The sequence below is a fragment of the Panthera leo genome, chromosome F2, assembly GCF_018350215.1.
Source record: "Panthera leo isolate Ple1 chromosome F2, P.leo_Ple1_pat1.1, whole genome shotgun sequence".
In the NCBI taxonomy this organism is placed as follows: Eukaryota; Metazoa; Chordata; class Mammalia; order Carnivora; family Felidae; genus Panthera; species Panthera leo.
This window is the reverse complement of record NC_056695.1, coordinates 80424394-80562938: the sequence shown is the minus strand read 5'-3', so window position 1 is coordinate 80562938 and position 138545 is coordinate 80424394. Positions and strand designations below refer to the sequence as shown.

Here is a 138545-nt window from a genome sequence, read left to right as displayed (position 1 = left end):
CTCTGCCTCAGTTTCCTCCTCTATCGGGCCGGGGGCTGGGCTGCAAAGTCAGCTCCCCTAGGCTCCCTCCCCCAGGGCCCTGGAACTCGCCAAGCTCCTCCAGGGGGCCGGCCTGGCGGGCGAAGGAGCCCGCCCCGCCCCCACCCCGCCCCCACCCCTCTGCCTTTGCCCAAAAGGAGCCCCAGCGCCGGCCTGACGTCAGGCCCCAGGAAGGCGGTCGGCTGCAGGCTGCCGGACAGAGTGGCCCACAGAGCCGCCCAGGGAGGTCGTCCAGGCTTACTCTGTGCCAGCTCTGCCTCAAGCCGCCAGCATAGGCCAAGGTGCGGTGAGTCCCCCCAAGAGCCGGACCGGGCCTCCCCCCGCTGGCGTGTCCTCGCTGCCCGGCCAGGCAGGCAGCGGAGGGGGTGAGGGGCCGACAAACTGCCCCCAGACCTGGGCAGGGGAGAGTTCAGAGCCTGAAAGGGGTTCTGAGGTCTCACCCTGTAGGGGGCCATTGTACAGATGGGAAAACTGAGACCCAGAGGGGGAGGGGCAAGTAGGTGGTCACAGCGGGACAGGCTGCGTGAAGAGCCCGGAAGGAAGGGCTCCCAGGGGCTTGTGGGAGCATCCCTCCTGACCCCAGAGCCCGACCTGTGCTGCCGGCTCCCCGCTTGCCTGGATTTCATTCATTCATTCATTCATTCACTCATTCAGCACCCTCACTGATCATCTGCAGGGTGCCCAAAGCTGTGTCTCGATTTTCCCACCTGTCAAGGCACTAGGGTGGCCCCAGAGGCCAGGCTAGGGAAGAGACTGGGTGCTTGAGCCGCTTTGAGACCATGGCCACCACTGTCCCCCAGGCTGGGGCAGGGTTGGGGGCTGAGGGATTCATGCAGACAGACTCCTAGCCGCACCAACCCACAGCTCAGACCCTGTGCTCCAGCCCTGGCCCTTCCCCCACGCTTTTGGGGGAGGGGGAAACTGAGGCCCAGGGCGGCTGGCCCACCCAGCCCCCCGCCACGTGAACCTCAGAGCAGGCACTGCCCCCGCCCGGCTCTGGCTGGCGGTAACTGCCCTGTGAGAAGGGCAGCAGAGACAGGGTCCCGAGGGGGGCGGACAGGGTGGGAACTGGCCTGTGGCCAGGGTGCCGGGCGGGACAGACAAGGAGCAGCTGTGCAATCTCAGGCAGGACGGAGGGAAGGAAGGGACAGACGGGACAGTGGTGGCGGCTCACAGCCCTCAGGCAGACAGGCCGCTAGCCCTGCCCTCTGGCCCCCATAATCTCCTGCCAACGTTTCGTCACTCCCAGCCAGGGGGTCACCCAGGGTGCCACCCCCTCCCCTCCAGGGGCCGCGCAGCTGTGTGGCCATGGGCACGTCACTGCCCCTCGCTGAGCCTCGGCAACAGCAAGGGCTCCTGCTTCTACAGCACATATGGGGAAGGGGATTGGGGTTTTCTGAGCACCTGCACAGTGGCGCATCTGGCCTCACTTTGTCCTGGGACACCTGATGGGGGGGGGGGGGGCTCAACATTGCCCACTTCACAGACCAGGAGACTAAGGCTCAAAGGGGCCGGAGCGGTCCCTTTAACAATCATTCATTTGGTCATTCAGCCGCAGTCCTGAAGGCCAGGCCCTGCCCTCATGAGTCCGCCAGTCCGGGAGGGAAAGACAAGAAACAGGCAAGCAAATCACCAAAAAAAAACCCAAACAAACAAACAAACAAAAAAACCAAAAAAACAAGCTACGTGAAAAGAAAAGGTAGAGCAGGGATCTGGGTGACCTGGGAGGGCCTCCTTGAGGAGGTGTGCTGGCTCAACAGACCCTCAGCAGACCCGACCCTGGGGGTTGCCCCACAGCAAGTCAAGCCAGAGCCATCCCATCTGTCACCGAGGCCGCCCCACAGGCCTCTCCAGGGTCCTGAGCCCAGAGCTTCCACCTCAGGGCCTTGGCTCTGCTCCTCCTACCGCCTGGAACACCTGTTCCCCCAGAGTCCCCCCCCAGTCCCGTTGTCCCCCCATCCCGTTGCCCCCCCAGCCACTTTCTTACCCCCACCCCCACCGGTGACCCAGACACCCCACTCAATCATCCTGTACCTCGTGTCCTCACAGGCAACATAGGGCCAGCAACACGGATTAGGGGCAGCCGGGAGGAGTCCGTGAGAACCTCGGAGGGGTCATCTCAAAGACAGCCCATGAACTGTGGGACTACAGCTCTCCCTCGGTGGAGGGGTGTCCAGGGGCTGAGGGAGGGCCACGTAGGCTGGAGACCAGGGTGCAACCAGGTGACAAGGGCGGAGACGGCATGCCGGGCAGAGGCAACAGCATCTGCCAGGGCCAAGAGGACCAGGCTGAGGACCTACAGGCTGCCCTGTGCCATGTGGTGCTGGCTGCCCCTGGAGAGGCTGTGGGGGAGGGTGTCAGGTGCCACGAGCACGCAGGGACGGGAACCCCTGCAGGAACGCCCCCCCCGCAGCCGTGCCTGGAGCTGCCCCCCCCCGCCCCCCCGGGGAAACCTGCATTTCCCCAGAGCCAAGGGCTCTCCGATGGTGGACTATGAACAGGACCAGGCACGACGGAGCCCAGGTGCCCTTCTCGACCCACACCCTCCATGACCCCTCTCCCCGAGCTGGGTGCAGGGAGCCAGGCCAGGATGGGGACGGGGGTTCCCACTGGCCCCACCTAGGACCTGCTAGGTGACCCAGGGCCCATCCGGCCCCTCTTGGGGACCTCAGTAGGGGCCCAGCAGTCCCTGGGTGGAATGAGCAGAGAGGCTCAGACCAGCCCAAAACAACAGGCGGTGTTCTACAGCAGATGCCTCGAAACCAAGGACGATCGTAAAAATAAACAGGCAGACAGCTCACCCAATGATGGCTAGGTTGGCCTCGGGAGGCTGTGTCACCCTTCAGCAGCCCGGGCGTTTACAGGTACCCTACACCCCCACGATGCCCTTGTGCACAAACCCCAGGTCCAGAGATGCCAGCCCTCCACCCTGGTCCTACCCTGCCTGGGCCAGAAGCCGCGGACCTGGGTTTGATTCCCAGCCCTACCAACTGTATGCTGTGTGACCTGGGACGTATTGCTAGCCTCTCTGGGCTTCCCCTTCCTCATGTGAACCGTGCTGTGTGGATCTCAAGCGTCCCGCGGGTGCCTGACCCACAGCAGATGCTCTTAGCACCTCGGCTGGGGACAGACTGGGCCTGCCCTCCGTGCCTGCTCCCCCACCCCCACCCCACCCCCGGCCCCTGGTGCAGACCAAGCTCAAACTCCAGGCAGCTACCTGTTGGCCCGGGGCTGAGGCCCGTCTCCCCACCTGTCCTGGGCCCCTACGTGGCAGGGCTGGAGGCAGCCAGGCTGCAGGACTGGTGTCTGCAGTGCGGCTGGACAGCTACAGGACACACGGGGATGGGGGGCACTTTGGAGAAGAGCCAAGAGGTTGGGACACGCCCACCCCTGCCAATGAGGGGCCTGGGGGCCCCGCGGGCAGGGACCAGCATCCTTGCATTGTGGGCCACACAGCAGACACCCAGCGAGCTGTGAGTGGAAGCGGGGGGACGCAGCCTCCCGTCACTTGGTGGGGCCACAAGCCTGGGTGGAGAGGACAGGGTCGGATGATTTGGGAACGATGCTCATTCCCCGCCCTGGGAAGACTCCCAGGGTTTGAGAGCTTCGCAAAGGCTCTGAGAAGCCCTGAGCACCACGCGGGATGACCACGCAGGTGGGGAGACCCGGAGGCTCCAGCACTGTTATTATTATGCACCTTCCAGGTGGGGCCTCTGCAGGCTCATTCATTCATTCACTAAACAAATATCACACCCAGCATCACCGTCACCGGTGACGGAACTCAGGCTGCCAAACTCAAACGAGACCCCGGTTGACCAGCACCAGGGGCAGGGTGGGAATGACAGGGACAGTCTGGACCCAACAGGATAATTGGGTGGGCTTCCTAGAGGAGGTGTCAACACTTCCTGCCTGGGAGGACCGGTGGAAATCAATTCCAGGCTGGTGCCCAGGGCGCCGAGTGGGTTGCCAGGGCCCGGGCTAGGTGGGAGGGCACTGAATGCCGGGGTGAGGGCCAGGCCTCACGCTGCAGAGCTTGGCAAGGCTCACTGAGGGCTCACTCTGCCCAGGAGAAAAATGGATGCGGCCCGGCACGGCACCGGGCTGTCCCGGAGCTGGAGGAAGAGGCTGGAGCAGCCCCCACCCCTCCCCCACCAGCCCCACCCTCCAGACGCTCCCGCTGAGAAGGTTTCCGGTGGGTGGCGGGGAGGCCTGGAAGAAGTAATGCGGGGTAGGGAGGGAGCAGGGAAAAGCTCCAGGCGGAGGAACAGCGGGGAGGGTGCATGGAGGGTCATCAGGCAGTCGGGGTGCTGCAAGACTGGAGAGGGGCTCCCCCGGGGCCTGCCTGAAGCCTCAGGTCCCTTCCAGGAAGGGTCGCTATCAAAAGCATCGCCCTTCACGCACATGCCTCCCTTGGAGGGTGTCAGCAAAGTTCTGGAAGGCCGGTGATGGGCCTCCCTCCCCAGGCACCCCCCTCCCCAGGCACCACCACCCTCCCCAGTCACCCCCACCCTCCCCCGGCCCTCCAGCTTGGGCCACACCTGCAGCAGGTGCTCTGGGCCAGAGCCCTCCTCCAAGGCTGGGGGAGCAGTTAGTGGCGCAGGAGCCGGGGAGGGAGGCCTACAAGGTCACCTCTGGCAGAAGCCTGCCTCCCAGTGAATTGGATCCGGGCTGAGGCCCTTGCGGCGTTCGAGGCCCTGTGAGGGTGGCTCCTGGCCTCAGCCTCCCAGGACGCTCACCCAGGCTTCCACACCTGCTGAGTCCACTGCCTTCTCCAGGAAGCCTTCCCTGATTCCACATTCCTGTGCCTCATTCAGCTGGGGGTCCATATGCCCCACCCGGACACCCTGAAGGTCTCCAATGATCCGATCCATAGGGAAACCAGGGGTGAGTCAGGGGATGGTGGTCAGGCCTGGGTCTAAATCGGACCCTGTCCCTGCTCAGTATGGGGCTCACCCCCTCCGCCCACCCCAGTCCTCAGTTTCCTCACCTGGAAAGTGGAAGGCCCAGGCCTGCAAGGCTGCTGGGTGGACGAGAACGGATCCCAGGTGGCCCCTAGGAGGCCTGAGGCCCCATGGAAACACCTGGCCAGTGCTCTCTTTGTGGGAAAGCCCACATTGCAGGGTCAGCCCAGCCGGGGACAGACCCCAGGGCCCAGCCGGGTGACCCCGGTTTAGCTACCGAAGGCCCCTGTCTCTGTGTCCTGTGTCCTCATTTTCAAATAAGGGCCATGCCCCTTCCCGATAATAGGAGGAATCCAGATGTCCCTTTCCACTCCCTCCCCACCGCAGGGCCCCCAGGGGAGGGGGCAAGAGAGAGCTGGCCAATGACATGCCAAATGGAGAGGCCCGGGGCCATGGGCTGGGCTCAGAGGGAGCCAATTTGGGCCCTTAGCTGTGAACTCCTCACTCCAAGCAAGCTAAGCCCTCATGGATTCATTCACTCATCCACTCGACATTTCCTGAAGGTGACTGTGCAATTCCTCCGCGGGAATTCACAGACTAGTGGGGACGAGTGGCCCGGCAATGACAGAGCCACACGGTGCTGTGAGAGCCCCAGAGAGGCCACAAACCTACTTAAGGCAACCAGGGAGGGCTCTCTGCAGGAAGAGACTCTGAACCGAAGACAGCCAGCGTATGGATAAGAGAATATATGCGGGATTATTTTAGTCACACGTCACAGAAAGTCAGTTCAAAGTAATGTAAGCCAAACAGGGAGATTATAGCTTCATTGAACCAATGCTTCCCAGGAGACTAGCTTCAGGCAGGGCTGGATCCAAGCACTTCAGCCAAGGCTCCTTAGGCCTTGGTCTCTGCACTTGGTCCTGCTTCCCCCTGCCCCCTCCGGGAGCCTTCTTTCAGAGACAGTTTGAGTCTCACAGCGTCCCTGGAGAAGCATCCAACCCCAGGGAGCAGAGAGCTGTCAGTCCCAGTCCCAGGGCTGGTTGTGATCGTGATCGGCTAGGCAGGGCCATGGGGCCAAGGGTGATCAGTCCCTGTAGCCCAGGGCAGCCCATCCCCGGGGTAACCTGGGGCTCAGTGTTTGAGCCTAGGCCTCCAAGAGCAAGGCCAGGGAACACAGCAGGACTGAGCCACTAAAGCACTTGATCCTGCAAATGGTGAAGGGAGACCAAGCCATCCTGCCCGGAGGTCTGCGAGGGACCTCCTCCTACCCTAGGAAGCACTGGTCCTGGGTCTCACCCCAGCCCCCCACCCCCCAGGCTGCCCCCCTCGCTCCTCTCTGCCCCGCTCCCTGGAAGAACCTTCTAGGGCAGTCCAGAGAGGGGCGAGTATTGCCAGTGGCAAAGACGTTCCAGAAGGTGCAGACATGTTCAGGCTTCAGAGCACTTCAGAGCTGGAGGTGGCCATTGTACAGATGGCAAGACTGAGGCTCGCAAGGGCCTGGGAGGTCCCGGGCAGGATGGAGGAACTCCTGGCCCTTCCTTCTGAGAACCTCACTTTCTCTAAGACAGGCAGGAGCAGAAAGAGGGAAAGAAGAGAAGACTGGGGTGGGGAGGCTCCCACAGAGCGAGGAACCAGCAAGGGAGAGAAAAGCCCCGGGTCTCCACCTCCTCCCTCCCGCGCACCTGCCGTTCGGTCCCACCCACGACCGGGACTCACACGTGGGGGCTGTGCAGAGAGCACCCCCTGCCCTTCTCCAGAGGGATCCCCCTTTTCCTACCCTTCACCTGTGCGCATACTGGGCCCTGTCTCCCATCCCCCACCCACCAAAACCCTCCGGGGCCCTTCCAGGGCCACCTCCTGACCACACCTCTGTGCTGCCCGAGGGGAGCTCCAATTCTACCCACCTTACAGATGAGGAAACTGAGGTCTGTTCTCCGATGGAGCCATGCTCCAGTCCCCCGACCCTGCCGTGTGACTTCCCAACTGCACCCCGAGCCCCTGGAGAGCAGCCTGCATGTGTCCCCCACCTGCCTGGAGAAGTACCTGAATGTGGGCAGGGGCAGCGGTCTGGGGCAGCAGGCGGCACAAAGGTCCCAAGTCTTTGCCTCCAGGACAGTCGCCTTAGAAGAGTGTCCAGGCCCCGGCCCCGTGCCAGGCACGACGAGGACGTGGCCTCTGCCCGCCGGGCTCCAGCCAGCTGGCCCTGGCTATGAGGTCTGCTCCACCTCAGCCAGGCCCAGGACACCTGCCAGGAAGGAGGAGGGGACAGGACAGTGCCACACCCCTCAGGCTGGCTCCCCGAGACAGAGCCCTGCCTCCCCACTCAGGCTGTGGAAGGCGCTAGTGACCCCATTTAGCAGATGAAGAGAGCAAGGCTCTCTGAAGGGGCCAAGGTCCCGGGGCGAGGGTGCGGCAGACCGGACTAGAACACCCCTCCGCCCCCAGCCCCTGGGTCTCTGGGACCCTCCTCTGCTTACTCACGGCTCCAAGGCCCGTCCTGGAGGCCAGGTCTGTGCCTCCCCCCTCAGCCTGGGTGGGCGGGCCTGGGGCCAGACTGTCCCCACAGAGGAGCAGAACCTTCTCTCCTTTCCCCTCATTCCAGGCTATATTTAGAGGCCAAGCAGAGAGCGAGGCACGTGGGGAGTGGGTGCGGGCGCCTGCCGGCCGAGGGGCCGTTTGCCTGGTGCCCCTGGCCCCGCTCAGGACCGAGGGTCCAGCCATAGGCTCGCCCTAGACAGACCCGGGTTCGGGTCCTGGCCCGGCCCTCCCACAGCCTCCATTTCCTCCAGTGTGAGTGCGGGAGGCTCAAGGGCCGGGAGGCACCCAGCTCTTCACAGCGGCCGACACCGCGGATCGAATCCGCTCAGCAATAGCGGAGGAAGGGCCTGCTGTTCTGCGGGTGGTGCAGGCAGGGAGACTGAGGCTCAGAGAGGTTCATCAACAGACCCAGAGCGGCAGGTGGGGAGGGGAGGCACCTCTGTTGGCCACTGTTAGCACGCAATGCTCCCCCCGCACCACTGCCAGAAGCCCCACCATGGGAGTCCCGTCTTCCGTGGTTAGGCCCAGCCCTGGCCGGCAGGCAGGGGGGCAGTGGGGAGGGCAGGGGGTGCTGAGAGGGTGCGAGGTGGGTGGGGCACTCTGCTGGGGGTCGTGCACCTGACCGGAGCAGCCTCGGGGGAAGCTGGCCCAGTGGAGTCTCAAGGAGTAGCGGGAGATGAGGCAGTGAAGACCACTGGGGAAACTGAGGCCCAGAGAACGAAGGTCCTTCTGGAGGCCACGCGGGGGAGGGAGGAGGACAGGGCGGCTTCTCCGCCCAGAATCCGCCAGCCCAGCTCCTTCCCTGCCCCAGAGAGGGGTGGATTCAGGAGGCCACCCCCCCCACCCCGACCCCAGCCTCTTCCCAGAAGGCCCACCTCCACAGGCCAAGCCCTGGGTCTGGACCCCCACTGTTCGAACTCCTCACGTTCAAAGCAAAATGAGTGGATGCCCTAGAGAGGAGTCATTAAATAACACTGCGCGAGGTGAGGCAGGGGAGTGGGGTGCACTGGGAATGGGGGAGCAGGTCACGAGGGGGTTTTTGTCATACGGACAAGGACAGCCGGACTCACAGACACAAAGGGGGCAGAGATGGTGGATGTAGAAAGTCAGGGATCAGGGCTCAGCGTGTGACCAGGGTCAGGGCTCAGCATGTCACCAGGGTCAGGGCTCAGTGTGTGACCATCGTCAGGGCTCAGCATGTCACCAGGGTCAGGGCTCAGTGTGTGACCATCGTCAGGGCTCAGCATGTCACCAGGGTCAGGGCTCAGTGTGTGACCATTGTCAGGGCTCAGCATGTCACCAGGGTCAGGGCTCAGCATGTGACCAGAGTCAGGGCTCAGTGTGTGACCTGGGGGGTGAGTAGGTGGCTTAGCTGGTTGACCATCCAATTCTTGATTTCAGCTCAGGTCATGATCCCAGGGTCACGGGATCGAGCCCTGTGTCAGGCTCCGTGCTAAGGTGGAGCCTGCTTGGGATTCCCTCTCTCTCCCTCTGCCCCTCTCCCCGCTTGTGCTCTCTCTCTATGTGTCTATACATAAAAAATTGTTTTTAGCTTAAAAAGATGTGAACTGAGTAAGGACTTAACGTGTGACCAAGATCAGGGCTCAGCGTGTGCCCGGGGTCAGGGCTCAGAGTATAACTAGGATCAGGGCTCGGAGTGTAATAGGGATTGAGGTTAATTGTGTCACTGGAGTCAAGATTTGGTGTGTGACCAGGAACAGAGCTCAGAGTAGGATCTGGATCAGGGCTCCAGTATGGCGGGATCAAGTTTCATCATGTCACGGGGATCATGGCTCAGCGTGTAACCAGTTTGGGTTCAGTGTGCGGCTGACATCAGGGCTCAGCTTTGTTTGGGATCAGGGTTCAGACTCCCGGAGCTGGGAATCACAGTGTGCCTTGCAGACATCTCTCCTCACGTGTCAGGCCTCCGGGGCATCCTGAGCACCTGTCGATCCCCCGATTGTGGGGGCGCCAGGCCCACCGCCCTGGCCTGGGCCCTCCAGCACCTTGAGCTTGCTGGCCAGCATGTGAGGCTGGCCCTGGGGAGTTTCCTGGAAGGGCAGGATCCCCGGAGCCGGCATCATCCTGGGACTATCTCCCAGAGGAAATGTTCTGTAGTGTTTATTATTTGTCTCTGCCTGTGACACTAACCCGAACTTAGTGCAGACACATTGGAAAACCAGAAGGCATGTGGAAGGGAATCCAAAAAACTGTTTGCCGTGTGTCCCCGGGGCCAGCTCCCAGCGCGGCTCCGTTTTGCCAAGGCTCAGTTGTTTTCAGAGTAGAGGGACAAGCTGGGCAGCATCCTTCTCCTTCTTGGGGACATTCCGGGGCCCCCCGCTGCCCTGAGACTCCAGGTTCCCAGCCCCATGCCCTGGCCTCATGGCCTGCCCTCGCTCCCCGTCATGCCCCCGGAAGGTCTCTCCCTGCCCTAGATGTCCCTCGTGCTCTCCGTGCTCCCCGTCTGCCTGAGTTATCATTTGACAAACACATCCATCAACCCTGCGAGTTAGGACCTGGGGGCACCAAACAGAGGGCAGCCCAGCCCAGAAGGACCGTGTGTGTGTGTGTGTGTGTGTGTGTGGTAGGTGTGGCCATGCACCTGGGCAGCACGTGACTCTTCCCAGCAGCCTTGGGGGTCAGCAGATGCCCAGGGTGGGGGTCCCAGAGGCAGAGGCACAGCCGGGTGACCTCAGGCAGGTGCGTACCTCTCTGAGCCCGAGGACAGTGGTGGCCGTCTGCCCTGCCCGGGCCTCCCCCCAGGCCACACCGGAGCCCGAGCCTTAGCTAGCAAGGACTCCTTGCTGCGTCTGCCCCCCACCACCCGCAGGCAGAACTCAGCACCCCCAGTCCACAGGGCTGAAGCTGCCAGAGCGAGCCTGTTGCCCAAGGCCAGGCAGGCAACCAGAGCGAGTGGGCAGTGTCCGGCCTGCTCACAGCAGATGCCACACTTGCGTCGGCCACCAGGTCAGTGGCGTGTCTTCCCTTCCCCTTCAGGAGGGGGAGGGCCCACTGCGCGCCCAGGATGTCCCACGTCCCCGCCCTTCCTCCTGCTTCTCCCCAAAGCCCTCTCCTTTCTCCTGAAAAAGCCAGAAATGTCCTTATTTGGAGCATCAGCCCAGCCTGGGATGGGGGCGGGGGGCCCGTTAACCCTTCATGTATAAATAGAGATAAATCTCAACAAGTTAAACACAGCCCCACAGGAACATAAACAGAGTGGGCGGCCCTTTACGGCTGCAGGGAGCGCGGCGTTTATTTAACTAACACCCGCCCCACTGCTGCCGGGACCTGGCTCCGGGCTCAGGCCCCGGGGAGTCACCCTGAGCCAGCAAGGGTGCTCACGTCTCAGGGCTGGGAGGGAAGCGGGGAGTCCAGGGGGCTGGCCCTTGGGCGAGGTTCCTTATGAGCACCCTAGCCCTGGCCATCGGCCCCGCCACCAGCCTCGGAAGAGGTGAGAACAGATGGGTGGCCGGGAGGACCCGATCTGCGATGCAGGGGTGCGGGGGTGGGGGGGCCAGCCAGGCGGGGCTGTCGCGGGCCGGGCTCCGTTGGGCAGAACTGTGGTTTATCCAGGAGCAGCTCACACTGTGGGTTTTTCTAGCACAAACGATGCGCTGGGTGCTGCTGCGGTGCTCAGTTAACCCTCCTAGCAGCTCCACAACGCCAGCCGCGCAGGTTAGCACGAGAGGCACAGACAGGTTAAGTGACTTCCCCGAGGCCGCACAGCGAGTAAGGGAGGAGCACCAAACACGGGGCCCCACAGCTTCCTGGTGCCACAGCCTTCCTCTTCCCTCTTGGTCCTAGGCCGGTCCTGCCCAGCCGGGATTTATACTTCCTGCTGCACGGAGAAGTAGGCTCAGAGCATTAACATTCCGCCCAAGCTCCGCCCTGGCAGGCGTGGGGCCACATGGAGAGCGGAAGAAGGCAGGCATTTGAGGGCCAGGCCAGGAAAGGGCACAAAGCCGGGAAAGCTGGGGGCCTCGGTGGGCAGGCAAGCCGAGCGGCACCAGCCTCCAGGCGGGGCTCCAGTTGCCCAAAGGTCACCCACCCCGCTCCTTCCTTCCAGGCCCAGGGCGTGCGCTGGCCGCCGTCATGCCCGCCGCGTCTCCCACGGGGCCCTGGGCCCCCGCGGCCCCCAACACCACGGCGGCGGCGGCGGCGGCGGCCAACGTCAGCGTGCCCGAGGTGCCCCTGTTCCACCTGTTCGCCCTGCTGGACGAGGAGCTGCACGCCGCCTTCCCCGGCCTGTGGGTGGCCCTGATCGCGGTGCACGGCGTCATCTTCCTGGCGGGGCTGGTGCTCAACGGACTAGCGCTGTACGTCTTCTGCTGCCGCACGCAGGCCAAGACGCCCTCGGTGGTCTACACCATCAACCTGGTGGTGACCGACCTGCTGGTGGGGCTGTCCCTGCCCACGCGCTTCGCCGTCTTCTACGGCGCGCGCGGCTGCCTGCGCTGCGCCCTCCCCCACGTCTTCGGCTACTTCCTCAACATGCACTGCTCCATCCTGTTCCTCACCTGCATCTGCGTCGACCGCTACCTGGCCATCGTGCAGCCCGACGGCTCCCGCCGCTGGCGCCAGCCTGCCTGCGCCCGGGCCGTGTGCGCCTTCGTGTGGCTGGCGGCCGGCGCCGTGACCCTGTCCGTGCTGGGCGTGAGAGCCGGCGGCGGGCCTTGCTGCCGCGTCTTCGCGCTGACCGTCCTGGAGTTCCTGCTGCCCCTGCTGGTCATCAGCGTGTTCACGGGCCGCATCGTGTGCGCGCTGTCACGGCCGGGCCTCCTGCGCCAGGGCCGCCAGCGCCGCGTGCGGGCCATGCAGCTGCTGCTGACCGTGCTCGTCATCTTCCTCGTCTGCTTCACACCCTTCCACGCCCGCCAGGTGGCCGTGGCGCTGTGGCCCGAGGTGCCGAGCCACGCCAGCCTCGTGGCCTACCACGTGGCGGTGACCCTCAGCAGCCTCAACAGCTGCATGGACCCCATCGTCTACTGCTTCGTCACCAGCGGCTTCCAGGCCACCGTCCGAGGCCTCTTCCGCCGGCGCGGGGCGGAGCGCGAGCCCCACGGCAGCACCGTGGTCGGCATGCAGAGGAGCTCGCGAGCCTCGGGCCGCAAGCACATCCCGGGCCCCGGCCCCGGCGCCTTCACCCAGGACCTGGCTAACGGGCCAGAGGCTTAGTGGGCAGGACTCTGCAAGGGGACCGAAGGCCAGGACTGGACTGGGCAGGCCGGGTCGAGGACGGCACAGACGTCCACTTGCCCTGGGGGTGGGGGCGGGGGTGGCGGGGTGGGGGTGGGATCGTCTTCACCTGGATCGATTGGTGATGGCTGTGCCCGGCGCGCTGCTCAGTGCCGTGGTTGATTAGCGATGTCTGCCGCGGCCCCGGAGGGGCCGTCTAAGGCTGACCGTTTACCTACCGTCTGGGGTGTATGCTGCGTCCAGCAAAGACTCAGAGGGGTAGCCAGGAGCTGCTTCTCTCCTGGTGCACGTTCACCCTGTGAGGGATTCCTCAGAAACAGGGACAGAGATGTTTTTAGGTACTAGGAATTGCAGAGAGGTTCCCTTTCCTCTCTTCCCCCCTCCCCATTCCCCCCCCCCCCCCCCCCCCCCCCCCGCTTGGGCCTCTGACGGCCTCCTCTGAGCCAGACGCCAGGATTGCCTCCACCTGCTTTCTGTTGAGCGGCCAAGCTCCCTGGGTCCTTTATAGACTGCTATAGGGGCAGGGGCCTGTTGGGCACCTTCAGGCACCAGGCCCCACCTCAGCCACAGCCACTGACATAGGGTGAGACGGACCCTGGGCCCCAGATCTGCCCTTCTTTACAGAGAGAAGTCCTACATGTTCAGTGGCTCCAGGCAGAGTACCTGGTCCCCCAAGTTCAGGGCCCTGGAGGGAGGCCCGCGTGGGAGCCAGGAAGGCCATTTATATCCCCATGTTACAGATGAGGAAACAGGTTCAAAGAGCGAAAGGCCTGGCCAGGGTCACAGAGTGAGTTCTGGGCACTGCAAGGCCGGCACTGTCTTTACCAACCCTTTGTGGAGCCCCGTGTGGACGACTCCTCCTGCCCCAGGACATGTCAGCCCACAGCCTTCCTGCCGGAGGCCCAGGAAGTCCCGGGCTCCCACCCAGGGCTGCTTCCTGGGCCCGGATGCTTGGGCAGCAGTGGGCGTGGCGGTCAGCACCATAACCAGCGCCATCCTTGGCCCCGACTGGGTGCCGGGCACAGTCCAGGAGCCTCTCTCCTGCTTGACCCAGAGCAGGAGCTGCAGGGACAGAGGAGGGACCTGGGAGCTCGCTGTCTGCCAAGAAGCACCTGGCAAGAGCGATGCTGACCCGAGGGTGGGTTTTCAGGCAGGGAAGCTCTACCAGCATCTGGTGCCTGGACCGTCACGCAGTGGAGGAGGGAGGGCCAGTGTTTGCCCCAGTGCAGCACCACCTGCAGGCTCTCTTCCTGCAGGGGCAGCAGCCCCCGGTTCCCATTCTAATTCATGCTAAAGAGTGACTGACTGACTGACACTAACTGACCGCTGTGCTTGGGGGTGGAGGAGTTGCAATCGTCCTGGAACAAGGCCTTCCTCTAGGAGGAGGGGTCTCTTAAGGTAGGTGAGCAAACGTGAATCTGGGAAAACTGGGACCAGGTCCCGCCCTGCCTCATGGCTTTGTCTCATTACTCCCCACCATCTATGGATGGAAGTGCCCATGGACAGCACTGGGGTCCAAATCCAGGAAGGTGTCTAAGCCCCCTCCCCTTGTCCCCGTGCCTGACATCCCAACATCCACCCTGGGTCTCTCAGGGACACCCAGGGCGTGGGGGAGCCCTCCGCCGCTCCAACTGGAGAGGGTGACCACGTGTCTCCTGCAGCTGGGGCCGGGATGGGGAGCTGCCCTTGCACCTCTGAGAGCTCAGTCTGCTGGCCCCCCCATGCAGAACTCTCTCTAGATGGGCCTCAGTTTCCCCCAGTCTCCACCGCAGCTGGAGGATAGGGGGCTGGGGAGTCACCCCCCAGGACCTTGTCTGGGTCCCCACAGCTCTCTCAGAGGCTTGATTCCCCCTCCTGACGTCTGGCTCCCTCCCACCCTGGCCTCTTTGTCAGGACTGAGGCCCAGGGGTCTCTGGAGGCAGACCCCGACTGTCCTTGTTCCCATAGGGACCCGGTGTGGGATCTCTGCACCCCCTCCCCGTGGCCTGCCTTCCCAGATTTTCAAGAAGCCCAAGTGACATGAGATGGCGTGTGTATTTATATCTGATGTAAACAATCTCCTCAACGAGAAGTCCTTGTCTCCTGAATTAAACCTGTTTATTCCCTTCGTGCCCTCAGCTCAGTGAGCAGGGGGCAGGCAGCGGTTGCCGTGGGCTCGGACCCACGCAGGGGCCCACCCGTGCCCCCACCCCACTCCCGCTCCCGTGGACAGGCAGGCCGCGGTGGTGAGTGTGTGGGGAGCCCTCCGTCCTGCGGGCAGGTTTGGGGGCCCCGAGCCCTGGGAAGGGCGGGACGGAAGGAGCACAGATGGCACAATTGTGGGCAGGGTGTGAGCACAGTAGCTGGGACTGGGGCGCAGACCAGCAGAACGATGGGTCCTCGCCCCTTCCTGGTGCCAAACCTGCCTGTGCAGGGGGAGGGGGAGGATGTGGGCAGGGCAGCCAGCATGCCCGACAGCATGCCATCGTGTCACCGAGGTGCCGTCTAGGGGGTGGGGGGGACGGGGGGCAGTTGGCAGACAGCTGAGCGGGAGGGGGGCCACGGCACTGCCTGTGGGCTTACAAAGTGCCACCGACTTAACCTGTTCTCTGAACCTGCCCAGAGGCCTGGGAGGTGGGGATTGTCATCCCCAGTTTGCAGATGGGGAAACGGAGGCTCTGGGCATCCAGGATGGGGCTCCATCCTGGGCCTCTGGGCACCCAGCTCCTGCCTCGCACGGCCTAGTCTCTGTCCTCTGCCCAGGGGAGCACTGGACGGGAAGAAGCGTGGCTGGATGGGGCTCATCACTCTGCTGTCTGGCACCCTCTGAGGCCGGAGGCGGCTGGAGGTAAATATTAGGGCCTGTTTAGATTAAAGTCCATTAATAGCAGAAAATGTCTCTGCGGCGCCTGCCCCCAGCTTCCTGGGGCCTCTGGTGCCTGGGGCAGGCGCGGAGGGCCCTGTGGGTGATGGATGTCCCCCCTGACGCCCGGGATCAGACCCTGCACTCCCGGGCCCTCTGCCTTCTCCCCTCCCTCCCCTCCTCTGGAGGCAGCACACCCCCACCAACCCACCGACAGGGTCTGTGCACCCAATTCACAGAGGAGGAAACTGAGGCTTGGAGCTGTAACGGAGCTAGCATTCTCCACCCAGTCCTGCCTGGTTCCGGGGCCAAGGCCACCCCCACCCTCTGACCGTGGCAGGAGCCAGGAAAGCTGTGAAAGGAGGGTGTGGCCTGGCACAGGAGGGAGGAGGGGAGCCGGCCAAAAAGTGGACCGGAGAGGGAAAGAGGGGGGGCAGGCCTGGGGAAACAGCTCCCCCAGCCTCACTCTCCCTGCCGTGTCATGTCACCACGCTGCCCCCCATTTCCACGTGACCACCTGCCCCTCGGAGCCTCCCCAGACCTCCCCGTCAGGCCCCTCCCCCACGCTGGCAGCCTCTCCCCCATCGGGCTCCCTTTTTTTTCAGTGTCTGCCCAGCACCAGCCGGGACTGTCCACCTCTCAGGTCCCTTCCCCTCCTCTGGCCCTGGGGCCAGCCTGCCGGAATCCCTACCATGCCTCCCTAAGACAGACCACATGGCCCAGCCATCCCTCAGGACGGGGCCCCTCCCCGACCATCAGGCTTGGCCCCTTGCTGAGCCCTCAGGGACACTGCAGCCCCCACCCCCTTCCTGGGAGTCCAAAGCCTGGTGGCACAGCTGGGGCGCTCCGCGTCCTCTACCGCTGCAAGTGGGACCAGCCAGGCAGGGGCATCCAGGAGGGCTTTCTGGAAGAGGAAGCTCCGGGCCCCCCTTCCCTCCCCGTCCTCACCTGGCCCACCTGGCTCCCCCCTCCTCCTGGCTGGGCCTCTCCTTGAGGTTGTGGTACCGGGAGCTTTTCAAGCATCGAGTACCCCCGGAGCCTCGGCAGGCTGGTGGGGCCAGGACATTTCACCCCCATGTTGCAGATGAAGAGACTGAGGCCCAGCGGGTGAGGGGACACAAGCCCACACACTGGGACCACGCTCAGTGCTCTGAGCCCAGCTCTCCGCCCCCCCCCCCCAACCCCCGCACCAGCTCCGGGCCCCCTCTCAGCCTCGGCCCCACTGTCCGTGAGCAGGAGCCTCCCGCCCAGACGGCAGGTGCCCCAGGCCAGACACGGCCCTGGCCCTGCTCCAGAGGCGGCGTAGGAGGAGCTGGGGAGCCTGGCAAGGTAGGGGTCCCTCCGAGTGCCGCATCCCTGCCCCTCTCTGGGCCTCTAACTCCTCAGCTGTGATCCGGCTTCCCAGCCTGGGGTTAGTTAGATCCTGGGGTCTAGTTAACAGAAAGGACTTAAATGGGAGAAGCACTGTATGTGTTTATAAACTACCCCCCCCAACTGCCCCTCAGATTCCAGGCCGTGACTGGGGAGAGGGGATGTGCCGAGCAGAGAGGTGGCTCACAAGGCATGGGGTCCCCAGTCGTATTCCAAGCCAGGAAGGCCTTCCCAGGGCGCCGTATGCCAGAGTGAGGGCTCCAACGGGGGTCCCAGACAGAAGCGGGGTGGGGGGCACAAGCGTGGCGGGAGGGGTGAGCCAGGGCACGGTCAGCTGTCCTGCACTGAATTATCGGGACCCAGACGCACGTCCGTCCCCAGCGTGTCACAGGGTGCCACAGACCTTCATGTCTGGGGACTGTGGGGGACAAAGGGCATCTGACCCCCTCTGCGCCCCAAGCGTCCAGGCTGTATCAGTGGCTTCTGAGACCTGCTTCACGGAGGGGCCCTGGGACCTGTGAGGGTCTTCCCGCCCCACCCACCCTATGGGCACCTCTGGTGGCATCCGGGGTCAGGGGTGGTTAAAGGTCAAGCTTAGTCTGTGGGGGGTGAGGCCCAGGGGTCTGAGCCCTGCTCCCACCTGTCCTCTCCAGAGCAAGGCCACGCGGGCAGGTATGGGAGCAGCTCCCGAGGCCCGAGCACTAGAGGCCCACGCGGAGGGTGTCACAGCCCAGCCCGGACCAGGACACGCCTCCCGGGTCAGGGCCCAGGCAGGCGACCCGCGTCCCAGCCAGGCCAGGTCCCTTCGGCCGCATCGGCTTCCCCAACCTTGCGTGAGCCATGTGCCGTTCTGGCCTCAGTTTCCTCTTCTGTCAAGGGGGTAATTGACACCCTCTACCTTTAGATGCAGTTGTGAGAATGAAACGCTAACGTGCGTGTTATGTGTGCATGTGTGTGTGTATACGTGTGTGCTGTGTTATGTGTTTGTACATGTGCGTGTACACGTGTGTGTGTTGTGTATTTACATGCGTGCATGTTACATGTGTGCTGCATGTACGTATATGCGTGTGCACGTATTTGTATAGTGTGTGTGCGAGTGTTGTGTGTCTACGTGTATGTGCGTAACTGCATGTATGTGTGTGTTCATTTCTTCCCATGGTGCTCAGCACTCCCCGACTAGTGATTAAATTAAGCTCATGAAGGACGTGAGGCCTCCCCCAGGAAGGCTCCAGCACATTCTTTCACTCCACAGCGTCCTGCCCCTTCCCTGCGCCACAGGTAATCTGCGGGTTTCTCTCCCTACAGGACGCCTGCCCCCCGCCCCCATTCTTCTGGGTTAAGCCCTATCCTTGAGCCTCCCCGGGACACGCACACGTGGTAGGCAGGGGAGCAGTGAGAAAGGCTCAGGGCTCAGGGGGCACATCCTGGGCTCAGGCCTGGGGGCGCATTCCCCCCTGGGTTCTGCCAGGGGTCTTGAGTGAGCCCCTCCCAGACTGGCCCCAGCTCCTCCAGTGGATCCGCTGGGAACGCCGGAGGGACAAGTGTGTATGGGGCCCGGGGCCACCAGGTGGCGCTGCTGGCCCGGGAGAGGCAGCAGAGGTGTCCACCACCCGCTGGACCGGGGCGGGCCGGCAGCGACCCTCCGGATTCACCTCTGCCACCTGACCTTCAGAGGGACGGCCCCAGAGTCGGCAACACTGGAAGGCTGCCTGGAGGGGCTGCAGCTTCCTGACCCAGCCGGGGAGAAGCTCGGCACTGAGTCGAGAAGCCCCTGGTCCCTCTGACTCGGGCACCTTCCAGGAAGCCCCTCGCCCCGGTCCCCGATCTCCCTACCTAACACAGGGGAGGCTAGGTGAGGGGGCCACAGAGGGGACAGGGCGGCTGCTGAGCCAGCACCTCCCCACCCCCCCGCAGGGAGGGGGCTGTGTCTCTAGGACACGCAGGATGGTAGGCTCTGTGGGCCTGGCCCCCGTTCCCCAGACACTGCGTCCTCTCCCTGCTACACAGCCTGCATCCCGCCCGTGATTCAGGGGAGCTGAACCTCCTAAGGCCATACGTGGTCCCCAGGCCAGGAGTCTCATTCACTATCTCGTGAGTCCAGAGAGGGCCAGACAGCTGCCCTGAGTCACACAGCCTGGCAGTGGAGCCCGCTGTGTGGGCGGGAGAGAGAAACACACCCGAGGGCTGGGATGTCCTGACAAGCAGTACTGTGCTTTTCCAACCGCAGCGTTGGCAACGCCCCAAAGCCAGGCCGCGAGGAAGCGGGAGACAGACAGACAGATGGATGCCGGGGGAGACTGGGCTGGATAGAAGTTACTCAGGGCTCCCCGGCCTCTCCAGTCAGGCGGAGGGGGACAGACCCTGTCTACTGGACACAGGGAGACAGCGCCCGGCAGCCCCCGGCCCGACAGCCGGGCTGGCACCGTCTCCGTCTGCCCACCACCCGTCTACACCGCGGTCCGCACTGGGCCAGGCGGCAGCCCCCACCTCAGCTCAGCTGTGGAGGGCAGCCTGGCCCGAGTGGGGCAGGCACAAGGCCAGCTCCGGCCAGCTCTGCCCAGCGCCTGGATTCCTGGAGAGGCCCGCTAACTCCTCAGGTCGTTGCAATGAAAATGCAGGGAGAGGGGCACACCTTGAACTTACGACCACTCACCCGTCGGTGAGAATGGTCCGTCGATCAGTCATTCAACAAGCATTTACGGGGACCTGCTCTGCCGCCTGGCGTAAGATTGGAGGATGCCGCAAGGAGTGAGGCACAGTCCCCGCCTTGGTCCCTGTCTCTAATCCAGCGTGGCAAGGTCCTGGCAGCGGTCCACACTGCCGGAGGGCTGGGGCAGGCTTTCCAGAGGAAGTCACCCTTAGCTGGGTTTTGAAGGACGAATAGGAGTTTGCCTCTCAGAGAAACAAGTGAGGGCATCTCCAGCAGCAGACGCTGTGGGGGTCGAGGCTCGGAGGTATGGAGGTGCAGGCCAGCGACGGCAAGCCCGGGGGCCAAAAGCCTGGCCCTCAGGCAGGTCACTTCCCTCTCTCTGGCCCTCAGTTCCCTTGTCTATAGAATGAGGATAAAACACCACCTCCCAATGAGATAATGGCTGTGGAAAGTGCCAGGCAAACGCTAATGTTCCCTATTTAATTTTCCATGTTCTTTTTTTGAGGCCAGGGTTATTTCTGTCCACACTTAGCTATTTCCAGGCCCAGGGCTCGTCCTTTCCCACAGAGGACTCCCCCCTCCCAGGCCATGGTGGGAGGACGGGTAGGGGGCACGAGGCACAGAGACAGAATCCGTCTTCCAGTGGGATCAGCACGGACCCCCTGGACGGGGCAGGGGCAGGCCGAGCCCTCCCCTCCCCTCCCCTCCGCTCCCCTCCCCTCCCCGGGGAGCCCAGGGGCACACACACGGCCCCGGTTCCAAGCCCCCTTTTCCAGATGAAGTGGGACCGAGTCCCAAAAGATGTCAGGGGAAGGGGACAAGAAGCATTTACCCACATGAATGATCTCATCGCTGCCTGCCGGGAAACCGCCCCGCTGCTGCTGCCCGGCCCGCAGATGAGCCTCCCCGTTGCCATGGTGACAGCCCTGGTGGGCCCCGTGGCCCCTCCCTGGCCACCCCGCACCCACCTCGCCCCCTACTTCGTCACCTATCCGGAGGGCTGACCCAGGGGCGTTGGCTCACGGAGGACAAGGTCGGCAGGCGAGGGAGGGCTGGGGTGCAGGGTGTCACAGCTCCTCTGGCAAGCCAGCCCTCTGGGGTCCTCCTGGAACCAGAGGGGACCCGCAGGGGTCTCCATCCTCCTACAGGCTCTCTGCTGCTGACCAAGAAGCTGGGAAGCCTCCCCCACCCCTCTGGAGAGAGCCCCAGACCCTGCCACCTCTCCCTGCTCTGAGACCCTCCCCGTAGGGCATCCCTGGGGGCCCTCCCTGGGGGACCCTCCCTGCAGGATCCTCCTTTCCAGACCCTTCCCAGCTGTCCAGGGGCCTTGCCGGGGTGGGGGTGGGGTGTCAGGGAAAGCCTGTGGATGTAGAGGGGGCGCAGGACGGGAGGCCAGGAGGGAGAGAGGGTTTGAGATGGACGCTGTTTGCAGGAGGTGGGGGCCAACAGACCTCGCCTCAGCGTGTGGTGGCAGCTGCCCCAGGCCCTGGCGGGGCTGCTGAGGCTCTATGGGTATGTCCGCCCTTGGGGAGCATGGGGTGGGGACCTGTGTCCTGCTCAGGACCCTGTCTCCGGGAGCCTAGGAAGCTTCGTGTGGGAGAATCTTCAGACTGAACGGTCCTGGCCACTTGGGATTGTAGACCCTGCCAATTTGGGAACCTCAGGCAGGAAGGTCACCTGCAGAATGTCTCCTGAGCTCCTGCAGCCTGCAGGGCCCTGGCACATCCCCGGCCGACTCCTCGCCAGCCCGGCCCGCTGGGGGCAGGAGCCACCACGTCCAGGCGCCCAGGCCCCCTGGGGAGGACCGGCCTGGAGCACAGAGCAGGAGAGAGCACAGCAAGGACCCCAGAAAGAGGAGTTCAGACCCCAGCTCCGACCCGCACTGGCCCTGGGCTCCAGACCGACCCTCCGCTCCCTGCTTCCGCTGACGGGTCACCGCAGCCACAGGAGGAGACAGCCCGGACGACGGTGGGCCGGCGAGCAGGGAAACCACCACGCTGTGAAGTATCAGCCATGAAAGGCACGGAGGAGCCCTGACAGGTGCCACAGCAGGGCCAACCTGGAGACCGTGAGGCTGCGTGACAGCGTATCTGTGGCCAGATACAAAAGGCCACAGAGCTCGTGGTTCCGTTTCTGCAACGCGTCCAGAACAGGCGAATCCGCGGAGACGGAGCTCACAGGAGAGGTTGCCAGAGGCTGCGGGGAGGGAACGGGTGGCCGCTCGCCGGGCGGGGGGCGTCCTTTTCAGGGATGTGGAGATGCTCTGGAATGAGACGGAGGTGGCCGCTGACTTGTTCACTTTAGCATGGTTAATTTTGTGTTATGCGAATTTCACCTCAATAAAAAACCTACTGAAAAAGTCCCTAAGCATCAGGGGTGACAATAAGGGCACCTGGGGGGCTCAGTCGGTCCAACGTCCGACTTCGGCTCAGGTCGTGATCTCACGGTCCGTGAGTTCGAGCCCCGTGTCGGGCCCTGTGCTGACGCCTCGGAGGCTGGAGCCTGCTTCGGAATCTGTGTCTCCCTCTCTCTCTGCCCCTTCGCCGCTCACGCTCTGTCTCTCTCTGTCTCTCAAAAATGAATAAATGCTTCAAAAAATGCTTTTAATAATAAAAATTAATTAATTAATTAAAAGCAGGGGTGACGACAGCCCACAGGATGGTTGAAGGGATTAACCAAAAGTTAAGCCAAGTGGCTTGCTCACTGAGGCGAGAGGAACACAAACCACCCCAGGGCATCACGGAGAGTGCTGTCACAGGGACCCTCCCCGTTGGCTCTGGAGGTTTCGGGGAGATCCTAAAGGATCCTAGAGACTGGCCAGTGGACTCCACTGACTTCTGGCACCACCCCCACCCCTGCCATCCTGTAGGGTCCCCAGTGCCTCTAGGGCAGGCAGTGCCATGGGCAGTTTGCCTTCAGAAGAGCCTGGGTGTGGCCTGGCGGGGGGGGGGGGGGGGGGGGCGGGGTCACAGGCCCATGCCTGTCTGACCCCAAGCCCACCCATCTCAGGTGGCCATGCCTGTGGGTGGCGGCCAGCCAAGGGCTCCCAGTGACCGCCACTGAGGGTTCTGGGATGGGCCTGACCTAGCCCTGCTCCGTATGGCCAGCTTCTGGCCCCGGAAAACCTGTCTTAGTCTCCTGTGAGACTGTGGTGTAGCACATTCCTATTCCACAAATTCATCGGGTTGAAACGACGAGCACGCATGTTCTCGTCTCCCGGGCGTGGAGGTCAGATGTCCTGAGATCAAGGCCAGCAGGACAGGTTCTCTCACAGGCTCCGGGGGCGAATGCCCTACCTCTTCCAGCCCCTCGGGTACCTCTACTCCCCCGCATCTTGGACCGCACTCTGCCTTTGCCTCTTCTGGCAGGGAAAGCGCCAGCTCCCTTGGGGCCCACGCAAGCCCAGAACCCTGCCCGCCCGCCCACCCCGGGCCCAGCACACTCCCTCCCCGGCCTGCTGCTCCCTGGGCCCGGCTCTGCGTGGCCAGGCTCCCCTGTCCCAGGGCCGGGCACAGGGTCTGGCGCCCAGCACACCCTAGGGACATCGACCAGGTGTCTTCCCGGCACGCACCCTAGTGCCCTTGACCCCACCTTGGCAGAGCCTTCTTGTGTTCCAAGGCCTCAGCCCGGCCAACCACTCAAATAAATTAATGTTCCCATGGCCGCTGACTCATGGATGAGAACCAAGGCCCCTGCCAACGGCCGCCGGCCCGTGGCCTGCCAGGGAGCAGCCCTTTGCCCAGTGACCGTAGTGCCGCGAGCAGGAGGAGCCACCGGCCGCCTGCATCGGTGCTGCATCGGCGCCCGCCTGATAGAGTCAAGGGGCTCCGTGCCCAGGGCCGTCTGCGATCCTGGTCAAGCCCTGTGAGGAGGCAGGACAGGAAGGTGAGGCAGAGCAGGGGAGGAGCCCAAGGGTTCAGGTTCTCTCCCGGCTCTGCCCCTGGAGGAGCCAGAATGCCACCACTAACCTGGAGGCTGCTTCCTGGCCCCAACCGGCGCCTGCCCCCCACCCAGCTCCCCACTCCCACCCACACCCCATCCCCCCATTGCAAGGGCAGCTTCAGCTCGGTCTTCTGGGCCTGGGGTGCCCTTCGAGGACGCACTATGGTTCCTCATCTTAAAAAAGCTCAGGAAGGGGGGCGCCTGGGTGGCTCAGTCCTAAGTGTCTGACTCCTGGTTTCAGCTCAGGTCATGTTCTCATGGTGATGAGAACACCGTCATCTCTGGGTGTCACATCAGGCTCTGCACTGAGACCATGGAGCCTGCCCGGGATTCTCTCTCCCTCTCCCTCTGCCCCTGCCCTGCTTGCACACATGCACACATGTGTGTGTACTCTCTAAGTAAGTGAACCTAAAAAAAAAAAAAAAAAACAACCCAGGAGACATGTAGCCCCCAGACCCCCAAGCCAGGGGACCTTGGGGACCCTGCGGTCCAGGAGACTGAAACCCACTCGAGGAATTGGCGAGAAAGACAGAACAAGATTCCCCAGCCCTGGACAGCGCGTCGGCTCCGTGTCCCCCTGCCCTCGAGGGCCTCGCAGCTGGATGGGCCTGGGCCCGCAGCCCTCCCTGGGCTGGAAGGGGGAGCTGGGTGAGCAGAAGGCCCAGCACGGTCCGGTCGGTATCCTCAGCGGTGGCAGGGGTGAGGTTTGCGGGGGCGGGAGCAGGCGGAGGGGCTCCAGGCAGCCTTTCGGGGATGCTGGGGGCTGGTCAGCCTGTAGCTCAGACCCCACTCTGGGCCTCGGCGGTGCCCACGCCGAGCCCACGTCTCCCCCTCTATGAAGCAGGTGGGACCACACCTTGCACACAGGGCCCCCGCGGTTCGGTGACAGGGACAATCAGGGCCCCTCGCACAGCGGGTCAGCTCCAAAGGTGCAGCTCGGGGATTGGAACCCAGCTCCGGCTGGCCCCAGAGCCCACCCTCTGCCTCTCCCCACCCTGAGCTGGAGGCAGGAGACCGGTCAGGCCACCCAGGCCACCCAGACCAGGACCCAGGGACCTGGGTCTTCCAGCACATTTTGCAGGCTGACGAGGGGATATTAAAAAGTTCACGTCCTGTGACATTCTTCGGGGCACGCCTCCCATTTTGACCAGGACTTGAGACCTACAAAAGCAGGCCGAGTTTACCAACGTCTGACAGCGTTATTTTTAGCAAACTCTGTGCGATCGCCTTTCGAATCCAAAGCTCCCGGGCATTCCGCAGCAGAGACAGTGGGACCCAGAAAAGAGAGGGCAGGGCGTGGTGTCTCTCTCCTCAACAAGGTGTGTCTCGGGGCACAACAACGTCACCTACGAGCGGAGAGTGGACAAACCAGGACTGGGAGAGGCTGGGAGGGAAGCGATGTTATCGGTGTTATCGGCGTTATCGGTGCTGCTGAGATGTTAATTACAGACTTCTCCATTGTTCGCCCGTCTGAGGGTGCTCTGTATCTCCTTTCGGCTCACCTCTGCTCTGCCCAGGCAAGCCTCGCTCAGAGGGCAGGAGGGGGGGGGGGTTGTTTCCTACGTGGAAACCGCGAGTAAACAGGCGCCGGCACGCGTGGGCCTCAGGAAATCCTGCCAACGACCAGCTGGACTTTTGGGCCCGAGAGTCCTCGCCCTTGGCTTACGCGTCGCCTCTCGTTGCAAGAACAGAAAAGCTCCCGGGAGGGTCACGGAAGCCCCCCGGCGTGCTAGTGATGACACCGTGATGCCCTGGGGACCGCGCTGGGGAGCTCTGAGCGAGGTCTGAGCCTGGAGCCCGCAGTACAAGGAAGAAGCTGCCTTGATCGGGTTGTCACCCCAAGGCTGAAGCCAGATCCGGGACGCTGCCTCCCGCCATCGCGCTCAGCTTCTTCTGCTGTGTGACCCAGGGTGAACTGGTACCCTCCCTGGGCTCAGCTTGCTCCCTGAAGGAAAAGAGTAGGCCTTGGGGATGTGTGTTACAGTCAGTCGGCCCCCTGTCGCAGGGACTCAGGCTGGTTCCATCTGGCCAGCGCAGGAGGAGGAGGGGACTGCCTGCCTGATGCAGCGCTCCCTGATCTCCCCCACGCTCTACCCCAGTGACTTCTACTTCTGCGCCGTGCCTTTGCACTTGCCGTTCCCTCTGCCTCACATGCCTTTCCCCTGATGAAAGGAAAGCTTCCCCTTTCCCCTTACTCAGCCATCTTGTCTGGGGAGCTTTCTCCCACTCCGGGCCTCTCTGACCGCAGACAGCTCCCGTGTCCCAAGCAACCACGGCACCTTGTCCTCGCCTCCATTACAACTTTGGACCTGCTGGATGGTCACCAACCAGGTTCACGCTCGTCTCTCCCAGAGCCCTGTGAGCTCCAAGGGTATGGGCCCACATCTGATGTGTCTTGCTCCCCACGGTTGACACAGGGCCTAAACACAGGAACTGTTCACGAAGGCTCGGGGACAGAGTGTGGGAGGAAGGTTCCGGCGTGTGCTCCCGGGTGAAGATGCCCCAAGTAGGGATGTGGGTTCGGGCTATAGACAGTGTGGACACCATTCATCTCCACAAGACTCCTGGGCAGGGGCTATTATCTTATCCCGTGCTACAAATAGGGAAACCGAGGCCCAGAGGTGACAGGATCCGCCCAAGGTCACATCAGGTGTCACGCCCACTGGACCACAGGACACTTCACACCCTCTCCTGGCCCCACTCCCCAGCACCAAGTCGACAGACTGGACTCACACTTTGGCGGAGGACCACTGCCCCAGCCCAGCCCAGCCCAGCCCTCTGTGCCGCAGCTTCTGGTCTCTCTACGCAAAGCTGGCATATGGGTGTTCAGGTACATGTGAGCACACACGTGCATATACTTCCCGGGTCCCCCGAGCACTCCCTCCAGCTGAGTCTGCCCACATCACGGCCCAGGCGTACGCGTGAGGGCTGAGACTGGGGAGGCAGCCGGAAGAATCTGTGGGTAGGGCCGGGTGAGGCAAGTACCTGGGCAAGGCAGCTGACCGAGTGGAAAGGGCTCAGACTCTGAGCGGGAACTCGTGCCGTAATCCCCGTGCCGAGATCCTTGCCGGCAAGGGGTTACAGACACAGGTCCGAGGAAAACACCCAAAGCACGGCTGCCCCTGCCCCGCGGGGTCTCAGGGAGCGTGCACCCACGGGGGGGAGGATCTAGCCTCCTGTCCCACCTGTGCCGACTGGAGATGACTTCTCTGAGATATCTAGCTTTAGGGAGTGCTCTGATCTGTTAACTTGCTGGGCCCCGATCCTGGTACACACCGAATCCTCATGTCGGTCACATACTGAGCCCTGATTCCAGTCACACACTGGCTATGATCTTGGTATATAGGATGAACCCCGATCTCGGTCACACACTGAGCCTTGATCCCCGTCACAGGCCAAGCTTTGATCCTGGTCACGCTCTGAGCCTTGACCCTGCTCACAAACCCACTGGCCAGAACCGCTCACGTGGTCCGGCCGGTTCAGGGATAGGGGAGGGGTGGAGGGGAGATGCCATCCTTCTGGGCCTCGAAGAGAGGAGAACTGGGTCTCTTTTGAGGGGCTATGCCCTTGAGCCCCAGGGTCTGTATCTGCTCCAAGGAGCCTTGTTCTAATTCACAGGGAGGGCTTTAAACCTGGAGGTGGGCCCTGACACAGTCCCCCAGATGCCCAGGACCCCACTTTGGCCTCCCAGAACTCCACTCACCGCTCCGTGCCCTCCCCCTTGCTAGAAATCAACATAAAGTCTAGTGCAACTACTTATCATCAACCTAAATAAATAGGCTCTAGCAGGATTTCCCCACTGAATTCCCCCAACTTATTTTGTAATGATATCTTAGTACCCCATTTGATAGAGGGGGACACTGAGACTCAGAGAGGTGAAGTAACTTGCCCGAGGGTCCGCAGCTCACCCATGGCAGAGTTTGAATCCAGGACTGTGGGATGTGCAGCTCTCCTCCTCCTCCATCCCGGCTGCCTGGCTAACCCACATCGTTCAGTCTGTTTTCGGGGTCTTGCTTCTCCCGCCAGGGTTGGGCTGAGAGTTCTAGAGATGAACTAGGTGCTCCCCCCCCCACCCCCTCCCCCAGAGCACGTACGCTGAGTTCCATGTTGTTTCTGCCACCCAGGAGCTCAGTGACCTTGGGCAAGTAACCTAACCTCCCCGAACTGCTTTCCTACTCTGTAAATGGGATGTCGAGAGGATTTGTTTTCTGCATAAATCAGAGATAATGCAAAACAAAAAACAAAACCCTCAGAACAAAGCCGGCCACACAGGACCCTTAATAACCGTCAGCTGCTGGCAGCTGCTCACGAACACTTGCCCAACACGGGAAAATCCAGGAGTGTCATAGGATCAAAGCCAAGTGACCCCAGGGATGGGGTTTCAGGTGCTGTGACTGCATTCAGGGGAAGGGAAAGCCCCACAAAGGCCCCTGAGGCCCATGTCATGGCCCCCACTGTCTGGTAGGTTATCAGGAAGCTGGTTAAGGAGATTATGAGGCCCTCTGGACAGGTTTCCCTCTTCCCACCCTTCTTATTAGACCAAGCACTGCCCTCTGCTTCAGGAATTTATAATGAATTCTCATTTCTGCTACGCACTGGCCTGTCTCCCAGAGTGGCATGCCACCTGCCCGTCCCCCTCGACACCTCCGTCCAGAAGCTGGGCTGTGGACATCATCACAGCCCAATGACCCCTCTTACCGCAGAGCCCTGACACTGAGACCAGAGCAGGTGCCAGCTCAGAGCCCACTTGTTCCTCATCCTACCTCCAGGCCCCCTTGCTTTGTCCCCATGCCTGGTCATGACCATTCAGGTCCTCTGAAGAGCCCCTGCCAAGCCGGCAGGTGGGTGCCATTCCCCTGCTATCACGGATGGGAGAAACAAAGCTCAGAGGGTGAAGAAGGTGCCCCTGGCCACACAGGCACAGGAGGAAAGGTCCATGGGGCTCCTTCTCCTTCCCTAAACTCTGAGCCGGTTCTGCCTGTGCCCACAGCCTGGCTGCAGCACAGCCTGTCCGCGATCGGCCAGAGCCCGGATCCCCATCTCCCTGTCCAACGCGGGCCATGCAGACCGAGCAAGCGCTTCTCCGGTGGGTGATGGGTGGATCCATTCTCCACTTCCTCTTCTCCAAAGGGCCAGTCTGGCGACAGACTGCTAGGACAGGGGAATGAAAATGGAATAAAGTCTGATGCATTTGAAGTTGGACGCAAAAATCCCAGCCCGCAGAGGTTGGGTGGAGCAGGGAGGACACTGGGGAGGGCGGGGTGACACACGCCTGTGCATCAGCCGAGCGCATGAAGCCCGACGTGTGGCATGAATTCTGGAATTTGAGGCGGACAGCGGGTCCTGGAGAATAACCCCCAGCCCGCCATCGCGCTCCCCTCCAGCCCACGGGCCGCTCAGGCTTTGGCTCCTCCCCACCGCGATCCACCTGTGCCCGCAGGTGATTTTTTTTTTTTTTTAACCCCCCTACCCCCAACTTAATTCTCAACGAGCAGCTAAAAGACTAAGGCGTCTGGAAAGTCAGAGGATACTAGAAGGGGCGCTCAGGTGTACGGCCACAGTGGGCTCCCTCGAGGGCTAAAGGATTCCGGGCGCCCCGTGACTCAGTGGCCCCACGGACAGACACCATAGAAGGTGCGCCGCCTGCGGGCAGGGCTCCCGGTGCCGGGCATGCGCAGAGGGCGCACCGCCCGCAGGACGGGCTCCCAGGGCGGGGCATGCGCAGAGGGCGCACTGCCTGCAGCCGAGCTCCCGGGGCTGGGCATGCGCAGAGGGTGCACCTCCTGCAGGCGGGGCTCCAGGGCTGAGCATGCGCAAGGCCTCCTCCCAGACCCACCAATCAGAGCCGGCGGCGGGGGCGGCCGGCCCGCCGCACCCGGGAGAGTGCCCTCCACGTGCGAGAAGCCGCGGGGTGGGGAGGAAGCGTCCCCCACCCCGCACGCACCATCCCTCTCGGCCAACCTGGCAGGAGAGCTGGAAGGGCATTTCCTCGTGCATGCCACAGCCACCCACTTCTCCTGTCTGTCCTTCTGCTCCTGTCCGAGCTGTCTCCCAGGACCCCGGCTCATCTAGACCAGAGCCCACCACCCCAGCTTAGCCCTCTTCCACGGCTCCCATTGCTCTAGATTGAGAAGACCGACACCCCTGGCCCTTGCAGTGGCCCTGCCCTTGTCCTCGGCCTCCTCACGCAGCACAGCAACTGCTGCGGGACATTCGCACTTGGCGCCCGATCCCTTGCCCACCCCCCACCTCCCTATCCCACCTACTTCCTCATGCTTCTTTCAGTTCTCAGTAGTCACTTCTCTGTCCCCCATCCCTCTGCTCTTTGCCCTCCTGATGCCAGCCGGCTCTGAAGGATTGACGACAGTCGCAGCGAGGCATTTACTATCCTTTTAAGTGATTAACGTCGCCCCCCGCCCCGCTGTCAGCTCCAAGAAAGCAGGGCTTTGTCTCTTGTTCCCAACTAAACCCTCAGTGCCTCGCACGGCCCCTGGCACATAGTAGGTGCTCAATGAATGCTTGTGGAGGGGGAGAAGGAAAGAGAGAGATGGGCACACCAAGGTCGGGCATCGTGGACTAGCTGCAGAACCCAGGGTGCTTCTCCTGAAATAAGATGAACCGGGAGTGTCGTTTACTCCCAGATCAGGGCAGAGTTTACATCCTGGGAGTTAGCTCAGGGAGAGGAGGCCATGCATCAGAAATGAGGAGTCAGGGCCGCAGACTTCCACGCTGTGGCCGTAGTTAGCTCTCTTGTGGGGACCCGCGTGCGCACATAAGAGCCCGTTGAATTCTCACGCTGGCCCATGAGAGAAGCGTCTCAACGCCCCCATTTCACGGGGAAGCGACTGGGTGAATGCCTCACCTAGGCCACACAGCTAGGGTGTGCTCCTGACCCGTTCTCTGCCGCCCCGAGTCCTGGGGCGGGGGTCTGGGCTGGGGAGGAGGCAGGCCTGCCAGCTGCTGTCATGTTCCCTGAGAGCTCCAGCTATCCCGTGGGGGCAGCCCTGGCGTACCCCTGGACCTGGGCGCTGGCCCGCCCTGCCCCCCGGAGGCTCTCGGCTCCTGCAGCTGCTGGGGGCCCGCCCTGGCGGAGCGCCCACCAGCGTGTGAAGTGCTTCCCGAGGACTCCCCGGGGAAGCCCCTGCCAGACGCCTGCTGTGGAGTGCATCGAGGAGGAGGCCTTCCTTCCTGGCTCATCCGCCAGGGCTTCAGGGGTCAGGCCTGGGGTCACCCTCCAGCTGGGACAGGAAGCCTCACATTAGTCTGGAGTTGGGGGTGGGCAGAGGCCCGGGGACGCTAGCTGTCGGCTGAACAGTTCTGCTACCCTGCAGCCTGGCCACGGGACACTTGGTGCTGCCTTCTGCGCCTGCCGGGGGCAGTCACTCCCAGTCTCTGCTGTGTGCCCTGCCTGCACTGGCACCTGGAAGGGGGAGCCCCGAGCCTGCCACAGCCATCCCAGGACAGTGGCCTCCCACCGCCCTCCCTGCCTCCACTCCAGTCCCCACACCTGTGCGGTCCAATACGGGGCCACTAGCCTCTTGGGAGCCAGTCCGAGGTGAGACGCGCCGTATGAAACGTGCACCCAGTCTCCGAGTTTCCTAATATGAGAAAAAGAATGTAAAATATCTCGCTACTTTTTGTATTAGTGGCATTTTGAATGATATCTTTGTATATACTGGTAAAACCTTGGCTTGCGAGTAACTCGTTCGGCGAGTGTTTTGCAAGACGAGCAAACATTTCTTGCTTTTCTTAAAAAACATTTTAATGTTTACTTATTTTTGAGATAGAGAGAGAGACAGCGCGAGCGGGGGAGGGGGAGAGAGAGAGAGAGAGAGAGGGAGACACAGAATCGGAAGCAGGCTCCAGGCTCTGAGCTGTCAGCACAGGGCCCAAGGGGGACCTTGAACCCTTGGACGGTGAGATCAGACCTGAGCTGAAGTCGGATCCTTAACTGACTGAGCGCCCCAGGCGCCCCAGGATGAACAAACATTTCTAATAAATGTTCGCTTGATAAACAGCGATGTCTTGCAATACAAGTCGTATGTGACACTGTCACATGACCACAACTAAGCCAATGGTTCCCAAAATTTGCTTTGATACACAAGGGCCTTGGATTACAAGCATGTTTCCAGAACGAATTATGCTCGCAAACCAAGGTTTTACTATATTAGGTTAAATAAAATATGTTCTGAAAATAAATCTCACCAATTTGTTTTTTCTTTTTGTAATATGACCACCAGAGACTTTATCGGTGACTTCTGGGGCTGGCATCTGATTCCCACTGGAGAGCACCGTTGACAGAGGGAGCTTTTCAAATCTAAATAGATCTGCCCCTCCCCTGCTCAAAGGCCGTCTGTGGCTCCCACTGCCCTCAGATAAAGTCCTTCCTGCCCAGTGGATTTTAATCATGACTCAGGGTCCTCTTTCGTGCTAGCTTCACGTTCCTTCTGCCCAACCATGCCCATCCCCTCCCAGTCAGGAGATCTTGCTTAAGTCCCTCTGCTGGGAATGCCCTTCCCTGATCCCCGCTTCCCCCTCCGTCTGGAGGTCACCTCTTCCTCAACACTCCTCTTGCCTCCTCCCCCAGCCAGTCCCGTGGCCCGTGATGCCCTGCTGCCCTGGGCTTGAACAGGTTTGGATGGTGGCGCAAAAGCGTGGAGGTCACCGAGGCAGCCACCCTCCCGACTGAGCCGGTGAATTTCGGAAGTTGCTAGAGCCCGAGTCCCGTGCTGAGAGCTCAGATCCCACCTGGCGCCTCCCAGCTGCCCCTGCTGTGCTCCTCACCATTAGACTGCACAGTGCTCCCTTGCCTGCCCCCCGAGGGCTCACAGGTGAACCGTGAGGGCTGCTTCCCCGGCTGCTGAGCACTGGGCCTTGGCAGTTGTTTTGTTTTGTCAAGAATGTGACGCGCTTTTTAATATTAATGTGATCGCCCACACTTAGTGCAGGCCCGCATCTGTCCGACTTCGTGTTTGGTACTTCATACACGATAATCTAACGATCTTAACAACCTCCTGTATTAGTTTGCTTGGGCTGCTGAAGCAAACACCATAGACGGGGCGGCCCAAATGGCCCATGTTTACTGTCCCACAGTCTAGAGGCCAGAAGTTCAAGGTCGAGGTGTTGGCAGGATCGGCTCTTTCTAAATTCTTTTTTTTTTTCTAGATTTTTTAAAAAGCTTATTTATTTACTTAGAGCACGCGAAAGTGAGCGGGGAGGGGCAGAGAGAGAGAGAATACCGAGCAGGTTCCACGCTGTCAGCACAGAACCCGACTTGGAGCTCGATCCCACAAACCTGAGCCGAGATCGAGAGTCAGACATTCAACCGACTGAGCCACCCAGGTGCCCCTAAGATTTAATTTTTGAGTGATGTCTATACCCAACATGGGCTTGAACCCATAACCCCGAGATCAAGAGTCACATGCTCTATGGACTGAGCCAGCCAGGCGCCCGGGGGCTGGCTCTTTCTGAGGGCCGTGAGGGCGAATCTGTTCCAGGCCCCTCTCCTTGGCCAGTAGACAGACAGCCGTCCCCGTGTTCACACGGCGTTCTCCCTGTGGACCCGGGTCCAAATTGCCCGTCTTACGAGGACACCGGTCATGATGCATCAGTGCCCACCCGATGACCTCGCTTTAACGGCGTCACCTCCATAAAGGCCCCGTCTCCAAGTGAGGCCCCGTTCTGAGGTCCTGGGGGCTGACTTCAGCATATGACTTGGGGATGGAGGTACAGTTCAGCCCGTGACCTCCCCAGAAGGAAAGACTCACAGCCTGAGTGGGCCCAGGGTGCTTAAGAGGTGGGCAGGACCCCGCCGGGGCAAGAGGGGCTGTGAGGTCACCTGCAGGGAGGGAGGCTCTGGGCTCCGGAGAAGGCGGATCCCGGGCTGTGGGTGAATCAAGTTCACCAGGGCGGTTGTCACGGTCCAGTTTCAAAACCTGGGCCCTTGTGACAGCCTCCCCGGCTAATTGGCTGGAGGCGCCCAGGAAGGTTCGGGTCCCAGAAGGCAGTTCCCACAGACGTGTGCAGGCCCCACACTGCCCACGGAGCTGCCCACCTTCCTCCCTCCCCGACCACCGCGCCCTGGGGCCAGGATGCTCTTCCCCCCCCACCCCCAGCTGTGACCCAGGTCGGCCCCGGGGCCCCTCAGTGTGCCCATCCGGAAAATGGTCTGTGATGAGGACTGAGTTAGCTCCACGGAGCACCGGGAACCAGAAAGTCCGCAATCAGGGCACCCAGAGCTTTGTGCCCACTGTAGGTGGCCGTCTCCGCCCTGCTGACCTCCGCTTGACTCTAGAATCTCGGCGGGGAAGGGGGGGAGGGGGCAGCTGCTGAGTCCCCTCCCCCAGGGAAGCCTCTCTAGGGAGCTCTCCAGGCACGCGTATCTCCAGCTGCTCGGAAATACTGTTCTTTGCCTCGGTGGTGGCAAGGAGCTTGCGTCTTGGTTTAGTCTGAGCATGTACAACACCTGGGGGGGGTGCGGCTGGGCCTGGAAGGCAGCCCTTCTCTGGGCACCCTCAGAGTGCCCCCTGCACGGCCCCCCACTCGGGCTCCAGCCCTCCCAGGGGGCTGCCTGGCCTCAAGCACACCTCCAGGCCTCCGTCATTTTGCACCTGCTGTTCCTTCTGCTGGAATGCTTTTCCTCATCTTGCCCATTAATAGAGAGCGGCCCTTCCTTCCCGCCAGGCTCACACACCACTCACGGTCATCTCCTCCAGGCTTTTCTTCTGAGCGCAGCAGTGTGGGCCTGCCACGTGCTCCACAAGACCCCGACCTGCCCCCAGGAGCCGGGGAGGGAAACCTGCAGGGCCCCGGGCAGAACGCTCAAATTTTCCCATCAGCCTCAGGGAGTCTGAGAAGCTTCTGGAAGCAGCTCATGTCTCGGCGGCGGGGGGGGAGGCATGAAGGGTCTGGGTCTCATCCCTGGTCTCCGTCATCATCTTCCTTCGGTGAAGGCATTTCATGTAAACAACTTGTCCACTCTCCCTCCAGTCCTGTGGCCAGGGGGGTGGGAGCCCACGGCACACAGTGGCGAGCGTGAGAGCCAGGAGTCCAGGTGGCAAAAGAGGCATGTGGCTGGGCGCCCTCTGCAGAGAAGCAGGCTGGCACCCCGAAAGGAGGGGCCCCTGAGGACTCCCCCAGGGCTGCTGCTGGGCCCAGGGGTCCACAGGGCTCTAGCTAGGTGCAGGCAAAGGGAACGTCAGCCCGCCAGTGGGCACTCTGCGGGTTCACGGTGGGAGAATGGGTGGGGAGTAGCCTCAGCTTGTGGGGACCCCCACTGCAGCCCAGGTGGGGCGGCAGGAAGGACGGCCCTGCCGCCCCCCCCCCCCCCCCAGCTCCTTTTCCTCTGAAGCCGCGTAAACCCTCGGGCCCACGGCCCCGTCTCAGGGGACATCAGGTCCAGGAGCAGGCATCCGAGAAAGCAGAGGACAAAAAGCTGAGCAAAGCAGACGGCTGTCCCAGCTCTGAGGTGCACCTGGGGACTCGGGCGTGGAAGGCCTGAGAGCCTGCGCGTGGGAGCGAGGGAGAGGACAGGCGTGCGCGCCCTGCGTGCGGTGGGAGGCGTGCAGGCGCTCCCAGAGGGGCGTGGCGTCCGGGCTGGATCCGTGGGCACGTGTAGGTGAGCGTGCACGGTGGCTGCGGATGGCGTGTGGGTGCGCACATGCTCGTGCATGCACGTGTGAGCGTGTTTACCCGCGGGGCTGAGGGCAGGGCGTGTGCGTGTGAGCGGGGATCCCCCTCTCGTGCCTCGGGGGTCCCCCACTTGACAAACCTCAAGTCTCTCTCGATGGCCCGGAGGATTGGATGTTACCAACCAACCCCCTGTGTGAGCGCCAGGCGCCATGACGGTGGGGAAACCGAGGCACGGAGAGGAGAAGCAGGCTGGCTGACTTCGCGGCTAGCAGAGGGTGGGCGAGACTTGAGCGCATGTCTGTGTCTGATTTCAGCCCATGCCCTCTGCCCCCCCAACCCCAGACCTTGGGAGCTGAGCCTCACTAGGGCCAGGTGGCAGGCTGGCCCGCAGACCCAATACCCCACAGTCTCCTCTGGGCTTCCTCGAGGTGCTTGTTGTCTAAACCAAGGCCCTGACCAGCGACATGATCCCAAGTAGGGCTCCTTGTCACATGCCCGTCTCAGGGGCTGTGCGGGCCCTGGGCCCCTGTCACTGAACATCTGCGCTCACCCACAAGGTTGGCAGGCTTGAGGCCTCGCCCAGCTTCTGGAAGCCGGTGCCCTCTGGAGACTGAGGAGGGTGTCCCAAGGCTCCGCACCCACCGTGACCGCGGCAGACTGAAATCCCTGCTCTAGGAGAGAGCCAGGGGAGTGGGCGCAGGCGGGCTCCCCAGGCGTGGGGTGTGGGGCTCCAGCTGGGCCAAACCAACCCAGCAGGTTGGGCGGGAACTGGGTGGGCCTCCTTCCACCCCAGAGCCCCACCCCTGCAGGAGGTGGTAACCTTATTCCTGGCCCTGAGGACAGCCGGGGGCAATGAACAGAGGGGTCAGGGAGGCCAGGCCACCGCACCGCTCTCAGTCTTGGTTCTGCGTCAGTCAGTGGAGATCAGAATGTGACTCTCAGATGGCAGGGTGATAAGCGAGGGACGAAACGTGTTTAGCACAGAGTAAATGCTCAATAAACACCAGCTGTAGTTAGTTCAGGCTCAGGTAACACCGTGTCTGGGGGAGTGACAGGTCATACCAGTGTGGGGTGCCCAAGCAGGAGTGAAGGCAGCAAGTGAGGCCATCTGGGGGCCTGAAAGAGTGCTGGGGCAGGACCAGCCAGCCTCCCCCCCTCCCCCAGTTGCCCAGTCCCCACTGAGTGGGTACACCCCCACCCTGGCCCTTGCACAGCATCAGGCTCCCTTCTTGACCGTCCTGACAGCTCTTGGGCCTCGCAGCTCCAGCCCTAGGGCCAGCTGGTCTAGAGACCAGCCCAGATCCACCAATGGCTGGGTGACTTTGGAGGCATCACTTAACTGCTCTGCGCCTCAGTTTCCTCATCTGAACAAAGGGGAAAATAGTCACCTGGTCCAACAAAATGGGCTTTTTGAGAATTGAATGAGGATTGTAGTTGTGTAGCCCTGGCCCGAAATACCCCCAACCCTGCCTGAACCCCCAGCGTCCCTGCCCTGTTTGCAGGCTCAGGCCTCCTCCTTTGAGCCCACCGCCGCCCCCGCAGGTGCCTACACCCCCAGCCCTCCCTGCTTTTGGGCCTCAGAGCTGTCCCTCCCCTTTGGTAGGCAGTCTGGGAGGTAGCTCCTGTCCCTCCGACAGCCTGACTGTCACTCCCCGAGCCCTGCCTCACCGCGGCTGCCCTCAGGTAGGACAGGGGTCACATGAGGCAGGCTGTGGGAGAGCTCTGGTCCAGGGACCAGGAGCAGGAGAGTGGAAGGGTGCTAAGCAGGACAGGACCTGGTCCCACCGTGCTTCAGAAAGGTGACTCTGCGGCTCTGTGAAGGTGGGTGTGAACTGGGGTAGACCAATATCACGGCCGAGGTCTGGGGCCAGTGGGAGGCCTGGACTCAGCAGGCAAGGGACCTCGTCCTGCATCCCCCCGCACAGATGGCCTAGCAGAGGGTCCCCAAGGCCAGGGCCTGCAAGCTCGAGGCGGGGGAGGTGCTGGAGGCTGCAGGGCCTTGACCAGTGGGTTGGTGGAGTGAGAGATGACGCCCGGCCGGGAGCCCTGCCTCTCAGTTCTGCCAGGGTCTCAGGCCCCCGCTGCCCGTCCCTCGCTGCCTGTGGTCTCCCGCAGGCTGTCTGCACCCTTCCCATCAGCCACCCCAGGCGGCCTCATTCCTTCCCATTGTCTGCTGCCTTCCGGTCCCCCCAAGCCGGGTGGCCTCTGAGGCCGGGGGTGCTCCCCAGAGCAATCACTCTGCCACCCGCTGGGAACCCGCAAATGTAGCTCTGGGTCCCAATGCGCCTAGCCCTAGCGTGAAAGGTGCTTTCTGATAACTGAGCCTTGTTTGTCCACCGCCTACCGATACTGGCCAAGCGCTCACCTTGGCAACCAGATTCCCTTGCTTAACCGACTGAGCCGCCCGGCGCCCCCAGCGTACATGATTCTTCAATGAAAGAGAAAAAGATGAATGGGGCTAAACTGCAGGGAAAAGGGACCCAGAAGCCCTGAGCTCACCGCAGGCTTACAGCTGCCGCAACAGCCTTGTGGGCCCCAGCGCCACGCTGAGCCCTGATCCCACCCGCACACTGACCCCTGATCCCTGCCGAACTCTGAATCCCAGTGACACACTCAACTTTGAGCCCAGTCCCAGGATGAACTCTGATCTTGCTGGTGGAGTGAGGCTTGACCCTTGTCACAAGCTGGGTCGTGCCCTTGATCACACACAGAATCCTGATCCTAATTCCATACTGAGCCCTAGTCTTGGTCACACACGGAGCCCTGATCCTGGTCACACACCGATGTTGACTCGATCACACTCTGAGTCTTCTTCCTGTTCACACGATGAGCCCCGATCATAGTCACATACTGAGCCCTGATCCTGATCACACACGGAGCCCTGATCCTAGCCGCATACTGAGCCCTAATCCTTATTCACATTTGGAGATACGGGCTTCGTCAGACATTGAATCCTGACCCTGGTTATACATTAAGCCCTGATTCTACCCTCAACTTATCACTGGCTCTAGCTTTACTGACTGAACCCTGACCCCTTTTACTAGTCATGACCACTTTACATCCATCGGTTCCACCCCTGCCTCACCAGGCAGCCTGAAGAAAGCGGTGTCAGCTCAGTTCCACTCTGGCCCCCAGCTCTGAACCCAAATCAGAGGTGGGCCTGGGAGTGGTTTCCCAGGACTACAGATTAGGGAAGGGCTGAGCCATACATTTCTCGGCCACCTCACCAGCTGCCTCCACCCTTCCCGGCTGGCCGAGCCACCCCCACCGCTCCCTCCCTCCCTCCAGCCCGCTGTTGGGGGGATGACCCTGGGAACACGGCCCAAACACCCAGAGCTCCTTGGAGCTGGAGGGGTCAGTAAACACCACGGAAAACAGGCCTCCTGGCACCACTGCGTCGGGAAATGGGGTCAGCCCTCTCTGCAGCCGGCCGTTCTTGGCTCCGGACCCCAGTTACCCCCAGCAACTTCTCTGGGCTCTCCCACCTCAAGGTCAGACCATACCTGCCCTGCCACGGGCAGCCACCTGACATCTCGATTCAAATCAAAACCTGCCTCTGCCCAATCGCGATGGCCCCAATTCCTTGCTTTGGGGCTCAGTATTGGCTCCCTCCCACTTTTTTCTTCTTTCTTTTAAAGCCACCGTTTATGAAGCACCTATTGCGTGACGTATTCCCCAAGCCTGGACCAGTGCCCGGTATTGACTGGGCCCCAGCAAGGCTTCACTGGATGAATGAAGGCTGGCTCCCCTCCCACACCTTCCTGGGCTTCTCACCAGAGGCCGGGCGGCGAGGTGCCAGCACCCCATTTTACAGGTGAGAAAACTGAGGCTAGTAACGACTCTGCTCCCACATCCCGAGGCCCCTCCGGCAGTCAGTCCTGTGGCTCCGGTGTTTATCCAGAAGGCAGCCTCACTTCCACTCACTGCCCCCGTCCGCTCCCCCTGCACCCTCATAGAAGCCCCCCGTGGTCCCCCTGCTCTGCACCCTGCAAAGTTCCACGTGTCCCCCTCTGCACAGACCCCCCTCACTCCCATACCCACTCGGGGGCTCCCTGCGGCTCACTGTGGGTGGCAGCACCCAACCCCCCCCCCCCCCCGCCCCTTCCTCAGCGTTCTTTTTCTTGATAGTGTTTACAACCAGGGACTGTGATTGGTTGCCGTGTCTCCCCACCAGAATATAAGCCCCTTGAGAGTGAGGACTTCATATGTTTGCATCACACACACTGAGTGAGACCCTGGCACCTCGAAGATACTCCGTACTCTCTGCTGAACGAATGACCGCATGAATGCACGCACAGGGCGTGTGAATGACCAGGAGGGCGGCACAACCAGGATGCAGCCCGTTTCAGTTCTTTTCTTTTTTTCTTTTAGTTTATTTATTTATTTTGAGAGAGGGCGAGTGCGTGTAGGGGAGGGTCCAAGAGAGAGTGAGAGAAAATCCCAAGCAGGCGCCAGGGCTGTCAGCACAGAGCCCTACACGGGGCTCTATCTCATGGGTCAAGAAATCCTGACCTGATCCGAAACCGAGAGTCAGACGCTTAACCGACTGAGCCACCCAGGTGCCCCTCAGTTCATTTCTAAAGGGCATGCTGTTCCCTGCATGGCCTGGGGAGGGGGGTGACATCCTCTAATGCCCCCGACCACTGCACCCCAGGAAAGGGGCGTCTGTGAGCAGGGCCAGGGCCTACGGCCTGCCTATACATTCTCTCATTCACGGTTCCTTCCTGCACTGTCTGGGTGTGGACATGTGCCAGGCTCAGCCCAGGGAACAAGGGCCCCAGGGACCAATGAGGCAGGGCAGAGACCATCCTGAGTGGCTGAGAGGGTTGCAGGATTGGTGGCCGGGGCTAGGGTGAGGGCCCAGCAGGCAGGCCAGGGAGAGCTGAGTGACGGGGATGTGGAGGGAGGGGCGACGCCCAGCCCCCAGCGGGAGACCAGACGGGCTTCCAGGGTGGACATCCTTGGGGCTGTCCCCTCCCCTCCTTCAGGTTTTCCCAAGTCCCCTTCACAAGTGATCTTGCCTGACAACCCACCTTGTCCCCCGACCCCGCCCCGCCCTTCTCCCCACGTGCTGCTTCTGCACAGAATCTGTTACCCCCTAACTTAACACACCTGACTTGCCGTGTATCACTTGTTCACGGTCCGTCTTCCCCCTGGGACGCAGCCTGCCGGAGAAGGGACTGTGTTTGTCCGTCTTCTCTGTTGCTGCTTTGCGCAGCATCTGTGACCGTGGCTGGCACAGGGGACCTGCACCGTCAGTGGTTATGGAGGCAATGAACAAATGAATGGAAACATATGGCAGCCCTTGGCACCCAGGAAGGTCTCAGTGTTAGCCGTTGGTGCGACCGCACTCCCGTGTGAACTCACATCCTTCCCTTGTCTCTTGGGTCCCCATCTGCAAAATAAGGACAAAAAATCATCTGACCCCAGAGGGTTCCTATGCGGTCCGGTGAGACCATGGACAGAAAAATACCTTGTAAAGTGTAGACTGCTCTGTAAATGGTGTGTCAAAGCCCAGCTTTATTTTTGGTGTGTGCTGGGGGAGGCAGGAATGACTGTACGCTTGTGTGGTCTGGGAGGGCTTCCTGGAGGAGGTGCCCCTGGGACAGGCAGACCCAAGGAGGAAAAATGGCACTGCTGGCAAGGGGAACAGTGTGAGCAAAGGCAGGGCAAGACACAGCCAACCCAGAGGGTTGAGGGGGGTGCCATCCAAGCAGGGTGCCAGCTCCTAAGATGGAGGTCTGGCTGAGGGCTGCCTCGGGGCTGGAGGCACTCCAGAGGCCCACCCTGCCCTTATTGATGTCAGCAGGTGGGGCCTGTGCCTTGGGGCCTGGGTGGGGTGGCCCCACGCGTCACCTGCCTTCACCCTTCATTCTGAGAAGTCCTGCTAGACGCCCCACCCTGCCACCTGCCAGTGCAGCTGGCTCCCTGCCCTCTCTTCAGGTCACCCTGGTCATTTGGTTCCCGGCTGGGCTGAAGGGAGCCTGGCCCTCCTCCCTCACTGTCCCGGCGAGTGGACTGGAGTTGCACAGCAGATGCTACAGCTCTCCTCCCCCCCCCCCCCCCCCCCCCCCCCGACTCTGATGGCCTGGGAGTTCCTTGCAAGCCCTTGACCTTGGGCAGAGGGCGCAAGGATGCAGAACCAGACAGCCGGGGTTACTTACCTGCTGTATGACATCAGGCCCGCCACCTTGCTTCTCTGTGCCTCGGTTTCCTCTTCTAGCAGAAGCGCACACAGTGCTGTGGGAGTGGCCCTGACTGGGCGGGGCTCAGCTGGTGTTCTGTCCTTCGTGCGCCCGGCCCCAGGCTCTTGAGTCAACCAGACAAGCATTAGCACTGAACTCATGCACCCATTTTTTTAAACGATTTTTAAAAGTAATCTCTACGCCCAACATGGGACTTGAACTCACAACCCCGAGATCAAGAGTTACGTGCTCCACGGACTGAACCCGCCAGGTGCCCTCTGCCAACATTTTTGTCTTTTTTTTTTTTTTTTTTTTGAGAGGAGGGGGGTGGGGGAGAGAGACAGAGGAAGAGAGAGAAAAAATCTCAAGCAGGCTCTGTGCTCCGCTCGGAGCCCCACACGGGGCTCAATCCCACGCCCCTGGGATCATGACCTGAGCTGAAATAAGACTGGGACGCTCAACTGAATCAACCACGTGGGCACCTAGAACTCATGCACCCATTTTGCAGCTGAGGAAACTAAGGCATGGAGGAGCAAAGAGACTTGTTCACAGCCAGGACCAGCTACACAATTTTGAGACCTGGTGTAAAATGAAAAATTGGGTCCCTTGTTTGCAAGCTGTTAGTGGCAAAACAGCCATGGTAGAGCATGAAACCGAACGTGGGGGCCTTCTGAGCCCCCCAGGTGGGGCCCCGTGTGCAGCCTGCAAGGAAGGGGTGAGCCGACACTTGAACCCAGGTGCGCTGACACCCAGCTCCTCTCCACCCCGGGACTCCTAGGCCCCCCAGTAAAGAAGGCCTGTCGGCACTGGCGCCCCGTTCTCCAGCACCTGTAGGACCCGTGGGGACCAGGAGGAGGCCCTGGTCACCAGTCATTCCTCAGGCCCAGGCCAAGAAGACATTGAAAGGGGGGTGTTCCAGCCATGGGGTGTGTGTGGGTGTGTGTGGGTGTGTGTGTGTGTGTGTGTGCGCATGAGCGTGGGTCTGCCTGTTCTCAGGCCTCCACCATCCCCAAGTAAATTTCCTCCTGGGCCACGGTGTCTCAAGAGCCAGCCTCAGCAACGAATTCCTTTGGGGGTAGGCAGTGCCCTCTTTTTAAGAAGCACAAAACCCTGAGGGAGAAGGGGAGAGAGGAAAGCAGACATTCGTTCCAAGGCTCAGTGGGGGCTGGGAGGGGTGATGAGGCACTGGCCCTGGAGAAAAAAGGACCCACACGGACTTTAGGGATTTCAGATGGCCGGCACCTGTCCCCAGGGCCAGTCCTGTTTCCTGGGCCCTCCTCTCCTGCCCCTGCCCAGCCCCGCCCTCACCCTCTCAGTGCATGGGACAGCCACCTCCCCACTGGGCTGTCCCATCCAGCTGCTTCGAGACCTCCTCAGGCTCCCTCACCCTCAGGACAGAGGCCACCTTCCGCAGCCGGGCCTCTGAGACCCTCCAGCCTGGCTGAAGTCGGTGTCTTATTTTACTGTTCTATTTATTTACTCTACAATTTAATTGTAGAATAGAAGACATAGAAAGGCAGAGCGCCAAGACTTAACGTGTGCCCGCTTCTTCCAACCCCGGAGGGGAATCTGACACCCTCTACAGTTCATCTTCCCCACGTGAGACCTTTCTCAGCCCCGACTGCACTCATCCGGTCCCCAACAGGCATTTTCTAGCATCTGCCCCTCCCAGGCTGGGCGGAAAGCTGCCCCAGTCTCTTCTGGAAACCCTCCAGGTCTGCCCAGGCTAGGAAGGCAATACGTGCTACGCGGGGGGGGGGGGGGGGGGGGGGGGGGGGGCCACGGCTGGTTTCTCCAGTATCACAGCCACTTACTGAGCACGGCCCATGGGCCCGTGTGGGTTCTGTCCACCTCACAGATAAGGAAACTAAGGCTGGGAAGGGGTGGGGCTCACCCAGGACCCAGGGGCAGAAGAATGGTCTAGAAGAAGCCTGAATCTCTTCTGAAGACACACTGTGGTCCCAAGTGTCCATATGACCCTGATAGTTGTAGGAGCCAAAGTGGGCACATGACCCTGGGGCACCCTATGGCCAGGTAGCCATATGATTCCTGGCCATTGTATCACCCCAAGAAGCCCTATGACCTTAGGAAGCCATATGACCCTGGTAAGCTGTATGGCCCTGGGCAGCCATGTGACCAGGGGGCTATATGAGTCCGGGGAACAATATGACCCCAACTAGCGATACAACCTTGGAAAGCTGTATGACCCCGGATAGGCATATGACTCCAGGAAGCTGTATGACTCCACGTGGCCGTATGACCCTGGGAAGATATATGACCTTGAGTGTCTGTATGACCCAGACAGCTGTATGGACTGCAGTAGCAATATGACTCTAGGTACCTCATTGATTCTGGGGTGCCATATGACCCCTTTGGGTACCCCTCGGGGGACCCCCCCCGAGATGCCACATGACCCCAGGGAACATCTATGCCCCAGGGAGCCTGCCGCTGCTTGCCAGTTCCAGCACCTGGAGGTCCTGCCAGAGATTCGCTCCTCTTGGGGCTGACGCTACTCTGAAGGCCACTCACTGCTTTGACACCTGGGCAGGCATTGTCCCTCAGGCCTCCCGTTCCACCATGGCAATTTGGGAGGCGGGGGCTTGCCCCAAGATCTGGGACCCACTGCCCCTGCCTCGTGGGAAGTCTGCACCCCATGCTCTGCGGGGCGGGGGGGCATCCTCCCCATTTTGCCTTGGGGCTCATAGAGATGAGGCACGTCCTCCAGGGTCACACAGTGGGAAGGGGCAGAGCTGGAACTCTGCCCCATGCTCTCTGCTCTCTCCACGACACCCAGGTTCACCAGGAAGTTGGCACCCAGAGAGCACATGCAGTCAGGTCTGGCCCGGAGCAGGTGCTCAGAATACGTGGTGATAACTGAGCACACTAATTGAAATACCGGGGTCTTGCTAAAGAGTTCATCTTAGCAAGTGTTATTGCTTAAACACAAAGGAGAGCTTTACAAATGATCAGAGGAGGCATCCGCTGAGGGACAATGGGGGACAGTTGGGACATTGGCTCCTATGCTCTCTTCCCCTCCTCAGGCTCCACTGGCCCCATCCACAGTATACAGAGGGCAGCCTCAGTTGAGGGCTCAAGCCCGATCTCTGAAGGGACCCGGCAGGTTGGAAGGGGCCTGGCACACAGCGGGCCCTCAGTTATGAGCTGGGTGGTTGTTTGTCATCGCGGTGAGACCTGAGTGGTCTCAGGTGACCGAGTCCCCCACATACCTCCTCCCTTCCCTCTCCAGCCCTGGGAAGTTGAAAATTACCGCTCATCAGCCATTTAGACGGTGCTCGCTTGTCGAGGTGAACGCACCCATTTCTTGTAACAGCACTGTGAGGGGCTAACACTCTGCCCTTCTGGAAGCTAAAGATACCCAGGTCCAGTGAGCTGATGTGACCTGCGGAAGGTCAGAGGGCTGGTCAGTGGCAGGGCCAGGGTTTCAGCTTAAGCAGGCAGCTGGCTGCATGTCTGGGCTCGTGACTGTCACCCTCTCCAGGTGAGGTCCATTCCATTTCACGGACTGAGACTTATTTACAGTGAGGTCAAAGTTCAAACCCAGGCCCTGTGACCACCCTCCCCACCCCCCACAAGCCTGTCTGCTGATGGCCCCTCCATTTTTCCAACCCCGACCTGCCCCAAATTCTGCCCTTCCCAAGCCAGCTCTCCTATCCTCTCTGCCTCCCAGCATCAGGGTCAGGGGGTGCTAAAAGTTTCAGGGGTCTCATGCCTCCCGTAGGTGTCCTGAACCTGGTGGGGTCACAAGACAAAGAGGAGAGCTCTTGACCCCCGTAGGCATGGGACCCCTGTAGGCATGGGGTTATAGGGAGCACGTGGGGTGCCTGGTCCAGGCCGGCTCAGGAGTCTGTGGACCCCCGGAGTCTCTCCATGGGTCCTCATTAAGAAGTTCCTTTTCTCTCTCTTTGTCCCCTTCCACATGCAGACATGTCTGCAGCCCCATTGCCCCACTGCAGGCAGCCTCTGGAATGCAACAATGAACCTGGCCTGGTACCAGCTGCTTGGACAGGGCTTGCAGGCTACTAGAGAGACAGACGTGCCCGATTACAGTTGGGAATGATTTGTGAAGGAGCAGGGTGCCTCAGAGCTCATGAGAGGGAGCCACTCACTCCTGTAAGGCAGGACATCCGAGAGGGCTTCCTGGAGGAGGCCATTCCTGGCAAATCTCTGGAAATGGTCAATGTGACAGTTTTATCGGTCCTTAGGCTCTGCGTGTCCGTGGATGAGAAGGACACAATTCTGCTCCAAGGGTCCCCAGGAGCAGTGAAGGCAAGGTTGCGCGTGCAGTGATGGAGATGTTGTCATGCCCCGGGCTCCCTGCAAGTGTCCCAGGAGACCAGTGTGCTCACAAATGAGGCCATAGGATGAGAAATTACGGAGAACTATGGAAATCGTGGAGAATAATTATTGGAAATTATGAAGAATTTAAAGACGGTCATGGCAGAGTGATGCAGCAGGAGTGCAGCCCCTTCTGAGGTTGCATGCCTGTGGCGGGAAGTCCCCAGGCATGCCACGCTCTGGAGCCGGGCGAGAGCCCAGGTCTTCCTGACTTCGGGGCTTCTCTCCTCACAGGGCTGGTGGCCCTTCACTCAAGGAGCTGCCATGGGGCGGCTGGACGGTGGGGCCACGAGCTACGGGCACGTCTTACCCTTTGTCTTAACGGGCTCAGGCTGCCTTAACAAGAATACCACAGACTGGGCAGCTCAACAACACTTACTTCTCACAGTTCTGGATACTGGGAAACCCAAGATCACAGTGCCAGTGTGGTCGGGTCCTGGGAGGGCTCCTCACACGGCCCTCCTTGGTGCAGGCACCTAGAGAGAGGGGAAAAGAGCTTTTTCTTGTCTTTTTTTTTTTTAAGGTTATTTACTTATGTATTTACTTATTATTATTATTATTTTAATGTTTATTTATTTTTGAGAGAGAGAGAGGGAGCAGGGGAGTGGCAGAGAGAGAGAGAGAGAGAGAGAGAGAAAAGAGAGAGAGAGAGAGAGAGAGAGAGAGAGAATCCCAAGCAGGCTCTGTGCCGTCAGCACAGAGCCCGATGTGGGGCTCGAAGCCATGAACCATGAGATCATGACCTGAGCTGAAGTCAGATGCTCAACTGACTGAGCCACCCAGGCGCCTGTCTGTATCAAGTGTTTTAAAAAGTGCATTTACTCCTCACAACAACTTGTGAGCTAGGTGTTGTTAGAAGGCTCATCTACAGATGAACACGCTGAAAGGTTAAGAAAGGTGTCCAAGGTCACAGCACATGTGAGATTGCCTCTGCCTCTGTCCTCTGGCCACAGGAGCCATAAAACCCACAGAGGAGGTAGATAGACAGTTATGAGGCACCCACTATGTGTCAGAGGTCACTTTGGGCTCTTTATGCATATGCTACTGATCTTATTAACCCCTGATCGAAGTATTACATACACACCCATGTAACCAACACCCAGAGCAGGAAATGGAATCTTACTAGCACCCCAAACACTCTCTCCATTTTCCCTTCCTGGCTCTGGCACCCCTGCCTCTAATGTTAACCACTGTCTGGATTCTACATACATTTCTACCACTTTATTTTATCTTTAAAAATGTTTATTTATTTTAAGAGAGAGAGAGAGAGAGAGAGAGAGAGGGAGCAGGGGAGGGGCAGAGGAAGAGGGAGACAGATAATCCCAAGCGGGCTCCATGCTTTCTGCACAGAGCCCACCTCTGAGCCTGATCCCACGGACGGTGAGATCGTGACCTCAGCCGAAATCAAGAGTCAGAAGCTCAACTCACTGAGCCCCCCAGGTGTCCCTCTACCACGTTATATACAGGGAATCCTATATGCTTTGAGGTCTGGCTTTTCTTACCTCAAAATCACTTGCGAGTGTCATTCATGTTGCCCTGCGTGTTTGTAGATTACTCACAGCCGTGTGATCATCATTCCACAGCACGAATAGGACACAGGTGATGTATCTGTTCTGTGGTTGGGCATTTGGGTCCCTTCTAATGTTTGGTAATTGCAAACAGTGCTGCTGTGCACAGAAATGCGATCACGTAGGGCGTGCATCTAGGAAGGGAATTGCTAGGTCATCAGGCTTGCATAAGATCCAGACTTCCAAGGCGGGGCATCAATTTGCACCCCCACCAGCAGTGTAAGAGAGTTCCAGTTGCTCCACGTCCTCACCAACACTTGACACTGTCAGATTTTCCCATTCTAACTGCTCTGGAAGCTGCGCGGTGCACCCTTTATTTCCAAATCCCTTCGGCAGCCCCATGAGACGGGTCTTGCGATCTGTCTCACAGATGAGGACACCCAGAGATGAAGTCACTAGTCGAGCCTGGCGAGAGCACAGACTGTCTGACCTCAGCCCGCTGTATCACCTGTTTGTCAAGCTGCCTCCCCCGACCTAGTCTCCTGGACTCCCAGCGGCCCCATCCTTGGGACGGTAGCCATCCGCCTGAGGGGTGATGCGGGAGCGGCGCCTCCTGCCCGAGTCGGGCAGTGAGGGAAAGGCTCGGGGTCCGGGGTCCTGCCTTGCTACCAAGAGGGGGCGCACAGTGCGGGAGATGCAGTCGGGCGAGGGCCCACGCCGAGGGAGGGGGTTTGAGGAGGGAGACCCGGAGGGCGAGGCCAGGAAAGCGCTCTCTGCGGCACCTGGGGGCGGAGCCCACCCTGCTCCGAAAGGGCGGAGGAGTTGGGGGAGAGAGGAGGCTAGGCTGGTGGGGGCTCCACTGCGAGGAGGGCGTCTGGAGAGAAGGAAGCAGGGGGTAAGCGTGGGGAGGGACAGGGGCTCCCGCGCGGGGGAGCCGGGGCTGGGGGCGCGCTGGACGCCCCGCCCACGAGGCGGGAGGTGGGACGCAGCAAGGGGCGGGGTCTAGGGCGGGGCCCGGGCGGCGGGGCGGGGCGGCACGGTGGGCGGGGCTCACGGCGACCAATGGGCACGCGTGAAGCTAGCCCCGCCCCGGCCTCCCGCGGCGCCTGCTGCATAGTCATGAGCGCAGGCCCGCGCTGCGTCAGCGGAAGCGGCGCGCGGCGGCTGTTTCCGACCCGATAAAGCGGCGTTGTCCCCGCGCGCCGGCCGCAGCTTCGCAGCGCTCCGTTCGCGCCCGCGTCGCTCGCTGTCTGACCGCCCGCCCGCCCGGCAGGCCGGCCGAGAGCAGCCGCCGCCGGGCCCCGCCGCCGCCGCCGCACCCCCAGCGCCCGGGGCCCCGCGCCCCCGCCCCCGCCGCCTCCGCCCGGCCCGGCCCGGCCGCCCCGCCGCGCCGCCGCCCCAGCGGCCCCGGCCGGAGGAGACAGGTGAGCGGCCGCCTCTCCCGCCCGCCGCCCAGGCCCCGCACCTGGTCGCCGCCACCTGCCGCTTCCCGCCTCCCCACCCTACCTCCGCGCGGCTCGGCCTCGAGCCCCTAGTCCGGCTCCCAGCCCGCCCGGGCATCTCGTCCCCGGGGAGGGGACCCTCACCCTCGCCTCGGCCCCGGCGAGGCGCGTCTCCCGCCGGGATTCCCGCCCCATCCGCGGCTTCCTCCCTTCTCTCCCCGGGCTGCACCTGCCTCTGGTCGCTCCCGTCCCAGAAGCCTCCTGGAGCATCCCGGCCCCCTTGCCCGCGGTGCGCACCTTATCACGGACTCGGTTCCCCGCCCCCGCCCCCCCCCCCCGGTCGTGCTCCGCAGCGTTCCCCCACCCCCTATTTCCTCCGGTTTCTCTACCCAGAGGGAGCCTCGCGCCTCGCTCCCTCGGTTCCGACCCTGTCCTGGCCCCTCGGCCTGACATCTATTTCCTAACTTCTGAGAGTCCAGCCCCTGTCCCCTCTGCCTCAGCCTGCCTTCCTCCCCCTTCCCCCCCCCCCCACCCCCCCCCAGCACACACGCGCCCCCAGCACGCCCATCCAGTGTTCCAAACCTCCGGCTCCAAGCTGTCCCCTGGGCAGCGCCTGTGTTTTGTCTTATGTGCATGCCCTCCGGGCTGTCCCTTTGAAGACACCTTTATTTCCTGTGGCCAAGCTTGGCCCTGGAGGAGAGGGGCCGGTGCATCTGTGCATCCAGGTCCAGAGCCCCTGCCCTGCACATTTCTCCGCATCCCAGCACCGCTTTCCTTTTCCCGAGCAACCCCTCCTCCTGGAGCTCTCGAATTTAACCCATTCCTTCCCAAGGTGTGTTGCTCTTGATTGGGTTGTTGGGGAGCACTTTCCAGTTGAGGGCTTTTCTAGGGGAGGTATATCAAAACGGGGAGGCATGGTGGTTTGGGAAAAGCCCAGCCTCCTGGTTAGCTATCCATAATGATTCTAGAAAGTGGGGGCGGCGGGGGGGCGGTTGCTAGGGAGGAGTGGGAAGGGGTGGAAGGGGCACTTGATCTCCTAGGGAGTGTGAGATTTTTTTGTTTTTCCAATGGGGGCACCGTGGGTCAGACTGAGCCACCGAGCCCTATCGGACACCTCAGCTGACTCCAGCAAAAGAGGCCTTGGAGCCCCTGGTTATTGGGGCATCTCCTAGTCCTAGATCCTGGGAAGGGAGGAGGGTTTGGAAGGTGAGTGACCGAAACAGTTGTTGTCGGGTCAAATGATTGTCAGAATCGAAGCCTGTTTCCGCTGGGGAAACGATCTTGCCAGTGTTCTGTGTACGTGCCCTGCACTTTTCCTTCGCTACGACCGCCTCACACCCTCCGGCCATCAACAGACAGGTAGGGCATGGGGAAGTCTGTCATCTCTCCGTTTTGTGCTTGGGGGAAAAAAAAAAGAAAATGAAAAGCTGGAGGATTGGTTTATTAAGAAGTGTCACTAATGGTTGGTATCAGAAACAGTAATCCCTAACCTCTTTTAAAAATTAGGAATAATTTCCTTGCTTTTCAGCTAGGTCTGAATTAGCTATTGAAGGAAAGAGTAAGAGTTTATTTAAGGCTTGGGAGAGATTTTGCAGAATCTGCCTGAAGTTCAAGAGTGGCAGTGTTGGTAGTCTGGAGCTTTGCAGGCCCCAGGTGGAAGGACCAGGACTTGATCAGGATCTCTAGTGCGCCCTGGTGAGGGGCTGGGGAATAGGTTGTCTTAAAAATTGGGAATTTCGGCTCCATTCTGGCTAATTGTTTTTGTGGGCAGCAGCTGTAAAAGAAAGAAATGGATCTTTTGAGATGCATTTGAAATGCATATTAGGTATTTAGTGGTGGCTTTTTAGTGGTCCTGGGTGTCCCCCAGGGAGGCTGCCCACCCACTCCTGGGGCCGGTGAGTTGCCTGCTTCCCTTGCAGAGATGAGGGCTGTGGCCTTGGCCTCTTGAGAGCAGAGCAGAGATTGGACCGGGTGAGCTCGAGCTCCAAGGTGGCTCGCAGCTTTTAACATCCTGGGGCTCTCTGTGTTCTCCAACTTTGCTTGTTGGAGAGGAGGGGAGCTGGGGAGGGGCGGGAGGAGCCTGGGAATGGGGCCCTGCCCTCTCTGAGCCGGGAGATCCCGCCCTGCAGGTCTGCAGGGGGGAGGGGCTGCGGCAACGGCAGCTCCCCCATCCCCAGTGGAGGCAGGCAGTCCAAGAAGGTATTTTGGCCAGCGATTAGGTTGCTTGACGTTGGGCTGGTTTTATCTGTGTTGTCAGAGGGACGGTGGGGGGAAGAGCGGATGGCTGCGCCGGGGTCCGGGCTGTAGTATTATTTTCTGGCCGTGGTGCCCGTTCGTCCCTATCGCCCGTCTGCACCCTCTGCCCTCTCTGCCTTCTTCTGCTTGCCCTGCCAGCCCCGAAGCCCAGCCCCGTGTAGCCGTTAGGGGTGGTTCGTGACTAACAGCCTCGCGGCCTGGCACAGGGTCAGGGTGGCTGGTGAGCGCCGTAGGTGGCAGGCAACCCCAAATTGCCAGTGCCCTCCTCGGGAACACCCCTGGCAGAGCCCCGTCTGTAATCTGTGGAGCCAGAATGCGCTGGAAGCCGTGTTCCTGGTGAGGGTGCTGCTGCACAGCCGTTTCCTCTGGTTCCCCAGATTTCTTTATCACAGCACAGTTCTGTTGACAAAGGTGCACTCAGGGAGACTCCATTAGGAGGGCCGCCTCGACTCCAGGCCAGGAAACATGAGAGCGGTTCAGCTTTGCTGAGTGGAAATCTGACCAGAGGGAAAAAGCCTCCCAGATGAGGAGCAGCCATATAGAAAGGAGGGGGTGGGAGAGGACCCCCGGAGCCGGGGGGGGGGGGGCAGTGTCTGCAGGGGGGCTCACAGGCGGAGGCCAGGCCCCCGTGCACCTCCCCCACAGGCGCCCAGACAAGGACCCCTTGTTTAGATTAGCTTAATTACCCCACCAAAATCAATGAACAAGGATCTTTTTAAACATGGAACTTTCAAAATGTGCTTGGAGTGGCTTTTTTTTTTTTTTTTTTTTCCTTTATAAAGGTATCAAATGCTAAGCCTTTGTAAAATAAGGCACTTGGAGCGAACTGGGGGATTGTGGACCTTTTCACTGCGCGCGAAGGAAGCTTCCCGGCCCTAAATCAGAAGGAAGCTTGCCAAAAGTCCTGAGTTCACGGGTCTGCACAATAGCTAGTTTCAACCCGCTGCCGTTGGGGTAGCGGTAACACTGGAAACATTTAGTGGGGGCCTAATGGTGTTTATGAACCTCCTTCCTTGGCAAGTGACTTTTAGAGGAGACATTTTAAGAAGATTAAAACGTCCACAGACTTCGAGGGCAACAGCGTAATCCACTTACTGTTTTCGTGTCACAGATCGAGTTCGCTTTAAGCTTGGCGTTCCCGCAGTGGCCCTTCCGCTGCGGTGCGTGGGCCGATGTCACTCCCACAGGAGCCGACGGGCAGGCATTTGAGGGAGATTGTGGGAAATGAAACACAGCCGTGAAGCTGGAGAGGAGGGCTCTGAGGTCGATTTGGCTAGTTTGGACCCTTGGGTAAGACGGTGGTCACAGGGTCACACAACGATCAGTAGGGAACTCCCCCCAGTGAAGGTGGCCCTTGTGCCGGGTTCTTGCCCCCGAGGGCAGACACAGGGGTGGTGCCTCCGCGAGGGCGAGGTGGCTCCCCTGCAGCCAAGGGATTTGCAGAGCCTTTTCAAGTTAACTCAGCGGGGCTACCTTGCCCGCCCACCTCTGCTTGGCCCAAAGCCCAGGTGAGGGAAGCATTGTTCGGTCGACCGTGTTTTCATCCTCCCAAACCTGTGGAAGGATTTCGCTGGCAGAGAGGAAAACTGCATTCCTGAACCAGTGCCCGAGGGGCGCTTTCCTTAAAAGTACCTCCTAACCTGAGATTCTGCCGTGTGGCTGCCCCGGAGCGAGTGTTCAGAGTTTGCCAGAGGGCCTCTCCCGGGGTTCTGCCTCTGAATCCTGGGGCCATTTGAACTGACAACTGAATTCTTCCCAGTGTAGGGAAAGGAAGATCTTGAACACAGAATGCATAGCAAACCCCTAAAATCGCTGCTGAAGAGGAGTTGGAACTGCGTCCAGATGCAGGGGTCACTCGCACAAATCGAGCCATCACTCGGTCAGTGCCAGGCCAGAAAACTGGCGCGCTTCTCGCTGCCGACCATTTAGTCCTCGCTCTGGCAAAATCTGTTTATCCAAAAGAGTACGATGTTTGGTTTGAAATGGGAAGGAAATATTTTCCCACCAGTTATTTTGAGGGGAGGGGCTTTGCCACCTCTACACCGGAGATGAACTTGTTTCGCCAGAGTTCACTGGACGTAACAAGGGGGGCGGTGTGGGGAGCACGTGGCTGCCTAAATTCTGGGTCCTTCAGCCTTGGGTTGCCTCGTAGCCGAGACCTTCGGAGTTTTTTGTTCATGCCCTGTAAAATAACTTTGATGAAAACTAGGGGCACGTTTCTGAGTTGACATTGAACTTTATTGCTGATTTTTTGGAATTTTGTTTTGAGGGAGAGAGAGTCCCAAGCCGGCTCTGTTCTCTGCCCCAAGCTCTGTCAGCAAAGAGCCCGGTGTGGGGCTCGAACTCAGGAACCGTGAGATCATGACCTGAGCCGGTAGCAAGAGTTGGACTCTGAACCTGCTGAGCCACCCAGGCGCTCCATTATTGCTGATTTTAAATAGCTGAGAAAGAGAACATTTTTGGAGAATTGTAAATGTAGACATTTTGAGTTGCAATCGTACCGCTCTTGAAAGTATCCGATATGAAATTCACTAATGACTTGATGACCACGGTCACCTTGTAGAAAACGGGAGCAGCAGACTGTGAACGGTTGTAATGCGTACGTGTTCTTTTCCTCTCGAACTAGGATGTTTGTTCCACTTTCCCTCGTGGAGTTTTATTCTAAAGTCACAGGCTTTTACACTGGAAAGTCTTACTGATTGTTCCTCACGCTTGTGACACACGTGTACATAAATTGTGGTTTAAAACATTGCTGTGCTCAGAAGGCTGTTGTTAAGCCCATCTAGAAGCAGTTTTTCTCATTGTAATTACTGATACAAGACTAACCACAGAAGCATGAATGTATCATTGATCTTCATAATTACTGAATGCCCAAAATGAAAATACATTGGAAGGTATGATCTGGGTGGGGGTCCATTTGAAGTGCCTCAGTTAAAAGGAATTACTGATCTGCCCTTGGTGCCTGGTACACACCCTTGCTGCTGGAACATTCCAGGGAGGAGTGACTCCTGCTGGTTCGGGAGGAAGGGAGGAAGGGAGCGAGTGAAGGCTGGGGCTGCCCCCGCTGGCGAGGGCTCAGGCCATTCTGGCCGTTCCCTTGGGGACGCTGAGATCTGTGGACTCAGGCTCCCAAAGGCACCCCACCTGAGAACCCCAAAGGTGCTTAGTGCACGGAGGGGTAAAGAGCATCTGCCGCTTCATTACGTTTCGCTGTTAAGCGCTGATCCGTGTGTACTTTAATATTTAATTGCATGTTTTGTGGACTTATATGTGAAAGGGCAGAAGATGATACATCTCATGAACGTGTGTGTTGCAGCCAGCGGCAATGCATTTTTATTTGGTTGGGTTAAATTTTAAGCTTAATGGAATTGTGCCTTGAGTTAAATTTTAATTTTCCAGAAAGATGTGTTAGAAGCAGAAAAGACTGCTTGGCCAGGCCTTGGATTCCGAAATGGTTTTTGTCCTGCAGGAATCCAGTGAGCCTGCCGTGCTGGGCTCCTTTCTGGGAGGAGGGGAAGGGTGGTGTTGACTTGCCTCTAGGGTGAGAGCCCTGGGGGTGGGGGAGAGGCTCCCGGGGTTGCCAAGGAACCTGACCACCTGGGGTTTGCAGAGGTGTGGGGGGCTCTCCCTGAGAGGCCTGGGCGGACCCAAGGACTTCCTCAGACTGTTTGAAAGTCCTGGGCTGGAGATGCTCTCAAAGCAGAAGCATTCACTATTGTTAGCCCAGAGACCAAAAATGCTTTGGATGGAGAGCTGTAGAACTTTGTATTATAAGATGGTTTTGTGACATGAAGGGAGTTTCCAAAAACAAGGGGTCTCTGGCTTCATCCAGCTTTGGGGTTGGGGGTGGGGGGAAGAAAGCAAGCCACTTGCCTCGCTCCTTGGATCTCAGGAATGTGCGTCCTGAAGTTTTATCTGTCTCCTGTCCTCGGGCCTGGCTGTTAAGAATCCAGTTAAGAATGCTTCCCCACGAGTTTGGATTTGTAAATATTTGGGGACAAGTCCTGTCCTCGGTTTGTGAGGCCGCGTCTTTGTTCTTAGGGATAAGGGCAGAAAGGAGCTAATTCCGGATTGTGTTCTAGGAACCCTGTGGTTTCTGTAAGCAGTGAGGAGTAGTGCTGGGCTAGGCAGCGCACCAGACCTGCCCCGGTGGACACAGGGTGGGACATCCGTCACGGGGACCCTCCGCTGATCTCTCAAGCACAAACCCTTGTTTACACTTCCCTAGCATTTTGAGCCTTGAGCCTGAAATCAGGGTTTCGGCTCGTAAAACAAAGGCTAAACGAAAGATTTGTGTTGCTGAAGGCCAGAGGTGACCCTGCGTGGGGGGATTCAGTCCTGGAAACACTGCCTGTCTCCTGGGGCCCGACTCAGATGCCTGTCTACACCCAGCCAGTCGTGCTGCACAGACTGGAGTCACAGAGGAGCTGCTAGTGGTTCTTTGCATCGCTTGTGTAAACCATTTGCAGGGGAAGCTTGGAGGACGCAGCCCTCTCTCTCTCCGGCAGGCCCTGCACACCGCCACCCTCTGCTGGACGGAGCCAGAGCTGCCTGGCCCGATGGCCGAGGTGGCCTCTGCCCTTCAGGGCGCCCATGCGAACGAAGGAGCTCTGATTTGGTGTTAGGGGTGGAGTAAGCAGTTGAGGCCGGCTTGAACTTTGCTTTGCCAGCATGGGCTCGGCAAGCCTAGCGGGACGGGCAAGCCGAAGGGAAGCTTAGGGCTGTTTGAAGTGTGTTTAGCTCATCCTTGAATTATTCAGATGTCTAAAGTGTTTTTAATTCTTAAGAGGATAGGGAGGGGCCCTATGCCTTTTACTCTGCAGCGGAAATGTCCTCGAGCCCCACGTTGTTCGGGGTGCAGGGACCATTAACATCCAGGGCTGGGCCATCCCTGGCTTTGTGACCTTGGCCCAGAAGCTACCCACTGCCCTGAGCTTTAGTGTGTGTGTTGTGATCTGTGGAGCATAATGAGTGCTTGTTCCTGGTACTTAACAGGCCCTGAGAAACATCCAGAAGGCCAGGTCCTGTGCAGAACACTCAGCCTCATTCTCTGTCTGCAAAACCCAGTCGGGGCTGTCTGTCATTACCTGCATTTTACAGACAGGAGAAGGAGGCACAGAGAGGCTAAGTAAGTTGCCCAAAGACACACAGTAAGTGGCTGAGCCTGGGGGCGAACCCTGGAACCCACCCACGAGACACGGGGCCCATAGGTCTCCCATGCAGCGCCATGAGCCCCAAAGCTGTGGCACGCCCCCACCCAGATGAAAAGCGGGGTTTACGGGTGTGTCAGGAGTGTATGTTTTTGCAGTTTGAGGTGTCTCGTCTTCACTACAGTGTATGCAAAATATCGGTCACTTTTCATATGTGAGATGGTGTTTAACACTAATCAAATGCAAGATAAAATCAGGACCGTGTTTTTTTTTGGGGCTTCTTTTTAAATTTTATTTATTTGTTTTTGAGAGAAAGAGAGTGCAGGGGAGGGGCAGAGAGAGAGAGAGAGAATCCCAAGCAGGCTCCGCGCTGTCAGCGCGAAGCCCGATGCAGGGCTTGAACTCACGAACGGTGAGATCGTGACCTGAGCTGAAACCAAGAGTTGGACACTCCACTGACTGAGCCCCCCAGGCGCCCGGACCGTGTTTGCAAGCGAACTAACCAGGTGAACTGAGAAGAGACCGCGCTTTCCACACCTGCCCGGAAGATGCAGGTGAAAGGAAGCACCTGTGCAGGCCGGTTATCCGTCCTTGGTTAATTGCTGACCGTTTGAACAACCTCTGCAGAAGTGAGGCTGTGTGTGTGTGTGTGTGTGCCGATAAGAGTCCCGTGGATGGTGTCAGTTTGTGGCTGTGAAGTTCAAATAGGTTTTTGATTAAATCTTGTGGGTCTGTGGGAGAGTGGGAGCCAAGTAGATGCGGGCCGTGTGGTTTCTGCCTGCTTCTGATATGGTTTTTGAGAAGAGTTTACAACTTTAATAGGGACTTCCTGCTGATCCCCTCAGAAGCTTGCCCGTCTGGGGATTTATTTTGCCCACGTAGTCCTGCCTCGGCCTGGAGCCCTTCACACGGGGACCGGGATCCCAGGCCTGCCGCCCCACGGCACCGCCAGCTCCCCGGCCAGATGGCTTCGCCATGAGGCTGAGGAAGGTCCTCGCTGCTCGGCGGCATCCCAGTCCCTTTTGGTGGGAGTCCGGGTGCACTTGGCTTTCAGAACCCAGTCGAGGGGCAGGAAACCGCTCTGATGTTCCCACTTTCTAAAACACCAAATGGATTGTATGGGGGAGAATCTGAAGAAGAATCTGGACTTCCTAAAGCCATCGCTCAGCAGGCATGTTTCCAGGAGAGTGTGGTAAACTTGGGGGGACTCAAATGATTAGTTCTGTTGAACTGAGTCCCCGTGAGACCCCAGAGGCACTGTGCTTTGAGTTCTGTCGTGCCTGGGCCTCGGCTGTCCTCCCTGTGCATTGGTGGAGTCGTTGCAACCCCAGGGGATCCCACGGACGTCTGTCTTGGACGGGCACCTGGGACCTGGGAGTGCGCGCCGTGGGCCAGCTTCTGTGCCGCCCAGAGTTCACTTGTGAATTTTCTTGACTGCTCTGCATAGAAGCAGTGGTTTCCTTGCTTCACGGATGAGAAGGCCGAGGCCCAGAGCTCTTTGGGGCCCGCCTGAGATTCTAGCTGCTGACTGAATTCTCTGCTGGCAAATGTACGGGGGACAGTGGGAGACGCATAAGCAGTTTTAGCCTAGCAGAGAGGTGACAGCTGAAGAATAATGTGGAGACAAGAGTGACGATCTAAGGCCCGTCCAACACGAAAGATAATTATCACCACCCTCACGCGTGGCTCCTCAGGGAGGGCTTCCTGGAGGTGGAGGCCCTTTTAACTGTCCTAGGAAGAAACAAAGCCTGACTGTTGGGGCCCGAGGCTGTGAAGTGACAGCCGCACTTGGGTCAGGCAGCCAAGGGCTGCTGGGAGGGGGTGGGGGCCCTGTGCCAGAGCCGGCGAGCCAGGGCCGGGCTGCGGGGGGCCCCAGGTGCACTGCTGGCTTGTGTGGAGTCCTTGGACTCTTCCAGGAGCCGTTCGGCCTAGGAGGGGTGTCGCAGCTTGATGCCTGGGCCGTGGGCCCTGCGTGGCATCCGTGCGAGCGCCCTGCTGGCTGTGGCTTGGTCCCTGGCACGAGGAGCTGCCTTTAGTGCCTCCTCCGTCGAGGTACACGCGGCTGCAGATGGACTGGCTCCTGCCCTGCCCGGCCGCTTTCCGGCCTCCCCGGGGCGACTTTCTGGGCAGCCCCCAGAGGGCCGGTGGAGCTGCGGCTGCTGGTCGAAGCCGGTGCGGCCCACACCTTTGTGTGCACCCGCAGGGGCCGCTGATGGGAGCTGGGTGCTCCAGACCAGCCTCTTGGGGACTCCACTGCAAGATAAGAGGTAGGAGGGGCTCGAAGTGTCCCGCTGAGACTTCCATCTGCCCAGTGTCCCGTAGTTGGGCACACAGCCCCCGATAACATTCGGACTGAAAGCAGCGCCGTGGTGAGTTATCTCCGTTTTGAAAAGGAGATCTCCTTGTCTTTATTGATGGGATCAGGGGACTAGCCGCAGGTCACATAACTGGAAAGCTGTGACCCTAGGAGTTCTGGTTGTGCGCCCTTGGGCCATCCAGAACAGCTGGTTGCAGGTGAGGAAGCTGAGGCTGGGAGCGGCGAGCTGGCCGGGTCCTGCAGAGATTGGACCCTGCTGCCCCCACTTGTGACTTGCTCCTTAACCTGTGAGCCCCAGGGTCCCTACCCAGAGCCGGGTGTGACGGTCATGGGTCTGCGCCTTAAGTTGCCGGAGGAGCAGGGTAGCCTGGGAGTGTCCGGAAGCCCCGTGAGCACCCATACGCCTTCTGTAGCAGGTCCGCGCTCCTGGGCCGAGTTTTCTGAGCATTGCCCCCCACTACCTTCTGGGTCTCCCTTGCACCCCGACCTGCGGCCTCTGTACCAGTCAGGGCTTCACCCACGGATGCCGTTTTGTGGCCTGTTCCTGCTTCCCTCCGTGGGATGCCAGCACCCTATGCCAGCAGAAGATAGACCTCTGGATTTCCTGGATCCCGAAGGCCATGTGGAAAGCCAGCGTGGAGCCTGGCAGACCTGGCGAGGTGACCTGGGTCCATTACCTGCCGCTTCCCGGCTCCTGGCCCTCACCTGTGAACTGAGGCCGCTCGGAGTGCCACAGGATTAAGGGAGAGGCCTGGGTGTGGGGCGGCCCCTGGGAGATGCTCAGCTAGCCATGACCTAGGAGGTGATTCTCCAGTGCTGCCCGGCCCCGAGGAGCATCCGGCACCCCGTAGATTCCCGGAAGCCCTCGGAGCCTTTGAGGCGGGTCCGAACGGGCCCTTCTCCCCACTCTGATCCGTCCTCTTATCGTGAGGACCGAGGAGCTCTTAACCGTGTGCCACACCTGCAGCCGCTGACCCCTGGCCGTGCACCTCGGTCTCTGAGGCCCGAGTACCCTGCCGGCGGTGGACTTCGTTGCAAGGGCTGTGACCCCAGGGCTGGCCCGTGGGCTCCGGACCCTCCTGCTCCTGGCTGGCAGCGTGCTCCCCGGCTGGCTCTTTGCCACCGGCTGGTCCTAAGCTCTAAACTATTCCTGCTCACGTCTTTTCGTAGATTTTCACCCCGGGAAGATCTTGTCTACATCTTTTTTTTTTCTTTTCCCCAATTGCAAGGCTTTTATTCGTGTAGTATTAATTCCCAACCTAACTGTGCCTTCCCCCACACTCTGAGCTGAGCCCCGCATCAGGCTGTCTGCAGGGGGCTTTGGTTTACATCTTACACTTGCTATGGCGACATGCATCTCGCCCGCATTTTGTGGGGTGTGGTGTAAGTCGACTACCCACCCTGAGTTACTCATTTGCATCAAACAGAGCCCACACTTCCAGTCAGCGTGGGGTTGCCTTTCAATTCCATTTTCTTTGCACTGTCCCTGAGTAACTGCACCTCTGGGCGTCTGAAACCCGTTTTGGTGATTCATGTGTAGTTTGGGCCCTTCGGCCTGCAGGCCTCTTGTCTGGAGTGTCTGGAATCCGCTCACACATCCCGTCTTGCCTCCGAGAAACTGTTTCAAGGCCGATGGCTCTAGTCTTGATTTTATGATGCATCGAGAATGATCTTCTTGAGTCACTCCTTCGCAATTACCCAGAGGTGATAGTGTTATCATTGCCAGCTGCTTCCTCCCCCGCGACTGAACGAGCCTGTGTGTCCCCGTCACAGAAGGGTATTGGCCGCCGTATCTGTTGTGCCCTTCTGTTTGCAGGAACCAGATGGGCATCGCAAGTAGAGTGATGAGCGTTAGGGCCGTACAGAGGGGTGGGCAGGGTTAAGGGACACCGGCAAGGGAGGTGAGACCCCACCCTGGGCCTGGCCGCAGATGGGAGCCTTCCCCCCCAGGCACAGGGGCACCTGCACCCCAGGGGCTGCAGGGGAGGTGGTGGCTGTCTGTGGCCAGCCGATGCCGGCCAGTCAGGGCGGGAGCCCGGGAGGCCAGCGTCTTCACCGCACCTGCCACTGCTCTTCTGCGTGGTCACCAAGGTGGAGCACGCGTGGATGCGTGGTCTTCAGCCGCCTGCCACGGTTCCCTGTTTGGTGGGAGCCGATGCCTGTGGCTTTATGGGAATTTGGGGTCTTTGTAAGGTGGCAGAAGGGAGAAACTGAGTTGCCCAGCATAGCTGAGAAACCCAGGCTGAGTGGGCTTTGCTGAGTCCAGGGTGCAGCTGTGACCATCCTGGTACATGTGACCATAAAGTGGCCCATGCCACTTAATCTGAAAAAGATTTTTTTTTAGTGTTTATTTTTGAGATAGATAGAGACAGAATACAAGTGGGGAGGTGCAGAGAGAGAGGGAGACACAGAACTTGAAGCAGGCTCCAGGCTCTGAGCTGTCAGCACAGAGCCCGACGTGGGGCTCGAACCCATGGACCGTAAGATCATGACCTGAGCTGAAGTCAGCTGCTCCACTGACTGAGCCACCCAGGTGCCCCCTATGCCAGTTAATCTTTTCCTGGGGTTGCTGGTTTCCCGCTGTCTGCCGGGTGGCCTCGAAGCAGCTTGAGGGCAGTCTGGACTGCATCAGTCCTGTGCACGGTGGGAGCACGGTGAGCGGCCGTGAGGGAGGAGGGCCTTGGTGAGATGGGGTGTCTGTGCAGCTAGCTCCAGAGCCAGACACGGTAGAAGGAGCACCGCTGCACTCTGGATCCGAAGGAGAGAGGTGATACCCAGACCCCTTGTCTAAATGCAACGTGCAGGTCAGAGTAAGGTTTTATCTGGAGCCTGGCTTGTGTTTTGGTTATGAAACGTGAGAGCAGTGTTTTGCTGACCTGTTTTTTCTTGCTCAGTCTTTCCCCAGCTCTGTCTGTCCTGGGTTACTTTTGAAAATGAATGAGCTAACACCATATACAGGAGGTTCAAAACAAGCTCATTATCACCCTAGTGAGCCAAGTAAGTAACATTTATTTAGGACTCGACTTCAGACAGCACAGCCTGCTTGACAGAGGGACGGTCCCCTTACTTGTTCATACTTCGGTCCATTCCTTGAGGACCAGTTCTAGAAACTGTGTGGTTTGATCTTTACTTTCTGATGTCACCGAATGTGTGGTGAGCTCTGGGAAATTGTCTGGACTGGGCCCTTATAGTTTTCCCTAAACTGAGAATTCATCTTTCTAGTTTTGTTTTTATCTGTCCTTTACCACCCCCCCCCCCTGCCCTGTATGAACCTAAACTGTTCAGTTAATTCTAAAGGAAACTCTAAAGGGGAAGGCTGCCTCTAAAAATTACGGTAAGTGGGGGCGCCTGGGTGGTCTCAGTTGAGCGTGTAATGCTTGATCTCGGCTCAGGTTGTGATCCCAGGGTCGAGTTGAGCTCTGTGCTGAATGTGAAGCTTGCTTAAGATTCCGTGTCTCTCTATTCCTCTGCCCCTCACCTGCTTGCCTGTGTACTCTAAAATAAAAAAATAGGGGCGCCTGGGTGGCTCCATCGGTTAAGTGGCCGACTTCAGCTCAGGTCATGGTCTCGCGGTTCATGGGTTTGAGCCCCGCGTCGGGCTCTATGCTGACCGCTTAGAGCCTGGAGCCTGCCTCAGATTCTGTGTCTCCCCTCTCTCTGCCCCTCCCCCGCTGGGGAGGGGGTGCGCTCGCTTGTGTGCTCTCTCTCTCAAAAATAAATAGAAAAATTAAAAAATAAAAATTATGAAAAGCTGATACACTCTGTCACAACAAAAATCTCTTTAACCAGCTATGTGACCATGGTTACTTCCCTCCTCCCCCATTGCTAACTGGGGCACTGCTCCACCCTTTTGGGGTCATGAATTCCTTTGAAAATCGGGTGGAAAGACAGCATTTTGTATATACTTTAGGGATCTCCTAACACCCATCCATGATGATCCTGGTCAGCGCCCCCGTCTCTGGGCCTCAGCTAAGGAAGCCCTGTTTGGATTTGAGGCTGTGCCTGGGCTGTGTGGAGTCCTGAGAGCGGGCTGCTTGGCCGGCAGTCAGCCTGAGACTCTGCATTTGGAGGCTCTGGAACTGGGCAGATGGCTCCGGCTGGCCGTGGGCCGGTCTCTCCCGGAGGAGTGTGCGGAGAGCAACCCCGAGGGTGGTGGCTTGTCGTGTTTCCTCGCTGTGACCCGGATGAGCGGTGCCTGCGGACTCGGGCGTCTGTCTCAGGCACCAATGAGTCTGGGAACCTGATGGCATTCTGCCGTCCAGAGTGGCGGCTGGAGTCTGTTGCGATGGTGACAGTGGGGTGCTCCAGTTTACTTTGTGGGGAGATGTAGGGTAGTTAAAATTAGCAGTGAGGGTCAAGTCAAGGTCGTCCGGAAGAGTTCAGCGGTGTCACGTGGAGATCGGACCTGGCGGTGGCTGGCTGGGAGTCCTGCCCCCGGGCCAAGCCCAGGGGGAAGGGTCGGGCCGGCCTGCGGCCTGTGCCACCTGCAGAGGGCCCGCAGGGCTGGACCGGGGTCTGCACTTGTAGTTCACCCCTGGCCAGACGTACGCCATGGGGTGGACAGTGCTCTGGACTCCGGAGTATGTATTCGTCGGACAGTGTGTGCTGTTATGTCACGATGGGGTACGTACCTCACGTACCTGTTACGGTAAAGCGGGTCGGGTCGTAATAGGTGTTCTTCGTTCAGCGGTGTATGCGATAGACCCAAGCACAAGGTCTGCTGCATGTAGTAAGTTGTGTAGTATAAGGTGACGGCGTGATACGTGTTACGCTTACTTAAAGTTCCCTCGGAGGGACTTGTAGCCGTCTGGGTTCACGTTCCCCACTAGCTCATTTTCACTGACCTGAGGAACAATGTTTCCTAGGGAAACTGTGATCGAGAGTCTGAAGCCACAGCGCCAGGAGATCTCCGGACCCTTCTTGGTGCCTCGGGCCCGCCTGGCTGAGAAGGTGCTTGGCTGCCTCCTGGTTCACGGGAGCTGGGGGGTCGGCAAGGGGCCTGGTTTGCCCTGACTCTTGCCCAGCTGCCTGTTTTCTCTGCAGAGGCCACAGCCCCCCGGGGACCCCGCAGGGCTCTCTGGCATGTGGCCACTTGGTTCCCCCGGAGCCAGGACCGGTGGGGGCGGCCGGCTGCTTGGCAGAACAGCCCAGATCTTCTTCTCTTTTTGATATTTATTTATTTTGAGAGGGAGGGCGCACACATGTGCAAGCAGGGGAGGGGCAGAAAGGGAGGGAGAGAGAGAATTCCAAGCAGGCCCCCCGCTGTCAGTGCAGAGCCCACGCGGGGCCTCAGCCCACGAACCGTAAGATCGGGACCTGAGCCAAGATCGAGAGTCAGACACCCCCACCGACTGAGCCACCCAGGCACCCCGAGCCCATCTCTTCTAAGCTGGGAAGAGTCCTGAGTCCCATCCGTTTATAGAAGCGCCTCTCCGTACTCTTCAAATGAAGAGAATGCGGCTTTAGTATATGAAGAGTTACTGGTGATATTCAGCAATCTCTTAACCCCGCCTGCAGCCCTGAAGATTAGAATCCGGTCTGAGCGGGAGGCCATGAGGCACATATGATCTGTGTAACTTACACGTTTCTCTAGTGGTCGTGTGTCATGTGTGGAAAGTGAAGTAAAGGCCTGTCTTATTTATTTTTTTATGTCTTTGCTGGGGTTTTTTTTATGTGTTTTTATTTAATTTTTGAGAGGGAGACACAGTGTAAGCAGGGGAGGGGCCGAGAGAGGAGGAGACAGAGTCCGAAGCAGGCTCCAGGCTCTGAGCTGTCAGTGCAGAGCCCGACGCGGGGCTTGAACCCATGAACCCTGAGATCATGATCTGAGCCGAAGTCGGACACCCAACCGACTGAGTCACCCAGGCGCCTGTACGTCTTTGCATTTTTAAAAGTAATCTCTATACCCGGTGTGGGGCTTGAACTCACCACCCCGAGATCAAGAGTCGCATTCTCTGCTGAGCTAGCCAGGCGCCCCAGTAAAAGACTGTTTCAAAGCAGGGACTTTAATCAGGCTAGGTTTTAGTTTCTTTGGTTAAAAGAAACAAGCGCAGCCCTCTGTGGAGCCACAGGTCCCACGTGGGCACGCGCTCCTAGCCTGGGACGGCCCATCACCGCCAGCTTCTCCGGGTTACGGCCGAGGGTCTGTCCAGCTGCCTGCCTGCCTGCCAGCTTTGTTTGGACAAGGAGGGTTCCCTTCAGAAATCAAGACCAGAATGGCGCTCTTGTGTCTTCTCTGGTCCCCACCGCTTTTCCCAGCCTAGCAGTGACCTTGCCCTGGGCTGAAGCGGCCGTGGCCGGGCTGCTGCCCCACATCCGCTGTGTCCTTCCTGTGCCCCCCTGCCCCCCCCCCCGCCAGTGCTGCATCTTCTGGACACCAGACTTGGTGGCTGCAGCTCCCTCACCTATAAATTGGGGCTAATGATAGGAGTCCCTGTGTCGGCCTGTCACGAGGGCTCAGGAAGTACATGTTTGTGTGGCCTCTGGGGTCGGAACTGGCTGGTAGGAAGGACTTGGAGTTGGAGCTGGTTTTATCCTTGTCCTATACGAAACAGTTGCTGATGGCAGTGTCTGCAGAGAGACTTGGAAGTCCCCGAGACAGAGGGGGTGGGATCCAGCAGGGGAAGTTGGAATTCCGGAGGTGGTCCACTCCTGTGTGGAGGGGTAGGGCCAGGCCGAGCAGGGGCGGGGAGAGGGCACCCGGGGCTTGTCCTGGCAGGTGCAGCATGGTCAGAGGGGTTGTGGACAGAATGAGAGCAGGAGGTTCTGGTGGCCGCGGTCTCTGCTTGTTGTTGGTCCCTCGTGTGCGTGAGCTGGGTGGGCCCCTTGTGCGGTGGGGGCGCTAGCCTGGGGTGAGGGACTTGCCTGGGAGAGGAAGTCAGGATCCGGCCGGGAGAGTTGGGATTCTGGGGAGCGGGGCGGCCGGGATGGTGGTCAAAAGGAGCTGCTGAGGCCGCCCGGGCTTAGTAGCCGTGGTGTGAGCCACGTGTAGGCAGGAGGGGGCGAGAGAAACTTGGGGGAGTTAGGGCCTCGTGCCCTGTGCCCAGGGAGGCCTGCGGGCGGCTGGCTGCTGATGCCGTAGCTGCTGGAGATGCTGGCCGTGCCGTCTGCTCGCCGGTCTGAACACCAGGGTGCCAGACGCCCCCGGCTGAGTGGCCTTTGGCCCGGCGTGGACACCTGTGGCACCTGTGGCAGGTGCACCTGTGGCAGCCCTTGAGGGGGGTGGTGGGCAAAAGGGGCACGGTGGCCCTTTCTGGCCTACATGTTTTTGTCACTAGACTCGCCAGATGCCCGAAAGGACAACCTCTTTCAACAGATCCCATCAGGAACCTTCATATTTGTAGCTAACCGCCTTTAACTGGCTGATCAACCAGCTAGGCCAGAAAGGCCAGCCTGGCCGTGGGAACGTTCCTTGGAAGGAATTTGGAAATCCACGTGTGCCATGAAGTGTTAATGAGGGCGTGTCAAAGGACCCCGGAGGGGGGAGCGTGGGGAAGGCAGCGGCCCGCTCTCCCTGCCCCGTGTGTAGGTGTAGGTTGTTGCCTTGTGAAAACACCTCCGTGCCTCCAGGTGACCTCACCTCTCAGGCAGTCAGGGCCGCTGAGTCACGATGCTGTAAATCATATCCGCAAGGAAAGGTTTGTTAGCTGTGGTTATGTCTTCTCCCTGTTAAAATTAGTCTTGAAGACAGAGTGAGGTGTGTTGAGTTTATAGCCTGTCTATTACAGGCTTCCTGCCGGCCCTGCAGGCCTTGCTCCTGCGATGATACCGCCCTTGGTGCACGGTTTTAAATTGTAGGATCGCAGCTCGTGGAAGCGGACGAGAAGGGACAGGTGCTTGGTTCGTGCCTTGCCGCTTGGCTCATGGCCTGGAGAGGTGAGTGACCCTCCCGGGGTCACGCAGTGGCCTTGGGGTCATGCTCTTTTAAATGTGCCCTGATGGGGAAACGCTCGCTTTGGAACTGTAACTGTTATTCTGATGATGCTCGCCTGATTCTGGAGAAGACTTAAGGTGGCTTAAGTAGGGAGTGTGTTGAAGAGGCACCTTTGAAGGTACAAGAAAGATATACGTGCGGGTTTGCATGCTTCCCTCGCTCTGCTTGGTCTGTTTCCAGCAGGTGCGCCGCAGGGCCGCCTCTCGGACCGTGTCTTTCCTGGGCTGCAGAGGCCAGGCCTCCGTAAGGGATGGCCGATGGGCATAAACCACTGCCCTTCCTCCTTTTGTGGTCCCAAGTCCCCTATTTCTAGAGGGATCAGTGAGCCCCAACCCCCACCTCCTTGGGAGCTGGGTGGGGCCACAGGCAGAGATGTTGGGGGTCCCGGTGCAGGGGCTCCCCACAAGCTGGAGTTGCGCCTGTCTTTGAGGCACCTCTCGCCCAGGAAGGGGGAGGATCTCCTTGGCCTCCCCAGCGAGTGGCGGCCCACCCAAGCCAGCGCGTCTGCGTCCCCGTGCCAGGTACCTAGTCACCATGGAATCCCAGGGCACTGGCCTGAGGGACCCCCAGTGCCCTCCCTCCAGGGGACCCTCCCTCCATGGGACCCTCCCCTCCTGCTGATGCCTTGGTGTTTTCCTAAGCAGCAGTGTCTGTTCTTCCTCAAGATGCCCAGCTTGAGGACTGATGTCCAAGGGTGGTTCCAGAAGCGTCAAGGGTACTGCATCTGGGATTGTTGCTAAAACTCATTATTTGGCATCTTCACAGAGTCTCTGCAGAAAGACTAAAATCTCGCGTTTGCAAACATCCTGGGCCTGCAAAGCTGCTCGGTTCGGGGTGGGCCCCAGGAAGTGTGTACGAATGCATGCGCGTAGCTGCTCCTTCCTCTGCTGTCTCGGAGTTCCGGGGCAGCCTCTGTCGTGGGCTTTCCGTGGCGCATCCCGTTTCTGCCTCCATCTGGTCTCATTGGTCCTCGTTTCCTGGGGGCAATACTGGTTCGGAGGTTGAAGGGACGGTGTCACTGGGGAGGAAAGCGGGGGGCTGCCTCGTTCCAGCGCAGGCAAGGGCTGGCTGCGACCAGAGGCGGGAGCTCTGTGCTCAGGATGAGAGGGAGGCCTTTGAGGTGCGGTGACCGAGGACGGCCTGCAAAGATGACGAGGGTGGGTCCTTGTTCGGCGGCTGCCCTGACAGAGGACCTCAGGCCGAGGACCACCTGAGGCAGGCAGGGGCCGATGGCCCCTTCGCACTGACTGGGCCATGCTGGGCGCCGTCCTGCGATGGGGAGAGAAGCCCCCTTTGGAGCCGGCAGACCCCGAGCCCCACTTTCAGCCCACTTCTGGTCTGCGCAGGCCTTTGCGGGTCACGCGTTGTCTCTGGTTAGCCTTGCTGGGCTGCGGGGGCTGGGGTGGACACGTGGGACAGACACTCAATGGCTGGTTATTTTCTCCCGCGTGAGGCCGCGGTGGGGACAGAGTAGAGTCCCTGGGGGAGGGGAGGGGTTAGCACCCAGGAGGACCCCCCCCCGCCCCAGAGGCAGGGAGAAGCGGCCAGTGTCCCGCCTTCTTTGCAGAATTTGGACAAACATGGGCCCACTTGGTGTATTGGATTAGGCTTTTATCCCCCAGGAGAGTAACGAAGTAAACAGAATAGAGTTTCTTTGGGCCACTGGCCAAATGAGAAATATTTTGGATCTGGTGACCTTTTTCTTTGGGTCACTATTCTCTGTAGGAGGTTTTGACCCGTATTGCATTTCGGAATAGGACGAACGGCATATTTTTCGGAGTGGCAAATAAGGAAAAGAATGAAAGTCTCTCAGAGTCTCTGCTTGCAGAGGCTCCCCTGGGAGGAACATTTTTATAGACACCAGACGTCCTCTCTGGCTTGGGCCAACTTTCCATCCTGATGGCGGGGGCGTGCCATGAGCCGGCCCCTCTCTCCTGAGCTGGCCAGCCAGCCTGCGGAGCCAGCCGGCACGAGCTGGGCTGACGCCCGCGGAGCCACGGCCCCTCCTCCCGCGGCTGAAGCGCCACCCGCCCCCTGGTCCCAGGGTCCCAGACCCTGCCTGTGCAGCGTCTTCCCCTGTGGTCGTGGGCTCCCTTCAGGGACTCTTCCTTCATAGATCACAGAGCTCTGTATTCTCACAGTGAGTTGTGGCAGGTCACTGTCATAATTGAAGGTCACTGTCATAATTGAACTTCAGGGTAAAGTGCTCATAGGCGTAGTTAAAAGCCAGTGAAGAAAATGTGACTTCAGCCGTCGTTAAAGCAAGTCCGTACTGTTAAGATCAGCACAGAAGCATCCTGTCTGACTTTTTCCTTCTTGTCCTGTGACATGTGCAGGAGAGGAGCGGATTTGCGATTGGCAGCTGAAACCCCGCACCTAGAGGCCTGTGTGCAGGGCTTGGGCTTACTGAGCCGCTGTGTGAAGTACCAGTATTTGGGGCTGTCTCTTTCCAGTGCCCACCCACCCTCCTGGAGCAGGGAGTCGGGTTTGCACACGTGGTGCACTCGGTCTCCTGGCTGGCGCCTACGTGGGACTTGGCCCGTGTCTCCATCGCCACCTGCCTTCGGTGCCTTCCAGCGGCAGAGGTAGTTGCCGCGGGAGGATCCCTGAGGCCCTTCGCTCTCGCTCTCCCTTTCCTCTCTCTCTCCCTTTCCTCTCTCTCTCTCTCTCTCTCTCTCCCTCTCTCCCTCTCTCCCTCCCTCTCCCCTGCCCGTGGGTAGCTGACTGCTTACCGCGTGCAGCCGCTCGGGTGCCCTCGGTGTGGTGGGTCCCCGGCACTGCCCTAACAGTGCAGGCCGAGCTGAGCTGACGTCGACTCCTGGAATGTCTGCAGAAGCTGAGATGTTCTGGGCTGCAGCACCAAGAGCCTCCTCATTTGTCCTCCACCCTGCTTTCCTCTCCTGCCCATCCCAGGGCACTGGGTGGGAAGCTGTAGATGGGCCCAGAACTCTCAGGCCGGGAGGGAATCTTGCCGTGCTGTTAAATAAATACCTGCCTGCTTGCAGGCAGGCTGCTGCTGGCTTCCCCAGGGTGAGAAGAGCGAAGTGCCCCCAGCTGCTCCCAGCACATATGCCCTTTGTCCCAGCACACACGCCTTTTGGTGTCCTTGGGGTGTCTCAGCTTGACTCCTCCCTGACAGGCTCTGCACAAGCCCAAGACGTGGGGTGTCCTTAGGTGATGAGTTTGTGGCATAGGAGTGGCAGTGGCTTCTGACGAGTTTTGATTGACAGACATCCCAGGGGTGTTTGAGGTGGTTCATTGATCGGTGCTTCCCTACAGCTGTGCCCTTGGCCGGAAACGCCTGCTGGCCGCCTGGCATGGGTGTGAGGCAGAAGCGGGCTGGCAGATCTGTGGGTACTGCCCATGCTAGGCCCTGCCTTGCCGGACAGCAGACCCTGTCCTGCCACCTGTAGTTCCCGTCACATCCAGCTTGTCCCCTTCCATACACCCAGATGAGAAGTAACCTTGGGGCTTCCGGAGGAAAGGAAGCACGGTCCGGCCTCCAGATCTGTGGCTGCTTATTCGGGCATCGGGGGAGCACAGCACAGTTGTCCCAGGCTTCAGAGGCTTTGCCCCCTGCAGAGGGAGCGAGCCTGACGTGGAGGGAGGCTGTGGTCTGTAGCCAGGGCCTCAGACTGACGAGGATGAGGACAACGAGGACGAGGACAAGGGACCGGCATGGGTTGCTGTGCTTGAGCACAGCAAGGTAGCAGGAGGGTCCGAGCTGGCCACAGGATGTCTGGCCATCTGCGTGCTGGGGACACAGGAGCAGCAAGGAGCACCGAGGGGTGGAAACCAACTCAGGAGGGTGCCTCCTGCGGGGCTGGACTCCAGGTGGGGGCAGGGGCAGCCTGGAGAGAGGGGCCCGCAGGTAAAAGGGGAGTGCTGTCACCTGCCAGCGAGCTCACCTGCAGCGGGCTCGCAGGTTCCTCTGCTAATGGTGGGCGAGCGCCAGACTCCTCCTTCACACCAGCTCAGGACACGTGGCCCGTTTTCAAGAACTTTGAGCAGTGGGGCAGGACCCTCTCTGAGGGTCTTACCAGCCCTGCTGCCCTCTGACCTGCAGCCTGCTACATTTTGGGATGCTTGCCCGGTTTCCAAAGGAGTTTCGCTTCTGCTCTCTCGTTTGCTCCTTGAAGCCCCCCCCACGGCCGACCCAGGTCACATCAAAGCTCCAGCCCCTCCCTTTGCGCTGGCGGGCCGGCCCCCTCCTTGAGCGCCTGGCCCTGCTGCCCTGTGTCTGCTGCAGACCTCCTGGACTGCACCTGTCCACTCCCAGGCTCACCCACCCCTGGGATGTACTGGCCTCTTGAGGGTGTCTCCCTGGGCGGACCCCTGCAGGGGCAGGTTCTGCCGGCAGAAAGCGCCCAGCACACGCACGGCACTGTCCGTGGTGGAGTGAGCCAACTGTCCTGCTCCCGCCAAAAATCCAGTCTGAGCCTCTGTGCTTGGGCAGGTCTAGGCTTGCCTGCGGCCCTCCATTGTCACGTGGGCCTCTGCTCTGACACCCTGGGTGAGAGGGCGGCAGGGAAGGAAGCCTCACCGGCTGTGCCTTAAGGTGACCTCTTCTCTCCACCCTCCTCTCCCCTCCCCTGTCTTTAGGTGCCTTAACGGGAGAGACCCTGCCCTAGACCAGAGGCGGTTTCTTTGTGCCCATGTTGTCTGTCCACTCCCCAGGTGGCCCGGAGGGGGCAACCCTGGTGACTTAGCCACCCTCAATCCTCAGTGGTCAGCGTTCTAGTGCTGGGGAAGGTCCCGTGCAAAGGGGTCCGGGGGAGTCTAGGACCAATGCAGGTATACCTTCCTTTACGGCGAAATCTCAGGCTATGCTGAACCACTTATTAACCTAAGTTTTTGTTTTTCCAAAAAAGAATTTTTCCTTTTTAGTGACAACTTTTACCTAGAGTTGTCATGAAACCAATGGTATTGTCAGTATTGGATTACTCTTTTATTCTTCTGGCCTCTCGGAGAAAGATCAGACCATGTTCAGTAACTTAAATTTTGTTAGATTGTTCCCTGTTCATTTTGTTTTTCTCTTTTAGGGCTCCGTACCCGAGTACTGTGTGATGTAGTTGAACAAAGGGCTTGGTTCACCCGGGGAGTTTTCAACGCTGTCTTACCCACGTGTAATGAGAAGCAGCCACTGTTGCAGCGTGAGGGTTTGGGACGGTGACCACAACATCCTTTAGCGAGAGGCTGCAGGGTTTGGGCTCCGCGGTGCTCCTTGGCGGTACTGGTCCTCCACACGGTCTGGACGTGTTGTTCCCATTTGCGGAGCAGGAGATGATGGCTGAGTGTCCGAGTCTCTGCAGTCATGAGAGCCTGCGATAGTGATTCAGGCCGTGTGGCCTGTTTCTGGGCACCGCCATCTGCAGTCCTGGAAGGAAGCATAGCTTGTTTCGAGTGCATTCCAAGGTAACTCGTGCCTGAGAGGACGTGCAGCACACCGCTTTGTTTGAGAAGGAGCGTGAGGAGGTCAGGGCTGGCCTTGGACGATTAAGGGGGTGGGAGTCAAGGTCCCTGAACCACGTCTTGCGGGGCCTGTGCTGGGTGAGGCTGCGCGCCACAGGCGCTCAGGTCCCCTCGCCACCTGGCTGGGCCCGGCCCTGCTCCGGGCCCTCTCCCCGAGCCGGTCCCTTGCTGGGGGGACTTGTGTGTCACCTGCGCCAGGGCTGGCTTTGTTCTGAGTCTGCTTCCAGTTCCTGTTGAGTTGCAAGCTACTGTGTTAAACGTAAAAAGCCCCCCGCAGGTGAAGTGAAGGGTACGTGACATCTGGAGCCGGTCAGGGAACCGGCAGCACAAACAGGGCGCACGCCCACCCAGCCTGGCCTTGGGGGCCGGCCACCTCCGGCCGCGGCCGCTTCCTTGCCCCTTCTGCACTTGCCGGCCCGGGCTATTTAACTGTCTCTCAGGAAATTCAGTTTAAATCAGATTTCACCTATGATGCTCCCTGTTCTTTTCCACCCCAACGATTATCTTAAAATCTCTCCTTTTAATTAACTCAATTTTCCAGGTCTTTCTGGACGCCGGGTGGTTTATTTGTTGAGTGCCTGGCGCTGTGCCCCCGATCGGGAGATGGGAGAGCCTGCCCTCCTGTGCTGGGCAGCCCCGGGCCGGGTGGGGAGCCAGGGGGCCCGGCAGCCCAGCCTCCGGCCAGGGCAGGGGCCTGGGCCACCTCCTGTTCGCGGGGGGCCTGGGCCACTTGCTACCCTCCGGCTGAAGCCGCTCCCTCTCTTCTGTTTAGAACTGCTTCTTTGGCAGCTTTCGCTTCTCCTGTAGGCAAGTCTCAAGCTAATATTTATCCCGCAAAGTATCTTAAAAATGCTGGAGGGCCAGTATTTGTGGAGAACTTTATCAATCTTTGAAAGAGAGTTATTGTTACATTGATAAACTGAGGCGCTGTTTACAATAGCCAGATTGTGTTTGAACTTGCAACCTTTAATTCAACAGTTAGTTTTTGTTAACAGATGGAATTGTTTTGGCTCTTCTTGTAAAGAGGTCCTTTATCCATGTGGTTTTTGTTTGTTGCTGGCGAGCGTTTGGCATGTGCTGGGGGGAGGGGAGAGCGGGCCGCTGAGTGTTTCTCTGATGCCCATGTTATGATTGGCAGGCTTTTCAGGAACGTAGACTTTTGTACCTGAAGCCCTACCTCTTAATGAACTGTCTCATTAAAACCGGAGGTGCCTCCTTCCAGAGGGAAAACTGGCCTCACCGTGAAAACAAACTTAACGTAGCAAGAACACGGGGTGGGTGGTATTGTTTAGATCTGAAGGAAAACAACACCGATAGTGAACGTATTCCTCGAGAAATAAAGTAAAACCTTTCCGGAGGGGCTTACTTTTCAGTAAAAGGAGCCACTTCCTGGATCTTGTCTGGAACCGTTCTCCTCCACCTGACAGCCCTCCTTGATTCTCAAGCGAGTGAGTGAGATGCCTCCTGCTGGGGTGGGGGCGAAGGGCCCTGGGCGCGGTGCTGGTGCTAGGCGTGTCCGTGTCGGGGAGCAGTGGAATGTCACAGTAATTCAGGCGTGGCAGGTGGGGGCTGGCCAGAACTGGACACAGAGGCTCTCTCCCTGGGGCTGGGGTCCCTAGGTGATGAAATGTGCAGCGGGTCCCTAGCAAAGAGGTCACGGTGGCACCTGCCTGAACACAGGCTCCCAGCAAGGCCCGGGGCCTGGCTCTTGGTGCCTGTGTTTGTGCCCCGTGGGGAACCTCAGGGACCCAGCACTTCCTCCTCGGTCAGCTGACTCACTCTGTCCTGCTGACTTGCTGTTCCTTCTCTGTCTCCACCTCTCTGTCTCTGTGTGTGCGTGGGTCTCTGTCTCTCTCGCTGCCTCCCTCCCTCCCTCCCTCCTGACTCTGAGCTGGGCCGGATGTGTGGCCAGGGCTCCGGGTTGTTGGTGGCTGCGGCAGTGCTGGGGGGCCCTGTGTCCCGTGACTTCCCGCTGTCCCCACACGGCTGCACGGGGCTTCGTTCCTGTCCGTGCCCCCGTGTCCTGTAGCTGTCAGAGTCCACGTTGAAAAGATTGGGGTCGGTCAGATTGTTTGGGGAACCTGAGTTCCCCCTGTGGCAGAAACCCCACTTCCTTGCTAATAGGACTTTCTAGATAAGTTCCTCATAATACGTTACTTGCTTTTTTTTCTTTTTTTTTTTAAGTTTAGTTTGAGAGACAGGGAGAGAATCCCAAGCAGGCTCCCAGGTCTGTCAGCACGGAGCCCTCTGTGGGGCTCGATCCCACAAATTGTGACATCATGACCTGAGCCAAACTCTAGTGTCAGACCCTTCACTGGCTGAGCCACCCAGGCGCCCCACGTTTGTCATTTGCTTTTATTTTGGTAAAATATACCTAACAAAATCCACCAGTAAGCACACATTCACAGCTGAGAAACTCACCGTCACCACCGTCCGTGTCCACAGCTTCATCTTCCCAAAGGGGGACTCTGTCCTTCCGTCTGCAAATTCATCCTAGGCAGTAAGGTCCTTACTAAGCAGTAAGGGTAGTGCCGCGCGGTCCTGTGTTGAGCCCCTGTTGCCGTCCGGTACGAGGGCTGTTGGGATGGAAGCACCCAGGCCGGCCTGCGGGACGTGGGGTACGTGCAGGGAGCACACCCCAGGTGGGAAGGGCAGCATTGAGGGCGTGAATGGCCATTTGTCTCCAGCACGTGTCAAGTCTAACCTGCTTATTAGCACACGGGTCTGTGATGGCACATTCAGGTCCTGCTGTCGGCTGAGTTCACGTAAAGGAAACATCACACGTGGGTCTGAGAACCCACTGTGCTCAGGGTGGCTTAATTGTCAGGACACTCTTGCTTTTAAAGACTGGTGCTTCAGTTTCATTAACTGTTTTAAGATTCCCATGGTAGATACGTTTTTATTAAGGTGATCTTTACACCCAATGTGAGGCTCGAATTCACGACCCCGAGATCAAGAGTCACGCGCTCTGCTGTCTGAGCCAGCCAGGCGCCCCTAGTTTCCTGGTTTCACGAACCTCTGGCCAGCTTTAGTGGGGGGAAGGCGGTGGTGGTTCTGTGCCTTTGTGGTCTCACCTGTGGCGTCCTGGTACTTCATCCCAGTCACTACCTGACTCGTGCCAGCATTAGATGGAGCTTGCCTGTTTTCTAGAATGGCGCGAGGGACGGCTGCGGGCCACCTGCGGCTTGCTGTGCGCGGATTCGCCCCGTCTGGTGTAGGGGAAGGTGGCATACGGGCTTCTAGAGCTCGCACTAGGCCTGCTTTTCTCCACTGGCGCTCACCTGGATTGCCGGCGTCTGGGGAATCTGGGCTTCCCTCTAGCTCAGAGAGGCCCGGGCTCGTTCCCAGTGTTGTGTTTTTGGCTGTGTTCTCCGCACTGGCTGGAGGCAGCCTTCTGCTGGCTCACAGAGGGAAATCCAATCCCGGAGGGCAGGGCCGAGAGGCCCGGGGAACGTCGGCACCCACAGATTAATGAGTGGGAAAGGTGCCTGTCGGTGTTTTCAGCTGAAAGACTCCACTGAGGCCTTCGGTCCGGGGAGCCCAGGGCCATCTAGGGTTTCAGGCAGGGAAGGCTGCTGTACATCACCTGGACAAGATTAGAATTTCTTAATCCCACGTGGGCCTCTTTCAGACCTCGTACAGGGCTGCTTTGTCTCGTCTCTTACCTTGCAGAAAAGAGGAAAGAGCGCTCGACTCCCTTCTCCTTGATGGGCACAGGGTCTGGTCGTTGAGGCTGAGCCGGGAGTCCTCTTAAGTGCAGTGCACTGTGGGAGAATCTGCAAACAGGGCGGGTGGCTTCGTTAGGGTGGATGCCTGCCTTAGCCCAGCGGGCAGAGAGCTAAGTCCAGCGGAGTGAGTGTGCGTTACAGGGAGGGGTGGAAGGAGGTGCTGTGGACAGGAAAGCTGTGCGATTGTGTTTGGGAACGGGAGGGGGCGGGTGGATGGCTAGTGAAGAGTGAGCCAGGGGTACCGTCAATGACTAGCCTGCCCACACCAGCACGTGTGGGAGGGGTCTGGTGCTCGCCCGGGTGGGGAGAGAGCACAGTCGGTGATGCCCGTGGCGCACTGGGAGAAGCTTCTGAGACGGTCTCGGCGGTCAGCTCTGAGTCTGTACCGGTTCTGCGGACCCACCGGTAGCTCTGTGCGTCAGTCGGTGGCTTTCCAGACCTGCCTCTGTTGGCACCGTTTGGGCTGCCTGAGACTCGGCTTTGTGATCGGAAAACGCTCCTGAGTGTCCTGCCACATAGCGAGATCTTCCTGTGTTTGCAGAGGACAAGCGGATAATCTGTTTTCAGAGGAAACTTACTGTTTCTTTTTAAATTAGAAACAAACTCAGGTCCTCCTGATGCAGAAAGAACACAACTACAAATCACCCAGAAATAACACTCTTCGCTGTATCCATTCCTCAAAAAAAACTTTAGTTTTTTATGATCATAATACGTACTTGATTTATAACCTGTTTGCACTTAATATTAGGTGTATTTCCGTATCAACAGGGAATCACGCCGCATGATTTCGTGTCTGCACGAACCACCCTTTATGTACGGACCCTTCCGGTTTCCTAGTGGTGTAATCCCCGTGCCTTTGTTTCCTCCTGATGAGGTCCAGAGAGGGAATTGGAGTCGAAGGGTCTCAACGTTTTAAAGCCCTGGATACCTAGTGACCACGGCTTCGGGTTTCCAGACGCCCTTTCAGCGGTGCCGGGCTGCCGTGACGAAGTCCCTGTTGGACACTTGAGCCCGCCGGCATCCAGGGGAAGCCCTGCTTCCGAATGGCTGACTTCACCAGATGGCAGAAGGGTTAGTCAGTCAGGTACCAAACTGGGTTTCTTAGTCACGGAGAATCGCGGGCCACCAGGTGAAGGGGTCAGTCCTCTCTGTTAGAGGCAGCGTGTGATCTGCGCTGTTAAGGAAACTGGGAGCAGGCCCCGTCCCCACTTTCCCCTTCCGTGGGAGTTTGTCGCTGGAGCAGCCACTTCCTTGAGCAGAGACAGGAGGGGCAGGGGAAGCGGCTGTCCTGCCCCTCTCCTCCTCGCCCTGCCTTCCCCGGGTCTCCAGACTGGGGCCTGCGCACAGGGCGCCCCCGTGGAACTCCTGGGACCACCATGTCCTTGATGTTAGAACCACCTGTAGGTGCCATAAGGGCTTTGTGAGATGGAGGGGGTTAGAAAGGGCGTAGACACTCGGAGCGGCTCAGCGATGTGTGCCATCTTGTAAATGGCGCGGACGTGACCCATCGCATCTGTGGATCCCTGACCACGGCTCTGGCTTCAGGTGCACGGAGGGTAGTGGAGGACGGTGGTTTCGTTAATGCTGTTTTACTTGTTAGAAAGGAAGAATAATTTGAACTCTGGGCCATACATAAAGCCATCCCGAAGTTCTCATTAGCCAAAACGTTACCATTTTTAAGAAAACCAGCTTTGATTTTACTGTTGTGAGTATATTTCATACTTCCCTTTAAAAACGGGCCTTTTGTACTCACCTGATCCACGGGCCAAATTGAAGTAATTGAAGGAATTCATAGCGCTTGTAACTTTTGTGGCACTTCCTCCTTTTTGCCTTAGGATAAATTCAGAACCTGGAAACCGCTTTGGTTGGATTTTACATATAAATACCATCAAAAAGGCTCGTTGTGTCTTGGCAGTCTTTAGTGGTGTTCCTTAATTACGCCCTTGTCTTTGAGGTCAGTTCCTGATTATATGTATGTAATGTGAGGAATTTTTATTCTTATTTTTTAATCCCATTTGGTGGTTACGAGTGTCCTCAGGCAGCCCGCAGCCTGCCTGTCTTCCATTTCCTGGCAGAGTTCCTGTGTACCTGGCTCTGCCCCTGGTGACGGGATTGCAAGTTCAGAGAAATACTGGTTTACCCTACAAGCGTTTGCAGCGGTTGCCCACTTGGCATCGCGGGCGGTCCTGAAGCTCGGGTTCCCTGCGCTTGCAGGGGTCCCGGGAGGGGTCCCCGGAGCTGCGTGGCGGACAGGCACGCTCTTGTTTCCATGGCAGCCAAAGCTTCATCTGACTCCAGTGGCTTAAGCTAGAACATTTAGAAGGAGGGGGTGGTGGAACCACTCACTGCTTTTTAATTAAAAAGCAAAATCCGTTGCACTGAGTTGATTCTGCAAATCTGGGAACACTATCTAAAGATCAAAGGTAAAAAGTCACAGGAGAAAGTCTGTATTTTAGCATAAAGCAAATGTTGCAGGGATGTTCCCTCTGGGGCAGTTCGTCCTTCTTTCCGCGTAATTTCCTCCTAAATGTTCTTGTGCCTGCTTCCTGGGTGCTGGATGCTGGCCATGTTCTCCTTCACATTAGGGAACAGTGTTAGTGCAAGATGCAAAGGAATCCTGTTTAGAGAGATGCTTGATGTCGATCCTAACGCCTTGCCCCCTAAAATTTGGGGAGAAAATAAGTACTTTGATTTGATTCAACATTAGAAATATTTGCTGTCAGGTAGACTGTCATTCGAGTCATCTGATGTAGCTTTAGTGCCTGATCCTGCATTAAAAAAAATTTTTTTTTAATGTTTATTTGCTTTTGAGAGAGAGAGAGAGAAGAGCAGAGAGCGAGGGAGACACAGAATCGGAAGCAGGCTCTAGGCTCTGAGCTGTCAGCACAGAGCCGGACGTGGGCTCAAACCCATGAACCGGGAGATCAGGACCCGAGCCGAAGTCAGACGCGTAACCGGCTGAGCCCCCCCAGGCGCCCCTGCTCCTGCATGTTTAAACCTGGCCCTGTGCTTGTGGACGGCACAGGCTTGGCGGCTGCCTCGAGGGAAGAGGACGGCGGGGCGCGGGGTCCCGTTGGAACGCGGTGCCTTCCACGCTGTGTCCGCGTAGCTGGGTTCACACACGCAAGGCTCTCCCCAGGGCCCCCGCCCCCCCGCCCCCCTGGCTCCTTCTGGAATGGGGTCAGGAGGGAGGTGTCGCGGTGCTTGCTGTTCACTCCCATTTGATTCACCCCCCGTGTCCCACTGGGTGTTACCTAAGAGACACATGCAGTTCTTGGATGTCTGGGCAGGTCTGTGACCGTGAGGAACCTGTACCCGTGCCCTGGCCCCGTGGCCCTAGGAATTCCTGGTGGGGTCCAGCAGCCCTCTTGGCAGTTCTGACATTTTCCTTTGCAGATGGAAAAGCGGGTGTGGGTGTGCTAAGCAAAGAAACTCTGGGGCCCTGTGAGTCCATAGTGTTAATCCGTGGCATAGCAGCCTTCCCATCAGCATCTTGCACCGCAACTAGAAGGTCACCGTCTTTCCGGAAGGACTCTGCTGCCGCCGCATTTCCCTGCCAGTGTGTGCATGGTTACGCCAGCGTGCTGGGGGAGGGCGGCCCCTCTGGGGAGCACTGCAGCTGGGACTCCTGCCTCTCGTTTAGTGCAGCGCCTGGGATGACTTCACCTGTCCTCTTGCTGTGTCCCATCGTCTTGATCCCCGCCTGCACCTGGGGTAACAGGTCTCACGGTGGGCTGGAGAGACCAGCGCAGGAGGCTGCTCTAAGCTGCTGTGGAGCCCGGGTTGGGGCAGTGGGAGCCAGCGGTGCCCTCCCTGGTATCCCACTAGGAATGCAGGCCCAGCAGAGGCCTCCAGCTGGGCTGGGACAAGTCCGCTAGACTGCACTGACGTCAGACTCGGCACCAAGAGCCCCAGCGGGTGGCCGGGTCTGGTGGTCTGGTGAAATGTGGCCGTGCAGTGTTTTATGCTCCAGGAGCCCAGGTCACATCCCGGGAGACCCTAAACTATACTGTTAAAAGCATAGTCATTCCTGAGAAGTTATTGGGAGGTGTGGTGCCTTAGAAACAAAAAAAACGCCCTAAGTAGTGTGTGCAGTTTGAAAGTTTACTTGAATTGCAACATGCCAGTTTTAAGGCGTTAAAAAACATCATCTCAGCTATTTGTTAGCGTTGGCACACCGGTCTGCTTCCTTTTCAGAAGGGAAAGGGATTTGCCTTGAGCTCTGTGCTTATGTTGCTCCTTTCTCTAAAAGGGAGAGGTTTCTAAAGATCAGTTTTCTCTTTTTAATGGAGTAATTAAGGGTTGGTCTGGCCCTCTACCTTCAGCGCTCATATGAATCCGTTCCTTTCCAGCCGTCTGAGCGCCTCCACTGGCTAGGCGCTGGACCAGCCGGTAGTGATGGGCGCCGGCTGTCCGCTCAGGCCGCCTGCCTCCGGTGGGAAGTGCCCCTCCCTTTACCTGGGTGCCAGGGCAGGGGGAAAGGTGGGCAGCTGGTGCCGGCTGCGCCCAGGCCGGCGGGGCCTGACTGGCTCCTGCGGAGGCTGTGCTGCCAGTGTCTTGGAAGCAGGGCTCTGAGTTACTCAGGTGGACAGGGGAGGAGCGTGGGCAGGAGCCGTTCCTTCCTGTCCTGCAGACCTGTCCCCACCTCCCGGAGCTTCTGGTGGGGGTGGGGGTGGGGGTGTGATACTGAGCAGCGCCCTACCCACCTATGGGAGGGAGCGGCCTGGCCTCTGCTGGAGGTGTGTGGGAAGGGGGTGGGTGTGTGGGCCGGGTGGCAGGTTGTGTAAGAGGGCAGGGGAGGAGACCACCAGCACTGTCCAGCAGGGGAGGGCCAGACATTGGTCAGCGAGAGAGAGAGAGAGAGAGGCACCCAGGAGGAGCACTGGGGCCCCAGGGGTTGGTCCTGTCCTGCTGGCGGTTGCAGGGGAATCCACTGAGAAATCATTTAATTACACTGACTTGTTAAAAGTGTAGCAATATTTTCATCCCCTTGCTCCCAGGGCCGGGGGGGGGGGGGGGGGGCGGGGGTCCCTTTCCACATTTCCTTTGCTTCAGTCTGTTAATGCTCAGAATAGTGCGTGTGCGCGCGCACGCACGCACACACACACACACACACACACACACACACACGGCTCTCCCTTTACCAATGACACCCAGTTCACAGCAAGCTGATCCAAAGGAGCAAAGTAAAAATGGACGTCAGGTCTGACATGTGTCGTGTTTGGTTTCCGGAGTGTCCTCGACTGTGCCTTGTGACACAGAACGCTCAAAGCCTGGGTTATGAAAAGATTTAAGTCCTAGTGAAGCCTTTGATCATTTGACGTGCCGTCCAAAGCAGGACGCTTGACTGGAAGGGGTGCAGCTGGTAACCTCGCCGTGTGCTGGGCTGTGCGGTCATCGTGCCCGCTGTGAGTGTGCCCCGCCTGCCTGTGGTGTGGGTGCCGTGCAGGTGCGTGGGTCCGCCAGGGATCTGGGTCCATGGACTGGGTGGAGGCCTGGGTCTGCGTTTGTGAGTGAACTCCCTCGGCTGTCCTGATCCAGACCGATTCACACGGTCTCCGTCCACACGGGCTCCCGTAGCAAAACCACACCCTGGGGGGCTCCGAAACAGCAGACGCTTCTCTCCGTTCTGCAGGCTGGAAGTCCAGCCAGGGTGTCACCACATTCACCAGCTTTCTGTCTCAGGGGCTTACTTCCTGGGTCATAGCCCCTCTCTTGCTGTGTCCTCACAGGGTGGAAGGAGCCAGAAAGCTGTGGGGTGGCTTTCATAAGGGCGCCGATCCCATAAGTGAGGGTTCCGTCCTCACGGCCTAATCCCCTCTCAGAGGAGTTTGGGGGGGGGGGTCACACACTCGGAGCAGCCACACACATTTGAGGACACCACAGAGTTAGACGCCTAACTGAAATTCATGTTAACTTTGTATTTCTTGAGCCCACATTTCGTAGACAATAGAGGCACTGAGTGATGGGAGGAGACAAGCCTGGGTTTCTGCAGGTGATACTTATAATGCCCAAAGGCAGGTAATTTCAGGTGTGAGAAAGTATTCTTAAGGATGGAACATTCAGTGTGACCACCTCTTGGTTCCTTTTTTGTCAGATGTTTTTGGTTGTGTGTTTCTTTTTTTTTTTTTTTTCTGTAAGGACACACATTTTTTTTCTTATTAGTGAACTGTTTTTTAGAATAGTTTTAGGTTCATAGGAAAACTGAGCATAGAGTACCGAGTTCCCATGTGTCGTCATCCTACACATTCAGCCGCCTCCGTCTCCAGCGTCCCCGACCACAGTGGTTCCTGTGTTACAACTGACAAACCGGTCCTGACCCTTGGTCATCAGGCCAAGTCCGGAGCTTGCCGTGGGGTTCACTCCTGCTGCTGTGCACTCTGGGTTTGGGCAGCCGGGCGACGCGTCTCTACCATTGTGGTGTCCTGGAGAGTGGTTTCACTGCCCTGAAATTGCCGTCTCCACCCTCCCCCACGCCACCCCACTCCAGCCCCCGGCAACCACCAATGTTTTTACTGTCTCCACGGTTTTGCCTCTTCCACGGTGTCATACAATCTTTGGGGACTGGTTTCTTTCACTTAGCAATGTGCATTTAAGGTTCTTTCGTATCTTTTCGTGGCTTGATAGGTCATTTCTTTTTAATGCTGAGTAACAACATCCCCTTGTCTGGCTGGACCACAGATTATTTAAACACTCACCTGCTGAGGGACACCGTGGCTGCTTCTGGGTTTTGGCAATTGTGAATAAAACTGTAAACATCCACGTGCAGGTTCTCGCGTGGACAGAAGTTTTCAGCTCCTTTGGGTAAATGCCAGCGAGCGTGATTGCTGGATCAGCTGGGAAGAGCTCGTTCGGTTTGTGAGAAACCCCCGAACTATTTACCAAGGTGACTGCGCCGTTCTGCGTCCCCAGGAGCCGTGAGTGTGCGCGTCCCTGTTCCCGAGCGCGCACCCCTGTTGCTCAGCCTCCCCGACAGGTGCTGTCCGTGCGCATGCTCCGGCCACGCCCAGAGGTGTGTGCCGGGATCTCGTATTTTACAGTTTTCTGACGCTGCGCGACGTGGAGCTTCTTTCCGTGTGGTTACTTGCCATCCATGCGTCTTTAGTGAGCTGTCTCTGGGTGTTTTGCCCTTTCTTAAATCAAATTGTTCATTTTCTTATTGTTGAGTTTGTTGTGTATTTTGGAGATGTGTCTTTTGCAAATATTTTCTCTCAATCTGTGGCTTGTCTTGTTACAACATTGATTTTATGTTGGAAATCAATGGGATTTCTTAAATGCTTTTCAGGAAATAACCTTATAAACAGATTTGCCAGAATGCTTCTTTCTTATCAAGGATACTTTAGACTTGCTTGATTAAATTTTATGTCTTTTTATACTCTTGGTCTAAAATCTGATCGTCTCCGAGAGAGAGAGAGAGAGCGAGCGAGAGCCAGCACACACACTCGAGCAGGGGAGGGGGAAGAGAGAGGGGAGAGAATCTTAAGCAGGCTCCACACAGGGCTCGATCCCATGACGGTGTGATCGTGACCTGAACCAAAATTAAGAGTCTGACGCTTTTAACGACCGAGCCACCCAGGCACCCCGAAGTAGACCTTATCACCTGCTGTCTGCTTGGTTTCCCTGGCTCTTATGTTGTCTGTAGGTTGGTATTTCTTTGCCATGGTCATCTGGTGAGAGAGGGAGGCAGGCTGATGGTAACGGAGGGGACCGTACTAGTAAATATTTTACAGGGTCATTGGAGGTTAACAGTTGATGACGTTTTAGAAAAATGTTAGCAGTTCGGTGGATTTTCTGAGGGTAGGGATGCCTGTTTTTAACTGGTTTTTAACCGGTGGGTGTACAAAACAGACAGCCGTGGCCGCAGACGGGCCGCCGTAACGCGTTCGCGGCACACCTCCAGGGCCCGGAGTGCTGCCGGCGCGCATGCGTGCCCGTGCGCATGCGGGGGCGGCGTGGAAGGGGCGGGACGTATTTGAGGTGCGTTGCAAGCGTGCCCCGCTTCCCGCGACCGTTATCCAGGAGCTGTGGCTCCGCGGGTTTTGTAGTCGCACGGCTGTCGAATGTGCGTGGAATCTCGAAGTCGAACCCAAGCTCCTGGTGCCTGTCAGAAATCACGCTGCAGTTAACTTTTGATGGCATTCAGTTAACAGCGGCTTTCCACATCGCGAATGGTAGGAAGTCACGTGTTCTGGCATCGGTTACTCCTAAATTAGAAACAGGACAATAGAGGAAGTTGTTGATTGGAACAATTGTAGTTTCACTAAGTGCATCTGCAGATCATAACCAAACTGTTGTCCTCGAGCGCGCTGCCGGTCCCTGGGCTCCAGAGTTTCTCTGCTCGGGGAAGCCCGTCTGAGAGGTGTTGCTGCCCTTCTGAATAGGAGACTCCGGAGTCGGAGGTCACAACCTGTCCACGTTCTTGGGCTCCGCGGCAGGCTCTTAGGCATGTGCAGTTTCCCGTGCTCTGGGGTCTTAAGCCGCTTCAGTGCCGTGGCAGGGTTTTGCCTGGGCATGTGAAACCAGGTACTTCAGAAGGGAACATAACATGCCAATGGTCTTAGTCATTTTGGTTAATGCCCCAGCATTTGTGTAAAACAGCGTCCTTAGAGAAGACAGTTTGCGAGCTAGAAGAGTCCTTCCCGTGCCTCGCTTTGTGGGCAGTAAACCTGGCTTTCGGGTGCCCGATCGCCCCCCTCGGTGCCATGACTCCCCCGGCACCCAGGCCCCGGGTCAGGGCAGGGCAGCCACGTGGCCCAGCCCTGCGGTGCTCCAGCTCCTTCCTGTCCTTCTCAAAGGTTCTTTCCATTCCTTTCCCTAGACAAGAAGTGAGGGGAGGCCGTTTCAGACTCTTCCGCCGACTTTTTATGCCCAGGAAAGGTGCAGCCATCTGCCACCTGGCCCCTTGTGCCTCACTCCTGCACAAGTGCTGTGATTTAGTTCAGTTCAGACCGGCAGGGACCCCGAATTCCTGTCTGAGGAGCCGATGATCGGGCTCCACGCAGCGCGCACGCGAGCTTCGGAACGTCACCCTCTGTGCCTCCAAGTTGGGGACTGCACGTGGTGGTTTGGTTACTTTGGTAATGGTCAGTACGTTTGTCAACCTGGTGATGGCCTTTTTGTCCATTCTCACGCAGACACTAAAGAATTAGATTATCAAATTAAAGTGTAAAAGTCAGTGGCCCTAATTACACAGGAAGGGGGACACGGGGACGTTGCAGAGCATTGGAAATGTCCTGTGTCTTGGACATAAATTTGTCGAAACGTAATGAACATGGTACATCTTCCTACGTGTAAGTTGTACCTGAGCAAATGAGTAAACATCACTTACTGGCCGTCTTGTAGGCAAACTAACTGGTTGGGAAATATAAGGGAAGAGAAAATCCCGTTTACATTGGCCACAAAAAAGGTAAAGATTGTTAGGAAGAGGCTTACCTAGAAATGTGGAAAACTCATGGAAGGAGTATTTCGAAATTCTTGCAAGAGGTACTGACGTGGTCTCAGACAAACAGAGCGAGAGCCCTCCTTCTCCGGCAGGGCAATGTGGCGGCCTACAATGGCCGTTCTCTCGGGGCTGACCTATAAGATTAATGGAATCACATAAGAGTACCAACAAAAAATACTGTTTTTCCTGAGCTAGTCAAGCTTTTAAAGTTCATATACTTGAAACAAACATGCCAGAATAAATAGGAACATGTGGGGAAATAGCAGTGTTACTGGACATGGGCAGACAGGCATGCTAGTTGAACAGAATAGAAAACAGGGAAACAGACCCAAGTACTGATGGAAATTTGATGTATGATAAAGAGGAATCTCAGAATGTTGGGGGTGGACTTACAAATACATCCCGTTGCGATGATCGGATGATCGTTGGGAAAAGATAACGGTAGATCCTTACCTCACACCATACACAGGAATATGAATCTGAGATCTAAAATGTTCCCACTAGATTTTCACTGGGAACTAATGGCCAAGCTGAGCATTCTACAGCCTGTATGCGTAGCCTCGGAGTCTTTACGGAATGTGCTGGGTGTTCTCAAACCTATCCGATTAGGCCACTACATCTCCCATGTACTATGGACCCTTCAGCTGTGGCTCTTTAACAGAAATAACTTGCATTGGCTCTTCTGTCTTTAACTGGCTCTCCCCTCACAGGCTGGGTTGCCACGGTCTCTGATTTAGCTGTTCACGTAGCTAATGCTCGTGTTGCTAAGTGCATGAGGCTGAAATTTTATTTTTAAATTACTTTGTGTCATCCCCTAAAATGCTTATAAAATCCCCAGGGCTTGCAGGAGTGTTTGGCAACAGTGGCTTCGCCAAGTGCTGTCTTGCTGATTAGCAGTTGGGCATTATCTTCAAGGTGTCTGACTGTAAGCCAGGTTAGTCAAACCTTTGAGGAACCCGAGCGTCCACTGACGTGAGTGGATTTTGTTAGTTCGGCCTCATTTAAACTTACTGGTTGGAAAGCAGCTTTGACTCTGGGAATTGGTGCTAACTTGTGAAGGCATTCCCACCGCGGCTTGGGGATGCTAACGTGGTGAGTCCACAGAGCCGTGAGACGCGGTTGGAGTTTTGTATTTACTAACTGCTGCTTAAAGTCAAACTAACCGAAGATGCTAACGATATTTGTCATTTTCATCAATATAGATGACAGTGAAGTTGCCTGTGTAAAATCTATTCTTGCCACTTGCCACTGCGTTTGCACGGCTTGAGGAAGGGAAGCCAGCTGTGTTAATGCCTAGACTCCTTGAATGACAGGTAAACCCCACACCACGCTCATGCCATTTCACGCGGGCTTCCCTGAGGCCTGACCCTGGTAGCGGGCCGCCCCGACCATCTGGGCGTGATGCTCTCCGAGAGCTGGTGCGGGTGGGGGTGGCTTTCCAGTGTACACGGCCCCTAGTGCTTACTGGTCGGCTGGTGGGCCGGCTCTCATTCATTCGTTCATTTATTCATTCAGTCTCTCTGTAACCTCACCGGGCTCCTGCCGTGTGGCCAGGCACAGCGGGAGGTGTGGGGACATGGGTGGTGGCCTCTTCCGTGGGAGTTTCTCTGTTTCCCCGGGGCCAGGGTGGCTGTGAGAGCTCCTCTCACGGGGTGGGGGGTGGGGCCAGTCTTCCGGGGAGGGCCGAGACGGAGAAGGGTCCCCAGGGATGCTCTCTGAACATATGGTGCGGGGGGGCGCTGAGGCCAGGTGGGGCTTTCTTTAGAGCTCCCCCAGAGAATCGTGTACTCTCGAGGGGAAATAGCTGGAACCCTTCTCCCTTTCCCAGACCGGATCCCAGAGGCCACCTCCTGCTATGGGAGAGTGTGGCTGGAGCCCGCCTGTGCTGGAGTCCTGTCTGCTTTGAGCAGCAACTGATTGGGTCCATAACGGGGCAGGATGTGGACCTTGCCACATCTGGTCCTGTTGATTGATTCAAAATGTAATAACATAAAGTGTCACGTTTCAGCATTTCTGGAGACTTTTCCCTGTTTAATCATAACCTTAGAACAGTGTTTCTCAGCTTTGACAGAGTTGACGTTTTGGGCTGGATCCTTTGTCTGCTGTGGGGCCGTGCTGAGCAGCGTCTCTGGCCCCTACTCAGGTTGTGATGACCAGCAGTCTGTCCAGACACTGCCTGGTGTCCTCGGCGGCACACGGTTGCCCCCGGTTGAGAACCACTGCCTTAAAACAGCTCAAGTCTGTTCCATGTGGAGCGTGGCTTCTAGCTGTTGCGGAGACGGCCCCAGCGGAAACTGCCTTATCTCAGACGTGGGTGTCGGGACGGCCCCAGCCGTGGGTACAGCGCACTGGGACGGAGCTAAAGGGTCTCGTGTTTGTAATGAAATCACTAGGATTCATAGAAAACCGATGACTCATTTCTGCCCCAAAAAACCCGGACAGTTTGGGCTTTTACAAAAGCCCAGAGTATGTCTGGACATACTTTCTTCGCATAAAAATCATCTGTCTTGTTTGGTGGATGGAATAAGGCATTTAAAATCATTGACCCTATTTTGGCATAAGAATCACAGGTTGACAAAAGGGTTTCTTTCCTTTCGTTTTCTTAGGCTGGGAATCGCTCCACAGGTGGGGATAGAGAGTAAGAACAGCAGGTGTTGGTAATTGGGTGTTTTTGTGTTTTTTTTTTTTTTTAACGTTTATTTATTGTTGAGGGGGGTGGGGAGAGAGAGAGACAGACAGACAGACTGTGAGTGGGGAAGGGGCCGAGAGAGGGGGAGACACAGAATCCGAAGCAGGCTCCGGGCTCCGAGCTTTCGGCACAGAGCCCGACACGGGGCTTGAACTCATGAACGGCAAGATCATGACCTGAGCCGAAGTCAGATGCTTGACTGAGCCACCCAGACACCCCTTGGTTTGGTAATTGTTAATGTTGGGTGATTTTTTGTTTTCAATATCATTTTGTTTACTTTTTGTGTTAGAAGTACTTTCATAGGGGCGGCTGGGTGGCTCAGTTGGTTAAGCAGCTGACTCTTGATTTCGGCTCAGGTCAGGATCTGAAGGTTTGTGAGTTCGAGCCCCATGTCGGTCTCTGTGCTCACAGTGCAGAACCTACTTTGAATCCTCTGTCTCTGTCTCTGTCTCTGTCTCCCTCCCTCCCTCCCTCCCTCCCTCCTTCTCCCTCTCCCTCCCTCTCCCATGTGCATTCTTTCTCTCAAAAATAAATAAGTGTTATAAAAATTGAAAAGAAGCAGTTTCATAGTATGTTTTCTAAAAAGGTAGAGGTTAGAAACCGTGGGCTTTTTTTTTTTTTTTTTAATTTATTTAGAAACCGTGGTTTTAATGCAGATATTATATGGTAGGGAACACTTAGAAAATTTGCAAGAAGTCTCGAGCTCGGGGCTCCTCAGTGTGAAGCGTAGTGGCGTTCAGGGGCCGTGAGGGGCACACGTGCAGTCAGGACACACGGACACGCAATGGACGTGCGGTCCGCAAGGATGTTGCTGCACGAAGGGGGCCGGGAGGCAGCCCCACGGTGGTGAAGTGGCGGGGAAGAACTTGACCTTGAGGGAGGGCAGCCCGGCCTTGCCCAAGGTTGGGGACCTGCCATCGCCCTGGGGCTCTCTGAGGGGGCACTAAGTGAAAGTGGCCCTTAGTTTCTCATTCCTTCTCGGGGGAAGGGAGAAGGCACTAATTAAGATCATCTTTGGCTATGTGAATAGTAACTAGAAACATTTTTATTTAAACCTTTTGTTGAAAATCTCTGGTAGGATATCCACTCACAGACCTACCTAAATATAAAAAAGACGTGAACACCATTTGTGTGATTTTGGGGTCCCCTCTCTTTTAAAACTTTTTTAGAGGGTGAGCACACACGCGTGTGTAAGCAGGGGGAGGAGCAGGGGTGAGTGGGGGGGAGAGAGAGAGAATGAATATCTCAAACAGGCACCACGCCCAGTGTGGAGTCTGACGTGGGGCTTGATCCCACAACCCCAGTATCATGACCTGAGCCGAAATCAAGAGTCGAACGCTCAAGCAACTGAGCCACCCAGGCGCCCCCACAGGGTCCCCTCTTTTAATTCACTTCAGATTGAACAGAACCCCAGTTCCTGGAGGCCGGACTCCAGCAGAGTGCATGGGCAGAACTGCATCCTTAGTCTTGCCTCGCATTTTCCTAAAACCTTTCTAAGGGGAAATTTCGAGTTAAATGCGAGGCAGTCGATGCTTTATTGTGGTCTGCTCCTCTGGGGAGGGAATGCATCACAAAGCTGGGTTGTAGGGACCAGAGCAGGGTAAGTGCAGGATGGGGTCGGGAGTCCCACACCCCTAGGAAGGTGTGTGGGTCGGGAGTCTGTGAGCCCCCACGTGTGATATTCAGACTTCGGGATGCATGTACTTTTTTCCTGCAGAGGGGCTGTAACTTTGATTTGATCATCAAAAAGTTTCATGACCCGAAAAGGTTAAAGACCACCGCTGTAGATGGCCCACACAGCAAGAACTCCGCTGCCTTTGGGTGGACTTTGAATGTCCCCGCTCTAGGTGGCAAAACCCCCCCGTTCTTGCAGTACCCACCCTCCCGATTTCCACCTCCTGGCCCGCATCTCCGCTCCTTTTCCAGCCTCCCCGCCTCCCCCGCCCCTCCACCCCCACTGCCGGCCAGTCTGCTGATGGTTATTGCTGGCCCGGGAGCGGAAGCTGAGCTGCCTTCCTCTGTCTGCTCGTTTTTTTCTGCTCTGGCTTCCCTCTGTTGTCCTGTCTTCATCCTGCCCCAGGATTAGATCCATAGAAGATGTTTCTCTGGGAGCTGGGGTCTGTTTTCTCTGCAGCTGACCCAGAGTAAGCACCAGAGACCTGCGGCGGTCTGAGGTCGGGGTCTCCCAGGTGGCCGAGGACCAGTCCGTGGAGCGCCTGGCCAGCCAGGGGTGGGAGGCCACGTGGCGGCCGCCCCCGGCTGACTCTCTGGTGGGGTTGTTTTCCTCTTTTGCAGATCAACCAGTCACTCGATGGGGAGCAACGGCGGACCACCTTTTTGTGTCACCTTCCCACTTCTCTGTAGCAAGAAAAATCACTTCAGCACCTCTTCAATAATAATGATGAAACTGGTATTAACTGAATGGCAATTATGGATTTTTAACTCTAATTCACAGTAAACCAGCAAGCCATATGTTTAAAATCCAACCAAAAATCATTCTGTTCTGCTGCGTGTCTCACCCGATTGTGAGAAGTGGAGAGATCTCTGTTTGTACAAAGAGGGATATAAGCATCACTTGCCGGAAGAACACAACTGAAGCAGAAGGAGAAGGTGTCCTAATTTATCCTTGAAGATATATGATAGCATTATTTATATAGATAGAGAAAATATATATATATTAACAAATATATATATATATACACACACACATATATATATATTTTTGGTGGTAATGAAAATGGCTCCGCAAAATGCCGACTCAGAATCTATGCAAGTTCAAGACTTACCTGTGCCCCTGCCAGACCTGCAGAAGCCCGGAGGTGAGGACACCCACTACGAGACCATCAGCGAGGGGTCCATAGACCGGATCCCTGTGCGCCTGTGGGTGATGCACGGGGCCGTGATGTTCGGCAGGGAGTTCTGTTACGCCATGGAGACGGCGCTGGTCACTCCCATCCTGTTGCAGATTGGTAAGTGCCGTCCGTGCCTGGCCTGGTCCTTCGCGCTGAGCGTCGGCGTCGGCGGTTCGAACGCAGGAGCGGACGTCGGCACCCGGAGCTCGCCCCGCGGGCTGGAAAGTGTCGAGAGCCCCGGGAAGCGGCCTCCCGCGCTTCGCTTTCCTCAACCCACTCTGGCCGTTGTTTTCCTCCCGGTTTAAACTGCGGCTGGGAGGGGGGTGGTCCTTGGATGCTGAAGTGGACGTAGCTGTTGGCAAAGAGGTGGTTGGGCGCTCGAGTGCGTGCAGTCAGCTTTGATACGTTCTCATCTGAGCGAGCCCGTCTCCCTGACGTACCTCCTGCCACGCCCCCGCCGCCCGGACACGGTCGCCAGCCGCGTGTGTCCTCTGGGGCAAGCGGGGAGCATCTGCCTCTCGCTTGGCTTCCTTCCCGAGAAAGGGGATCTTGCTGCAGACCGACAAGGCAAGCGCTTGGGACGAGAGTAACGCGAGAATAACCCCGAATAACATGGTTTTCCGTTGTCGTCTTGTTGTGGACTATTAACTCTGAGTTTCGTGTGGACTCCAGTGGTTGAATGATGGGCATTTCCAGAAATCCTGGAGTTCGCAGAGTTCCACTCCGCTACGAGGCCTAGTATGAGGAAACAACCCTGGTGTTCCTTGCAGATTACCGCTGGGGTGCCTCAGGCCCGTAGAGTTTTGTCGGAGTTTGGTTTTCCCTGCTGTCTAAGGAAGAGTTCTGGGTGAGGGATCAAGCTGTTTAAAATCCTTGGTTCCTTCCAGGATTCCACATACGCATAGTATCTGCTCATTTTGGTTGTTTTAGGAACATTTCTCTCTCCAAACATAATGTTTCTTGTTGGGTGAGCGCTGACCAGGCCCCGCTCCGCGGATCACTTATTCAGGGGCCCGAGTCCAAAGGTGGTGGCGCTTCCTCCCGTTCTGATGGCACCGTCAGGGGGGAACAGACCTCCTCCCCCGTCACAGCGGCGACACTGCCACCGGTGGTGGTTCCCGTCCGCGCCCCTGCGTCCTGGCACGTGCCTAGCATGTTAACTTATTCTCTCGGTGATGAGGTTACCATCCTTCAACACCTTTTTCTCTCTCTAACCCCGGGCTTTCTCTTTCGTCTTTAACAATGTCCTGACAAGGCTTCAGACAAGGCTAAGAGCTTTCCGAGCGTGTGGGGGACGATAGAGCGTGAGTGGCCAGTAGAGCGTTCGTCACTCTTGATCTCCTGTCCTTGCATTTGTGCTCTTCATGTTCCTCGGGGGCCCACCGCACGCTGGGACCCTGAGGGTGGACGGGAACCTGAGGGTGCACGGGACACCGCGTCTGTTCTCGTGCTGCCCGCCTCTGGTGGTGGTGGTGGTGGTGGTGGTGGTGGTGGAGGAGGTGGGGAAGTGGCCAGATAGTTGACAGGGCTGTGAGCAGGAGGGAGCAGGGTGACTGCAGACCCTCACGGGGGGTGCCCAGCTCGCAGGGGCTGGCACGGAAGGCCCGTCAGTGCCGGGGTGGGGGGGATCTGGGTAGACGGTGTGGACAGCAAGCAGAGGGCGCTTGGAAGGGAGGGGTCTTGGCAGGTTTAAGATACCGGAAGACTGGCTTTGTGGCCAGATCTCGGGGGAGTCCGGTGGCCATTAATTTTACCAGACATTTATTTTGTCCCTTCAGTATGTGAGGACTTGGGTTTGGCCCACAGTTGAGGTCATCTCTAGGTGGGTTGGTTGCAAGCAGAAATCGAGTCTCCTCACACTCTGTTTCCAGACGGCCTCTAGACCACCGGAAGCTCTGGGTACTGAGAACTAAGTTGTTGTGTGAGTACAGATTTGGGGTTGTTATTCCCAGTTTCTTCGTGGTAGGTTATGTGTCCTACGGCTTAGAACCCCGGCACTGACTTCTCCGTGGAATATTCACTTGACAGGCTGTGGCTCTCCCATTTCTGTACAACTTAGCACACTTCATCATTCGGGTTTGAGTATTTAATGTGCTATGGGAGACCTGCATCAGTTTTGGATAATCTGGGGTAATAAACACACATCTTACTGTTTACACCATACGTCTTCTGTGCACTAGTGGCAGCTTTTGAAAGTTGTAGGTGTGTCTGCTGAGTGCAAACCTCTGGAGATGATGACTGTCCAGGGTAGGGGAGAGTGAGAGGGGCCTGTGCTGACCCCCGGCACGCCCCGGGACTCGTTCGGGAGGAGAGCGTGGCTGGGGGATGCAGGGGATCTTTACAGGTGGAAGGAATGGTTCTTCGTGAGTTGTTCTTAGCTGGGCTTACACGGAGTCCAGAAACGAGGCCCGACTGACTTCTCAGGGTTGGGCTTTCCACTGAGGGGCAGCGTAGTGATCGCAGTTTTCTCTGATTCGAGTCTGAGTTTCTTAAAAAGTTGTCTGCCATGCCCAGAGGTACGGTGTTTATTATTGGATTTTATGTATTGACAACTATCGAAGCCGATATCGAAACGGTCGCATTCTTCCACTCTAGGTGGATGATTTAACCCACCTGATCCACGTTTGCGGTTGTGGAACTACCTGTGAAGACCAGGTGTGTTTCCATCACCCCGAAGGGCCCCCCGGCGGCCCTTACATCCACCCACTCCCAGCCACCGTCAGTCTGCCGCTGGCACAGGTTAGCTCTCTTTGGAGTCTCGTCTACTATGGGATCAGAGTATGTAGTCTGGTGCCTGTCGGGTAGCGTAATGCTCCTGTGATTGATTCGCGAGGCTTCCTGCAGGAGTGCGGGCTCCGTCCCCGGGATGGACACACCCTCTTTTGTCTATCCACTCATCGCTGATGCACATTTTTGGGTTGTTTCCATTTGGAGACGGTCGTAACTAAAGCTGCTCCGAGCATCCGCCTGCAGGTCTTTGTGTGGATGCGTGGTTCGTTTCTCCTGAGCAGGCCTGGGCACGGGACCCTCGGGTCATGTGGCCGGGCAGGTTTGCTGTTATAGGAAAAGACCCTTCCCCACCTGTTTCTTCACCTCCCTGGCAGCATTTGCATTTCCCAAATGAATACTGATGTTAAGTGTCTTATTGGGTATTCGTGAAATCATTTTTTTAAAATGGTTTTAAACTAGTTTTTGAGAGAGAGACAGAACACAAGTGGGGGAGGGCAGAGAGAGAGGGAGACACAGAATCCGAAGCAGGCTCCAGGCTCTGAGCTGTCAGCACAGGGCCCGATGCGGGGCTCAAACTCACAGACCGGGGGATCAGGACCCTGGCCGGAGTCAGATGCCCAACTGGCTGAGCCACCCAGGTGCCCCTACTGAGTATTCATTTATCCTCTTAGGTGAATGGTGTGTTCAGACTCTGTCTGATATTTTAGTTGGGGTTTTTGTCTCATTGTGTTACAAGAGTTCTTTATACATTATTGATAAAAATCCTTTGTCAGGCAGGTGTTTGCAAATGTTTTCCCCCAGTCTGTGGTTTCCCTTTCATCGTCCTAATGGTATCTTAAAAGCAAAAGTTTTTAATTTAGATGAAGTTCGGTGTATCAATTATTTGTATTTTATTTTTTTTTGTTTTAACTAAGAAATCTGTGCCTGACCCAAGGGCATACTGATTTTCTCTTATGTTTTCTTCTGGATGTTTTGCTTTATAGTTTCAGCTCTCACAGTTAGGTCACTTAGTCATTTTGAGTTAATTTTTGTGTATGGTAGGAGTTGAAGGGCCCCCCTTCACTTTGGTAAACGGAAATCCAGTTCCAGCACCATTTGTGAAAAAGACTGTCCTTTCCCATTGAATTCCATGGCCCCTTTGTTGACAACTAACTGCTTACATATGTATGAGTCTATTTCTAGACTCTTCATCCTGGGCCGATGGTCTGTTTGTCTTTCCTCAATACCATACTGCCTTAATTACTGTGGCTTTATAGTACATCTTGAAATTGGGTGATGTAGGTTCTCTGACTTTATTTACCCTTTATTCTTATTTATTTATTTAAAATGCTTATTGAGAAAGAGACAGCGTGCAACTGGGGGAAGGGCAGAGAGAGAAGGAGACAGGTTCCCAAGCGGGCTCTGTGCTGACAGCTGAGAGTCCACAGTGCCGGGCTGAGACTCAAGAACCGTGAGATCATGATCTGAGCTAAAGTTGGATGCTTACTGGACTGAGCCACCCAGGTGCTCCGAGAGAGAGAATCTTAACCAGGCTCTACATTCAGCGCAGAGCCCAGTTCAGGGCTTGATCCCATGACCTGGGGATCCTGACCTGAGCTGAAATCAAGAGTCCATGCCCAACCAACTGAGCCACCCAGGCACCCCTTAATTTTCATTTGTAATTGTAAATCACTACATATAGAAATGTAAAAACTTTTTTTTTAAAGTATGTTCCATGCCCAATGTGGGGCTTGAACTCACAACCCTGAGATCAAGAGTTTGATGCTGTACCAACTGGGCCACCCAGCTACCCCCTCCCCCCCAAATTTTTATATTGAGTTTGTATCCTTAGTAAACTCACTTATCAGTTGGAGTAGCTTTTAATGTCTGCAAGGTCTGTAGTGATGTTCCTTTTTGCTTGATGATGATAATTTGTATCATCTCTTTATTTGGTCACGTTGGTTACAGATGGGTCAATGTTATCTTTTCAGAAACTCAGCTTTTTATTTCATTGATTTCTCTATTGTTTGTCCATTTCCTATTTTATTAATTTATGTTCTTCATTTTTTCTTCTGCATACTTTGGTTTTAATTTACTCTCTTTCTGGTTTCTTAAGGTCAAGCTTAACACATGGTTTTTTAAATTTCTCCTTCCCAGGGCGCCTGGGTGGCTCAGTCGGTTAAGCGTCCGACTTTGGCTCTGGTCATGAACTTGTAGTTTGTGAGTTTGAGCCCCGCATCGGGCTCTGTGCTGACAGCTCAGATCCTGGAGCCTGCTTCGGATTCTGTGTCTCCCTGTCTCTCTGTTCCTCTCCTGCTCGTGCTGTCTCTCTGTCTCTCTTAAAAATAAATAAAGAATTTTAAAAAATTAAAAAAAAAAATAAATTTCTCCTTCCCAATAAAATCATTTCTAATAAGTCACTTGTTAGAAATGATCTTATTTATAATAAATAAATTTGCAGAGAGGGCTCAGGAGGAGTGTAAATGGGATCCCAAAGCCCCGGGGTACCTGCAGTGGTCAGTAGACTCTGAGAAGGCCCCCAGTGACGACCCCCCGACCCCCCGCCCGCCACCAACCTGGTTTCCTTGGCCTGGTGTAATCTTCCCCTCTTGAGGTTTTTCTTTTAACCAATAGAATATGGCAACAATGAGTGGATGTCACCTCTGTAACTAGATCACAAAAGAGTGTGGCTTCTGTCTGGTCAGAAGGCCGGTTCCTTTGCCCTTGTGGCTTGTCTACTTTGCTGAATCACTGTTGTCAGGAAGATTTATGTGGCCAGGAACTGAGGGAGTCTCTAGCTAAGTGCCAGCGAGGGCTAAAGGCTCTAGGTCCCAGAGCCTGCAAGAACTGAATCCTTGCATAAGTCAAGCAGGTGAGCATAGCAGCCAATCTCCCCCTCCCACCCCTCCCAGCCCTGAGACAGCTGTGGCCGTGGGAGAGACCCTGAGCCAGACCACCCAGCCCAGCCGTGCCCAGGTTCCTGACCCACAGAAACTGAGATAGCAAATGTTCTCGGCCACTGTATGGCACGTGATTTGTTACGAGGCAATAGCTAAGCGGGATGTGGGCTCTGTTAAGGTTTTTGACTATGGTGTTTCACCCCTTTCAGTTTAGAACATTTAGTGTGTGTGTGTGTGTGTGTGTGTGTGTGTGTGTATTTTTAAGATTTTATATTTAAGTAATCTTTACACCCAACGTGGGGCTCAAATTCACAACCTGGAGATCAAGAGTCTCACACTCCACCTGCTGAGCCAGCCAGGTGCCCCTAGAACATTTAGTATTTTCCCCATTACCTCTAAAATACTCGTCATGTTAGACAGTGTGTAAGTGCTTTGGAAGAAATGTGCTTGTAGTGATAAATATCTTGACACAGAAGCTTACATTCTAATTGGTGTTTTCAAATACCAGATGATGGCAAATCTTTCGTAAGGTTGATTTCCCCAACTCTGAGGACTTCCCCTGGAAGATCACTGGAAACTGGAAACTATGAGAAGGAAGTGAGTTCATAAAACTTGGGAAGAAAGTGGTTTTCGTCCAGGAGCAGCTCATTGAGGGTGTGGCCATTCATCTGTGGCAGCTTTCTGAGGTTAAGCTGGTGCCGTCTGGTTGAGTGCGTCATCCTCTGTCCTTAAAATGCAAGAAGCGGTGGCCCAACTGAACACGAAACGCGGCGAGTGGCACAGGTGCAGCAGTGGCCCCCAGCGGAGAAGTGCCCGCTCACGGCCTGTTGCCTCGAGGCCGTCCTGCGACTCGGTGGCTGTTGACCCAGCCCGCAGACGGAGCTCTTGTGCCCAGGAAGGGCCTTCCGCCTCTCCTCAACCTTGGGGTTGGTCCCCTGGCCTAAGGCTGGTTCCTGGGCCCCTTTGTCTCCTCTGCCCCTCCTCCCAGCTGGCCACCCTGCTTGGGTTAGATGAGGGTCCGGGCCTTGGGACCCAGCGTGCTCTGGGCTGTCTGTCTCGGGGTACCTTTGATGCCTGTAGAAGCTGAACTTGGCTGTGGAATTCAGAGCCCCCCCCCCCCCCCGCCCAGAAGGCGAGAGCTAAGGGGCTCAGGGAAGCTAGCTCTGGACCTGGGCTGTGGGGGTGTGACTGCTTAGCTGCTCTGTGCAAGGCTGTTTCTGGCTTTTCATTTGCATGATTTGCTCACGGGGCGCAGATTTCCTGACCCTCTTTGTGGTGGGGGGGTGGGGGGAGCCTTCCAGCCAGCTGCTGGCTGTCGGAGGAGCCTGTGCTGCGGTCTGCGTCTCTGTAGCCTTAAGTACCTCTGCGGGTCCCCGCACCGCCTTCTCTGAAACGGCCCGCGGAGCTGGTGTGGATGAAGCGCTTGGACTGGAGTCTGTCTGAGGCGCTTAACCTCGTCCGCTCTCCCCGCCCTGAGCCCCTTGGGTGTCCAGCTCCGCCCGCCAGGTGACGCCATCACGCCGGGCCACTCCCGCACGTGTCCTGCTCACTTGCGGGTGGCGCTGTAGATGTGACGAGGCACGGCCGGGCTCATTTATCTGGCCGCTTGGAGCTCACGCCTGCGGGGATGCCCAGCTGTCCGCAGACTCGCCGTGGGCACCCGGGACCCTTCCTCGCGTGTTCCCACACGTCACCCGCCGTCGTGATCCCCCTCGGGGCAGGTTCTCGCTTCCCCCACTCCCGGCGCGGAGCCGCCCACTCTGCGTCCGCCGAAGGAAGGACTTGCCGAGGAGGAAGCTGCCCTGCCCCGCACGCCCGCCCTTCCGAGCCCGAGGCCCGGCCTCCCGGCTGTCTGGCGCGTGGGTGAAGCCCGGGGCTCTCCGGGGAAGGGGCCTCGCGGAGCTAGGTGTTCGCGTCAGCGCGTGCCTGCCCCCGAATGGAGCCTCCCCGTGGCCCTGGGACACCCCGGGCGCACCTGCTTCGGTTGGGGGCCCCCCAGGATGGAGCAGGGACCAAGAGTCTCAGGTGGCCCAGCTGAGCTGCTGGCGGGGAGACGGGCGCCCTTCGGTCTCCGGGAGCGTCTGGCAAATGTTTCCGCATACTTGGCGTGCTGTTCTGTTGTCCTGACGGTGGGAGCCGTGGGCTTGGCCACAGCCCTGCCCGGTTTGTGAACACGGGGGCCCTTCCCTTCTGTTCGCTGCGGCTGCTGAGCCGGGTGCCCCACGGAGCTGCTCCGTGTCGTCGTCGGGTGATGCCAGCTTCTCCCTCTGCGTGGGCCTTTCAGCCCCTCCTGGCCTTCCTGCCGGCACCGCGGGTCCGTGGTGTGGGGGGCCTCGTGAACCACAGGGCTGGCGTCCCCAACACAGAGGGGAGACATGGTGGGGCGCCTGGAGGGCTCAGTCGGTTGAGCGTCTGACTCTCGATTTCGGCTCAGGTCACAATCTCATGGTTCCTGGGATCGAGCCTCGTACCGGGCTCTGTGCTGACAGCACGGAGCCTGCTTGGGATTCTCTCTGTCTCGCTCTGTCTCTGTCTCTCTCTTTCTCTCTCTCCCTCTGCCCCTCCCCAGCTCCTGTGCGTGCACACTCTTTCTCAAAATAAACTTAAAAACAAACCAAAAAAAAGACGACACGGTGCCCTCCACCCACTCCTCCCAGCAGAGAGGACAGATGTGGCCAAGGTGGCTGTGACTTGGTGCTCAGAGGACGTGTCCTGTGCGCGGCGTCCCCGGGGAATGACCGTGCCGATGCCCGTGATGATTTTTACCGTGGTCCCTGACGGCGCGAAGGTGGGAGGGTTTGTCCCTTCCCTGCTGGCTGTCCACTGCACAGAAGTCCGTGCCGGTGGCCACTGAGGACGAGCAGGCCTCTCTCCGGGAGGCGAGGAGAGCACTGCCGCGTGCTCTTGTTCTGAGGCCGCAGAGATGGTTCGGAGCGAGCCGTGGAGTTCTTCCCATCTTCGGGGGGCCGTGCCCCGTCAGGGGGACACCGGAGCGTGCCTCCCCAGCCAGCGGTTGCCCCGATTGGCCGAGCAGCTCCACAGTGCCCTGCTTGCAAGGTGTCCGCGTCCTCAGTCCGGGCTCTCCCTGTCTTGGGCACCCGGGCGCGGTGCACCTGTTGCCGGAAGCCAGCCCTTCTGGTGTCTTTTAGGCCTGACGTAATTCTGTGGCATCCCGAAGAGTGGTGGCTTTTTCACAAAAGTACCTTCTGTTTTGTTGAAGTAATAACTGTCATAGTTGAATGTGTCAGCGGGATCTGAACACGTCCTCTGAAAGCCAGCCAGACGGGCTTGGCAGATGTTAGGAGCGCAGGGAGACACCTGACAAGGACTCATGTCCTCCCCTGGGAGGGGCTCCCGTCCCCTGGTCTGGGACCCAGGCAGCCTGGGTCTGCAGAGCATCTCCGCGTTTAAAGTCCAGTAAGCAATCGCCATTGGGACCCATGTTTAAGGTGAAAGTGTCCTTCCTGGGGTGTGTGTCGGTGTAAGCTCGGCCCCACGGCTGGTGCCGCGGCTTCCCAAATTCCCGGGGAAGCCGAGTGGGCGTGGCCGCATGGACCAGCGACCCAGTGACCTGTCACCTGGGGCACTTGCCACCACGCCCTGGAGCTCCAGCAGGTGACAAACCAAGTAAACTTTCGTTCTTGCGAGAACTTCACGTTCTTTTATGGAACCGGCGTCTGTTCCCGGGTCCCGGTACGGCGGAGAGCGATGGTCTGTCGGTCTGTTCTCGATGCTGGATTCCCCACCTTCCGCTGCGGCTTTTCCTTCCCGTGCTGAACGTGCCGTGTGGGAAGGCGGTGTCGAAATGTCCCCGCCGGTAGCCAGGCACGTTCGTGGTGTAGTGTGGAAGCCAGCTGGGCTGGCCGGCTGCAGTCCCAGGTTGGAGAAATTAGGATTCTAACTCCGGTATTTGTTTTGCTCCATACATTCTGTTTGTCACGTGGGCTGGACCCCCTAGAGGAACGGGGCCTTCCAGGCGTCGTCCCACGCACCCTTCGCAGCCGCACAGCTTTGTTTTCCTCTCACAGTAAACGTGGGTCTTGCGGGTTTTATTTTTGGTTGCGCGTTGTCTCCTGTGATCTCGGCTAAGTGCACGTGTGGTGACGAATGGACTTGGCGGGACTGCTCGGTTTCCATGACGATGGAGCCCATGTGTCCTCGTGTCATTCTGTGAAGGACGGGACCCTCGGCCTGCGCACTTGCTGCGGGGACCTGCTGGGGAGTCAGATGCCAAACTTTTTCCACAAGAGGTGAAGAAGTTTGATAAGTGCCAGTTTAAATCCAAACGCTCTAAACTGTGTGTGTGTGTGTGTGTGTGTGTGTGTGTGTGTGTGTGTGTGTGTGTCTCTCTCTCCAGGGACGTGCGCTCCTGAACACCAGGTAAATGCAAAGAGCACCACAGAGCACGCAAAAGTTCTGCCACAGGAAAGCTGCTGTCCCCGCTTACCTGGCTGGGTAAAACGTCAGGTCTCAAACAACTGCTTCCTTCTCTAAAAGGGGGCTCTAGACGAGAAGTGAGTGTCCTTTCCCGGTGCTGGCACGGGTGCTGCCGAATTGGGGGGCTCAGTGGGGAGCAGAGGAGGTGGACGGGGTGCAGGGAGAGCGGAGGGATGGTGTGGGGCCGACCCTTCCTTCGCGGCCCTGCGCCCCAGGCGTCCGGCTGGCTGTAGAAGGGCACAGCGTGGGCATGAAAGGGACACTCAGTTCCCCATGGAAGATGTCCACCAGCAGCCCCTGAGCACTGTCCATGGAGCCCACCCAGCTCAGCCTGCAGTCCGCGCCCACTGTGGTTCTGAACCCTTGCTCACAGGGGAGGCTGTCTTTTTTCTTAATGTTTATTTTTGAGAGAGACAGCAGATGTGAAGCAGACTCTGTGCTGACAGCAGAGAGCGCAATACGGGGCTTGAACTCAGACTGTGAGATCATGACCTGAGCCAAAGTTGGACACTCAACCGACCTAGCCACATGGGCACCCCCCCCCTTTTTTTTCTTAGAACAAGTGTGAACAGGGGGCGAAAGGGCAGAGGGAGAGAGAGAATCTCAAGGAGGCTCCATGCTCCGCACAGAGGCCGTCTGGGGTCCATTCCATGACTGTGGGATCATGACCTGAGCCGAAATCAAGAGTTGGATGTTTAACCTACTGAGCCACCCAGGCACCCCCTTTTTTGGGGGGTGGGAGGAGGGTGTCTTTAAATTTAAATTTGATTTCTCTTGAATCAGTAGCATTTCCACCAAGCTCAGATTTCCAGAGTCCCAATTTTTCAGACTGAGATTTCCGTCCTCCTGCCCCCAATCTCCAGGTTTATACCCGGAGGCAGAGCCAGCTTCTTGCGCCTCCTTCCGGAGACTCCCCACAGGCAAGACACGAGACCAATGGCTCTGTGACTCGCTGTCTCCAGCAGCGGCTCCTGAGGCGCATCCAAAGCGGTTCTTCTGGGATAAAGATCCCAGTTCCAGGTCAAAGCACAAAGCCTGTCTGCGGTGGCTCTGGTGCCTGCCGGGTGGCCCAGCCCCGCTCTTCCTGGGATTTTCCCATCGGTCTTGCGGCTTGTCCCTGGTCCCTTCAGAGTCCCTGCCATCCCTTCCTCAGCTGTCCAAGAGCCGGTTTCTTAGCCACTGTATACCCACCCCACTTACTGAACAGTTCAGCTTTTGGAGGGGGCTTTTGTTTTAATGATGATTTATTTTTGAGAGAGAAAGAGAGAGTGAGCAGGGGAGGGGCAGAGAGAGAGGGAGACACAGAATCCGAAGCAGGCTCCAGGCTCTGAGCTGTCAGCACAGAGCCCGACGCGGGGCTCGAACCCACCAACAGTGAGATCATGACCTGAGCTGAAGTCTCTAACTGACTGAGCCACCCGGGGGTCCCTGGAGGGGACTTCTAAAGCTGCATTCTCAGGCCCCGGGCTCAAAGATTCAAATACAGGACGTCGGAGCGGCACCTCCAAGGCCGTGTTCCGGTGTTTGTTTTGTTAGTGCTGAGGCGGCTTCAGCCCTTCTCGGAAGGAGGGACTGCCCCGTGGTCTGCGGGCGCAGGAGGGGCTGCCCCGGAAGCTGCTGCAGAACGCTCCTCAGCGCGCCTGGCCCGGTAGGTGCGCTGTCTGTGCCGCGTGTGTGCGCATGCGCGGGTCTGTGCGCCTGCTGGGTGGTCAGAATCCAGTAGCAACGTGCGGTCACCCGTAAGCCTGGGGAAGCACCTGTCCCCGAGCCCTGCACAGCCCTGGCTTGAAGACCAGGTGGCCGTGCCCCTCCTGGGCCTGTTCCCATCCAGCACCCTTCCTGGGAAGGCGATGTCTCCCCCCCTCCTCGTCGTTTGCCTCTTGCTTTAGGGTGTCTCCTCCAGGGAAGAGGAAAGTCATATAAAAGTTGCGGCCTCTCAGTTTGACTAATGACTCAGAACTGGGTTATCATTACAAGATCCTAATTCGTGGGGAAAGTGAGATTTCGTCTTCTCTACTTGGTCCAGGATGCAGGGTAAAGCTTGATGTGCGGTCTTTGCATGTCTGCTAATAAAAAAACCCCAGGCTTCCCCCCCTTTGCATTGTAGCTTAATGTGAGCCAGGATTCCCAGGCTATGATTTGTTGTTATTCGAAGCCCACCTTTTCTTCCTGTGGGAAAAGACTACCCTTTAACAGCCTGCCTTAAGGAAAACATTTGAAGTCTGAGTGCTTTAAGTGCTAGTCATTTTCTTCCACACCCTGGATTGTTCAGGGAGGGGGATGTTGGCGGCGGTGCTGGCCCGGGCGGCAGTCGGAACATGACCCCGCCGGATCTGTGCCCTGCCCTTGCGGGAGCCCCGTGCCCTGTCCTGCAGCCGCTGCCAGCCGGTGCCGCTGAGTCTCCGTGTGAGTGAGGTTGGAAGTCGGCAGGACGCAGCGCCCGTGAGGACGGAGAGACAGGCTCACGCTGCATCCAAAGTGAAAACGCATCCGGTTACCTTGCGTGCACGCGCGTGTGTGCGTGGATGGACTCCACGTGTACCTCCTGCATCCTCCTTGAGTGAGCTCGTGTGTTGTTGAACAGGTCGTATTACTGTGTTTCCTGCAAGATGCATCCAACTTGGAGCTCCCAACAGGTGTGCTTAGACCTGGGCAGCGACTGTTGGGTGGTGTTCCTGTCACTCCCCTTGCCTCGGAGGTGGCAGGTTATCTTAAACGGTGTACTTTCTCCATTTCAAATGCGATTGCCGCCTTTCTAGGAGTTCCCTGTGAGTATAATGACGCCTTCGAAAGGGTCCAGTGAAACCTTTGTATTTTGTCTGAAGGTACCGGTGGCCCGGGGCCTTTTGTTGATAGCACTCTTGGTTGGTTTTCCTATTTTGAAAAAGCAGACCCAGCAGCCAGCTATCCCGTTTCCTTTGTGCAGGAGGCGTTTCTAAGGCACACCTGCCCCAGTTCACGCAGGCTGTAGTGTCCGTAGCGCTCGAGGGGGCCCTGCAGAAATCCACTAGGGCCCCACTCACCTCGGGACCCAGACAGCCGACCCCAAGGACACGAGAGGAGTCGCGTCAGATGCCCCGGTGCTGGCTTGGACTCTTGCTTCTGCTGAGGTGTGGGCACACTGGTTGGCAGAATGCACACAGAGGCTGGGGTCGAAGGGAGTGGTGTCATTTGAGGGATATTTCGAAGAATCGGGTGGCCGTGTCAGCCTGAAGAAGTGATAGCTTGGGGAAGCTGGAGGTCTTGTCCCTGAGCACCTGGAAAATGGGCAGGTAGCAGAGGCAGGAGCTATACCTCTGGGGCCCAGAACCCAGGGCCAGGAGACCAGCTGCCCAGCTTATACGTGAGTGTGCACCCGTCAGCCCATCTGAGGTGATGTGCACAGGCCCCCCAGCACCCGGGCACGAGGACCCTCCCTGTCACCGTGGGCAGGAAGCCCTGGGCGGTGTGTGGGAACCTCCCCCGCATAGAGGGTCTGTTGTTTAGGCAGAGCGCAGGTTGGAGTTTGTGGGTTTTAATTCTGCGTTCCACTCTCTGGTTTTTCTCTAACAGCTGAAAGAACATCGGGCCTGGTGCAGCACCCCCCTCACCCCCCCCACCCCGGCTTCAGGTTGTTGAGGCTCCTTATCTGACAGCTCTCGGAACGGTGGAAACTGATGCGGTACAAGCCTGGGGGGATTTTATGAGCAGGCTCTCTGGGCGTCCTTCCTGGCGCTTGGCTCAAGCCTTGGCTTATCTGTGGTTGCGGGTCTGCAGGGCCCCAAGGGCAGAGGCAGGTCGGCCGGCTCCCCACAGCGCCCCCTGGGTTTTGTCCCCGGTGTGTGCACCGGCGTCTAGCAGCCCGCCTCCTCTGGGGGGAGGCGAGCCCAGGCCGCTCCCAGCTGGGATGTGGGGCACAGGCGTCTAGTGCTCGATTGTTCCCTGAGTGGGGAGTGCTGGGCTCAGTGCCCTCCCCTCACCCCAGGAGCTTCACAGAGCGAGGAGGCAGGCGCACCCAGCGTTGCCCGCAGGGTGGGCCGCGGCGCTGGAGGCAGAGAGGGCGAGGACGGTGGATGGCTGAAGTTGGACGGCCCCTCGAAGACGTTAGTCTAAGCAAACAGTCCAGATGCAAAGGGACAAATCCTGCGTGATTGCCCTTCTTTGAGGGACCCCGAGGAGTCCAGTTCACAGAGACACAGAATGGACGGTGGGGGACGGGGGCGGGGGGCTGGGCGTTAGTGATTAACGGTTTGGGTTTTGCAAGATGAAAGCGTGCCGGGTGGACGGACAGTGGCGATGGCTGTGCGGCAGCGCGACCGTATCCGACGTCCCCGAACCGCACGCCGCAAAATGAGAAAAGCGGTCAGTATTATCTGTCTTTTACCACAGTTTTTAAAATGTGGAAAAAAATAGGACGGGCCGCACAGAACGTCCAGCTAAACACTGGGTTTCCTGCTGACATGAGACTAAGGAAGCCTGAAGGGTGGCACGGGGCCCGGGCTTGGAGACGGCTGACTGCCCGCGCTCTCCAGTGCTGGAGAATTCCACCACCCGCAGGCATGCTGTCCTCGCCTGGGACTCCCGGGAAAGCCCCCCCCTCCCCCCCCGGGGTCAGGGGACCCTCACCGTGCCTCCAGAGCACCGTCCTCATGGACTGTGGAAACAGGCCACATGGCAGAAGGAAAGGCGTGTACGTAGGCGGGAGTTTGTGAGAATCTCCTGAATTTTGACCAAAATAATTGAAAAACTTTGTGTAAGACTGTTTTGTTTGGATTGGGAAGTCGGGATTTCCTTGTGTTTCAGATCATTGTTATTTTAGAAACAATGAAACGTCAGCTGTAGTCGTTTTTCCCAAGGAATTATGAAGCCTGTTCCTCTTTGCTCAGCGCCCACGGAGCGCCTACCTGCTTGGTGCTGGGCCCGGCCCCAGCGTGGAGACCGCCGCCGCGGTGGCCGGGTTACAGTCGCACGTTGCTGAGGACGTGTGGCCACGACAGTTGGCTGAGGTCAGGGCTTTGGGAGTAAATGCGCAATGCCGGAGCCCTCGTTCCCGGGATCAAATGTTTCCAGATCAGGGAAGGCCCGCACGGAGGTGATCTGTCCAATGAGCCGGGCTCCAGGGCGTGGGCTCCAGGGCGTGCCCGTGCTGGGTGCTCCGCCAGGGCCTGGTGAGGGTTGCGATTGATGGGCCGGAGGAGCAAGGTTAGGAAGGACAGTTAGGGGATTAGCTGTGGCCTGCCCTGTTGAAGGCGAGCATGGGAAGCACAAAGACAGGAGGCTACCCTCCTGGGCACAGGGGACGGGAAGTCAGGAGGCCGTGGAGAGACACCGGGCCTCCTTGTTGCAAAGAGTAAGTGGAGGTCAGTGAGTGAAGCAAGGGTGAGTCAGCGCATTCTGGGCTGTGACTTGCGGGGGGAGTCGTAGAGAGTGTGGCGTGTCCAGTGGCACGGGGGTGGGGGCTCACTGCAGAGTGATGTGAGCCGAGATCTGACCTCTGGGAGGCAGGGGTCAGGTCACAGGAGACCTTAAGTGCCACGCCAAGGAGGTTATTTGCAGAGAAACCTGGGCAGTTCCGCCTTTTTTCAGCATCGAGCATATGAGCACTGGTAAGGCAGGAAGTTTTTAGAGGGCGTTTTTGTTTATTTTTGAAAGAGCGTGTGTGTGTGCGTGCACACTTGTGCGTGATCAGGGAGGGGCAGGAGGAGAGACGGAATCCCACGCAGGCTCAGTGTGGAGCTGGACATGGGGCTTGGACTCAACGAACTCTGAAATCGTGACCGGAGCTGAAATCAAGAGCCGGACACTTAATTAACCAACCGAGCCACCCAGGCGCCCCATAGAAGTTTTAATAGTAGGCGACATATCATCGCCGTTTCCAGACTTAGCAGACTGGTTCTCAAAATTGTGGTGACCGTACACGGAGCATATGCACACGCGGTCCAAGAGGACGGAAGAAGCGAAGCTAGCCGTTCCTGCAGAAAATGACGGTTGAACTTACGGCGAAAGCCAAAAAGAAGTTAAATCAGTTCTAACCAAACATTACAAACGTGTTGAAAACGTAAGCCACCAGGCAGCCCACACTCCCCGAGTGTGGGTTTGGGGTGACCCGTGGCACCCGTGCGCTCCTCAGGTGAGCACAGCTGAGTGTCTTCCTGATCGTCTCCAGAGGGGTGTTCAAGGCTGACTTCTCAAGGGAAGCGCTGTAAATGTGCAGTGTTTTCCTTAAACATTAGTATCAAAAAAAATAGGAGAATCCCAGAGAGGCTTAAAATTTTTTTTTAAAGTTTATTTATTTATTTTGAGGGAGAGAGAGAGCAGGGGAGGGGCAGAGAGAAAGGGGGAGAGAGAGAGAGAGAGAGAGAGAGAGAGTGAGAGAGAGAGAGAGTCTGTCAGCACAGAGCCCCATGCGGGGTTTGAACTCACGAACCGTGAGATCATGGCCTGAGTTAAAGTCAGATGCTGAACCGACTGAGCCACCCGGGCGCCTCGGTTTGTCCCCCATTTAAATGAAGAATGGATATGGATGTATCTTCCAGCTTGTGAACTATTTTGGGGACATCACAGAAAGTTCAGTATGACGTTGAGAATCCGAAGTAACTTTGTTAGAAGTGCTGCGTCTGCAACTCTGGACGGAGGTCGGTGGGTCACAGAATGGAAAACGGGGTGGAGAGACTGAAGATGCGAATTTCCGCTTGAGGTGACCAGGGCTGGACGAGGGCGGAGTCCGGCAGGGACTCTCCGTGGTCGGTTCAACTGGCTCTGCCAGCCCGTGGGCCTGCGTTTCCCAGCCGGAGTCGCGGGCAGAGCAGGATCGGGGGCTGGCGGAGGGGTGGGGGGTCCGACATTTCTCACTTTTAGCCAAGTTACGTTCTGCTTTAAGTTCCTCTTAGACTTACACCTGCGACATGTTGCTGTCATTTTAAACCATGACTCAGGACAATTGCTGCCTGTCTTGGTGGTAGTTTTGACCCAGCAGCAGTTTTGTGCTGTGCCCCACGCTCTTCCTGTTCCGCGAGCCCCGGGGAGGCCCGGGCTCCGAACACTTCCCTGTTCTCACAGCAGGCCCCGGGGGTGTGCCGCCCGTAGCTTGCTCATCAGTTACTAGCCGTCCCGGAGAGCCCCCGCCGGGGGAGCGGAAGGCCTTCGCTTCCCCATATTCTGTCCACACTTGCCAGGTTGTGACAGCAAAGCAGGATTTAACCCGGCCAAGCCGAATGTGCGGGCTGTGTAGACGCAGCCGCGTTGTGGGTTTGGGTGCTTTTTCTCTGTGCTGCTGTGACCCGACACTCAGGATTTATAGACGGGGCTCACGAGCATCTCCTGCGAGGCGGGGGTGGTGTCTGAGCAGAGTAGGGCCCCCGCTGCTGGTTTCCGTCCGACTGGTATTGGCAGGTGCTCCCGCGGGGCGGGACCCCAGCCTCCGCAGGCCCTGAGAGCGGAGCCGGAGTGCGCGGGTCGCCTGTGTCTCTGGGCCCCGGCCTTTCGCCTTCACTGGAGGCGAGGCGGCGTGCGCCCTCCTGTCCTTGCCAGAGGGCAGGCTGGCGCTTGGAGGACCGGCCCCCACACGGCAGCGCCCCGGGAAGCTAGCTGCTGGGAGGAGGCCTCCGAACCGAGCCCGGTGTGGGGAGCCGGACGAGCAGCGTCAGGAGGCCAGTCTGTCAAGGCCCTAGTCGTGGCCACGCGGAGGGGAGTTTTCTAGAGGCAAGCTGTCCCGTCTGTTCGGGACCTGGGCTCGTAGCTGGCGTGTTTTCCGACTGCTTTTGGAAGCCTTTCGTGGTGAACGGCAGGTATAGGTGGGGAGGCCATGCCTTCCTCACTGGGCCGCGCCTCACCTGCTGCCTTTCAGTCCCCGGAGGTCCCGGACGAGGCTGGCTAGTGTGGGATGCGATGTGGCTCCGTGTTTTCCTTTGGTCCTTTTCTCCGGAGCAGGCTGGGCCGGCCCCGCCTGAGGCTGAGTGCTGCTGGGGGGCCGGGCCCCGCGCCTGCGAGCTCCATGTGCAGGCCTGCAGTCATTGGGTCTGTCCGTGGTGGGGACTGTTCTTGTGACCTTGAGGGTGCTTCTCAGCCTCCAGTGAGCTGCAGCGTCTACTTCTTGGTTTTAAAAACTCCACTTGACGACAAGTGGAGTTTCGACAGTCTGTGTTCGACTTGCACGCACAGCTGCCTTCATTCAGCCCTCAGGTGTCTGTCGCTGTCCCGTCCTCCAGGTGACCACAGTGAGGCTCCAGGAGCTACTGGAAACCCCTCCGTGTCCTCCTGGAGCCGGAGGTGCCCACCCCAGTGCCTGGGTCCCTGTCGCTCACCTGTTGCCCGCACAGGGGCATGTGGTCGCCCTGTTAACCATTTTTCGGGCCAATTTCTTCCAGGAATCAAGGAAAACGTCAGTGTCCCCATGGCCTAGGCATGAAACTTTTTAGGTGTCTGGTCTCACAGAAAGAGGACAGGGAGCCCGGTGGGGGGCCGCTGTGGTCCGTGATGGAGCTTCTGAGAACATGCTTGGGGCAGGGGGAGGGGAGTGGTTCCCAGAAGAGGGGGGCTTGGCTTCGGCTCTGCCCCTCCAGGCCCCCGCCCAGCCTTCCTCTGGGAACTGGGCCCACACTGGGCCCCCGAGCTGCCCTCAGCCGTGTTTGTCTGTGACTCGAGGTGCATCCCGTGGGTACATGGGGCTGCCAGGTCAGTGGCGGGTGTCTTCCAGGCGCCCGACTGTCTTCCCGCGGGCCTTCCAGACAAAGGGCTGGGTGCTCCCGGGGTGACCCACGTTCCCTTGCAGCAGCTGAGGCACACGGGAGCTTCCTGTTCCAGAAATGGTCCCCTCCCAGGGAGGCTGACTTCAAGGAGTAGGTTTAGGACCCACACTATGTGCAGGGCCGGCCGGCTGGCGGCCGTGTGTCCCGTTTCCTGAGAGCAAGTGGACTCCCAGAGAACTTGAGCTCTCGAGGTGTCCTCCCAGCATCTTAAACTCCCTGCCCCCCCTGAAAGCTTGACAGGGCTGCAGGGACACGGGAGGGACGCTCGTGTTTGGAGCAGCCCCGTGCCAGGTACTGAGCTATGCACTCTGTCTTCCTGTTGAATCTTCAGACGTCCCACCTCTGTCCCTATGTCTAGTTTACACGGGGGACAGGGTGTTCAAGGCCGGGTGCTCCCAGAGCCTCGGGCCGCAGAGCCCACATGTCCCTCTGGAGCTCAGCGGAGCCTGCCCTGTCTCCCGTGAAGAATCTTGATCCTCCTTCCAGGCCTGGGACGTCTCGGTGGGAGGCCGTTGGCTTCTGGAAGCCGTGTAGCTGTGAGAGGTGGCCGCGACTTGCAGCTGACCTGACCCGGGAGCTCGGGCAGGGCTATGGGGTCACTGTGCGTCTTGTGCACTGCAGGAAGCTTCCGGAGTCTTAGGCCAAGTGCTTTGTGTTTTCTTGTAAAACTCAGGTGACCTGGCGGTGCCATCATGAAGAGGCTTCTGCAGTATGTTTTCTAGAGCCATGAGGTGGCGGTTGTGTCAGTAGGAGGCGCTCCCGAGGGGTTCCGGGCAGTGGGAGGCTTGCGCCCCTAACTTTCCAGAGGTTCAGTGTCCCGCCAAGCACATCCAGCCAGGCTGATGAGTCTCATCCTTGTTTGAAATAGGACCAGCGCCCCCCACGCGGAGGTGTCGGGAGCCCCTGGTGTGGGGCTGGGTTGGGGGGTGGGGCAGGCTGTGCACATTTATTCCCCGGAAACAGCCAGCTTCAGGGCCAGCACAGGGGCTGGAGAGTGCTTGTTTTACCAGAAGAAAGATCATTCAGAAAGTGCTGGAATTTAGTGGAGCCCTGGGTAAGTTTGAAGGACACAATTTCTAAAGTCCTGCCTTCATCCAAAGTAACTTGTTCTGGGGCGCCCAAGTGGCTCAGTCGGTTAAGTGTCTGACTTCGGCTCAGGTCATGATCTCATGGTTCGTGGGTTCGAGTCCCGCGTTGGGCTCTGTGGTGACAGCTCGGAACCTGGAGCCTGCTTTGGATTCTGTGTCTCCCTCTCTCTCTGCACCACACCCCCCGCCCCCCCCCCCCCCCCCCCCAGCTCATGCTCTGTCTCTCTCTCTCTCTCTCTAAAATAAATAAACATTAAGAAAAAAATTTAAACAAACAAAGTAACTTGTTCTGACGTGGCACGGTGAGCCCCAGAGAGCCTCCTGGGCAACCCTCTAACCTTCTTTGTAATCGACCCACAAGAAACCCCTGATGAACAAACTGACCACTTTCCCCCCCGTCCCTGATCTTGAGGGGACCCTTGCCCCCCCGCAGCCCGCCCAGGTTGGGGACTGCACTTCTGGGTGTCTGAGCCTGCTCTTTAACCGGTGAGGAAGGATAACATGGGGGGAACATAGCCTAGGTGCTGGGGAGCCTCTGACGGCAGGCCCAGCTGGAGTCGAGCTTCTGGACCTCTGGGAAGGGCTGTGCTTGCACAAGCAGGCGGCACTCAAAGCCTGTTCCTCCCCACCTAAAACTGCCAATTGCCGTTCCGGGTGGGGGTCCTAGGAGAAGCACTGAGCTTCCTCCCCTTTCTTCTTCGTTCCACTCCCTACCTTCCCGTGGCTCTGGGATTCTAGAACGTTCTGGGCAGCTGGAGGAGTGTCTGCCCCCCTCTGCCCAGTGTAGATTCTCCCTGTGCAGGGGACCTTTTCCTCCCTCGGGCCCGCGCTCCAGAGCTGGTGGCCTCTGCGCCTGGGCTGCAGACCCGCTGCCTGTCTCTGGGGGTGCCTGGGGCCCTCAGCGGGGTTCCCCACAGGGCTTGCCGACTTCCATTCATCCGAGGTCACTCGGGGTTGGTGGGCATTTCCCACAGAGCGCTCGTTCTCACGAGTTAAACGTTATCGTGAAATTCTTGTCTGAGAACACAAACATATCTTGATGTGGGAGGCTTTGTCTATTGAAAGAAAGAACGTACCTTCCCATTCCCGGTTCAGATCTTTTGTTAAACATTTATAGGCAACTTTCCCATTCCCCTGACCGCCCTCCCCCCACAAGTACCAGTTTATCAAAAAAGACGTCGCGTTGAATGGGAGCCGCCGCGCGTGACCAGCGTGGTCGCCGTTGCCCGTGACCTCACACGGCCCTCCGCCGATGCTGACACACCGAGCATTTCCTGTGAACGGGGAGCCTTCCTGGTCCCACCATTGTTGTTCAACTCTTGCCTGGGAGAAAACAAAAATTATTTACTACGGGCGGTATGGCGTTTGTTTAGAGCTGTGCTGGGAAATGCGCCGTTGGAGGCGTCCCGGCGGCGGCCGTGGCCGTGCGGAGACCCGGCTCGCTCACTCGTGGGGCCGCCCGGGGGACGTGATGGGAAATGTTTATTCTCGCCCACGTGCTCGACAGAGAAAGCCGGTGCCCAGCTCCGAGGCCCCCCGCCCCAGCCGTTCCCCTGACCACGGCCGCTCAGCTCGGGGGCACCGGGGGTTTCCTGCCGGGCCACCCCTGCTCTGCGGCCTAGAGTTCACTTGGGGAGGCCTGGGGAGGGCAAAACTGAGAGGACACTGCCACCGGTCCTGTTTGCTCCTCCTGGGCTTTCCTGCCTTCCTTGGCCTCTGCTCCGTGGCCCCCTCTGGGGGCGGTTTTCTCGATGGGAGGACACTTTGGGGGGTCCAACTGGAGAGGACAGATGGGGCAGGTCTCCTCTGAGGATGTGTGACAGGGCAGGATCCAGCCCGGACTTCCCACCCCGAGTGTTCAGATCACGAGAAGCCAGCAGAGCCTTCTGAGCAGAGAGCTGCAGCTGGGGTGTGTTTGGAGGAGACGGCCCTGGACGCAGGGCAGGGGGCGAGATGAGCTAGCGGGGGTTCGAGAGGAGGTGGGAGGCCTGACCGAGGGCTGGGGGTCGGCAGCACAGGAGCAGCGGCGGACCTGTGCTCAAGGGGTGGGACCTCCAGGCGGACAGGGATTTGGCGGGGGGGGGGGGGGGGGGGTCGCCCCCTGGGGAGGAGGGTCCAGCCAGAGTGAGGGGCACCGGGCTGGGTGGTGCTTGGGGTGTGGGGTGGGGCCGCATCCGGCCCGCGGTTTTGGTGCCTGCCGAATGCCGGGCATGTGGCCAGCACTCTGCCTTCCTGGGGCTTCGGCTGAGTCGAGCTCACGAGGACCGGCCCAGTTGGCGTGTAGGCGACCCTGGCGTCCTCCCAGAGGGCAGATCTGGGAGGGCTGCGGGGGTAGGGCCAGGCCGCGGCAGGTGGAGGGGTGGACGCGGGGACCGGCACCCTCGCGAGAGGATGCCCCCCCAGCCTGCCACAGCAGCGCATCTCGCGCAGGCGGGGGCGAGAGAGGGGCCGGGCGGCTCGCCCCCGTGCCCGCAGCCCAGAGCCCTCCGCTCGCTCGAGGCCGGCCGGCCGGCACCCTGCGTGACTGGGACACGGGTTTGGGGTGAGCGGCCGACCGGCGCCGGGCTCGACCGGTGTCCTCGTGTTTCTAAGATTTGGGTTTGAATCGCAGAACTGTTCGGTTTCAGTCACGTGCCTGTTCTCAGAAAGGACTGACGACTTCCCAGTGCTCGTCTCTGACGCCTGCCCCCGTAGCCTCCACGCTCTTGTGCCGGCGTCACAGGCGTCACAGGCCGGGGGGCCACCAGGGCATCTGCGGGGGGCGCCCCGGTGTTCCTGCCCGGAAGGCCGCGGACAGCGCCGGGAACGGCTCACTGGAGGGACGCCGTGGGGCGGGCGGAGGCGCAGGGACGACTTCAGAGCAGCGTCGTCCGCGCCGCGAGTGCCTCACTGACCGGCTGGGGCAAGTGCGCTGGCCGCGCTCCCGCTGCGCGCGGTCTCCCCGCTCCCCGCGCGCTGGCACGTACCCGGCCTCGCACAGACCACGCGGCTGCCAGGGCGCCCAGACGCACCTGCCGCCTCCCAGCTCATCAGCCCATCAGCCCGGCGCGGACCACGGGGGGGACTGTGCTGCCTGGAGCGCCAGCTGCTGCGTGAGCACGCCTGAGGGTCTTCTGGGCGTCCCCGTCTGCGGCAGCGCCGGGCTCCCGCCTGTGCCGTCGGCCCCGCCGCGGAAGGGCAAGAGGCCTTGTTTTCCAGAGGGTGCCTTCGGTGGCATGGCTTCCCGTCACCTGGACGGCCAGCGACTCAACCCGTGTCAATGGCGTGTAGCCTGTGCTGGGCGGGCACACAGGCTTTGCGCCAGCCGGACCCCGCTGTGTCTCAACGCTCGCTGGCCTTGAGGACTTTTCTCGGGACCTGGTCCTGGCCTCCCATCAGCCAGGGGCGGGGGCGGCGGGTTAGCTGACAGTGGGTTGGGGCCCAGGCCGGGGCGAATCTCCCCCGGGGCCTGCTGCACCAGGTGGGGGGGGTCTGTCCTCGGCAGCCGGTCCTTAGAGGCTCCTATCTGACGCGGGGCCTCGCCAGGATGCTTACGGGTGTTTGTGTGAGTTCAGGAGGAATTACGCACAAACGGTTCTCTGTGGCCTCTCAGTGCCGGGTCACGGCCGTAGGAATGACTGACCGCGGCCAGAAGGAAGTGCTGGGCCACTGCTTATGTCTCTCCAGCTGAGGCCGAGTCTTTAAGGAACTTTCTTCCCTGGAGCTTCCTCTCTGCCTGTTAGCATGGTGGCCGTGGGTCCTGGAGCTGGCGCCCGCGCATGCAGTGAGGCTGGCGTCAAAGGCCCGTTGGTAGGGGTGCACGCCCATCCACAGCCCCTGGGTGGCCGCATCTTGGGGTCCAGAGGGTGGTATGGTTGTCAACACCTGTGTGCCGGAGCTCCGCTCTTGTCCTCCGTGTACCCCTTTGTTCCGCCCTCGTCCTCTCAACCTCAGCTTCCTGCCCCGAGGGCCCCCCACACCTCCCCACCCTGCAGGTGCAGCCGGCACACTGTGCCGACCTCTCTGGCCGCCTGTGAGGATAAATGAGATGGGACTGTGCCCCGCGAATCGTATCACAAGATTGTCTTCTTCAGCGGGACATCGAGAAGCTGGAAAATGGGGTGGCCTGGTGAACTCGGGACACTGGGAGCCGTCCCCTCCACCAGTTAGCTGCCAGTCTCCCACCTGGACTGTCTGGGTTCTGCCGGTGGCAGTAGCCGACCCTGCCCACCCGTCACTCACCACGTGAGCCGTGGGTCCCCCGCCTTCCTGCCGGTAGCCAGCAGGGCACAGAGCACTCCTGGTCCCCGCCTTGGCCGAGCTCGCCGCGCATTGAAGCAGGCGAGCAGGCGAGATGTGGGGCTGAGTTCTGGTAAAGGCAGTGCTGTTGGCCTCAAGGAGCTGTGAAAGAGTCAGCTGAGACAATATTTAAAGTAAATATTGTTAAATCTGTTCAGTATATGAAATATTATTTGAAGTTAAATATAATTATTTATTTTGAGAAACCGAGCAGAAGATACGGCATGGTGGCTCCTATTGGAATAGCTTTGCTGCCGTTAACAAATTCTGGAAGAACGTAAAAGCGGCTCGCCGAAGCCGCTGGAGAATGCCGGAAACTAGAAGGGAACGGCGTTAGGTGATTTCCCATCATTTTTCGGCCTTTAGCCTGAAGACGGGCCTTGTCCGGTGCCACACGGGGCAGCTAAGAACTCTGGATACCTGCACTTTTACTGCAAGACCCAGGGACCGCGTCCAGGCCAGAGTTTGAGCCAGGGGCACCCCAGATGCCGTGTCCTCTCTTCTCACGTGTCTGCCGACGCTTGAAACGTGCAGCCGTGGGCTGGATTTCAAGCAGCTCGGCCGAGGCTGGAAGAACGGAAGGGAGATTTCTGCCGGCTCCCGCTTCGGGGGAGAGTTTTGCGTCTGAGTCCAGCCAGTTAGCTGTCTGTTGAAATAAAGGTATCGATACCCAGAAAGAAGAATGTAGCGGAGCGTAGAGTCTCTCTACACCTGGTCACTCACAACATCTACAGCTCAGTATTCTCGGGGGATGAAACTGGGACCCTCGGTCACGAGGCCGCAGTGGAGACCGACCCCAAGATTGGGCCCCGGTGTTGGAACCCTCAGCCGGGCGCAGGAAGTGTGCCCGAGGACACAGGAAGACACGCTCCTGGGGGAGTGGGAAAGCTCCAGAGAGAAGCAGGAACTGTTAAAGAAGAACCAGATGGAAATTCTAGAACTGAAAAATGCAGTATCTCGGAAAATTAAGAGGCGACTGGGGACGCCAGAAGGAAGACGCAGCACAGGACGAGCCAGTTGACAAATGACTGGCGATGAAGAACAGAGAGGACGAGATCAGGAACAGAAACCAGCAGAGCCTCGGGAAGCAGCGGGTCTGACCGACACGTGACTGATTGGAGTCCCAGAAGAGAGGAGCCAGGATGGGGCACACGGTGTGGAGAAATGACTGAAGATTTCCCGGATTTGGTGAAAGGTTTCAATGTCCAGATTCTCGGAGCTCCGTGAACTGCGGGCAGAAGTAAAAAGGAAACCTCGCTCAGGCTCATGGTTGTCAAGGTGCGAAGAACCAACAAAAAAGAGAACACCTTGAAAGCGCCCGGAGGAAGAGAGGACCCATTCCGTATGTCCGGTCACACGGGATGTCCCAGCCTTCTCTGCAGAAACTGCGATCTCTTCAGAGTTTGGGGGGGGGGGCGGGGCAGTTAACCCAGAATTCTTTATCCAAAGGCCAAAATATCCTTTGAGAATAAAAGTGAAATAAAGAGGTTTTAGTTACAATAGCAGAACATTTGTCATCGACAGATTTCTGTAAAATGCTGAATCACCCAAGGATGGTCCTTCAGACGGAACGGAAGTGGCACCGTGTGAATACTCAGGTCTTCGGGAAGGAAGGGAGAAAGAAGACCGGAAATGATTAAATGGGAGGTAAAAATAAAAGAGGAATTTTCCTCTTCATTCCCTTGAAATAAGCAGGACTGCCGAAAGCAAAAGCCACAGCACAGACGGGGGTTTACGCTGTCTGGAGAGGTGATGCGTGTGCCGCCTGTAGCGTGAAGGGACTTGGGGGCAAACACACGCGGACGTTTGCAACGTTCTTGCTGTGGTGCTGCGTGACACCCCCAGACTGAGAAACCAGTGTGCCACGAACTCTGCAGAGCGGCTGCTTACAAAATAATGCTGAAAAGCCAGCGTATAAATTAAAATGGAGTGCAGCAAAACAGCATTCAGTCCGCTTAGCCAAAAGTGGGCAGGAGGGAGGGGGCCGACAGAAAGCAAGCAGTAATGTGGCCGCTGTGGTGCCAGCCGTGTAAGGAGTCATCCTGCACGTACGTGGACAAAACACTGCAGTGAGAAGGGATCAGCAGAACGGTTGAAGAGCCACTGATGTGTACCGTCTGAGGGCAACACCCTTTTCTTTTTTCGTGTGTGTTTCTTTTCGAGAGAGAGCATGAGCCAGGGGAGGGGCAGAGAGAGGGGGACAGAGGAGCTGAAGCAGTCTCTGTGCTGAGAACAGCGAGCCCGGTGCCCGGCTCGAACTCGCGAACCGTGAGATCATGACCTGAGCTGAAGTGGGACACGTAACTAACTGAGCCCCCCCTCCCCCGGCGCCCCAAGAGCAGCACTCTTAAAATAGGACACGGTGGGTGGAAAACGGATGGGTCACGATCTGTTGTCGGCGGGGGTGAGCGTAGCAACAGCAGGTAGAGTAGACCTCGGGAGCGTGATGGAGGGCTTGTGGCCGAGGGGTCGCGCCGCACGAGTGCTCGGGTGAAGTACTTTTCATCTCACTGGAGAGCGAGGGCTTGTTCGGGGCCCGGGTTCTTGGAAGGATCTGGTATCCTGGGGCAGGCGCAGGCCTGGCAGGTGAGGGCCCTCTGGGGACGGCCTGCCGCCCAGGACTGGACGGGGGGGGGTGGGGTCGTGGGCTGGCCCAGGGATGGGTTAAGAGAGGGTCGGTGGTTGGGGTTGGCTGGCCGGCCCCACGCGTGCATCTCAGGATGTGGTGCAGTACGACAAGCTGGGAGCCCCTCTGTGGGTCCCCTGCCACGCAGGGACAGGTCAGCCAGTCCCCACTCTCAGGAACGTACACCGTACAGGTGGCTCAGCAGGTGGGGAAATAGAGCAGCAGTGGCGTGCCCGGCTGGGTGGGGAGGCCTCTAGGGGGTGCCCACCTCAGAGCTGCAACAGGAACCAGGCGGGGTGGCGGGGGGGGGGGGGGGGGGACTGCAGAGACCACACTCCCATGTGCCTGAAGCAGCGGGGCCAGGCCGCGGGAGGGAGGCCAGGAGTGGCAGGTGGCCTGGTGTGCGCGTGGGTGGGTTCTGCAAGGGGCCGCGTGCCTCCAGGCCAGTCGGTGTTGGTGAAGTTGTGCCGCTTTAAAAGCCACCTTCGGAGTCCGTGTACCCTGGGGTGAGAACGCTTTCCGCTCTTTGTGAAACGCTGGCTGTGTCGTCCACGCGGAGCGGTTTGGTCGGCGGTCCTTTCCGGCGATCGCATTGCTGGACCACGTGCTCCTGCACGTGGGCACTGGGGGCCGGCCTGGGCGGCTGTCACTGTCCCCTCTGCCCGCCTGTGGTGCGGAGGGGCGAGGCCCCAGGCCTGCCGAGAGAGACCGTAGCGCTCGTAGCTTCTCGTTCCCTGGAGCAGCAGCACGCGGTCTCTGCTCACGTGGAACAGGAGCACGGTTCACCACCCTTCCTAGCGCTCTCTTGGCGTAGAGGTCAAAGCAGACCCCTCGCATCGTGGACTGCGCGCGGGCACGTGGGTGGTGATGCGGGCGGTGCTTCGTCCTGCCACACGAGTTTAGCTCTAATGCACCCCGGTACCCCGTTTCCCGGCGCCCGCGGTGGTTCGGGGCACTAGCCCGGGGGTTGCTGGCGTGCCCAAGCACCTTTCATTTTCTAAGTGAACTTTTCATTGAAGTAGGACACGGAGAGGTGCGTGACGGAAGTCTCCAGCGGGGTGACCTGTCACCAGCGAGCCCCATCCAGACGAAGAACAGAACAGGCCGACCCCGAAGCCCCTGCCCTTCCCAGGGGCGACCGCCACCCTGGCTTCTGCCAGTAGAGACTCCGTGTAAATGGAACCCACTCCTGTGTGTGCTCCTGCGGCTGGCGTGTGCGGGGCCCGGCTCGTGCACCGCTGCGTTGCGCTCCCCAGCTGCTATGCGGGCTCTGCCGCACGAGCGTGCCGTTCCACTGGCAGTGGCGTTGGGTCTGTGCGATAGTGGGGGCAGGGGCCTCCTACTTTGTCCCTGTGGGGCCAGGGCAGATTACCTAGCCACTGTCCCCTCCTGGAAAATGGGCACGAGAGTCCCTACCTCCCCGGGCAGTGAGGGGGATTAGATGAGAGGGAGTACCAGGGGCCAGAAAGAGCACCTTCGCTCCAGCTAAACACATACCGATGCTCCCCCTCTCGTTGGCTCCTCGGTGGCCGCGCAGAAGCCCACCACTGGGGTCGCGTAGCACGCTAGTGGCTGTGTGGCCCCCCAGGGAGACTCTGGGGATCGGTTTTGGCCCACGAGGCCCGGAAGGGCAGCAGGGTGGGTCCTTGCTACTCTGGGGCCATGTTCCCTGTGTGCCTCGGTTCTGGGCCGACGGGGACACTGTGTGCGGTGCCTGTGAGATGGCTCTGAGTGGCACGGGTGGCGTGAGAGGGCCTGGCCCCGCGCCGGCGCCCGGGGGTGCCTGTTCTCCACGTGTGCACGGCCGGTCCCAGCTCTGCTTGTTACACTCTGCAGCAGCGGGTCCCGGGGCGTCTGCTCCGAGGCCCGGGTGCTGGCCTCTGGCCACCTGGTGCTTCCCCGTTGGGATTCAGTCTTCAGAGCTGCCTGCTTCGGAGGTGGGCACTTCTACCCTGAGGGGTCTCTACCAGGCCGGGGCCCGCGTGTGTGCGTGCGCCCGGTGCCCGGGGCGCACCTGTCACAGCCCGCCGTGTGTCTGCCGCAGGCCTTCCGGAGCAGTACTACAGCCTCACCTGGTTCCTGAGCCCCGTCCTCGGCCTCTTCTTCACGCCCATCATCGGCTCCGCCAGCGACCGCTGCACCCTGAGCTGGGGCCGCCGGCGGCCTTTCATCCTGGTCCTGTGCATCGGCGTGCTCTTGGGCGTGGCGCTCTTCCTGAACGGCTCTGCCATCGGTAAGTGCCCCTCCGCCACGCCACGCGCCCTACTGTGTGCGCTCGCCTCCTGGCTGCGCGTGGCTTTCCGCTCCACAGAACACGCGTGGCGCTGAGACCGGGCTGGCCCGGTGCTTCCGGGGCTGGCCGGCCCGGCCGGGCCCCGCCCCCGCCCCCGGGCACACTTGGCCCCGCCCGAGGAGCCGTGGGAACCTGTTCACAGGGAAGCATTTCCTGTTGTGACCCAGCTTTTAATGCCTATCTGACACCACGTCCTGTTTCCAGCATCATTTCAGAAATTCTTTCTTTGTTTTCTCCTTTTCTCAGACTCGGTATTGAAAATGTCCAGACCCAGTTCGCTGCTTGTTTTTCTGCTTCGGGTACTCGTGTTTTGTTCTGCCTTTTTTGTTGTTGTTTTGTTTTTAATTAAAGCAGCTGTATGTGGGAAAATAGTTTTTGCCCTGAGGGAGTCCGTCAAAACTGTTAAAAACAAAAACCTTGTTTTCTGGCAATGACTTTTGAAGACGGAGGCTTCATCTGGGTCTGACGTACGCGAGCTTGGCCCAGGTCTGCAGAAGGAAATCAGTGATGTGGGAACACCCAGAACACCTTTTGGGGTAGCGAGAGCCACACCCAGTTACTCAGAGGCCTGTGTGGGGGCAGGCTGGGGTCGAGGAAGGACCACCGCACCGGGCAGCACACGCTTCCCCGAGCTGCACCCAGCCACCTCGTGCGGGGCGGCCTCCTCCAGCCGCGACGTCTTATGGCCCCAAGGCCGGGGGTGCTGCTTTGCCGTCAGTTGTGGGCCCGGGGCTGCGGGCTCTCTCGGGCTGTCCCCTTCAGCCTGCAGATTGTGTGTCCCTTCGTCACTTTTACCCAGAGAGAAAGTCGTGTCTTTCTCCGAGGCCGTGTCTGTGGGGCGGTCTTGCGGGAACGTGGCGGTGCAGAGACTCGGGAGTCCGGCCCCTTGCCTGCTGCCCTGTCACTTGCCGTGCTCACACTCTCCCGGGCATCCTCCCTGGGCCTCCTGTGCAGTGGGCTGGCTTGTGGCTGCAGCTAATATGTTCCCAGGCCCCAGGTCGTGTGCCTCCCCCCCAACCCCCGCCAACCTCTACATCCTCGGGTACAGGGTGCCAGCCAGTCCTGGGGTTCAGGGCAGACTCCCCCGAGGCAGGTGCGATGCAGTGTGTGAATGTAGCTTCCTTTGGCCGCTTCCAGCCTACTTAGGGAAAGATTGTGCCAGAATGAGGTCACGTGCGTTGCTCCTCAGAGCCGCACCCAGGCCGCCCCGAGAACGCGCTTGAAACTCCCGGGGGAGGTGACGAGTGCTTCACGACTTCCGTCACCGGCACGCAGGACCGTTAGCCCGTGTTTCTGCTCGGGTTCCTTGGGTGCAGTCTGACTTACGAAACAAGATCCGCGTTGGCCTTCAAGGCTTAATTTTCCTTAAAGCAAATGGGAAAGTAACCGCGACAGGCTCAAGCCGCCCTCCTTCGGGAGGCGCGAAACCACAGCGCGTGCTTGGGGAGGCGCGTGTGGACGCCGGGGGAGGCCACTCACGCGCTCAGGACGCACAGCAGGAGCGCCCCCGCGGTGTGCGCACGTGGCTGTGTGACTGTGTCACACGGACGCTCCGTCAGTGCTCTCAAACGTGGCCCTCCTTCGCCAGGGAAGGTGGGTAGAAGGCCCGTTTTCCTCTTAGCCACAAAACGTAAACGTAAGTCAGCTCTCTCAGGTTCGCCGGACAGCCCGTGTGATTGGGGAGGAAAAAATAACCCAGCAGATAACAGAAATGGACAAGACAAAGCCCATCTTCTGTCCTGAAAGTCTGTGCCAAGGAGCACACCCGTTTCTGGCCAGGCGACAGTGTCCTCTGTCTCCTCTTGGAGGCGACTGTCTGCTCCGAGGGGCTGAGCTCTGCCTGCTCCCATGTGTTCGGTCAGGTCTGTCCCTCGGCGATGTCCCCAGCCGGCAGCCCGTTGGCATCGTCCTCACTGTGCTGGGGGTGGTCATCCTGGATTTCAGCGCTGATGCGACCGAGGGCCCCATCCGTGCCTACCTGCTGGATGTGGTGGACAGTGAGGAGCAGGACATGGCCCTCAACATCCACGCCTTCTCTGCCGGTGAGAGCGCCCCCGCCCCTAGCCCTGGCCCTCACCCTCCCAGGCCTCACCCAGCGGGGGTTGGGTGGGGAGGCTGTTCCCAAGGCCCTCCTCCGCATATCGGGGTGGACTCGATGGCCTGCCGTGGCTTCACCTAGCCGCTGGTGGGCGAGGTGGCGGGCAGGCCGGTGCTAGTCTCTCCCTGCATTTGGGTACCGTTCATATCCGTTGGCAGCGGCAGCTTCCTGAGCTTAAGGGGTGTCGGTCAGTACTGCCCGGAGTTGTGGGCAACCATCGGCTTCCTATCCTGGTGGATACCTGCTTCTGGTTCCTCAGGCAGGAGTCTCTTAGGTCAAAACGCCAGACTATAGGTCAGCTGTAGTTTCTTGTCTTGTTTTTCCTCCCATTTTCTCACTTTCCAGCCCCCAAACTTGTGCTGACCCAGAACATAGCTATGAGTGGCGCCCTTGGCCTGTGATTAAGGGTGAAAGACCTTCTAGATCTTTCCTAGCCTCTCCTCTTCTTCCGGGAGGCGGTGCCAAGGCACCTTACACCGCTCACGGGCTTCCTCTGTCTCTCTCGCCTGCTCAGGCCTCGGCGGGGCCATCGGCTATGTGCTGGGGGGGCTGGACTGGACCCAGACCTTCTTGGGCGACTGGTTCCGGACGCAGAACCAGGTGCTTTTCTTCTTCGCGGCCATCATCTTTGTGGTGTCGGTGGCCCTGCACCTGTTCAGCATCGAGGAAGAGCAGTACAGCCCCCCGCAAGAGCGGGGTGGGGAGGCGGCCGGCACCCTGCCCCCCGCCGCCCCCGTGAATGTTCTGGATGGAGGCGTCGCCTTGTTCCCGGAGGAGGTGCAGTCCGAGCACGAGCTCTCCCTGGACTTCCTGGGTGTGGACATGGTGCGGAGCAAGAGCGACTCTGTGTTGCACGTGCCGGACGCCGCCCTGGACCTGGAACCCGAGCTGCCCTTCCTGCCCGACATCGAGCCCTCCATCTTCCACGACGGCTCCTACCCCAGCACCCCCCGCAGCAGCAGCCAGGAGCTTCCCTGGACCAGGCTGTACCGCCTGGCCTCCGTGCTCAGGGAAACCGCAAAGGAGGACGCGACGCTGCTCGATAATCACTTGAACGAAGCCAAAGTCCCCAACGGGAGTGGCTCTCCCCCGAAGGACAGCCTCGGGGGCTACACCAGGGTGGCCCCGAAACCCACGGCCACGTCCGGCTCCATGAAGCGGCGGAGGCACATGTTCCACCGGCAGGCCTCCAGCACCTTCTCCTACTACGGCAAGATCGGGTCCAACTGCTACCGCTACCGAAGGGCCAACGCCGTGGTCCTCATCAAGCCCTCGCGCAGCATGAGCGACCTATACGACCTGCAGAAGCAGCAGCGGCAGCGGTGCCGGCACCGGAACCAGAGCGGGGCCACCACCTCCAGCGGGGACACGGAGAGCGAGGAGGGGGAGGGCGAGACCACCGTGCGGCTGCTCTGGCTGTCCATGCTCAAGATGCCCAAGGAGCTGACGCGGCTGTGCCTCTGCCACCTGCTCACCTGGTTCTCCGTCATCGCCGAGGCCGTCTTCTACACCGACTTCATGGGCCAGGTCATCTTCGAAGGGGACCCCAAGGTGAGCGCCCGGGGCCCCGCTTTGGGGCTGGGAGGGACGGCGACGCGGGGGCAGCCGGCAGTGCCGACGGCCCGGCGCACCGCGTCGGGGAGGCTGCGTCCGCTGCCCGCTCCCCCTTGGTGCCCCGGCGCCCTTGTGGCCGGGGGGGCAGGCCCACGGTGGGCATCGGCTGGCGCGTGCTCCTGGTGCCGTGGTTAGGGGTCCAGAAGGGCGCCACAGGGGAGGAGCCATTCCCGGGCCCGATTGCCGTGCACAGACCCTGCCCCAGATGGTGGTGGCTGGAGACCGGGACCCGCTGCTCCGGGCTCGGCCGGGACCCGCCTCTGTCCCCTGGGGCCTGGCTCAGGCCTGTGCTGTGTTGCCTGGACTTGGGCCAGACGGCCCCGCCTCCACGCGCTCCCTCACCCTCCAGCTGCCCTGCAGGGCAGGCGTGAGGCTGGGAGGGGCTGCAGACCCGCTGCGAGCAGCCGTACTGTGGCGGGCGTCCCATCGTGGTAGTATCTGTCGCTGGTTTCAAAGCAAACGGCTAGCCTGCAGTTGAGAGAGAAAGTGACTTCCTTTCCCCAAAGAGTATGGCACGTGATTCCTGGCCGCCCTGATCCCCGGTTTCATTTCTGGAACAGGCCCCCTCCAACTCGACCGCCTGGCAGGCCTACAACGCCGGCGTGAAGTTGGGGTGCTGGGGCCTGGTGATTTACGCGGCCACCGGCGCGATCTGCTCAGGTAAGCGGTCCCCACGTGGGGGCAACAGCGTCCTGCACCTGAGAGTCTAGGATTGGGCGTCCCGAGACCCCACACGGGCTGCTCTCCGCGTGCTAGTTCCTGTCCAGGGGTTCCTCAGACGGGGGGGCTCTGGACAGGGCCAGGCTCGGGGCGATGGTGGGCCCTGCAGGAGGTGTCCCCGTGAGCCCGGGAGTGGAGGCGTGAGGCGCGTTTGGGGCCTGCGGCTGTGGGAGCAGCCTGTCGCAGAGCAGAGGCCTTTCCCTGGAGGTGCGGTTCTGTCTGTGAGGAGGGAGGGGACGGGCTTCACTCCTGGGAGCAGCGTGCCCTGGCACACCTTCTGGACGTGGGGCACAGTCGGGGTCGGGGGTCTCCTAACCAGGTCTGGTCTGGGTCCTGCCCGCTCTCTACTCCAAACCGTGGAGGAGGCCTCCAGCTTCCTGTCGGCCCGGCCTGGACTTGAGGGTTTCCAAGGTCAAGGCCACAAGGCAGCGGGAAGCCAGCCTGACCAACAGGCAGCACCGTCCATGCTCTGTCAGAGGAGTTCCCAGGAAGGCACCGGAGACCCTTCATGGGGGAGGTGACATTAAGCCGTTGGGTCAGGAAGAGTGAGCAGGAGCCCGTCCATCTGGACCCAGGCTTCTCCTGTGAGGAAACGAGCCACAACTTGAGATTCCAAATCAAGACTGGGCATGAGGCTGGCGAAGGCCAGCGAGTGGGTCTGGACTGGTGGGAAGGGTCTGGGCCCAAGCCGGCCTGCAGGGCAGAAAGTGGCTACGGGCTCTGGGACCCGGAGGGCGGACTTCCTTCTGAGATGCTGGAGCCCCCGGGAGTTGAGGGAGGCACAGGGGCGAGCTGCGAGCGTGGTGGGGGCCAGCGGGCAGCGGTGTGGTGGGAGGAGGGCCTCGGGGTGGCAGAGGTGGCCAGGGACAGTGGAGGGAGCCCGGCAGGAGTGAGGCGAGTGTCCGGCTGAGGGCCTTGTCGGTCACTGTCCCGTGGCCACGCTGTCTCCACAGCCCTGTTACAGAAGTACTTGGACAACTACGACCTGAGCATCAGGGTCATCTACGTGCTGGGGACGCTGGGTTTCTCCATCGGCACGGCCGTGATGGCCATGTTTGCCGACGTCTACGTCGCCATGATCATGATCAGCACCATGGGCATCGTCTCCATGAGCATCTCCTACTGCCCCTACGCCCTGCTCGGGCAGTACCACGACATCAAGGAGGTGCGTCCTGGGGGCGGCGGATGGGAGGGGTGCCGTGGATGAGGCACTGGGGCGCAAGGTCACCAGCCTGAAAGGTACGCCAGGCCAGAGCGTCAGACCCATTCGGCTCCAAAGCCCACGTTCGTTCTCCACACATCTGTAGGCAGAGCTCCGCACCTTGCACTTGGGAGACATTTGGGGTACAGACGATCCCCCGCCCCGGTCTTTGGTCCTGAAGGGACCGGCGAAGCTGCCACCTGCTCGGGTCGGTCCGGGGCACAGGCTTCCTGGCTACGAAGGATCTGCTCCTGCAGTGGCCTGGCCCACCTGGCACCTGCCTGGGGGCGTCGGTTGCCTCTTGAGGGATTTGGGTCGGGCACCTGGGAGGCTGCCTGCCCCCTAACATCCCCTCACAGACCCCTGCAGAGGGGAGCCGGGGCACCATGTCCCGTCCAGTAGAGGGTGAGCCGCCTGGGTCGGTCCTCATTGGAGTGGCTGTGTGTAAACAGGGAGGAAAGAGGTGAAGTCCCTTCAGCAGCATAGTCTTGTATCTCAGCACCTCCAAAACCGTTATCCCCACGTGCATACAGTACCTCTCATTTCAGACCAGCCGTCTTTCACAGTGCTCAGTGGCCTCAGTGCAGGTGTAGACCATGACCCTGAAAGTGAAGGAAGAAACCCCAAAAAGCTCCTGTTTCTTGCCCTCTACACCCAGACTGTGTTTAATCTTCCCTTGGGCAATTATAAAAGCAAAATTAATCCACCGTGATTAGGTACCTGCCAAATACCAAACTAACGAAAATCGAAATCACAGCGTTACTTGTTAAATAAGCTTTTGGGTCAAAGCGTATCACGTGACTACAGAAAAAAGAGCACAGGCTGTGAATGAACAGCTCAGTGGAGTTTTGGGCAACAAATTCGAAAAAGCGGCGCAGACCAGGCCGCCGTGTGACGCTGGCCCTCGGCCCAGCGGCTGTAGCACCACGCAGCCCCCTGGCCAGTGTCTGAACCTTTTGTGCCTGGAACGTCTGCTGTTACTTCACACCCGAGCTTCCCTCCTGTGCTTGCAGAGGGCGGTTCTTTACTCCTTCGCCCCTGGCACCGAAGGCCGCGGGTATCGCTCTGTTCCGCTGGCGGTGGCCTTGGCGGCGCCCTCGTCCCGTGCGCGCTTGCGGTCCGCCTGGGATGCAGGGTGCGTGTGTGTGGTTTGAGGCAGAAGAGTGTGACCTCGTTCTCCCGCGGACGGGTAGCCGCTTAACGTTAAGGGTCGCGTGGTCCCCACCCGCACTCTGGTGGCGTCCTTGTCCTACGTCGGGTCCCCATCGGGGGTGGGGGGTGGTGTTTCTGCTCCCTGTATCTCTTCCATCGGTCGGTCTGTCCTCAGACGAGGGTTACCCTGTTCTAAGTCGTTTTGTGATAAGACCCAGGAGCTGGTAGTGTGCGTCCTCCAGTTTTGTTCTTCCTTAAGATCGTCTTGGGCGTTCTTGACCCCTGACTTTTCATCTAAATGTTTAGAATCAGCTTCTGGGCTTAATTGGAAACACACTGATCGCATCGATCAATTTGGGGAGACTTAAAAACATTCCAATGATGAGCCTTTCTGTCCACAGATAGGGTATGTTTTTCTGTTAATTCTTACAGCATACCGATAGATTCTCTTGGACTTCATTTCCAATCACATCATCCGCGTATAATGAGATTTATTTTTTCTTTTCCAATCCTTAATACGTTTTATTTATTTTCCTTGCCTTATTGCAATGGCCAGAACCTCCAATACAGTGTTGAATAGAAGTGGGACGGGGTCGGGGAGACAGGCTGAGTGGTCGCCAAGCAGCTGAGAGGAAGGCAAGTTGCGTTTCCAGACTCTTCTGAGCTAATATTCAAGCCACGGGCATGTTGGCTGACGGTTCGACCGCCCCACGGCCCTCACTGTCCCGCTCTCTTCTCTTGCAGTACGTCCACCACAGCCCCGGGAGCTCCAAGCGTGGCTTTGGCATAGACTGTGCCATCCTCTCCTGCCAGGTGTACATCTCCCAGATCCTGGTGGCGTCCGCCCTCGGGGGTGTGGTCGATGCCGTCGGGACCGTGCGCGTCATCCCCATGGTGGCCTCCGTGGGCTCTTTCTTGGGCTTCCTGACGGCCACGTTCCTGGTGATCTACCCAGACGTGTCGATAGAGGTCAAGGAAGAGCAGAAAGGCCTGTCTTCCCAGCCTTCGGGGGAGAGCGGGGGCGGCAGCGAGAAGCCCACCGTCCTGAGGCTGACCAGGAAGGAGGGCCAGCCGAGGAAGGTGGAGACGGAGTCGATGGTCTGAGCCTCACCCCTGCGCGCGCACATTCCAGGGGGGGTGGCGGGCGGGGCGCTCGCTCGAGCCAGAGTTCCTTCGCGAGACGGGTGGAGACGCGGTAGCTGTAGGGTAGGGTCGGGCCGCTAGGCAAAAACACCACGCTAATTACTTTGTCCACGATTAAAGAAAATCATTTGAAATCTTTTTTTTTTTTTTAATTGAAAGAGATCTTGTAATTTCACCTCTTTCATTCTGCAGGTATATTATTCTGCATGTTTTTAAATTATAAACCAGATTTACAATAGCGACAAGCAGTTTAGACAAAAATAAGATGTTCATTTCTAAGGTTACCATTGAAAACCAAAATAACCTGCTGTCCTTTGCCGTTTGTTACCTGAGTACTTCAGGTGGCAGCCACGCAGTCCGGGACTAAAATCTCTTTATCACGTTCTCTCTGGACGCCTGCAGGTATCTGGACGTTCTGTCAGATCTCCTGTCTTGTTGGTGCTGCAGCTATTGGAGAGTATTTTCCTTTATGATTATTTTAGAAGAAAAGTTTTCCTTTCAAAACTGGTTTTCTTAGGAGAAACAGCATTTCCATTTGTCCTCAGAGATTCTGACAGATGGTGCGTGGGGCAGCCCTGCCTCTGGGCAGCGGGAGGCGGCGGCCGCCCCCCCCACCAGCGCCCAGGGGAGGCGGGGTCCAGGCAGGTGCACGCGCGTGTCCGTGCCCTGACCCCCGACCCCCGACCCCCCGACCCCCCGACCCCGTCGTCTTTGTCCGAAGCTCCCCGGAGAGGTTGTGGGCTCTTCATTGCACTTTGACTTGTGTTTAAACCGTTTGCTGGGGAAATCGTGAGGGCAGAGCTCCGGGAGTGGCCTCGCCCCCTGGGTCCTGCCGCCAGGCCTACCTCGGGTGTGTGGGACGGCGGCCCCGGGCGTGTGAGCTCCTGCTGGGCCGCCTCTGACCTCTTCTGACCTCTTCGCCTGCTCACCCCGCTTGACGCCGGAACCCGAACGGTTGCCAGGTGTCCGGGACGGAAGGAAGGGCCGCCCCCCCGGAGGACCCTGCCCCGTTTCTGCTTTCCGCGTATGAGCCAGACGCGGACTTGGGGGAAGCGCGGTCATCAGATGCTGCAGCTACTTGGAGATGCTTTTCAAACCACAGTCTCTCTATAACTCAGCGGTTTCTGCTTCTCTTACTTGGAATGGTCAGTCTCAGCCTCCTGGTGTCACCTGGACGCAGACAGTGCTGATACTTTGCTGCCTCCAGTTTTTTTAAATAAAGAACTTTAAGATGCATGAGGAACCATGCTGCAATATGATCATTCTAAAGCAAATATATATCTATATATATATATTTCAAGATGAGACTAAGCAGTTTTTAAATAAATTACTTGAATTTTCTGTGTATTCAAAAGAATGGCCGTGTAGCGTACTTGGCCGGCCCCCGGTCGTGCCGAGCCTCCTGGCCGCCGGTGGCGCGTGCGGGGGGGTTGTGTTTTGTGTCTGTGGAGCCGTGGCGCCTGCCCGCGTCGGTCCCCTTCCACGCAGGAGCCCCGGACCTCAGAGAACCGGCATGAAGACGTGAGCGTTTTCTCTGCGTTCAGACCCGCTGGCCTCGTGAACGTTGAGCTCCGACGGGGAATGTCCGTCGTGCCGCTGGAAGGTGCCGGCATCGACGCGAAGCGCCAGCCACTCGCGTGAGCCCCCGGCCAGGCGCCGTTGGCGGGTCCCCGTTCGCAGCTCGACCCGTGTCCCCCGATGGCCCTGCGGCGGTGGGTCCTCCCGCTTTGGTTCTCGGGGACCGTGGTTGGGGGTCTTCCGACAGCCAGAAGAGTGGGCGGCGGGGGGTACGGGTGGGGGGAGAACGGCCCCGAATCAAGACCTGAAATGAACCAGACGCCTGCCGCGCCCCCCCCTTCCCTCCCCCGCCAGCCCGCCTTCCTTCACCTGTGGCCGGTGCTCACGGACAGCTGGACGCGAGGGGCTTGGCTGGGACTTGGTTTTTAGGTGCGAGGCGCTCAGGGTGGGACCACCATTGAGAACGCAGGTTAACTCTGGAGATCCCAGCCTTAAACTTCCCCGTGATCTGAAATAGCAAAGCCCCCAAAGAACGCTTCGTTGAAGCCACTGTCGGAAGAGTAGTCATGCGCCCCTCCCGGCGACAGCACGGGGCACACACACCTCAGCGCAGAAGGAAGGTGGTTGCGCTTCAGCGGAGATTTAAAGGTTTTGAAGCCGTTGGGGTGTTGATGACCAGGGTGTCTTACTCCTACTCCGTAGGTCCGGTCTGTGCACAGACCTGCGAGGGGAGGGGACGCACCTTGTGGTTTGGATCAGAGGCGGTCCCCGCAGCTGCCTTCCTGGGCCCTTGCTCCGGGTGTGAACAGAGGTGTGCCTCCGCCCTCCCTTGCAGGGACTTGGAAGCCTGAGTGTCTTCACCTGTGTCTTAAGAGCTGAGGGGCCTGGCTGTTTGCACGCTGTGGCTGGTGTGCACCCCGGGGGCGTGTGTCTCGTAAGGCCATATGTTCCTCAGGCGGACACGGGGGGGGACCCTCAGCCCGGTGACTCGGAGGGTCCTGTGTCTGGTGGCTGGACAGGCCGCGAGCGCCCATGGGGTGGGCCTGCGGGTGTGGGTGCCGGGGACAGGCGGAGCCGGCCTGGCGGTGGCCCCGGGGTTTGTGGGCACGGGTCAGAGGGCTCCGAGCTCGGTCGGCAGGCGTTTGGTTTAGCTGCTTGCCGTGTAGTGTAGACGGGCTTGTTGCCTGTAGAAGTCAACTGAGGAAAGGATCTCTCCAGGAAATGACCCACACACGTGCAGCTGAGGTCTTTACCCTCTGCTGGAGCGCCCCTCCGTCCCTGCTCCACGGGCAGAGGGCCTTTGTGACCTTCCGGGTGGCTGGAGGGCCGAGCGTGCCAGCCGCTGTCCGCTGCCCCTCAGACACCCGCCCTTGAAGGTCCTGGAGCCTCCGGGGGCCACGCTGGGGGAGTGCTGAGACCAGTGTTCCCTGAAGGTGGGCAGGCCAGACGGCCAGGCCCTCATCAGAGGCTCGGAGGCTGCAGACAGTGCTCAGGTCCCTTTCTTAAAGGTACCAGGGGGTCTCCTGCCCCCAGATCCCCAAAGCGGAAGCTCTCGGAGGGGCCATACAAAGCAGGGCTCTCCCTCCAGCCTCCCCAGGTGACACAGGCCCCGCCTGGCAGCCTGTGATGCTCACGGGGCACGTTTGGAAAGTACTTCGCAAGGTACCAACTGTTCTGTGTCTAATGGTTCACGCAGCAGCTAGGACGGGTGACGCCTGTCACAGACCCAAGTTTGTAAAACACACAGCAGGTCACCTTGGGAAAGACACACCCAGACGTCCCTTGCCCCAGGCCGCGGCTTCTCACCGAGCTCCCGTCCACCTTCAGTGAGGCGGGTGCCCTTGCGGCCGGTCCCCCCCCCCCTTCGGGAGGCCGCCGCTGTCTTCTTCGTGTTGTATCTGCAGGCGGCTGCTTCTGAGACAGGCCATCCATCTTCCTACCGGCTTCCGGGCTGGGAGGGGCTGCCCCGATGGCCCCCTCCCTGGGCGCTCCTGAGGGGCGGCCAGCGGGGTACTTGGCCCAGCACCCACTGGGAGCGGTCGGCTCGGCACAACCCTGGACACCCGTCACATTACCTCCTCAGGAAGCCAGCTGCCACCTTCCTGGCCCAAACCCCCAGCCTGGCGACGGGGACCTCCTGGAGAGCGGAGTGCCCAGCTTGCCCCCCCCCCCCCCCCCCCACCGTCTGCTGAATCCCCTTGCCCTCCATGTGCTGCGAACCGAGACTGTCTCTTGGTGGCAGAAGGACCTGCTTGTCGGAAATGCCTCTTGTTACCAGAGACACTCCCCAGGCATCTCGGAACAAAACTATTTAGTTCCATTGTGAACTGGCCACGGGACAACTTGTTTTTATCAACTTATTAAGTTGGAGCACTGTAACAGCTCTTGCTGATTTAGCAACGACGTCGTGTGTGTGTGTGTGTGTGTGTGTGTGTGTGTGTGTGTGTGTGTGTGTGTGTTAAACACATGTTTTATGGGGAAAGGGGATCATAAAGCAGAGTGTAGTGTCGCACGTTAACCTTTCCATCCGGTGGCCAGAGTGGCCTGGTGTGTGTGTGTCCGTGCACAGAGCCTCTGGTTCTGTGCTTGTTTTCAGGTGTATACTCGGCTTGTGTGTTCATTTCTGTTGTGCACATGGTTCTGTTTGTGGAACGCTCTGCCTCCTCCTGGCCTGTGACCAGGGCCCCCTTGTGTCTGTTTTGCTGTCACTCTGTGGTTAAATCGTAATAAACTTTTCCCTACCAGGTGACCATGTGGGTGTGTCTGTGTCACTTACCCAGGGCCCCTCCCTGTGTCTGGGCTGGGGACCCGGGGCTGCCCCTGCCCACCCCCCAGCCTGCGTGAGTCCGGTGGGGGGCGGGCAGAGAGCCCCAAGGCTTGCCAGTAAGTGTGGACTGAGTATGGGCCCCTGAAGTCTCCGGAATCCCAGCCCCCGAGTTCACAAACCTGGGGGCCCACGTTGGAACCCCAGCAGGGGCCTCACTCAGCCCCCCCCCCCCCCCCCCAAGTCCAGCTCCCTCTGCCAGAGCTGAGGAGGTCTCGGCTCTGCCCGCCTCTCCTGGTCCAGGTTGAGGACTCTGGCCCAGCCTGCCTGGGAGGACGCCCCACCCCGTGTGCTGCATGGCTGGTCACGCGTCACTGGCCCTGTCACGGCCCATCCAGTGCTAGGGTCCCGGGCCGGCGTGGCCGCAGGTCTGGCAGGCACCTCCGGCCACACAGGTAAGCAGCCAGGCCGCGGGGCTGGGGTGCCTGCACCTCAGGCCGGGTGGGGCCCTGCTTTGCGGAAGCTGCTGCCACCCCTGCTCGGCCCCAGAGGAAATGGGGGTGGGGTGGGGGTGGCCCAAGGCCGCCTCTGACCCGGGACCACAGGTTGGTTGGTTCAAAGGCTCCACGGCGGGGGCGGGGGCGGGGGCGCTGGGCGGGGCTGGGGGGAGAGGCGCGCAGGGCTCCTGCACGCCCGCAGCCACAGCGCCCCCTGCCGCCCAAAGGCCGCGCCTCCCCCTTCGCACCACCGCAGAATCGGCTGTTTCCACAAAAACGCAGGCACCGCAGGGTTTGCAGACTGCGTGTTCTGTTTAGCGGGATATTTAATCATCTTGTTAGCACACGTAGGTCTGCGACTTTTATTTTTATTTTAGAGAGCGCGAGCAGGGGTGGGGCAGAGGGGGAGAGAGAATCCCAAGCAGGCTCCAAGCTCAGCGCGGTGCTGTTGCGGGGCTCGATCCCACAAAGCTGGGATCACGACCTGAGCCAAAATCAAGAATTGGATGCAAACGACTGAGCCACTCAGGTGCCCCAGCTAGGGGCACTACATCCTTCTAACAGGATAAACGGGGGGTGGGCAGGTGGGGGGGGGTGGGGGGTGTTTGTTAGAAAGTGAAGTTTTCTTTATCTGTTTACCTGTGTATATCACATCCGTCTTTCTAAAGACACAGCAGTAATGTAATTTTTCTGGGTGGCGCGCTTGAGGATTTTCCTGGGCAGAGTGGGACACCTCAAGTAGGGTGTATGTAGACAAGAACGGTTTGTGAAAAGAGCTCAATTATTCATGAGGTCGCACAGCTGGCTGTTAACTCAGTCTGGAGAACACATCGGCTGTAATTATCAGCTTTTTATTTGCTTCCATTTGCACGGCTCTTTTCATCATTATGGTACTTGGTTCTTCCAACAAATGGAGGGGAGGAGACCGTATTATAATTTTTAGGTCAGGAAACCGCTCTGGGAGATACCGAAAGGTGGACAGTGTCATATTCCAGGCTCTTAGAAGTGAAACGAAACATATACACACGTACACTCAGACAAGGGCGGGAGTCCTGGAAGGATGGAAAGCAGACAGAATCCGACTGAACAAGGAGGCGCGATCTGAAGTGCTCGCGGTGCCACGCAGAGGTAGAGGATCCCTGCAGAGGCGGATCCGGAGGCAACGGACACACCCCACCCCGATCTACCTGTTGGAAGGCGGTCCTCCGGGAACAGGCACGGGAGACTCGGGACCTGGCTGGGTCTACACCGTACAGAGTGAGTAGAGATGTGGCGTCACCTTGTCCATGTGACAAGATTTGTGTGTGTGTGTGTGTGTGTGTGTGTGTTAAAAATTAGCTTTATCCAGGTATAATTTACATGCAATAAGATTGACCGGCTTGATTTTTATTTTAAAAAATCATTTTAAGAAATTAAAATTTTTTTAAATCTAGCGAGCGAGCGTGCACGTGCAAGTGGCGGAGGGGCAGAGGGAGAGGGAGAGAGAATCCTAAGCAGGTTGTGTGCAGTGTCGGCGTGTGGCCCGACGTGGGGCTCACACTCACAAACTGTGGGATCAGGACCCGAGCCGAAATCAAGAGTCGGACGCTCGAGCGCCTGAGCCACCCAGGCGTCCCCAAGATTGACCAATACTAAATGCACAACTTGGTACGTTCGGACCAACATAATGGCATCCACCTCCGTAATCGTGATCGATAGTGACTCAAAAGCTTGCACATACGCACAGCTGTGGTACAACCCAGTAGTTTCGAACACGCCAAGGGGTGCGCCCCAGAGAACGTGCAAACACGCGTTCAGGCAAAAACCTCCACACACACGTTCACGGCAACACGTGTTCCCTGTTGCAGGCATGCCTCCTGCCACCTCTCACGTGTAACAACCACGGATCTGCTCTGCGTCACCACCATCGTTGCCTCCAGTTCGTGGACGTGGAATCACACGGCGGGGACGGCTTTTGTGCACAGTTTCTCTCGTTCGGTATAGAATTTTTGAGACCCACGTAATTTCAGGTATCATTACCTTGATGAGGGCCCCGGTAAACGAGCATGCCACCCCGTGTGCTTATCCATTCAGCTCACGGACACGGAGACTGTTTGTACGTTGTGGTTATTACGACCGAAACCGCGGTGCACAGCTGAGCACTTTGGGTGTTCCCTTCTCTTCCAGAAGTGCCTGAGAGGGATGGCTGGGTCCTGTGGGTGTGTAGATTTTAACTCTATGAAAAGCCGCCCGATGTTTCCCAGTGGGGCTCCGCACGCCCCTGGCAATGACCGAGGGTCCTAGGTGCTTCACCTCGTGGCCGGCTTCCGGCCAGTGCGGCTGAAACCGGCTCGTGTAACACGCGGTCTCGCTCTGGCTGTAGTGAGCACATCCTTGCACGTGAAGCCTCCTTCCCGTGTTTGCCATCTGTGCATCTTCCGGAGTGGAATGTCCAGCTGGACTTTTTGCCTCAGGTCCTTCATCTGGTAAATATTTTTCGAGTATTTTCTCCTAGTCTCCGAGGGAAAGAAGAGTGCCTTGTTCCTGAATCGAGAGGGAGAGGTGGAGTCTTTGGCCGTTAAGTGTAGTGTTTGCTGTGGGGCCGTTGTAGTGGCTCCTGATTGAGCCGACACTCTGTTCCCGGCTCGCGGAGAGCTTTCGTCGTGCGTGGACGCTGCATCATGTCACGTGTGCTTTCTGAGTCTGTTGAGATGAACAGGTGGTTTCTCTTTCTGAGTTTGTTAATAGGGTGAATCCATCAGCCGGTCTCGAATGTTACATACCAGGCTTGCATTCCTGGGATGAATTCCACTTGGTCGTAGGTATTGTCCTTGTTATTTATCGCCGGAATCGAATTTCTAAAATGTTATTAAAGATTTAAGGTTCATGAAACGAAATGGTTCTGTTTGTTCCCTTTGTAATGTCCTGTCTGGCTTTGGTAGCCAGGTAATACTGGGCTCATAATGAGACGGCAAAGTGTTCACTCTTCTTGTTTTTATGAAAAAAAAATTAGCATAGAATTTATATTTATTCCCCGTATGTTTGGGAGAGCTCATCGGCGAATTCTCTGTCAAGTTTTCTTCATGTGAAGGTTTTAAGGGATGGGTTCAATCTCTTGGTTCGATAGAGGGCTCCCCAGGTTCTCTGTTTCTTCTGGAATGAGCTTTGGTTGCTTGTGCCTTTCAAATACTGTTGTCGTTCCAGCCGAGTTGTCAAATTTATTGGCATCCAATTTGAAATATCCCCGTATTCTCTCTCCCAATAGCTTATAGGATCCATAGTGACTTTTTTTTGTTGTGGTTTTTAATTGAGGTGAACTTACAGCGACGGGCACAGAGGCGTGTGACAGTGCGAGTTTTGACATATGCACACCCCAGAGTAACTAACGTAAAGTCTGCACAGGACATCCCTTTCACTCCAGAAGGTTCTCCTGATGCCTTCGAATTCAGTCCCACCCTACACTTAGACCGATGACATTAGACGTCAGGAACCACTGCCATGAAATTCAGTCACCGTGCATCGGTTTTGTCTGTTTTGGACTTCCTATGAGTGGAAACATACACTCCTACAGTCGGTAGCCCTTCTGTCTGGCTGCTTCCACTCAGCACACTCCTTCGGAGAGTTGTCCACACTGCTGGGTGCGTAGCGGGTCAGTCCCCTTTCACTGATGTAGAGGAAGTATTCCACTGTGAGGACATGCCACATCCATTTTCTGGTTGATGGGGGTTTCCAGTTTAGGGCTGTTACAAATAAAGATGCTGCGGGGCGCCCGGGTGGCTCGGTCGGTTAAGCGTCTGACTTCAGCTCAGGTCGTGATCTTGTAGTCTGTGGGTTCGAGCCCCGTGTCGGGCTCTGTGCTGACAGCTCGGAGTCTGGGCCTGCTTCCGATTCTATGTCTCCCTTGCTCTCTGCCCCTCCCCCGCTCATGCTCTCTCTCTCTCTCTCTCTCTCTCTCTCTCTCTCAGAAATGAATAAATGTTAAAAAACAAAAAAACAAATAAAGATGCTGTGAATATAGTCTCAAGAGTCTCTTTGTACACCTAGGTTTTCATTCCTCTTGGGTAGGCGAGGTATGGAATTGTGGGCTTGTAGGGTAGGTATGTGCCCATAAGGAACTGGCAGGCAGTTCTCCCAAAGTGGTTATGCTATTTTTGTGCAGCAGTGAGTTACTACTGTTATACACGGTAAGTTCATTTGCTTCATACCCTAATCCATATTCGTGATTGTGCTCTTTAATATTAACCATTCTAATGATTATCAGGTGGTATTTCACCGGGGTTTAATACGTCTTCTCTAATGACTCATGTTTTTTAAGCATCTTTTCAAATTGGCCATCCATATATCCTCATTGGTAAAGCGTCCTTTGCCCATTTTCAAATTGAGTAGTTTGACTTTTTATTGATTTGTAGAGGCTCTTTATATTTTATGGATCTACGTCTTTGGCAGATACAGCATTGTAAATATTTTCTGTCAGTCTGGTTTTTCTTTTAAATGGTTATTTATTTATTTTGAGAGAGAGAGAGAGAGACAGGCAGACAGTGAGCAGGGAAGGGGCAGAGAGAGAGAGGGAGAGAGAAACAACAGAATTCGAAGCAGCCTCCGGGCTGACATCACAGAGCCTGACGTGGGGCTTGAACTCATGAACTGCAAGCTCATGACCTGAGCCAAAGTCGGACGCCGAACTGACGGAGCCACCCAGGCGCCCCTTTTGGGGAAGCTTTTAAATCACATAGTGTGAGTCCTTCAGCTTTGATGTTTTTCAAGGTCATCTTGACTATCCACCTTTGCATTTCTGTGTGCACGTGTGTGTGTGCACACGCTGAGTTGTCGATACATATTTTTAAAAATTGTGTTGGGATTTGGACTGGAATTAAATTGAATCCACTCGGTTTTCTTGGAGAGAACTAACATCTTTCAGCAGTTAGTCTTCTCATCCATAAATACAGTATGTTTTTTCATTTCTTTAGGCCTTTTCAAACTTCTCAGCGGTGTTTTTGAGCTCTCAGTGTACAGGTCTCGCCCATCTTAAAGTTTATTCCTACTTGATGTGTTTTTAAAGTAAGTCCTAGTTTTTACATTTTCCAACTTTTTGCTGTTAAAATACAGAAATGCAGTCATTCTGTATTGAATTTGTATCCGTGATCTTGCTAAATTTGCTTGCTCTCGTAGTTTCTTAAAAAATAGATTATGATTAATGTAACCAATAAGGCTGGCTATGAATAGATTGTTTTGTCTTTTTTTTTTTTAATTTCTCCCAGAGAGAGTGTGTGCATGCATGCGTGTGAGTGGGTGAGGGGTCAGGGGGAGGGAGAGAGAATTCCTTTTTTTTTTTTTTTTTTTAATACAATTTATTGTCAAATTGGCTAACATACAGTGCGTAAAGTGTGCTCTTGGTTTTGGGGTAGGTTCCCGTGGTTCATCACTTACATGTAACACCCAGGGCTCATCCCAACAAGCGCCCTCCTCAAAGCCCATCACCCACTCTCCCCTCTCCCCCGCCCCCCCCCCCCATCAACGCTCAGTCTGTTCTCTGTATTTAAGAGTCTCATCGTTTGTCTCCCTCCCTCTCTGTTGGTAACTATTTTCCCCCTCCCCCTCCCCATGGTCGTCTTTTCAGTTTCTCAGGATCCACCTATGAGTGACAACATGGTATCTGTCTTTCTCCAACTGACTTATTTCACTCAGCATAATACCCTCCGGTTCCATCCACGTTGCTACAAAAGGCCAGATTTCATTCTTTATCATGGCCAAGTAGTATTCCGCTGTGTATATAAACCACAGCTTCTGTATCCATCCGTCAGTTGATGGACATTTAGGCTCTTTCCATAATTTGGCTATTGTTGAAAGTGCTGCTACAAACATTGGGGTTCAAGTGCCCCTATGCATCAGCACTCCTGTATCCCTTAGGTAAATTCCTAGCAGTGCTATTGGTGGGTTGTAGGGTAGTTCTTAATTTTTTTTTAATTTTTTGAGGAAGCTCCACAGTTTTCCAGAGCGGCTGCACCAGTTTGCATTCCCACCAGCAGTGCAAGAGGGTTCCCACTGACAGAGAGAATTCCAAGCAGGCTCCACACTGAACTCAGAGCCCAACTCGGGGCTCAATCCCACGACCCTGAGATCATGACCTGAGCAGAAATCAAGAGTCAGACACTCAACTGACTAAGCCCCCCAGGTGCCCTGATAGTTTTGTCCTTCTGGTCCAATCTTCTAATTATTTATTTTTGCCTTCATGCAGTTGGCCAGGACGTGACGTGCGGTGTCAAATGGGGCGTCGAAAGCGTGCGTCCTTACCCTGTCCTCCGTCTTAGAGGGGAGGGGAGTAGCCAGATGGCCACCATCAGGCATGACGTCTGCGGCAGGTT

General features: G+C 58.2%; 2 protein-coding genes and 1 long non-coding RNA gene across 10 annotated transcripts; 2 read left to right on the top strand and 1 right to left on the bottom strand.

Annotated features, from left to right (window-relative positions):
• The first annotated feature begins 11570 nt into the window (after positions 1-11570).
• On the top strand, positions 11571-12653 carry GPR20 (G protein-coupled receptor 20). Its single transcript, XM_042924391.1, has one exon. The coding sequence runs from the start codon at positions 11571-11573 to the stop codon at positions 12651-12653; it is 1083 nt and encodes a 360-aa protein (XP_042780325.1).
• Positions 12654-41265: 28612 nt separating this feature from the next.
• Positions 41266-47355, bottom strand: LOC122211011. Its single transcript, XR_006198418.1, has 4 exons — positions 47154-47355; positions 46031-46127; positions 44564-44695; positions 41266-41419 (listed from the first exon to the last, which is right to left on the bottom strand). It is a non-coding gene; the product is annotated as an uncharacterized LOC122211011 (long non-coding RNA).
• A 1193-nt stretch (positions 47356-48548) lies between these two features.
• SLC45A4 (solute carrier family 45 member 4) lies at positions 48549-127579 on the top strand. 8 transcript variants are annotated; one of them, XM_042924358.1, is made up of 9 exons: positions 48563-48583; positions 86102-86212; positions 89884-90557; positions 119249-119437; positions 121360-121539; positions 122110-123146; positions 123770-123869; positions 124883-125094; positions 127027-127579. In XM_042924358.1, exons 3-9 carry the CDS (start codon positions 90320-90322, stop codon positions 127384-127386), a joined length of 2316 nt encoding a protein of 771 aa, XP_042780292.1. In that variant the 5' UTR covers positions 48563-48583; positions 86102-86212; positions 89884-90319; the 3' UTR covers positions 127387-127579. The 8 variants fall into 8 exon arrangements, 7 of the variants coding, with proteins under 7 accessions (XP_042780293.1, XP_042780292.1, XP_042780290.1 ...); XM_042924356.1 differs by lacking the exon at positions 48563-48583 and adding an exon at positions 68128-68842; XM_042924357.1 differs by lacking the exon at positions 48563-48583 and adding an exon at positions 70242-71672.
• Positions 127580-138545: the final 10966 nt, after the last annotated feature.

Excerpts from the sequence above, each read along its gene's own strand:
- GPR20 (XM_042924391.1), top strand. The coding sequence starts at position 11,571 with ATGCCCGCCGCGTCTCCCACGGGGCCCTGGGCCCCCGCGGCCCCCAAC.
- SLC45A4 (XM_042924359.1), top strand. The coding sequence starts at position 90,320 with ATGAAAATGGCTCCGCAAAATGCCGACTCAGAATCTATGCAAGTTCAA. Across the intron at positions 119,438-121,359 it reads CCTGAACGGCTCTGCCATCG|GTCTGTCCCTCGGCGATGTC; the intron begins GTAAGTGCCCCT and ends GTGTTCGGTCAG. Across the intron at positions 123,147-123,769 it reads TCTTCGAAGGGGACCCCAAG|GCCCCCTCCAACTCGACCGC; the intron begins GTGAGCGCCCGG and ends TTTCTGGAACAG.